The sequence below is a fragment of the Lacerta agilis genome, chromosome 6 (genome assembly GCF_009819535.1).
Source record: "Lacerta agilis isolate rLacAgi1 chromosome 6, rLacAgi1.pri, whole genome shotgun sequence".
NCBI lineage: Eukaryota > Metazoa > Chordata > Lepidosauria > Squamata > Lacertidae > Lacerta > Lacerta agilis.
The window spans coordinates 65,040,271-65,151,346 of record NC_046317.1 but is presented as its reverse complement, the minus strand read 5'-3'; the positions used below and the strand labels follow the sequence as shown (position 1 = coordinate 65,151,346).

The following is a 111,076-nucleotide window of genomic DNA, read 5'->3' as shown; positions in this document are numbered from 1 at the left end:
CTATAGTTCCTGATGGCAGAAACAAGTGGGACAAAGTCATAATAGCCCTCCTCCATTCCCCTCCACGAGCTATGGGAAACATTCTTTTTGAATTCCAACACAGCAATCAACCAGTCCATGAAGCAAAATCCATCAGCTAAGTCTCCAATCCCATGTGCAACCTTTTTCTAGTGATGCAAGGAGCCCCACCTTCTTTTTTAAAAAAACCCTCACATAAAATATATTCCAGTTTTTGCAAATGTATCCCACTCTGTGAATGAATTCAGATTTTGCTGCTTATATAACACAAGGATGGTGAACCTTTGGCCCTTCAGATGTTGTTGGATTTCAGCTCCTAGCATCCTTGCCCTTGCTGACTATGGCTGATGGGAGTTGGAGTTCAGCAGCCTCTGGAGGGCCATTGGTTCCTGTTCCTTAGAAGGCTTTCCAAGCCATCTCTAATCCCATTCCAATCTTAATGGGACAGTTTTACCATTCATACCAGTGATTTCAGAAATAATAGTTCTAACTGATCTAATTACAGGGAGAGGCCCCGTGGATACAAAGTAAACATGTTCCACGGGGTCTCTTTTAAAAGACTCACCCTGTATATCCTTATTGAACAGGACAGGCATTAAACGCTTCATTGCAAGTAAAGTCTTACCATTGCTTTACATAACAGTAGCCCTATTTACCTATTCTTATTAAGATTGCCCAACCTGAAATATCCAAGAATTGCAGTTGACATCTTTACAGCTGCCTGGCGCTGATAGTTTAGATGTAATCCTGATTGCCTGAATCATCAGAGATCTTTCCTATCTGTCTTTTCAAATGATACGATTCCACCTGAGAAGAAAATGTACTGCAGTCTGAAACTGTATACTGTACTATTTAATTTTTGTCTCATGTTTCTTTATTTCCTAATTTTTTTGGTACACCTGAATGCATGTTTTATCCCACCACTACTCCTGTAATAAATTTTCTTTTATCTCATGCTGCTTAGTCAGATTGGAAGGGAGATTGGAAATCACACTTTTCCTGTGTTACTTCTGAGTGGAAGGTTTTGAGGGAAGTTGAAAACCCGCTTTGTGTGTTAAATAGTAAAAAAGAAATGTAGATATTAAATAACTTTGTACACCAGCACCATATATAGTTCAACTCAATAAAATTACTATTTAAGAGGAGGTAATTGTAAATAGGTGGATCTTTGGGGCTTGCTTAAAGGTCTACAATAATGGAGCCTTATATATTTCAGCTGAAACAGAGTTCCACAGGCATGGAGCCACTGCCAAAAAGGCCCTCTCCCTAATTTCCATTAGCCTAATTGCTCTTACAGTCAGATACACAAGCAGAGTCTCTGAAGCTGATCTCAAAGTGTGAGCAGACTACAGGTGAAGGCAGGAAGAGTGAACCTCAGGGGCTGAATGGAGCTCTCTAGGCCTTGGGACTCTCCAAGAACAAGCCCCCTCACACAAGTACCCATACCCCCTTTCCCACCAGCCTTACTGCACACTCTCCGAGTGCTTTTGCCTAGATGAAGGATGGAGACTTTTGCATAGCTGCAATGAAGCCTTCTGTACAAAAGGTAAGTGTCATATCTGTTGCTCCACCCACTTTGGCCACAGCTCCACCCACTTTATATCTTTAACCCTACCCATCAGTGGCATGCAGTTCAGGCTAAAAAGGGTTTCCTAGCTCTACTCTAAAGGTTTGGGACCAGGTTACCTTAAAAGAATAAGCTCAGTACTTTAAAATTGACCTGGAAATACACTGGCAACTCATGCATCTGGTACAATCAATCAATCAATCAATCATTTATTTAAATTTGTATACCATCCTTCATCCATAGATCTCAGGGCAGTTCACAACATAAACATACAATATAAATAAACACAAGAATAAAGGTTAAGTTTCAATACTTACATATGATGCACTTACTTACTTACACATAGACAAATGCCTAAAAGCTAAAAATACAGTCTAGAGTTACTGACCTCTCCCTGAAAGCACAGTAAGAAAAACTGTCATGTTCTGACTGCCTCCACATCTGTGGATGTTACAGGTAGTCTGAAGTTCCAGCTTCATCAGATACTTTGCCCATCACCATCAAAGCACTATGGACTCCACACTCACATATCATAGAATCATAGAGTTGGACTTGGAAGAGACCACAAGGGCCATCCAGTCCAACCCCCTGCCAAGCAGGAAACACATATATAACATCATCAAATTCACCCCCCCCCCATTATGTGAGGGGGAATGTGACACCTTTTTATAAATCAATGCTTGTTAAGAATAGTATCATGACTGTTAATCAGTGACATAAATTTTTCCAGCACTTTATTTTTCCATTTCCAAAGTTCATTGGTAGCAATGAATGAATGGCAACTACAAATAAATATTAGACAAGCTTGGCAGTTTTAGAGCTCTCAGCTTTGTTTACTAAATACAAGTAAACTAAATTTGCTAAATTAGATCACGCTCTATGGTGGGAAACTCGGATCTGACCAGTGGGTCAGATCCTTATTTCTTCCCACCCGCAGAGGCCAAGTCTGACAGTCGCCTCTCATACAATGGATATCACCACTTTCTGGAAAACCCAAATCATTGCTGTTAATGTGTTGCTACAAAAGAGAGAAGAAACTCTAGGAAAATGAGGGGAGAAAGCAGGTTATGTTAATAAATTGGCTGATGACTGGAAGCCTATATAGGCTGTATAAATTAATGGCTTTTAAAACTAAACATCCTGATCTGGAGTGTAAAACACACACACACGGACAAGTATATTCAGGCAGCTGAAATGCCACCTTCAGTTTTTAATCAGAAATGCATTCTAGCTTGCAGGCAAATAAATGTTATTGTTCAAACTGTTATCCTAAAATAGGAACCCTATAAGAGAAAGTGAAAGTATCTGACCTCTGTTTAACCATGTTCCTTCTTTTCCACAAATGGAATTTGTAAGAACAAGGATCAGGGATTTCTGTTTGACTCCTCGTGTCTTAGAAAGGAAACTCACTTAGCTACCTCTCTAGCAACCAGCAATTTAAAGGATTCATGTTGCAAGAAGCTTTTGCTGGCAGATTGCTATTAGGACCACCTGTTTACATACATGCCTCTCAAAGCCCTAAGATCTGGTAAGACACCACTTGGGGATAGGGGGACCTTCCTTCACTTACCAAGATCCACTGCGTTAGGGAATGGAGAACAGGTCTTTTCTGTAGTGGCAGCCTGCTTGTGGAGTACACTCTTAACTCTGTATGTTGAAGAGGATTTTGGGATGTATTCTGTGGTACATGCTCTTTTATTACAGGGTGCTCGGTAAGCCTGCTGAAATTAGTCATTTCCCCTGGCAAACTGACAGGGTACCTAGAATACACCCAACACTCCCCAACTGCCGTGAATTTCAATGGATTTCCTAGCAGTGATGAAAGGTGTGGTGGGTGCCCACCATTACTGATCATCTCACTGTGGAGCCTCCTGAAACTTTCAAGGAATTCCATTATTTCCCACCAACAGGGCTTGAAAATATATGAGATAACCTACTACCAGAAGACAAATTGGGGGAGTTGGATTGGCGGAGGTGGTGCCTGTTGCAGCCAAAGTTGGTTGATAATTCTGACTGGTTAAGCAGAACAGCTGTGTAAGCCAATTTTGCAATAGCAGAAGGAGAGTATGAGTTGGGGAAGGATTGTAGCTCAGTGGTTAGTGGTTCAGTCTCCGACACTGGCAGGTACAGCTAGCAAACACCCTGGCCTGAAACCCTGGAGAGCTGCTGCCAGTCAGTGTAGATGGACAAATTATCTGACTCTGCATAAAGGCAGCCTCCTATGTTCCTAATGCAGTCAACAATGGCTGCCTGCTTGCAGATGTGATCAACCACACAGTGGCTTCCTCTATGCTGCAGGAGACATTTTCTCTTCTACAGCTTAAACAATACCATTTGCTTTTAAAGCATGTGTCTTCGGTCTGATGTGGTTAGCATTGGGTTGTTAACTTCCCCTTCTATTTTTGCAATAGTTCCTGCACGAAAGCACTATTTCAAAATGAGTCACTTACTGCATGCAGCCATGGGAGGTGGCTTCAATCTTAATTAATATTCTGAGTGCAAGCAAGGAAGATTCAGAGAGGAAGAACAATATTTCAGTTTGCCCGGACTGTGTGATCTCCAACACTTGAGTAAGGTAAGCAGGTGGTAACACTAGCAAACTATCTTTCAGCAACTACAGTTAGGATTCTCAGTGTAGGGTCTGTGACACTATTCAATGCAATGAGTAGCATCAGACATAGTGCATGTATCTCTGTGACAGTGTGTTTCAGGAGTAATTGTACTCTGCTTCACAAGCTGCTGTAAAATGTCAAATTATACTCCGAAGCAATGCTGCTTTGACACTGCACAGAAGGAAGAGGCCCCATTAAACTAGTATTTGGACACACATAAATGTTGCTAATGCAGGAAAGACCCCTTTAAAATCAATGGGACATTCTGGCAGTTTGTAAACTGAAAATAAGTATTTGCATAAGAAGAAAAAATGTTCCTTTGTATTTGTAAAATGCTCTGAGGGTTGGTTTATTAAAAAAAAAACACCACACAATCAGGCAGTTTATAAATTTTATGAAATTTATAAAATAAATAAATACATAACCATGTACCAGTAATCTGACAAGTACTCTGCCTAGTGCCTTAAATTATTTTAGTAGAAGTTGCTTATCTGTAGCCCGTATTTCCACAGTGCTTGGAAATAATGAATAAAACCTGGTCTTGACAACCAGCATGAACCTCCCTTTCCACTGTCAGCATTATTCTTATCATTGTTAATTAAATGTGTATACTGCCCTTCATCCAAAGATCACAGGGCAGCTCACAACATAAAAAATGAGAGCACAAAGTACACAATAAAGCAAACCAATAATTCCCCTCCCACAAACACATTTAAAAGGCCATAGGATGTTAATCAGCCAAAGGCCTGGCTATAGAGAAACATTTTCACCTGGTGCCTAAAGATATGTAATGAAGGTTCCAGGCAAGCCCCGTTCTCCACCCTCCAGACCTCTCATGGAGGAGGGCCTCAGATGATGATCATTTCTGCATCCTCCACCCTTTAAGACACTCTCTGAAAGGATAGGTGAGAATAGGACTTGCCTTGTAGCGGTTTTCACAGTGCATTTGCTAGCTGTAGTGCTTTCCGATGAAATGTGCAAAAATCCATGTAAATGTGAACAAACAAATAGGAGATGTTAACTCTGATTTGTGTGAAATAATAAGGTGCCTGGCCATTACAGGTTTTACGCTCACCTTACAGAGTGATTTAGACCAATCAAACAATGAAGCTTACTGTGGGAAAACAAACTCTTGCCTCCACTGAATCACCTCTTGCGGTAGTTGGCCTGGTGCAAACAGGATTTCCTTCTCCCACACAATTCCTTGCCTAGCTTTTCCCCTCAGAAGTTGAGGACAGTTATGCAGAGCTGCCTTGGAGAGCAGTAACTGACTCTCATGGCTGTTTTTTGCTTGAAAGATAGTAGCAATGTGTCTCTTGACTTGATAAGAAACTTCAGGGACACGAGATAACGTAGCTGCAGATTTTGAAACAACAGCCTGTTCAGTTCTTCGCTGCAGGTCCTTGTTTTTTGAAAACACTGTAGAGTCTGCTGAGGTGTCCTTGAACTTGTTGAAACATAACCTCAATTATGCTAAAAAGTTTGCCAGGTTAACAAAAGGAGGGGAACGAGCCAGTTTGTTCTTTAGCAGAAAGTGTATTTACAATAGTTTGTGTTTTTCAAATGCAAATAACCTTAGTGCAAGGGGGAGGGGCTAGAGATTATCTCAGCCAGGTGGGGAAGGGGACAATCTCCTGCTGAGGTCCTGAAGATCCCTCCTCGGAAGCTGTTATTTGCAGTGGTGCAGGAAATGGGAAAGAATTCCCTCGTTGCGGGAACCCTTGATAGAGGAACTCCACTATCTCAGGCTGAATTTGCAACAAAACTTCCGCTTGGGGCTGCCACCAGTGCCTGTGCGTGTTGACTCTCACAAGTAAATCCCAATGCGTTCAGTGGGGCTTGCTCTTCCCGGGTAAGTGTGCAGAGGGCTGTGTCTTTCTTTCATTTTTGTTAATACCCTCCCCCTTTGCCTTCTTCCTCTCTTTTATTTGCTTGTTCATTGCTCACAAACCGGTCTTCATTCACTTCTTGCCATCCGGTTATCATATCTTTAAAACACATTTGGAGTACATACATTTCCTCCCCTCAAATAATTTTGGGCACAGTAGTTTGTTCAGAGTGGCTGGGAATTGTTTGTGATGGATAAACTACAGTGCCCATAATTCTTTGAGTGGGGGGAATGTGCTTCAAACGTGCATTAAAGGTGTAGTGTGTTTGTAGCTGTAATTTGTGTTTTTAATTCCTTCCACACACCCTTTCCCCCTTCAGTTACAGCCAGATCCTAGGCACCTTTTATTCAGAATAATATATTGCTGAGTTTCATAGGACTCACTCCTAAGCAATGTGCCTAGGATTGTGATGAAAGTCCCAAAACATGTGCAGAGTGTGTTTCCTTCAGTCCTGCATAATTGCATTTCAGATCCAACAATGTTCCTGACTATTGGCCCAGGGAAACTTACGCACTTGATTTGTAACCAATTACATAAGTCTTCCTGGTTCATTTATGTTCATTTATAACATTTTATACTTTAGCATCCTTAGCATCAGAGCAACAAATGCAAGTCCCATTTTAAAATGTGAAGCTCTGCACATTATCTCTCTTTTTCATTCTTCAGAGTTGCCTTCTTTCTTTCTTTTGCTCTAACAACATATCAGTAGTTGCAAAGTATAGATACAGGTAGGTAGCCGTGTTGGTTTGCCATAGTCAAAACAAAATAAAATATAAAAAAATTCCTTCCAGTAGCACCTCAGTTGGTCTCTAAGGTGCTACTGGAAGCAGGGGCGTTTCTAGCCCCTTGGCTGCCCGGGGCGGGAAGCCAAGAGGCACCCCTGGGGGCGGGGGTGCCGGGCAGCGGCATGAGCAGCCACCGCACGAAGGGGTGTCGGGCGGAGGATTCGGGAGTTTCTGCGGGCTGCAAAGACTCCTGAAGCCGCCACCCGGCGGCAGCACCCCTTCGTGCCACGGCTGCTCGTGCCGCTGCCCGGCACCCCCGCCCCGCCCCAGGGGTGCCTCTTGGCAGCCCGCAGAGACACCCTAAGCCGCCGCCAGGGCACCCTTGGCGGAGCGCAAGTTGGGGCAGGGAGAGGGACGGGCCAGCGAGGAGGGGTGTCACCCCTCCTCGCTGGCCCGCCCCTTGCCTCCATGCCGCAGCAAAAAAAGCCGCTGGAAGGGGGGGGGAATATTTTCGGCACTGCTGGGGTGGAGCTGCAGGGGCGGCCAGCGAGGGGGGGTGACATCCCTCCTCGCTGGCCGCCCCTGCGGCTCCACACCGGCAGTGCCAAAAATAGCCTAAATTTTTTTTAAAAAAAATTTAAACATTTATAAAAAGCCCAGGGGGTGGGGCCGCCACCCAAAGTGTCACCCCCCAGTAGGGCGCTGCCTAGGCCCCCTGACTCCCCGCCCCCCCTTGCTACGCCCCTGACTGGAAGGATTTTTATTTATTTTTTATTTTGTTTTGCAAAGTATAGAATTAAAGGAGTGGGTAAGATAAAATGCCTCCTTTTTTGGCATTGTGTATTTTGTTTCTTTCTGGTGTCCCAGCTCAACATCTCCCTTTGTGCGATGAGGCTGTGATTTAATTGTTGTAACCTGACACAAACCTTTACTCCTGAATAATCCCTACTGAACATAGTGGGATTTATTTTGCACAGGATCAGTTTATACCATGTGAATTGTGTCCAATTAAGTTATACTCAAGAGTAGACCTATTGAAATCAATGTTAGCCATAACCATTATTTTTAATGCATCTGAGTAGGACTAACATTGCATACAACCCTGTGTAGGTGGCACAGTGCATTGTGCACCTTTGGAGGTGATGGGTGCATTTTGTGTTTCTCATTTGCAGTAACTTTACCATCGAAATCCTCCCCTCAATATCATTAGGTCCAGAATCCAAAATGATCTAGTGCAAGTGTAGGCAACCTAAGGCCCGTGGGCCGGATGCGGCCCAATCGCCTTCTCAATTTGGCCCACGGATGGTCCGGGAATCACCATGTTTTTATATGAGTAGAATGTGTCCTTTTCTTTACAATGCATCTCTGGGGCATAGGAATTCGTTCATTACGATTTTCAAAATATAGTCCAGCCCACCACATGGTCTGAGGGACGGTGGACCGGCCCACGGCTGAAAAAGGTTGCTGATCCCTGATCTAGTGGCACCAGTGTGTATTTGCCTTGCAGGGATTTTTGTTAGCTTTCCTTCCTCTTGATAACAGCATATATGACTCAGAGCATTTTAAAGGAACATTCCTAGATAATGTTTCTGCACCACTATTTTAATATTTAGAAGTCGTTCCTGAAATGAGAACATTTCACATTACTAAGGCTTTATGTTAGAATGCTTAGGGTATGTTTGCACAAGCCTGGATTTTCTTTTCATGTTCTTCCAGTTTAGTTTGATTTCTCCTTTGACAGCACAGGCTGTAGCCTATAAGCAAACCAACCTCTCCTTGCTAATTTCACTGTTGCCACCAGGTAAAAATATCTCTCCTCCCCCCCCCCAATTCCCCTACCCCCCCCCATCCCCACTAAACAGCTATTTAACCACCTGAACTTCAGCTGACCCATCCAACTCTCAATACTGTGTGTGATGGCAGTTGTGTGTGGAGTGAATAACAAGACCTCACACCAAGCTTTCCCAAAACACATTGTGTATTTACTTACAGGTTTAGCAAGGCAACTCCTGCCAACCTAGCAGTTCGAAAGCACACCAGTGCAAGTAGATAAATAGGTACCGTTCCAGCGGGAAGGTAAACAGCATTTCCATGCGTTGCTCTGGTTCGCCAGAAGTGGCTTAGTCATGCCGGCCACATGGCCCAGAAGCTGTACGCCAGCTCCCTCGGCCAATAAAGCAAGATGAGCGCCGCCACCCCAGAGTCGTCCGTGACTGGGCCTAATGGTTAGTGGTCCCTTTACCTTTTAGCAAGGCAACACATTTTAAGAAAATGGTTTCTTATAGGGGGAACCACAATTTTTACATTTTTAGCAATTGCCCATAAGAGTAGTTGATTTATCTATTTTGGTTTTTTTAATCTTTAAATACTTTATTGAAACAATACTTTAAAAAAAACGATAAACAAACCACAAAACAAAACAGTCTGCTTCTCTGACCAAACCAATACTTATAATTTACATCCTCAGTTTAGCTTCTGCATCCCTTTGTAGTTTTCTCTGAGCTCCTTTGCTGTGGTGCCTAACTGTGGTTTCCTAACACTTCCCAGTGTTTCAGGTCTCTGAAATGGTTTCTTCACTTTCTCCCTTATTATTTTCCATTCCCTCTTATTGCAGGAAAATGCAAGTATTGATGGGAATGGGTGAATAGGTGAACAAGCTGTCTGGGATGAGGGACAATACAGAATGTATGAAGCAAATTATGGAAATGTCAGGATGTGTTTAATGAGTTGCTAACTTGATTACTAACACAAACCTTGGATATTACCAGAAATAGATACTGGATGGGTTGCAGATAGTACTGTACATTTGGGTACAAATCACACTCGAAGTGGCTCACCCAGAGCCACAGTTCTAGTTTCCTGGCCATGGTCTTGCTGCTGCTTACCAGAACATACCAGTAGATGGGGAAGCAAGAGGGAGGTTGGGGCTGTGCGGATGCACCAGTGATTTTGGGAGTTGAGGGCTAGCTCAGTTAGTAGAGCATGAGACTCTTAATCTCAGGGTCATAGGTTTGAGCCCCATGTTGGCTGAAAGATTCCTGCATTGCAGGTGGTTGGACTAGATCAGTGTTTTTCAACCTTTTTTGGGCAAAGGCACACTTGTTTCATGAAAAAAATCACAAGGCACACCACCATTAGAAAATGTTAAAAAAATTAACTCTGTGCCTATATTGACTATATATAAAGTAATTCTCTTGAATTTTTCAATTTTTCCCACGGCACACCAGGCAACTAGTGTGCCGCGGAACAGTGGTTGAAAAACACTGGACTAGATGACCCTTGTGGTCCCTTCCAGCTCTACAACTCTGTGATTCTGAAGCCAAACCAGCAGTCATGTAGAACACCTGAACAGCCTTGACCTGTTCACCAACTCAAACCCTTTCAGTAAATGGCAGCAATGCTACTGCTGGGAAGGTAGTGTTGCAGTTCTGCCCCATCTGGTAAACTGCTACTGAATTGCATTCAGCATAACTGGAGGAAAGCTTGGGACCAACAGCATGGACATTTAGAAAAATATTACACCGTTAAACTTATTAATGTACAGAACAATGTCTGGAAATAACAACTTTATCTTGCCACAAGCATTTCCCTCTGCCATCTGTAGTCCATACTAACGTCATATCACACTTTTTCTGTGTGTTTCAGCATTTGTTTGATGTGAGGTCTAAACTGGTTCACACCCACAGAACACTGGCTGGCTGAATAAATGGAGAATGAGGCGGACCTTGATTTTTCTGAGTTTTTAGCTGCTGAGCTGCACATCTGTGTGGAGCAGTATCTACTCAAGAAGCTACCTGCTCATCATACGTGAACAGGAAACTCACAGAGCAAAAAGTCTGACATAGGCAATAAAGTTAAACCACACTGCATGATGCTTTTGCCTCATAGAAGGTTTTTTAGCTATGAGATCCAGCTGATTGAGTGAAGGATGCAGTTCAGGAAAAAGCTGTGGAGCATCCTTGCCCTCTGCCTTGTATTTTTAGTTTGGAAGGTTTACAAGGCTGTGGATATGGGCCCTTTGCCTTCCTCTGGTGAATGGCCACTGATGGAGTCTCCCTGGGAGGGAAAGATGTGCAGCCAGAACAGGTGCACAGAGCATAGCAAGTTGGACTGGTTTTGTGATCACTTTGATGCCTCAGTAAACTGTCTGCTGACTCTTAGAAATCCAGAGGTCCCCTCGGAGGTTCTGCAGTGGTGGCTGGTGAGTGTTGCACCATATTAATGACAAACACGCTCCTCCCTGCTGTGTCCATTGAGCAAAATGAAACACAGAGCATCTCCTTACTTCTTTGAGTGCTCAGAGCATGGGCATCGCGAGGGGGGCGGTGGGGGCAGTATGCCCCGGGTTCTAGGGGAGGGGGTGACACTTGGGCCAGCCCCCCCCCCGCTGGCGGACCCGAGCAAGCTGCAGAGCAAAGCCGCTCCGCCCCGTGGCCTGTCTGGGGTCCGCCCGCTGGCGCTGCCCCGCGCGATCGGGACAGGGAAGCCCCATGAGCCGGCGCTTGCTCGGCGGGTCGCCACTAGAACAGCAGCGCTGGCGGGATGGACTGCGCATGCCCGGATTTTCGCTCATGTAAAAACATGATTTTTTAAATTTTTTATTTTGTTTTGCAAAGTACCGTATAGAGTTAAAGGGGTGGGTAAGATAAAATGCCTCCTTTTTTGGCATTGTGTATTTTATTTCTTTCTGGTGTCCCAGCTCAACATCTCCCTTTGTGCGATGAGGCTGTGATTTAATTGTTGTAACCTGACACAAACTTTCCGTCACGGTGTTCTGTTGTGACAAAAGCGGTTTTGTCATGCTGGCCACATGACCTGGAAAGCTGTCTCTGGACAAACGCCAGCTCCCTTAGTCTGAAAGTGAGATGAGTGCCACAACCCCATAGTCACCTTTGACTGGACTTAACCATCCAATGGTCCTTTCCCTTTTACCTTTATCTTTCTAAGGTGAAGGATAAGTTGACTCATGGGTCAGTTTTTCTGGGAAAACATTTTTATTTATTGCAGTGTTGTACACTGCTATATTTGCTAATATTTAGCTGAGCAAACTGTCTCCCTGAGCAACTTTGGGAGGAAGGCACAGATACAAATTCAATAAATAAAGTAACTATTTATTGCTTTATAACTATTTATTAAAGCAACCATTACTCATCATCTAGCCCATGGTCATAATTTCCCCAGCAAAAGGACGATCTGTCCAGCAAGTTTGACCAATCTTAAGCAGTCCTTCCAGCTCCATTACTCTCTCTTGTATATATACCCAGCAGTCAAATACCCAGCATAATGAAGAAAGAGTCCTGGCCTAATGAGGATAGAGTCCTGGCTGCAGGACCAGGAAAGCCACTGGGTGGGAGATGTACAGGTGCCAACTGCTTTACCCAAAGAGAGCTCCTGTGCTTTCATAGTTGCATGGCAGGGAGAAGCCACCTAGCAAAAACGTTCTCTATTTCTGAGATAAAAGAAGCAGCACCTGAACAATGCTTTCCTGATTGCCAGCACATGAGCCACCCTTGCATGAGGCATTCTCACTAAAGTTATTTGCCTTTGTTCTAGTTACAGGTAGGTAGCCGTGTTGGTCTGCCATAGTCGAAACAAAATAAAAAAATTCCTTCCAGTAGCACCTTAGAGACCAACTAAGTTTGTTCTTGGTATGAGCTTTCGTGTGCATGCACACGAAAGCTCATACCAAGAACAAACTTAGTTGGTCTCTAAGGTGCTACTGGAAGGAATTTCTTTGTTTTGTTTTGCCTTTGTTCTGTATCTCTATTCAGAATAGTTTGCAGTCAGTCAACTGTACCATCAAATATTTCTCTTTTGTAATGTGTGTAAGCAGGCAGTTCCTTTTTTTTTTAAAGATGCTATTGGAAAGCAGGTTCTACACCCCCTCCCTTAATGTCCTCAGTATTTATTAATAATAAAAATAATTTTATCTCATCCCCTTCAAAGAGCCCAGGGTAGTCATAACAACATACTGGGGGGAAATTACAAAAAAATAAAAAATAAAATAAACAACTAAAAGCATACTTTGTTCCATTAGAGGCTGCAAGGATATCACAATGGAAGCCGACTCCAGAAGATAATAAAGGAATTGTTTGACATCCTTCACTCCCCTCCTGTTACAGTCCAGGATTTTACCCAGTGTGGAACATGTGCTGTGGTGGGCAATTCAGGGAGGCTGAAGGGTTCTAAATATGGAAAAAAGATTGACTCTCACCACTTTGTGCTGAGGTAAGTGGAGTAGAGTAGAGTATATACAGTGGTACCTCGGGTTAAGAACTTAATTCGTTCCGGAAGTCCGTTCTTAACCTGAAACTGTTCTTAACCTGAGGTACCACTAATGGGGCCTCCCGCTGCCGCTGTGCCACTGCCACGCGATTTCTGTTCTCATCCTGAAGTCAAGTTATTAACCTGAGGTACTATTTCTGGGCTAGCGGAGTCTGTAACCTGAAGCATCTGTAACCCAAGGTATCACTGTACACCCTACCTTGGGCTTCATAACATTAGTGTGAATAATGCTGAAAATGCTGAAAAGTACTTTTGTGTGGCTGTTATATTGTAGTATTAAGGCTGATGAGAAACCATTCCTTTGTTAGGGAGAATATTTGTTAATAGGTCAGAATGATTGGCTGATGAAAGATAATTGTTGGGGTAATTGTTTAAGTATCTCAAAATCTCTCTTTCTGATGGTTAACACTAAAGACTCAGCCACAGCCACAGAATCATAGTGACCATTTATCATTAACTAATTAATGCTTCTCAGTTTGTATTGTTTTTAAATAGTGAAGCCATCACCATCCAATGGGGTTAATAGGATTGTTACCCAACAAAATAGTGTTGAGCAGTAATTGTAATTCAACAGGATAACTATTGTTGCTGCTATTCCTATCGTCAGCATCATTTAGACCCTTCTGAGTGCATAAGGCATTAGCATAAGCAAAGAAGAGCAGGTCGTTGTGCCAGAACAGGGATTACAGTCTAAATTCTGAAATGGTGGGGAGATGCAAAGGCAGAAACAGCTAGTGAAGTTGAGATGTATATGATAAAAGTTTCATATGCTGTAATATATGAGAATAGTTGCAGGGAATAACAATCCCAACTCCAGGTTTGCCTAATTCTGAAAATCCTGAAATACTATTTTTGAAAATAAAACCTGGTAATCTACAGTCCTGAAAAATGGCATCTGATTGATGCCCCTAGGCCTCAGCCCATCAAGTGTCAGATTCAGACTTTGACCACCCCCATGTGTCTGGACTGGATATTTTGTGAAGCATCTGATCATGTTTCTTATGTCCTTTGAGGATGAACACAGCACAAACTTCAGGTTTTGAGGAAGATGTTGGTACAAGAACCACACACCATTTCATGTACCCAGAAAGCGCTGTGAACCTGCATGCTGGCGTCCATCTTGTGCTCGTCCCCTTCAAACCTCTGGATCTCAAATGGCTAGCTAGTGCCTTTTCCTCAGGAGAAATTAAGCGGTGAGCACTTTCTGTCTAATTTGAGGACAAAAAGCTAGGCAAGTACTACAGCGGGAACAAAACCTTTAGCATTCATTTATGGGGCAGTTTCTTTTGGGCAAAACATCTGCACTATGAGTGGATATTCTGTACAGGTTTGTTTGAGCCCCTTAAAAAGATAGCATAGAGCTGGAAAAGGTGCAGAAAAGAGAAATCAGAATATCAAGGGGCTGGAGCATGTCCTATGTGAGTAAATGTTATTATGTTTGTGGGGTGTTTTTTTATTATAAGGGAGACATCATAGATAAAATGTGAACGAAGTGGAGAGAGAGGTTTATTTCTTCCTCTCCCATGGTATTAGAATCTGGGGTCATCCAATGAAGTTCAATGGTGGGAGATTCAGGACGGACAAAATGAAGTACCGGTACTTCTCTAAACAGTGCATGGTGAGGACTTCATTCCTCACAATAAACATGCCTCGCTAAGAGCAGAGTTGATTTCTTTGTGCCTTTACATTCAGTCAGTAGGGAAATCTTGAAGTGACTCTTAAAGGCTTCATTGAGACTATAAATTTGTCCACTATGGACTTAAGTCAGTGTTGCAAATGTATTACTGTATTTTGAAATTTTTCAAGCTATTTGGAAATATGCTTGTAATAACAGGAGGTGCCCCAAGACAATCATTATTCATGGAGCTGCTTGACTGCTTCCTCTCCAGGAATGGGGTTTATGTATACTGAACACTGGAGGAGGGGCAAAAAATAGAAAGTTTGATGGTAAAAGTAATGAAATGATTAATGCTATGATTCTTTCATTTCTTTCATAGTACATACCAAAGAGTCAAGCCATTCATTGAAGCTGACAAAAGCAAGGTAAGTTGTGGATGCAGGCAGCAATACATAGATTCGGATCTATCAATTGTTTATTCTGTGAATTTAAGGACTGATATGTGCAACTGCAGTGTTCCGTTTGCTTTTACAAAAATAGTCATTGTGGACCCCACAGTCTTATTCCAGGACCCTAGAATGGAGGTCAAGGAGCTTTAATCTCCTCCTGCCCCAACTATGCTCCCAATCCATACCCTACCCTGCAATTTGGAGGGGGGTGGAAGGGATAGCATTGGAAAAAAATGGAAGATTTCACTGCAATGCAAATTGAACGGAGGCCTTTTCATCCTAAAGTGAGGGTGGGTAGTGGGTATAAAGCCATCCAACCCCTATGCTAGAATCCTGATCCAGACTGGGGGCCCCACATTGGCAATTTCTGTAAACAAAAGAAGACACAAAAAAGACCTTGGCACTTAAAAGCACAACTACAGAGCTGTCATAAAATGTATTTTTAATGAGCCAGCTTTTAGGGGTAAGGAAAGGGTTATAGAACAACGTAAGTCTTGAGGTTTCCGGCAGAAAATGAACAGCTTCATTAATTTCAACAATCCAAGAGTAAAATTCTGTTTTGCCTTCTGAAATAATTGATTAGGCCAGAGGTTTTGAACCTTTTTGGGTCCATGGCTCCCTTCACTAACTGTGTTCCTTCTGCAGCACTCCGTGGGGCTCAGAGGCCCAGTTATGTCACCCCTTGCCTACAGAGCTAGCAGCCCCTCACCTTTTTTTTGAACACCCTCCCTTGTGGAGTGTTCCCTCAGCTTCCTCTCTTCTCCTTGGGAGTCCTCCGAGCAGCTGCCACCCCTGGTGTCTGAGCTGCCCCCCCCCCAAAGAGAGAGGTTCCTCCTCACACTGCCCCACAGGGGCCTGGGAAGTACCCCCTGGCCAGCCCCAGAGGCACCATTTGCCTGAGGAGCTCATAGCCAGGGCTGCTGCAACGAACAGCTGTGCAAGCCTTGGGGAGGCAGAGACGCGAGAAGGCATCAGAGGAGGGAGGGATGGAAGGAAGGGCAGAGGCCAGTGTTGCCCACGACACCCCTGACCATCATTCAAGGAACCCCAGGGTGCCACGGCACACTGCTTGAATACCACTGCATTTGGCATTTGAGTCTAATGAAACGCTGTACTGGAAAACTTGTATTTGTATTATTATTTACATCCTTTCTTCCCTCCAAGGAGCTCCAAGTGGCACACATGGTTCCCCTGTGAGGTGGGTTAGGCTGAGAGATGGTGTGACTGATCTCTGACAGAGATTCTTGACTGTGTGAGGATTTGAACCCTGCTCTCCCAAGTCCTAGTTCAACACTCCTGAGCCCTATAGCACAAGTTCAGAAATGAAAAACTAATACAAATTGGGCGTAGGTTACTCATGACTGTTTAAAAAGTCAAGGGCTGTTGTGATTGCTTTTACTTAAGCTTTAAAGAAATATTTATTTAAGGTTATTTTGTACTTTTATATCAGGGGTGGCCAACTCCCAAGAGACTGTGATCTATTCACAGTTAAAAACTTGCAGTGATCTACCCCCTTTTTGGGTTCAGTCAAAGTTGTTGAGCTTTTTTTTTAGGAAGGAAGAAGGCCCATTTTTCGGGAGTTTGGGTCAAAGCTGTTGAGTTTTTTCAGGGAGGAGGTAAATTGTTGAGCTTTTTTTAGGGGGGCAGCCAATGATCTACCAGTGATCTACAGCAGGCATCCAGTAATCTACCGGTAGATCACGATCTACCTGTTGGACATGCCTGTTTTATATGACCTGATGTTTCATTTATGTGAACTTCTTGGGAGATTTATTTTCTCAAGCAGCATGAATTTGCTTTAAGTAAAAGCAACACCTTTGCTTTTAATATGTTGAGCATAAGAGTCACAAACCATCTCATTCTCATTAGCTATGCTTGTGGCAGGTGGGACAATTTGAGGAAGAGGCTATGACAATAGGTGAGAACTTCTCAGTCTAAATGTTTTTCTTCTCCTCAGGTCTTAATACTAAACCCTGCCTTCCTAAAATATATTCATGATAAATGGATGAAGCGCTTTGGAAGGTATCCATCTACTGGATTCGCTGCACTGCTTTTTGCTATCCATACTTGTAAACAGGTATGTACAGTGATCTCCAGATGTCTACAGATGCAGGCTTCTGTTGCTACTGGGATGTAGTGCATTTGATTGTGAGGTAACTTGCCTCTTTGGGCCATGTTTACAAAGCAACTTTTCTCACAACTGATTTGGTGACAGAATGGTAGTTCAGAAAGTACATGGGCAGAGTCCCTCAGAGAACAAGATAGTCCTCTCCCATGTTTTGAAACACTGAAGAGATTGCATGTGGTGGGTATTGAAACTGTGCTGGATGTCTTATGTCTTGATCACTAAGTTGCAATATAGTAAGAGATTAAAAAAACAAACCCTACAAATTACTCAAATTATACAGAAACAAGCAGGCTGCGATAATAAGCTGGCAGTGGGACTTACTATTTTTGTTTCATTGTCTTTGCATAAAAATCCATCTCCTCTTAAAGAATGAACCAACTAAACCTGCCAAAATTCCATACAGCCCCAAATTAAATTAGGAGTGATGCTGGAGGAAGGATATCTATTAAGCAGCTATTACAGTAAATTCTGCTTGTTAATGCAGTAGGATATGTTTCACATTTAAAAATCTTTGCTGAAATTAACCTCACCACTGCTATCTTTATATAATGGAGTCTGCTTCCGTAAGATGTGGCCACTCCTTGCAGGGTTAGATTATCGATTATTAAATTTAAATCTAAGAAAGCTTTATTGAGAGATAACAAAACAAGCAGCACAAGTTAATATGTAATGAACCAGAAGAGGGAGTTGAGGGAAGTTGTGGGGAGGAGGAATTGGGGAACTGTATTTTTCTTTTTCTTTTGTTGCGACAATGTTATTGTGATGAACATTTTTTTTTTGTAAAACTTTTTTTTAAAAAAAATAATTTTTATTATCAATGGCTGCATGCAGCTGACTACCACTCGCTGGGAAAGGTCTGTTGCACTTGTGCCCTGCCCGCAGACTTCTGAGAAACAGAATGCTAGATTAGGTAGTAGCTTTTGGGCTACATAGGCCTCATGCTCTCATTTCCTTCCCCATAATGCTTTGTGTGGCAGGTCTCTGTATTTGGTTTCGGCGCAGACAGCAGAGGGAACTGGCACCACTACTGGGAAAAGAATCGGTATGCTGGAGCATTCCGCAGGACTGGAGTCCACAATGCCACTTTTGAACTGGCACTCATTGAGAGACTAGCAGCTGAAGGCAGAGTATCATTTTATAAATAGCTTGTTCCAGTGCCCCACAGACTTCAAAGTAGCTAATCCAAGAAAGAGGAACCCAAATCCTGGCACCCATGATGGTCTTTTGAGCCACAAGAGAAGCAAGGTGGATGGATTAGAAATCAAAGCACAGTTCAGCAGCCCAGGTATGTATGTACATACACATGTAACACCACTTCTGAACTGATTACTTTCTTAGCAAGATGGTCAACTTGAAATGTTTTTCTTTAAATTTGGACAATAGAGGCTATGTGCTTCTCTTTCATTGCATTTTATGGACAATATAGGTTGCTTTATCCTTGGACAGAGATTTCAAAAAGCTGATATTGACAGTACCTCTCAGACCTACATTTGTGCTAAAGTTGCTGTTATACCGCGTTTTCCCGAAAATAAGACATACCGTATATTCTGGCGTATAAGACTACTTTTTAATCCAGCAAAATCTTCTCAAAAGTCGGGGGTCGTCTTATACGCCGGGTGGAGAATCTGCAGTTGAGTATATCACAAGCTCTGTATTTTAACTGGAAAAGTTGGGGGTCGTCTTATACGCCGGAAAATACGGTACACGTAAAATAACCCATAGCAGGATTTCTAAGCATTTGCGCGATATAAGCCATACCCCGAAAATAAGACATAGTGATAGGCGTGGCTATGCAGCGTATCGACGCAGAGCGGTTAAGAAGACAGGCAGCAACTGACATAATAAAAAATAAGACATCCCCTGAAAATAAGCCATAGTGTGTCTTCTTGAGGAAAAATAATTATGTCTTATTTTTAGGGAGACATGGTACTTAGCCTTTTTTAACCACTTAAATAAGGTATCAAAGGAGCTCGCAGGGAAGCAAGCACAGACTGAGCAATATTCTTGGCTGCAATGCTATTTGCTACAGAGTGCTGAAATGAAAGTAAAAACAAAGCAAATATTACACGACTTTATTAAAACTTTTTTCCTGAGAATTTGGTCCAAACAAACATCCTAAGGGTACTGTGTACAAATTAAATAGAAAATATTTGTTTTCCACATGTAAAGGTCTTGTGTTCCATATTCTTGATTTCACTTCATTTCATATTCTAGAAGTTGAGAGATAGGCCAACATATAAGACAAGTACTGAAATCTAGGGTATACAGCACTGCCACAACAGATGGATGTTTAAATTAATCCCCCATTTTACTTGCAAAGAGAGACTGATAGTTCCAGTCTTCGGACAAATCCAGGGATCTTCTTGGCACCCTCAAAATGACCATTGACCATTTGTTTTTAATTCCTTCAAGTTCTTCAGAGGGGATTGCACCTGATAATCTATGTTGTTTTTCCAAGTTCTATTTTCTTTTGAATGACCCGAGCTGAATGATATATCAAAGAATCAATGAGTCCTGCCACTGGAAGGAGGAGGAAAAGGAAGGTTAGGTTATATGTTCCATATTGACAGTGCATGTAAGGGAAATTAAAAAGAAACCCCCTCTTTCTTCCAACAGGTTGCTTTTAGGTGTTTGGGGGGGGGGTGCCTAAACTTGTCAAAGCAGTGAGGAAATAGTGCAAAACAATATTTCAACAATCATTGTACTACTAGTGATGACTCTGCCATCTTTGTAAAAACAAAACATATGCAAGCTAAACTTTAGATCAAAGATGGGTGAGGAGAACAATTAAAATAGTCAAATACCTGTAAATACCCCTCCAATGATGGCACAGACTCCTGTGAGAAAATGTGTAAAGGACCTATATGGGACGAGGAAAAAAAACACCTTGTTCATTCATAATGTACACATTACATGGTAATCCAAGTTAAAATTTGGGGAGGAATGAAACCCATGGATTACCATATTTACTCTAATCTAATGCTCACCATTTTTGGCCAATCACATTGCGAAAATTTAATGTGCACATTGGATATGATGGTGCATTAGACTCGACTAAATACGGTAACTTAATCCCACTTGACCATATCCAATGAACACTTAGGTTCACAAGGCAGTCAAAATGTAACTGCTTCAAATGGAAGCTTTTCGCAACTACCTCTACAACCTATTTGTATGCATCACGCGATGAGCAAATGAAACATAATTTTATAAGCAAGTTGTAAAATGGGTTCATGTGAAAACTTCTCACCTGTGTTTCTCTGTTAGTTTCACCATCATGGGAGAAAGCTCATAAAGCACAAACACTCCAGGGAGTCCCTGGTCTCCAATTAGCCCGTTAGCTACTTTCTCATGTCGTGTTACTGAAAACTGATTTGATCTCACCACCTAGTAGAACATAAGTAGAACATAATGTTACTCTTTCTAATTAAACTAGTTAAGACACACAATTGACTATAAAGGATTTGGAGCCGGACTCTATAGGATTTTGCCACAATGCATTCTTCCCCAGCAGGAAGCATTAAGTCTACCTTAGTTTGTGTTGGGCAGAGAGGGAGTGGAGAGAGGACAAAGAAACCACCTATCCAAGTCCTACAATACACTCCAGATAATTCCCCCCATGACTCATAACTGTCCTGTCTTCACACTACATTCTCTAGCCTGAGGAAACTGGGTCCACAGCAATAAAAACTTCTCTCTTTCAGAAATCCCCATGTGGTTGTCATCCACACTTTTGCAAACCTGGAGCTTTGATTGTTCAGAGGCTTCCTGCTAGTAAGATATACAAAAATCTTTGCAATTTCATTCACTCCACCTTTGCTCATGCCCCAACCCCCTAATTACACTGCAATAACCTGCACAGCACTGTTCTATATTAAAATATAATGCTAGGTTTTGGTGTTTGTTTGTTTTTAAAAGAAAATGTGGGGATCTTACCTCACCATCGACCTTCATGTACACTGTGGGGACCACTTTTACGAAGTACTGGAACATCATGGATGCTAAGTGCAAAATACGGTGTTAATAGGAGCCACTTTGGGGGCAAAGTCCCCTTATACAGAACTTAATGAAATTGATACGGGGCAAGAAGGAATTTGAATAGATAATTAGTAAGCGGCAGTAACTTTGAAGTGGGAAGTTAGAATTCTATTGAGGTCCAAGCTACATAGTAATAATATTTGCTATAATGAGTTTAGTCTACAATCTTACCAGCAGGGTCTTATGAAAGAGCACGTGAGTGAGGGAGAGAAAAGAAACCCAAGATTTCTTTCCCAGGGAAGAAAGGCAAGGCTAGTTCCCTCTCCTTATTCAGATTTATTTTACTGCAGGGTTTGGGGAGAAGAGTCTCTGTCCCTATAACTCCATCTTTCTGAGCTGGGAATGGCTTAGAAAGTAAAGAAAGGAGGGATGGAGAAAAGAGCAAAGACAATTCTTTCATGCATGCATCCCTGCCTGTAATTCACTGTCAGCAAGGAGGAAGAGGAAGCTTGCTGGCATATTTCCCATTTTACTGAGCCAGAAGACAGCCAGTTAGTTGTCCAACTTTGTATTAAAATAAATGCATATATGTGGATGGTATTAGAGGCATGCATTTTTGTTTTTAATTTTTAATTATTTTAAATCTCCCATGGACTCTTGTTTCTAAACTCTGTCATATCTCAAAAAAGGCGCTGTGGCCAACTACACGACCACTAATACTTTTGTTTTCTGCTTCCTGGTTGCAATTTTAAAACTTGTATTTGTGCTGTGGTTTGTTTCCCTATGACTCCAGGGTCTATGGTTTGCTGTAATTTTATGTCATATATTCCATATTTTATGTTTTTATGGGCTTATAGCCGCAATAAATTTGAAATTTGAAAGTAGATTACCAGGATCCTGCATGCTGGACCACCAAGTAGGTTGATGATCTAAACATGAGGACCTGCTTGTTTACCCTGATGTAGTGAGAGGGAGATAGAAACTAAAAGAGCTAAAAGACGGTGACTAGATTAAGTGAGACAGTCCTAGGTTAGACAGTAACCATCATATTTTGGCCAGTTCATTGTTTAGGTACTATTATAAGGGATTTATTTATTTATTATTACCGTACTTTTCCGTCTATGAGACGCCCCCTATTTTGGGGGACTCAAATGGCACAGAGTTGTTGAGCTTTTTTGCAGAAGATTGCCCAGGGTTGTTGAGCTTTTTTTGGGGGGGGGGGGATTGCCAAGAATTGCTCACCTGCACGTGTCGCAAACTACACCTCCTGGCTGTCCCATCACCGGCAGGAGCTGCCAATTGCCTGCCCAACTTCCTCAGCATCAGAAAATCAACACCACCCATTGACGCAGCAACCAATAACACACACAAAAGCAATCAATCAAATGTCCACCCTATGCACTATCTATGTATAAGAAGACCTCCACTTTTTAGCATGATTTTTAAAGAAAAAAATTAGTATTATACACAGAAAAGTACGGTATTATTATTAATAGCTATCTTATATTGCTTTTACGGTGGACTTACTGTATTTTACTGCACCTTTCTTTGTATTAATATAGTATTCATCACTTTGGGGGTAAAAGCAGTATATAAGCAAACTATAACGTAACTTATTTTCAGACCAGTACCTTGGTGTGCTGTGACAACTGTCCCATCAAGTGGGTTCACAATGCCAGGATAATCCCTCCCAAATGAGAGGTGCTTGATAAAATGGGTCATGTTTATCTGAAACAAAAAAAAAATGGAAACATGTTCAAACAGAACCAGCAAAGGGCAGAGCAGGTTCAGTACTAAGCCTATGATCAAAAGGTAGGTAGGTGTTTTTCACCAACTCTCTCCAATAAGAGCAGCAGGATTTTAGCACCTGTGACCACTTATGCAAGTTGAGCACAGCTAATGTTGTTTTCTCTTCTGCACAATTTTCATGCATATACTACCTTAGGGCAGAAGCCCTGCTAGAAATACACTCCTCCTGTAATTACACACCTCTTCTCCTCTGGGAACTGCAGCCATAGGAAGGAGATGAGGTGTTCGTGCTCAGTGGCATACAGGGTGAGAATAAAATAAGGCAAGGAGCTCAGGATAGATGCTTAGTGACTCACTGGATTCTGAAAGCACCAGTATACAATGAATTATGTGGTCACCTTTTGGGGGGGGGGCGGGGACAGTTTTGTTCTAAATGTTGCTTTTGGTTCGTTCTGCCTATCATTTACACAGCTGCTGCCAAAGCGAGAGGTGCCACACCAAAATGCACAAGGGGAAATCGTCTGCACTGACACTTTACTCCCTTCTCTGCAGATGTGAATCAATATCTCAAACTCAATATGTCTCTCCCAGATACTTACATTGTCAAGTCCAAAGCTCTGCAGATCATGAACTGTAAGAGAGGCAAGACAACAAGATGTTAAATAACTTTAGGAAGCATTTTCCTTTATGTAACTGCTCTGTTCTTTTTTAAAAGAAAAACCTGCAAATGTTCACAATCCTAGCATGTTTCCAAATAAAGGACATGAGAAACTTCCTTGCGCAACTGAAAGATATTTTATTTGTTGAACAAAATTTGTATACCTTAATTGTAAACAAAACCTCAGAATAGTTTACAACTTCTCAACTCATATGCCACATTCTAAGCATATGCACAAGGATTAGAATACACTTATTTGTTCCATCACCAGATACTGCCCACCATAATTCTCAACTGTGTTTTCAAGGTTGCAGCTCTTTATTCTTTCCCAACCTGCAAATATAGCTTATGTTAATTTTTAATGCATTCAGAGCAGGCTTTCAACTTTTCCAAATTATCCCAGTTTAGTTGTAATTCCTCTTTAGGAGTTTTCAGACAGCAAGTTGTTAATCCCTTTAAATAGGCTCTACTAAATAAATGGAATACTTCCCGCTTCTTAATGCTATTTAGCCCTATGCAAACTAACATATGGAAATCTAAGTACCGGGTAAGTGGAATCCATTGCAAATTATCAACCAAATCTATAATAGTAATATAAGATAGGGATTTGAGCAAGGCAATTCAGCAGTAAGTGTCAGATCCAACTGGGAATGAAGCTACTAACATTTTGAGAATTTAGGACAGAGATACTAGATGTTCCACTCTCAGACTTACAACTAAGGGGTATCTGTGTGTATATGCATGTTCTACTGTGTGTAGATGCAGCGGCAAAGACCAATCCCTGCTGTCTGGAGTATGTATTCCTATCATAGGTTTAGATGAAAAACACAAGTTTGTCTATTTCTTTTTTAAATATGCCATGCAAGGTCTTTAGGTATGCATTTTTAAAATGTGTGAAGCTGCCTTCAATTGTCTGCAAAGCTTCCCAAACTGGTCAGTCTGCCTAGGTCTTAGCATTTGCAAACTAAAGAAAAATATGTATCTATAGAGCAGTTTCAGAAGGCACATTCACACTTTAGTGGGAAGAAAGAAATGCGCTGTTCAGGCATTACGGCAAAACAGATATGGGCCTCAGGGCAAATTGCACTGGCCCTGCCTTCAATGTACCCTGCACCACGAACCCGCTCCACCCCCCAGTTGCAGAAGAAAGTCTCCAAGGGGCTTTTGTGCTTGGCTGAACATGTATAGCCTGATATACATCCCAAGGTCCTTGCATGCATTAGGTTTTTCCTGCCTAGGCATAATGTCTTTACAGGGTATGGAGACATTTCATTCAGTATTAAGATAAGCATAATATAAAGCTAAGCTAAATTTTGTTCCTGACTTTTTAAACTATTATATGCTGCCCTCTTTTTTCCTACATGCTGTGAGATCCAATTGGCTGGGCAGAGGGCTTAATCCTGCACTCTCTTCCATACGTTCAATGAACATTATTTTGAAGGTAAGAATGGAAATGACCTGACATTTTTTATACAAAAGAGACCTTCTAAAGCCATGTAAAAACCATTTGCAGTTCCTTGTCTAAAAACATGCAGTGTCTACTGATACTTTAATTCTGTCAAATCTTTAGGGAGCACAAAGGTTGAATTGGAGAAATTAACTGGTTTAATTACAGACAGTACAGAACTAGTAAAGAAAATAAGTCAGCAACACTTACTCTCAACAGCGTGAACTGCAAAAATGAGCAGGGTTAAGAAAAGAAAGAGAGAAACATTCAGAGCTCCATACTGAAAAGCAAGGATGTAAAAACAAAGGCAATACTTGATATTAGTTTTGCTTTCAGGAGGTACTGGCTACTCTTCCAACAAAACTCTGGGCTTGGAGTTATTTGTGAAGGGGCACAAAGCAGCACTGAATTGCGCATGTGAACCTTCACATATACCGGTACGTGTGGCCTGAGGACTTAAAAGGAACAGCGTGTTGCTTCCTAAAGATGTAGCCTTGGCTGCCCATTCAGATGCTGCAGGGCACCAACTACAAGCCCACAGAAGAAACCAACATGCTATATGATGATCTGAATGCATGTGTCCCTGCTCTAGGTCTTTTGGGGGCTGGGGTAAGAATGGCCTTGTGGAACACAGAACTCTATATTGTTCAGTCCCATAGCAAAGATTAGAGGATGGAAAACATTAGGAATTGGCACTGATCACTAGTTTCAAACAAATCTCAACCAATCTCCATCTTCTGCCCGGCCAATGCTTCTGTGCATAGTGAAACAGTTTGCACTGGCAAAGGCCCTTCACAAGCAACACAATTAGCAAGTTGGATCTTGACACTTACAGCACAGGAATTCTATCAAGGAATTATTTTGCCTCTGGCCAACTGCCTCTCAACTGTGAAAGAAAAATGGGCATGACTTTAGCTGTCCTAGTATCACATATTTGGGAGAAATATCAAGTCCTTCACCACATATACCACCGAGCAGCCAGAATAAGTGATGCAAATCATCCACATCCAGAATTTGGTCAAACCTCCCTAACAACTCATATTTCTTCCATGACTGATTTTGTCAGCTAGTAATGCAAGGAAACAGTAACAAGCAAAGGATCAACTATTTGGGGTGATGAGACTGTGAGCCAGGAGCTGAGCACCATGCACAACCTCTGTACCCTAATCCCTGGAAAACACTTATACATCTTTAATTTCTCTCTACAGCCACAAGGATTAATGCACATGGCTATGGTACTTCACAAACTTAAGCTACAGAAGTTCCATCTGATATAAATGATATTTAACAGCCTAATAGTGGACCAGGATTATTACATCCATTATACTTAACAGATGGTGGAGATGCTGAAAAGCAAAGATCAGCACCATGAACTACAACTGAGGTCATGCGGATTGCTAGACTCCTAAACCTATTCCCTTCAGAAGGGAGCTCATGCAACTGAAACAGGTAGAACAAGGTTTATGCAGGGAAGTGACGAGCTTGGACCAGTGAAATCATGTTTAAACTGAATCAATTATTACAGGAAAAATTAAAAAGACAGTGCACATAAAAGAAACAGAATGCTTTGGCCCATACTATTCTTTATACCTTCATATTTTCCCAACTTAAAAAAGATAGAAGATTAATAGTTTTTTAAATGACAGTTGGTTGACCTATGTAGTTCGGCTGATAAAATATTAGCTGTAGACCAATGCTCATATTCTGAAAAGAAGAGTCCAAACCCTATGAAGCTGCAATTAAAATTTAACTAAACAAATCAGTATTATCAATAAGTGGTGGTTGCTCTCAGCAGGATCTAAAGCAGAGATAATATACAGGTGAAACTTGAAACATTAGAATATCATGGAAAGGTTCATTTCTTTCAGTAATTCAACTTAAAAGGTGAAACTAATATATGAGATAGACTCATGACATGCAAAATGAGATATGCCAAGCCTTTATTTGTTATAATTGTAATGATTATGGTGTACAGCTGATGAGAACCCCAAATTAACAATTTCAACTTTGGGGTTTTCATCAGCTGTACTCCATAATCATCACAATTATAACAAGCAAAGGCTTGACATATCTCACTTTGCATGTCACGAGTCTATCTCATATATTAAACTCCAGTAGCTAATGAAAACATTTGCTTACATAAATGGACTTTTCCACGATATTCTAATTTTTTAAGTTTCACCTGTACGTTATTGCAACAGCAGCAGCCTCTCAACATTACTCTTATTTTTTTCAAGCTTCCTCTAGCACAGGCTATGGTTTAAGGGGAACATGAAGGCAAGAGTACAGTTGTTCAATATCAATATTTTTATTGTATCCCATGCTATGCTATGCTGGACTAGACTACTCTTCCATGCAAACAGGAAGAAGAAGCTGGATGGTTTGCAAAAGAAGCACAATCATGTTGATCTTAAACTACTAGCAGGATATCTAAAACAAATTCCAGAAAAAGAAGGTGAGAATTTCAGCTTTGACTGCCTTTTAGCAGCAGAGACTTTTCGAGTCAGATGGATAAGAACTCATCAGTAATAAAGTGCCATTTGTGAAACCTTTGGTAAAAGACTAATATGTCAAGAGAGAAAAGGAGAAGGAGAAATTCCCTGACAAAGTTCCCATTTGAGAGGAGAGGGAGGAACAGAAAATAATAAAGCTCATCTTCCTTTGATTAAGTGCTAGAGTAGAAAACATTCAACAAGTTAACAGAAGCAATAAGGAGTAATATTCTATAGCAGAGGTGGGGAACCATTTTGGCCCAGTGGGCCAGTGCCTTATCTGTCACTACCACTCCTCTGGCCAACTCTGACAAGTAGGTGGAACTACCATTATTATGTCAGACAATTTACAGTTGGGTTGTCCTACTGTCAAAGTTTATTGTGCAGCATTTAACAAGTGTCTGAAAGTCAAAGGGTTGTTGGGCAGTTGGAAAGTGTAGTGCAATAGGCTTTGCTAGCCCTATGCTCAGCACTTGGCAAGTACCTGACAACTAGTTAACTGTTGGACCTTTGGAAAGCACTGCATAAAATGCTTTGCAAACCTTGTGCTCAGTGCTTCCCAAGTGCCAATCACAGGGCTGGCAAAGATGCTTCCTGCAGGGATCAACTCCACAACTGAGTTCTCTCTGGAAACTCAGTTGTGCAGCTGATCCAGCCACATCTCTACCTGCCCACACCTGAGATCACATAATGCAGGCGGGCATGTTCTGAGGAAAACAGTTTTACAGGCTAAAATTGGGGCCCATGCCAGGCCAAAGGTTCCCCACACTCCACTGTTCTATAGCACTGTCACACAGAAACTTTGGCAGGAACCAAGGAGTGAAAACCAGAAATGGAGAATATTCAGTACAAAATTGAAAAGGAAACCTTCAGACAATGATTGCAGACAGTAAATTCACTATCACATACATGGGTTATGTCCATTCTGAATTTTGAAAAAGCTGCAGATGCCAAAGTACTTATTTCCTGATTTGTGTTAGTCAATCTATCCTAACATTTGTATCAAATTCTTAATATACTGGAAGTGCACATTCAAGCAGAATTTCCACTTGTCTTATATGGCAATGGAATAAGCTCAGCATGCTCACAGAACTATGCTACAGCCTGCCATAAAATGTATGCTTAAAAATTTTGATGCATCAAACTACTGCATGCAATTTCAATCTTGGTCTTAAAATATCCTATTTATTTGTTTTGAAATATAATGTGTGCTGTGCGTAGTAAGTATACTTGTGCTTATTTTTTGTTTCATTTTGTAAGCCACTCTGAGCGGTGTGGCTCTGAGGAGGGGATAATAATATTTTAAATTTCATTATTTAAAACATTTATGTTGTCAAATAACCCTGTATAAGGCAGCAGATAATTAATAGGCTTTGAATTGCTTTGAAATGCTAGTCTTACAACTGCCAGGACAGAAGTGGCTATTGATAAAAACCCATTTATAGAAGAAAGGCAGTGCCTCAAAGGATCTAGTTACAACTTTCTTTCTCATGTGAATAGAAACATCACAATTTCCCAACATACTTCTCAGAACATCCCTTCTGAAAGTTCCTCCTTAACAGTATATTCTATATATCTACTTTAGCTCATGAGTTACAATTATTTCCTGATACTTAGTAAAAAGGAAACATTACAAAAAACCCACTCAGAAGAATGCAAACTACTTTACCATGAACATGAGATTGCTGAAAGCTTTTTCCTGGTGCAAAGTGAAAATTGCCAGCTACCTGTAAAAGACAGCTACATTTCATTAAATTGCCCCACTCTCCATAGCAGATTGTAAAAACTTTTAAAAGTGAAGCCATAAATTTTAAAAAGGCACTCCACAAGGAACGTGAAGGTGAAGTGTGTTTAACCTATACTTCAATACACTTTCACCTAAACTATATCCAAGCAGGAGTTGCTAATGTCCAAAACACAGTCAGTCTTTATTATGAGAATTACTATATCAACATACAGTTGACATTTTAAAGTCAAGAGACATCAAATTGAGAAAGATACAAAAATGATATCCAAGGCTCTGAACCCCTCCTCCAAACTGCAAATGCAGATTGCTTGCTACACTGACCATTGAAGAGATAAGAATATTCAACTTGAACAGACACAGCCCAAACTATGCATCACCACACACTCTGGACTCATGGAAGCCTTTGGGGGAAGAGCAGCACATCTCATCAGAAGTAGCTCCCTTTCCCCATTCCAGCCTTACTGCTTTTGGACTTCACATACATTTCCTTCATGGAAGTAGATCAGATCACATGTTCATAAACTAATCAGGTCCTCTGGATCGGAAGTAATGTTTTTATGGCACAATCTGAATCTTTGCCAAAGTTATGTAATATTATGTTTAAAAAAAAAAAACCCAAACCCACAAAATCCAGCATGGTTGTTACCACTTCAGTCTACAAGTGGTGAACCACATTTTTGAATCTTTCCCTCCATCAAAACCACACTAGAATCATAGAATCATAGAGTTGGAAGAGACCACAAGGGCCATCCAGTCCAACCCCCTGCCAAGCAGGAAACACCATCAAAGCATTCCTGACAGATGGCTGTCAAGCCTCTGCTTAAAGACCTCCAAAGAAGGAGACTCCACCACACTCCTTGGCAGCAAATTCCACTATTTGAAAGCAGATTAGCACAGAAGAAAGCAAACAGGGCTAGATCCCTTCTTCCTCATATGATGAATAAAACTGGCCTGGGCACTATCACAAATCAAAGAAAAGATTCTAGCCTGGTCTCCCTACAGTGTATGTTGGGTGGTCCTCACCCTTTCTTTTTTATATTCAAAAATGAAGTACCCTTCACCCAGAAGTCTGAAGTGGTACAAGCTATCATTTAGCGATACAACCTATCATTTAGTAGTCTACATATGTAAATTTGGTCCAAAAAAGTCACTTCCTGCTACAGAGGTGTTAGTTACAGGAGAGAAGCTAGTGCCAAATGCTGAAGGAATAAGCAGTTTCATTAGGAACTATCTAACTTATAAGGAATCTGGAAGAGAGCTTACAGGGAGACACTGGCATTCCTCTTTATAAGATTAAACAAAGATTTAAGCTGCCAAAAACCTGTGGTAGACCAAAGCGTATAAAAGCATACTCCACATGCAACCCGTATGCTCCACGGGGTTAAATAAAGAGTTTACATACATTCTGGCTCCAAAAACTGTCGGTGAACTTTTGCTAATCACTGTATTAATTTCTAAGGGACACGGGTGGCGCTGTGGTCTAAACCACAGACCCTAGGGCTTGCCAATCAGAAGGTCGGCGGTTTGAATCCCCACGATGGGGTGAGCTCCCGTTGCTCAGTCCCTGCTCCTGCCCACCTAGCAGTTCGAAAGCATGTCAAAGTGCAAGTAAATAGGTACCACTCCGGCAGGAAGGTAAATGGTGTTTCCGTGTGCTGCTCTAGTTCACCAGAAGCGGCTTAGTCATGCTGGCCACATGACCCGGAAAAACTGTTTGCGGACAAACGCCAGCTCCCTCAGCCAGTAAAGCGAGATGAGCGCTGCAACCCCAGAGTCGTCCACGATTGCACTTAACAGTCAGGGGTCCCTTTACCTTTACCTATATTAATTTCTATTCTACATGGTAGCTATCTTGGATGTTGCTCAACAATAATATGCATGCCTGCAAAAATCTAGAGACTGACACTCAAACTATGGCAACACCAGAGTGCAGATCCCATTTTTCTAGTTTCCCTTGCTTCTTGGTCACTTGTGTCACTGAGATTTCAATATACCTTTTGGAGTAAGGTGATAAAAATCGACTCACTCACTTTGTTGACTTCTAAGAAGCCATATACTTTGCAGCCCTCATTTTTCTGCTCCTGCATTTTCTGGCTAAACCCTTCTCTCTTGCATTGTTCTATGGTGTCTGGATTCTTGAAAGCCCAGCCACGCCGCCTGTATGCTTCTCTCACATCATCACAAGTATTACAGCATCTGTGAAAAAGAACAAGCATGTAAATCAGCAAAAATGGTCGCCTATGAAGCATATAGTAAGAAAATGGGGTTTTTAGTAAGAAAATGTGGTTCTGCATAAAAGTCTATACTTCCATCTGAAATGGGCTAACCTGTGTAAGCCCTGCCAGTTGCTTCCTGTAGGCTTCATGGAGCTTCAGGAAACTCCCAGCTGCGAAAGTGCTACGGTTGCTGAGCAAGAAATAGCCACCAGCAGGAACACAAAAAGATGTGCCCTATAGGTCTTCCCATAGGTAAAATAATGTGGAAAAAATGTATCTCCCTATCTCAGATGCAGCATGCTGAGCTGTTCCCAGATTACTAGCACATGATTGACAGATAAGCGGTAACCTCTTCATCATTCTATGGCTTCACTCACAGAAGCAACCTGCAGGAACTTTCTAATCAGTGAAACAGGCAACCTGAACCATTACAGAGCTATGTACACAGAATAATAATAATAAATCACTATCATCACCATCTTATGATGATTTTGTATTTATTTTAATTTTTTACCCACCCTTCAACCTAAGATCCCAGGATGGGTTACAACAATTTAAAATAAATATTAAATGCAGCCGGCCCTTTGTTATCTGAAAGACACAAGTTAATGAAATCCACGCATTGCCTATAAACCAATATCATCCTCAACCTGACCTCCAGAGTAAGCAGAATAGGAGAGCACATGGTGTTTGACTAAAAGCAATCTGGAGCCCACTCCTTCCTAGAAGGTTCAGGAAATGCTATGGTTATTCAGCTCCCTTCCAATTTCATCTCTTTGCCTCTAGGTAATATTGATGGAATTAAGGCATACCTGATGTCCTCAGATTCTGCCCCGTAACAACTTTCACATCGATCAGGGTCTAAAGAGTTTGGATCAAATAGTATCTCCTCTTCTTTTCCCAACTCTGAAACAAAGACAGACACGGTCCTTGTACTAGGAACCCAGATTCCCAGCATGGAACTATCAATCTAAAGCACACCCAACCATTCTTAACAGTGGTGCACCTCCATGAGAAGCAGCAAATGTCTGGCCCTACAGTAGACAAGAGTGTGAGCTGCCTTTAAATCAGATGCCACAGTGTTAGCATCTTGTCTGCAATACTGTTCCCACACGGTGGGAGCAGTGTATTCTACCATGTCTTTCTGCCTCTGGAGTCACATGCTTGCCATCTTTATCCAAGCGCTGTTTGTAGAGGTTGTGTTCAACGTCTAGCTGTTGCTCTCCAGCTACGTCCATTGCATCAATGCTCAAATCTGAAAAACAACAATGGACAGGTGAAGGCAGATTTCTTGAGACATCAGATGATTCCTTTACTTCATGATAAACCAGGGGTATGGGTCTGGCTCTGGGAGAAAAGCCACATCCTTCTCTCCCCCACTTCCAACAGCCAAGGGCAACAGGTGCGGGGGGAAACCCACTTGTCAAACCACATGGTTTGAAATTATACCATGCAGGTAAAAGCACAGCAGGCACTGCTAATCAGCAGCACTTGGAAAGCACTGTTCACAGGACTTTACTGACACCGCCAATCAGCTGATTCTTAGTGCCTGCAAACCTCCCTTCAGTTCAGCCACATCTTTCCTTGCACTACATCTGATACCATAAGCAATGGCAAGTGTATGGCAGGTGGGCATTGCTTGGCCAAAATGGCCTTGCAGGCCAAATGAGAAGGCCAGGTAAGCCTAATCAGACCTGTGGGCCAAAGTCACCCACCACCGTGATATACCCACTGAGCTATCAAATATCAAAATGGTACAAAATACAAAAGTTTTCTGAAGAACCTTTCTAAGGATTAGGCCAATTTACTGAAGAGGATTTGATGAGAGGACTAAGCATCCCAAAACAGCAATGTAGACCCCTTATATCCACATTAGCTGGGCATAGGGAAGGACCAATAATTCACTAGAGCAGGCTACCTCAACCTCGGCCCTCCAGATGTTTTGAGACTACAATTCCCACCATCCCTGACCACTGGTCCTGCTAGCTAGGGATCATGGGAGTTGTAAGCCAAAGACATCTGGAGGGCTGAGGCTGAGAAAGCCTGCATTAGAGGAACAGAAAATGCTATCCTGTGTAAGGGACCAGGTTCAACCCCTGGTCTCTCAATCATTTTCTCTGTAGAGACATTTATGACCGAATCCAGTGAAGTTCACGTAAGTTATATAATGTGCTATGAGATGCCAAGCCATACCATATTGTCATGGTTTAATATAATTAAAAGCCAAGTGTTAAAGAAGATACTCACAAGCACATGGCATATGTGGAAAGGAAACATCTATGTTTATCCGCAGTTTGTCTCCCCTTGATTTGTCAACATATAATTCTGGGTGAATCTAAAAATGAAGAAAATGAAAAGTCACCCAACTGCAAAAAATAAAAATAAAAAATAAATCAGCAGTTTTATTATCATCTGTCCAGATTTGTAAATGTTTGTTTATAAGCATTCCACATTCAGAGAACTAAAAAGGGAGGGAAATTTCCAGGAACGTTAAGAGAAACAGTGTCAGAGGTCAACATGAATAAGAATTAGAATAACCAGGCTAACAGAATTATAGACTTTAGTTTAAGGCACAATCATGACCAAATCCCAGAACATGGGCTAGATCTCAGTCTTGCTCCTCTTTCTGAAACTGTATGTAGCGAAGAAAGAGAAAATCCCCTTGAGGCACAACAATCATTGGTAGGACGCCTTCGGAGCGGAAAAATGAATAACAGTACTGTACTGATTTCCTCCTTTGATTAAGCAAGTGTGAAAGAGGCCTAGATGGAGGATCTTAAATGAGCAAGCAAGGAAAAGATTGTGTGTATAGGGACAGAATGGCATCTTACAATTCCAATTGCATTACTTTTAATCTATGAAAACAACACCAAAGGTTTGGCACTAAGCATGCAGGCTGAGGCAGGGGATTTTCTAAGTCTGTTTTATCCCATTATAGAATAAAAGACTAGTTAGGGAAGATAAGCTAAAGCATGAATGAAAATTCTGGTTGATTTTTTACATAAACTGTACACTAAAGCTGTGGCTAGTATTTGAATATTATTCTACCCTGTCCTCAAGTAATTCAAGGAGACATCTAACAAAGTAATTGCACAAGTAAAGCAACTTTCATTCATGCAATGAAACTTCTCCATCTCTTCCTTCAATCTGCTTGAGGTTCTCCCCAGGGGGCAGGGAGGGGGGGGAGAGGAAGGTGAACTTCCATTGTGTGAATAGAAGCTGCTCTGCTCACCCAACAACTTTGCTGGATTCCCCTTTATCTTCCCAACCATTCTGTGAGGTAAGTAAGTATGGCTGAAAGATGGTGGCTGGCCCATCAATGACCTGACTTGGTAGAAAGCAGCTTCCTATGTTCTGAATAACTCCATGAGCATCATGGCTGGATCGCTTCAGCCTTAGTCTAGCACACTATCCACAATTACTGAAATCTCTAGCATCAAAAAACAAAGACGAAGCAAAATCTGTATTTGGGAGTGTGAGCATGTGTGCACAGGGGATGAGTAAAACAGACACATTTACCTCCTTTGTGAGATAGTACTGGAGCTCCGAGAAGAACAGTAAGAGCATGACAAGTCCACTGACTACAGTCACTGCAGAGAGAGAAAGGAAAACACAAGTAACATATTGTCATATCTTGCAACTTCTACACATGATCTTATCAATATTTTAGGGAACATAGGAAGCTGACTTATAACGAGTCACACTATTGGTTAATCTAGCTTGATATTGTCTACACTGGGTTCCAAATGGGTCTTTTCCTGGAGATAGCAGGAACTGATCTGATATCTTCTAAATAATGAGCTCATGAAGATCAACGGTTAGATAAGCTTTCTCAAAAAACTGCTTGCCCATCATCTCTAATCTTTCCATGAAACACACAGCTCACAAGAGAGCTCTGAATGTGTTCTTTGGCAGATAAACTCTCAGCACATGTAGTTTGATTACAGACCTGGTCAGCACCCCCACATGAACTGTTCAGCATGCTGAAACATATCACTGAACCCTTTGCAAAAGGCTGCACTCTTCTCCATCCCAGAAAGGTGGGGAGGAAGACGCAGCTGAGATACATTTCAGACAGCTATATTTAGCTGTTGATATATCATGATGCTGAAAACCAGATATCACCCAGTCATAACACATATGTACTTGAGTGGCCTAAATTAGATTAAGTGATCACTTTCTACTTTAGTGGTCATTACATCTTCAATCCACTCACTAAAAATCCCTTCTCTTTATGTATTTGTATACTGCCCTCTCATAAAATATCAGGGCAGTGTACAATAATATGAATACAATAAAACAAAAACCATTAAGAACAGAATGAATCATCTCGGTGGAATCAGTTTTAATTCTTTTCCTGCTTAACTACTTTCAAGGAACTGGAATTACTCCAAAGTAAAAAATACTAGGAAGAAAATCCTACTTCCTTGTTTCCTGTGTTCCGTAAAAGAGGTGTGCTCTCAAAACAAGCACCAATTAGAATACAACACTTGGCAAATAAGCCCCAAGGTTCTCTCCAAAAATAATCTACTGTGCAGTAGAAAGCCACTAGGAAGCACAGCAAACAGGTATGCTGGCTTAGGCATCTCTTCCTGTAACAAACTGATTAAATACTAAATAGGGTTGGATTTTTTAAAAAAAATACACAGTTAAATATTTTGTCTTTTGGTTGGAAGTTGCGGCTTCACTATTATTGTTGTTCTTATTTATTGAATTTGTATACCGCCCTTCATCTGAAGATCCCAGGGTGGTTCACAACAAAAAAAAAATACGAATAAGAACACAAAATAAATAATAAAACAAAAACAAACCATTAACACCCCCAACACATTTAAAGGGACATAGAATGTTAATTAGCCCAAGGCCTGTTTAAAGAGAAATGTTTTCCCTTGGTGCTTAAAGATATGGAGTGAAGGTGCCAGGCAAGGGTTCCAGTTCTGCTACTTTTAGAAGATGGGTTTTAATTCAACAGTTTAAGTCAAAGGCATACTAGGTCTTATGAGTTATTTACACTCATCTACAGGGCATTATTAACTTTCTTATAAAGGAAGAGGCATGCAATAGGCTTTTCTGAATAGTATAGCACAGAGGTTTTCAACCTTTTAAAGTCCACAGCTCCCTTGACCAACTACATTCGTTCTGTAGCACCCCTGTGGGGCTTAGGATCCCAGTTATGTCAACCCTTGCCTGCAGAGCCAGCAGCCCTTCAGCCCTTTTTGAACACCCTCTTTTGTGGAGTGTTCCCCCAGCCTCTTCTCCTCTCCTTTCTAGAGCAGTGTTTTTCAACCTTTTTTGGGCAAAGGCACACTTGTTTCATGAAAAAAATCACGAGGCACACCACCATTAGAAAATGTTAAAAAAATTAACTCTGTGCCTATATTGACTATATATCAAGTAATTCTCTTGAATTTTTCAATTTTTCCCACGGCACACCAGGCAACATCTGTGCCGCGGAAGAGTGGTTGAAAAACACTGTTCTAGAGGCACCATTTGCCTCGGGAGCTTGTAGCCAGGGCTGCTGCAACAAACAGCTGTGCAAGCCTTGGGGAAGCAAAGACATGAGAGGGCATCAGAGGAGGGAGGGAAGGAAAGAAAGAGGGGCAGAGGCCAGTGTTGCCTGCAACACCCCTGACCACCATTCAAGGCAACCCAGGGTGCCACGGCACACTGGCTGAAAACCCCTGGTATAGCCATATGAACATACAAAGAAATACTACAAAAAGTATTGTATAAAGCTTCCCATGTGCTTATTTATAAATATAAACTCTGCTGACTCAATGTTGCTATCCACCAGGAAAATGGCAAAAATATATAAAAAATCCAGCCTTGCAGGGAAATCCTATGCATATTTACTCAGAAGTTAGCCCCATACTGTCCAGTGGAGTTTAGAGAGTAATCCAACCCTTCAATCTGAAGTGTTGAATAGGGGTGTGAATAGGGCCAACTGTCCTCTACCTAGCCTGCCTGACTCTATCTGTGACTCTACCTCAAATGTGGTTACTGTGGTTGCAATGGTAGTTATACTGCTCCATCAAGACTTGCTAGGGGTTTGATTTACCCTCTTACTCCTTTTCCTGTAGGTGTTTACAAAACTAAGGTTTTAGTAATAAGAGAAAGTGAGGTAGGGGAAGAGCATAGTGGGCTAGTAGAGAAGCAATGGATTTCTCTGCTTGGTTTTTATGCTGGCTGAGCAGAAAGGGAAGATGGTTCCCTTAAGCTCTTTTCCTCCTCTGCCAACACACTTGATAAATTTCTAACTAGTTGCTAAGAGACTAGTCTCTTGCGTCTTCATAATGGGCACACAAAAATGGGAGATTCCCATCCTCTGCAGCCAGCATGGAAATACTGGAGACTCTTAGCAAGCCAGGCTAGCAAAATACATCTGCTGGAGAGTAAGTTTACTAAACTGAAGGAGTGTTACCCAAGAAATTTCATGATTAAATACTAAAATCTCTTTAAACCAGTCGCTGTCTTGAGTTGACTAAGGGCATCTCTTGAGAATTAGTCCTCTTCCCACTCTTGCCTGATCATGAAGAGGCTCTGCACAACAACAAAACCGACCACACACCTGCTATGCCGCTCGAAGCAGTATAGTAAAAGGACGCCGCTTCCTACGTTTTGCATCTCTTCCAGAGCTGGTTCATTCGCACCCACATGCCCAGCCTTCTTAATGCTGCTGCCGCTGCCATCGAGAAGACTTACACGTGCGAGTAAACCAGCATGGGTTAAAAACACCGCAGACAGAAGGGCCACATCTCAAACAAGAGAGGCTTTCCAGGAAGGAAAGCTCAGCTGCAAGTCGCCAAAGTGATGAAACATCACGTGCGAATCAAGCCCGTCACCTGAACATGCGAACACGCGACTGCACGTAGCAGACTCGCACACGGGACACGCAAATGAAAGCATCACATCCTGAGTGAACTCGCGTCTAAATCTCGCGCGCCGCAAGACCGCTCCCACTGCAAGGAAGGCGCTCGTCGTCAGAGCACAATTTAGGCCGCCCCCCGCAAGCGACCCCTCTCACCGAGCGCACCACCGCAGGTCTTAACCCGAAAATCCTCCAGAGTCTTGGGAAACGCATCGAACCGCTTCAGCCTCCCGAGCGACTCCATGACGGACACTCCCACCCCGCCGTCCCCGTGACCCGGAAAAACAACCTGCTTCCGGTTGTGGGCTCCGCCGCTCTGCCCCCCGTTGCTATGGCAGCCACGGTAGAGATGAGTGGGATTCCATACAAGCTCTGGTCCATGGGGTCACGAAGAGTCGGACACAACTCAACGACAACAACAAAAAGACATGCAGTCCCGCTTTTTTTAGACGGTTAGGATTTTTAGTGCAGCCCTGACCGGACAGCGTTTTTCCCTCCTCATCAACGAATTTAAAAGTAGCAACGGCGTTTTTTCCTCTCCCCTCACCCCAACTCGGGTTGTGAACCGCAATCCTAGAGAGACTTAACTGAAATAGAAGACCCATTGAAAAAAAGGGGTTTGCTTCCATGTAGAGAGGAATGAATGCAATGATTTTGCGAGGGATGTGCATATATATTCTGCATTCTGCGGAATGGAAGGGGGGTTGGAAAGGGCTTTGGGAAATCAATTTAAGAAGACTGACTTTTGTTGGCAACATCAACATTTTGTAGGAGAGGTTTTCGGCTGGATATCCAGACCAGCCTTAGCCCGCACCTCTCATTAAACATGCTGTTGACATCCAGTTCTATTTTTCTCTTTCTTGCCTGAGTCAGGAAAAGTGGTACCAGGAGACTACAGCAGAATAAAGGTTCCCCACCCCTGTGCTAGAGGAACTAGCCACTCTGTATTTAAGATAAAACAATAAATTGGAGAAATTATCTATTTCTTGATGGAATACTTGTCTTAAATGAACCCTAGCCTGAGATCAATTTGATATAGGGCAAGTTAATTTTTTTATAGATAAACAGGAGTATGTTTCAGATGATATGGTACCTGGCTTCAGAGTGTGTAACCCAAAAATCGACTGTAAAAGCAACTTTCTACCAAACTCTGCTCTCCCAGCCAGCAAAATGGGGATCATGGGCAGTTACTGGAATTTGCAAACTTAAAAGGAGAAGTTTCACATAAAATAAGGGTGCAATCTTAACTCTTGCTTACCTAGGAGTTCTTGCCATGCTGATGAAGCTGTGAAGGAAGGACACTGTGCATTACAAAAACAACCAGTAACAGGATCTGAGGGAAAATCTCAAAAAAGGAGTGTATGAGACAAGCATATATACTTATTTCAGAGGGATGTGTGTGTTTCTTTTTGCAGTTGCAGGTCCAGCAGCACAAGCTACACCCTTATTGTCACCCTTACACTGACATTAAAGGCTAAAATCAGCATAGAAAGTACATCTTCCTAACAAATAGAAACAAACAAGATAGGAACTGAAGTGATCAAGTAAAGTAGACATATTTAATATGGAATGGTATTTGAGTTAATATTTATAAATATATTCACTTTTAACTATTTAAAGAAAATGTTTAGTACAAAAATACTGAACAACTTTAAAGATATTTTACAATGAGCTGCTGCGTTCAGAACAGGGTTAGACATCAATTCTGAAAAAAATCTCATTACCCATTGAATTTTTAAGGAATTCAGATAATGCTGCTTTGGTTAGAATCCCTCTCCAACATACAGTTCTGACCTGACTTCTATGTAAAATCTGGCTGGAACTTTTTTTTTTAGTGAACTCCCATCTCCTGCAGGACTCAATTTCAGCAATTCACTTCTACTCTCCCCACCAGAAATTCAGTCCTCTTTTTTTGTTTGATTCTCATCCTTAGCTCCGTGTTCTGTTCTATGACACAATCTCCACAATACATATCTTCAGCTACTTAATATGCAGCCCACCAGCTATTCTTGTTATTTCACAGCTTGTTTTAACATGATTGACTCCAAACAATGAACATACAAATTGGCAGCATGGGTCCTAGGAGTCCAGGCCTAGTTGAGTGAGGTGAAGCCCCCTGCATATTAATGATTATATGCAGTTCAATATGGGTTGAAGTTCATGTTGATGAAAGAATCTTTCAAGATTGTTCTGTTGGAGGCACTTCTGCAGAGCTTCTGACTCCTGCCATTTCCTTCATGCTATCTTGAGGTCTTTTGGACTGTTTTGGGTGTTGAGTTTATTGGTTGTTTTCCAGAAAAGAAACCATCCCACCCTACTACCAAGCTGTGGTTCAGGGTTTCATCCAACTTGCGAGTCTCCAGTTCCAGGACAGCAGCCTCAGGCTCCTTAGCCACAGCAGCTAAAGAATCAGAAAGTTCCTGGTGTAGGCAGGAAAGCTCCTGGTTTGTTTTGGCACAGCAGTCAACATAATCCTGCTTCTGCTTCCGCTCCAGTGACAGCTGCTTTTGTAGAACAGAAACCTAAAAAAGAAAGAGATAGTATCAGGAACTACTAGATGGTTTGATTCTGAGTATCTTGCTTTCAACAGTTCTGTATCTCAGCAAGGAACACCTTCAGTCTCATTTTTTATCATCCAGGTTTATTATTATTATTATTATTATTATTATTAATCATTTCTAACATTTTCAATGTTTGCATAATAAGCTATGTATGTAAACATTTTATACACATACAATAACATGCAAGAACAAGACCAAAGTGACATGATCTGCAATAAACAGCTATGTTAAAGGAGGGACCAAGATTTCAATAGATTAAAGTGGGGAGGAAGCATATATCCTCTCTCCCTTAAAAGATTTGTCCAGATGCCACTGGTGGTAAAATGCTGCAATGAATTTTCATTAGCTCCAATTCTTATTACTTTTAAAGGACGGCTTGTAGGGGCAGATGCTACAGGTTAACAATCTCTACTATAGGGGCTCATCTACAGCGGAGATGAAAAACAGACGAAGAGGTAGAGAAAGAGGCACACCGTTCTGAAAGCCTCAGTGTGCTATAGAAATGAACTGCTCACCTGCTTTTGTAACTCTTCCAGTTGCTTATGGAGAACCTGAATTTCTTCCTAGAGAGAGAAAAAAGTGACGAGATTCAACCACCTGCTTATTTTCAAGATGCCTACAACATGGGAGAAAAGTACTAAAGAGGAAAAAAAAATTTCTTTCCTGTTTATCCAAGGACAACTGAAAACAGCAATTTATGAATAGCACTGAAATAGCGTTTAAGGAGATTAGCATGCTAATATCTAGAAGCAAAGATATTACAGGACAAAAATAATGGATGGGTTTTAGAGTATGCAAGTATTCAGACCTTTGCTGGAGATGGAACCTTTTGGGGGGCAGAATCAGCCTGGGAGAGTCCAGAGCTCAGAGAAAGGTCTCCATGACTTCTTTTCAGTCTCCTACGTTCACGTTCTACCTGAAGAAAGGAGAAAAAGCGGGCAAGGGCATTCACAAAAGAGATTATATGACAACGATCCTCGGGACAAAGGGGGATAAGCAGAAGAAGGTTGTGAAAATGGACAATCCCAAGCACAGGAGCTGAGCAGGCTAGGCTGCACAGGGCATTGGTATTCTGGAAAGCACCTAATCTCTGAAGACAAAGTATGAGAGAAAAGAACAAGAGGATCACCGGCCCATGAAATCAGAAAAGCAACACAAGTCTGCATTGGAAAAATCAGGAGCAGGCACCATTACAGTATCTAAAGGGATAGGCAATGAGTGATAAGGTAGGTTTAGATTTCACTGAGAAATGGGGAGAAGGCACATGAACTAAGTCTGATTCTTCTTTTTGTAATCTCACCTGCTCTAGTGCACCTCTAAGCTGCATATTGTGCTGCTTTAGGCCATGTTTATCATTCTCCAGCCTGGCAACAGCTTGCTGCAGAAGCTGCAGGCGTTTGCATAAGAGTCTCCTTTCAGCTATCCATGTCAGCTCTCCCTCTTTTCTCACAGCCTGCATGATGAAGAAAACAGGGTGCGGTAAAGAAGGGACCATAAAAGATACTGGAGTTGATATACATGCGGAACAGACACTTTACTTCATGGATGGGGCACAATCTTTTCCTTCTCTTGCAAAGAACCTCCTTGTCTCAGCACTGTCATTACTGGAAATTTTAGAACCAGCAATTAGCCCCTTAAACCAGACATATACCATAAATTGGGAAACTCAACAACTCCCCATTCTACATCAGAATTCAAGTGTTCTTCTCTATTTTGGTATCCTTCCCACCTGTTCCTTTAGCTTACCTTTCCAGCCTCCTTTTGCCTTATTTCTGGCATGTCATTTTCTCTGGGTAGTAGACTCGCATCTCCTGCCAGTGCTTTAGTAACTAGTTTCTCTTCCTCCAGAGCTCTGAAAGCTGTATTTAACTGCTCCTGCGGAACAAACCATATTACTCACTTACCTAAGTACCCAAGTAGTTACACAGACTTTTTAAACAAGGATGTTATTACTGTGTCCCTAGAGTGTTATGCACAAGTGAACTGTGTCTAAATGAGAATGTGTCTGTCAGGGTTCAACACACAGCTACTTGGGTTCTTTCTCTCTCCTGCTTCCTCTTATGAGTTACATCCTGCTAATTACACCCCAGAGCAGGGGTAACCAAGATGGTGCCCACCTATTGTTGCTGGACTACAACTCCCATCACCCCTGACCATCAGCCACAATAACTAGGGCTGATGGGAGTTGTAGTCCAGCAACATCTGGAGAGCACCACATAGGTACCTCACTAAATTTTTATAATCCTATCTAGCCAAGACAGTTTCCTACTACAAAGTACAAAATGAACTGGACAGATACAACCTTACCACAACATATAATCTTACTTTATTTCTATAGTGTGCTGAATGTAAGAAGAGCCCTGCTGAATGAGGCCCAAGGTTCATCTAGTCCAGCATTCTGCTGTCAAACAGCCAAACAGATGTCTGTGGGAAGTTTGCAGCCAAACAGATGTCTGTGGGAAGTTCACAAACAGCACACAAGTGCATCTATACCATCTCTACTTGTGATTTCCTGCTATTCAGGGACGTGCTACCTCCATTAGTGGAGCTAGAACATAGCCATCATTCCAGTAGTCATTCACAGCCTTATCCTCCGTGAATTTGTCTAATCCCCTTTCAACTTGCAGAGTTTTTAAATACCACCACTAAAATCCTTACTTGAAGATGAAGCCTGTCCTTATCCCTTTCCGAAACCATGCTCTGTACAATAGCCATTTCTTCTCTCAGGACTCTCAAGGCCTCTTCACTCTGGGCCAGGGACAAACCCAGCTTCTGTGCTCTCTCTCGCCATTCTATCTCTTCACTTTCTGTCTGTTTCAGAACAGCTGTCAGACGATCAAATTCCTGTCTCTTTACTCTTTTCTCGTCTTCCAAGTGTTGAATTTTTTCATTTTGCCATTGCAACTGCTGGTCCTTTTCCTGAAGAGACTTGTTCTTGGCTGCCTCCTCCTCCTTCCACATAAGTATTTTTTGGATATAGCTCTGTAAATTGCAGTCTCCCTTCTCTTCTGATTTCAGAGCAGAAACAATTTCCTTCAGCTGTTCACTGCAGGTTAACAATTCCTTCTCTTTAACGCTAACTCTCTCTTCCAGCTGCTTAACATTCTCTCTCTGCCACTCAGCTTCCTCATCTTTTTTCTTCAGTGCATGTTGAAGATGCTGTATGTTCTCAAGAAGTTCCTTCATCTCATCTTTCATTAGCCTTTGCACTCTCTCATCTTGAGTTCTCCTCTCTTTCTCCCTTTCTTTCTGCCCTTCTTCTAAAAAGTCTTCTTTTTCATCCTCTTTTAACTGCTTGTGTTGGTGCTGAAGCTTTTGGTGGTCTCTCTCACATTCTTGTTCTCTCTGTTTAATTACTTCCTCTAGGTGACTTGCCCGATTCTGGCATACCTGTAATTCTGCAAGAGTGACTTCTACTTTAACCTGGTATGTGCTAATTTGCTCAGCCTGCTTGAGAAGCTCATCTTCCTTTTCTGACATTAATTGCTTCATTTTATCTAGCTCCTGCTTCAGGCTCGCTATACTTTTCTGTTCCAATTCTTTCTGCCTCAAGAGTTCCTTTATGTGCCCTTGTAAAGATTCTATCTCCTTGTCTCTGTCTTGAAGAGAAGATCTGTTCAACTCCAGTTTCTCCAATAGAGATTTAGTATGTGCTACTGCTTTTTGTGCTTGTTGCTTAAGCTGGCAATTTTCTTCCTTGAAGGACTCCAGCTGCCTCTCACCATTTCTCTGAGCATGCTCTGCTATTTCAAGATTTGTCTGCATTTCTCTCACAAGCCTTTCTTTCTCCTCCTTGTGTTCTTCTTGCTGCTCTTTCAGGGACTCAATTTCTTGCATTCTCTCCTTTAGCAATACCCTGAGTTGCTCCAACATATCAATAGTTGTTTCTTGCAGCTCTTCTTTCTTCAGCTGCTGCATTTGCTCTTTCTGAAACTCTGCACTACCATCTCTCTCCTTTAGTACTGCTGCACTGTGCTGGACATCTCCAAGCAGAACTCCTAACTGCCTTTTCAGTTCTTCTTCATGTTTCATTTGAAACACCAGCTCCATGTTCTTTTCCTTCAAGGATGCCTCCGTCTTACCCAAAAGTTCACGAAGAGCCTTTAGTTCTGTTTCCATTTCTCCTTCCAGCTCTTTTATCTGCTGCTTTTGTGACTCAAGCTCTTGATCTTTCTGGGTCAACATGAATGTCATCTGTTTTACTTTCTCTTGCAGTTCATGGAGATGGTTCTCACGCTGAGCCTCGCACTGCTGGAATCTTGTTATCTGTCCCCTCTGGGATTCTACCTCCCTTTCTTTGTTCCTGAGAATGGCCTTCATGTGTTCTAGGCTTGTGTGAAGAGACTTTTCCCGCTTCCCCCCCTGTTCTTCCCGTTCTTGAAGTAGCTGCTTTTGAGATGTGAGTTCCCAATCTTTTTCACTCAACCTTATTTTCAAGTCACCCAACTCTTTCAGCAGAGCACCAATTTGTGCTGACTCATTCTCTTCAGCAATGCGGATTTTTTCCTCCATGATTTTCATTTCTTTGACTTTTTGTTCCAGATTCAAATTCAGGCTTTCCATTATAGTTCTTTGGTTTTGTAACAGGTCTTCTAGTATTTGGATCTTGTCCCGTTGAGATTTCACATTCTGGAGTGTCTCTTCTAGATCTATATTCAGTCTCTCTAGAGCAGCCTCCTGTGTTTTATTCTGCTTTCCCAAGTCTTTTATCTGTTTGTTTTGAGATTCAATTTCTTGATCTCTCTTTTCTAGATCTTTAGTGAGATGTTCCACGGCAGATTTTTGCACTTCTCTGTGCCTCTCCAGTTCTCTGTTTTGTTGCAGCAGGGATTTTATTTCTTCATCTCTTTTTTCTAGAGTAACAGTTAGGCAATCCAGATTTTCTTGCAAACCTTTTCGCACTTCTGCATCTTGCTGCAAAGTCATAAATCTCTTTTGCTGAGTCTCCGCTTCCTCCTGTTTAATTCTGAGAGTGGAGAGAGTTGCCTGAAGCTCTTGTTCTAGGGACTGATTCATCTTCTCCATGGCATTTGCTCGAATTTCAGAGGCTGTGACAGATTCCCGAAGAAGATCTAGCTCCCATGTCAGCTTTTCCTTGGCCATTTGTAGCATGTCTCGTTCATTCTGAAACAGAAATATAATTATTAAAAATGCAGAAGCAAACTGCAACTCTTTGCTCTCTTTATGCAGAGTGCTAAGCTGGCCATGATGTTAGCTGAACCACCCTGGTTTTTATTGTTAACTATATATATTAACAGGAAATAGGATGGTTTTCAACATAACTTTACATAAAAACCGCAATATTTCTTCCAGATGGAGAAAATCTTTAAGCCATAACAGAATAACACAAGGAGCAAACAAATATTTGATTAATCATAAGACACTAATTAAAAATCAGACTCTGAATAATAGAAGACTACAGTACTATGACACTTCACTGAATTTTATTATTTTTATTATTATTTCTTCTGGGTTTTCTTCATTTGTGTTAGTGATAGTTGCTTATCAAAAACTGTTCAGTCCCTGCAGTTAAATGCAAAAGAATTACAGTGGTGCCCCGCTAGACAAAAATAATTCGTCCTGCGAAAATTTTCGTCTAGCGGGTTTTTCGTCTAGTGAAGCGGCAATGACAGCCGTGCTTTCGCTAAACGAAAAAAAAAGATGAAAATTTTTCGTCTAGCGGGGCAGCCTTCTGCTAGACGAATGCGTTCGTCTAGCGAGTTTTTCGTCTAGCGAGGCATTCAACAGGCTGTGGGAGATAAGTATAGCATTATCAAAAAGTAGAGGATGCTGTAGGTTCAATGGGCATGGTTCTGCAAAAGCTGTAAGAGAAGGAAAGTAAATCCCTAATAGATTCTGTCTCACATCAAGAATAGTAACACTCCCCATCAGATATTCATGAGCCTGTCCAATTTCATAATAGGACCTCTGCAGACCACCTGCTAGCCTTACCATTACATCCTTTCTTTGCTTCTCTGTACTCTCAAGAGTCTTCTCCAAAGCAGTCACCTTCCCATGCAAAGTCACATTCTCTTCTTTGAAAGCAATGACCTCTGCCTTCAAGGCAGACTCTAGGGAGCCTCGTCTGCCTTCTTTCACATTTTTTTCTGAAATGGAGAATGTAAGAAGAAAAGTAATAATAATAATAATAATAATAATAATAATAATAATAATAATAATAATAATCTTTATTACGGTCATAGACCAGCAAAAAAGAAGAAAAGTAATTTTTTTTTTTTGTTTTTGGCACCAGTGAAAGATCTACCTCTTCCTCCAGACTTTTGGTGAAGATAAGAGTTCAATATTTTGAGACTTACATATTCTTATTTATATGAAAATGAATAGATTAAAGTGAGCATACTTGAATACTTTTAATGCTGCTCCATGTTTTATTGGTTCACTTTTATTATGTGCACCTGCTTTTTACTATGTAATGCACCCTGACAGCACTTGGCAATGAAGTGTGGGATAGAAATGGCATAACTAGACAAAAAAAAAAATTACAAGCTGCAGTGACCCTGCCCCCTGCAAGGGCAGCTATATTTTGGAACAGTTTCTCTAAAAAAAACCCACTATAGATGTCTGGTTTGAAAAACTTAATGTCCCGCAGCTGCTGGATACCTCCCTTTATTCCTTATGTTACACCCAAAACTTTCTGCATACAAAGGGCATATTTTTGTCTCCAACCCCTGCTATGCATGACACAGCACATTTTATTGACATCTAATGTTTTTCATATTGTGGATTTCCCCCAGCTTCCACTTTCTGAGCAGACAGCTCTACTTCTGGGAGATCTGAGGCACTATATGCCAGGTCAATGTTGAATAAAACCACTGCCATCCATGACTTGATTGTGGATGGTGGACTTGACCTGGCATGTGTAACAGAGACTTGGTTGGACGAGGCAGATGGGCCTGTCCTTGCCGCTGCTTGTCCACCAGGTTTCTCTTACGCACAGCAACCCAGGCCTTGTGGGCGGGGAGGGGGGGTTGCAGTGATTTTTAGGAAGTCATTAGTTTGCACCAGGCGTCCTATTGGGAAGACCCAGTTCTCTGAGTGCATGTTCTGGAAGTTGGGCAATAGGGGCAGTACAGGATTCCTTTTGGTGTACCGACCTCCCCGCTGCACCAAGGATTCCCTGCCCGAGCTGCTTCAGGTCGTGGCGGATGTTCTCCTGGAGTCACCTAGTTTGGTCGTCCTAGGGGATTTTAACATCCATGCCGACACGACCTTACAAGGGGCCGCTCGGGACTTCGTGGAAAGCATGGCCTCCATGGGGCTGACCCTGAATAAGTCTGGTCCAACTCATAGCCGAGGACATGCCTTAGACCTGGTATTCACCTCTATGGATGTTGGTGATCTGACATTTAAAAAAAGTGAAACTAAAGAAGTGCCATGGTCAGATCACTTCCTGGTGCAACTGGACTTCTCCGCAACCCTTCCCCTCTGCAGGGAGGTGGGACCAATTCGGATGGTCCGCCCCCGCCACTTAATGGATCCAAATGGTTTCCAGAGAGTGGTAGGGGATACTTTATCCCGTGTTGATGGCCTTTCAGCCGATTCCCTGGTGGCCCGCTGGAATGTGGAGCTAACCAGGGCTATTGACTGTTTGGCTCCGAAGCGCCCTCTCCGGTTGCATGGAGCCCGGACAGCCCCGTGGTTTTCCCCGGAGCTGAGGGCGATGAAACAATCGTTGAGACGGCTAGAGCGCCGGTGGCAGAAAACCCATTCTGAATCCGACCGAACACAGGTTAGAGCTCAACGTCGAGCCTACCAAGTGGCGATAGCGACGGCAAAGAAGACTTTCTTCACCGCCTCTATTGCATCTGCGGAAAATAGCAGCAGGAGACTCTTTCAGGTGGTTCGGAATCTATCGGAGCCACCTTCGTCATCGGGGCCTGGTAGGGACCCCAAGATCTCCTGCAATGCGTTTGCAAAGTTTTTTGCGGATAAAATCGCTCAGATTCGGAAAGAGATAGACTCCACCGTGGGAGCAGGGCCAGGGCGGGAGAGTGCCAGAGTCCTGTCTAGTCCAGTTGCGTGGGATCAATTTCAGTCTGTTACCTCCGAGGATGTGGACAGGCTGCTTGGACGAGTGAAACCAACCACCTGTCTCCTTGATCCTTGCCCATCCTGGCTTATAAAAGCTAGCCGGGAGGGGCTGGGCGATGGGCTGCGCGGGGTGGTGAATGCTTCCCTCTGTGAGGGAGCCTTCCCAGCCCCGCTGAAAGAGGCGGTCATTAAACCGCTTCTTAAAAAAACATCTTTAGACCCGGCCAATATGGCCAACTATCGCCCAGTCTCAAATCTACCATTCTTGGGCAAGGTGATTGAGCGAGTGGTTGCTGAACAACTCCAGGCACGCCTGGAAGAAGCGGACCATTTGGATCCCTTCCAATCGGGATTCAGGCCTCACCATGGGACTGAAACCGCCTTGGTCGCGCTGGTCGATGATCTCCGGCGGGCTAGGGACAAAGGTGAGAGCTGTTTCCTAGTTCTGCTGGATCTCTCAGCGGCCTTTGACACCATTGACCATAACATCCTTCTAGACCGGCTAGAGGGGTTGGGAGCTGGAGGCACTGTTATACAGTGGTTCCGCTCCTTCCTCCTGGGCCGTGTTCAGAAAGTGGTGGTGGGGGATGAGTGTTCAGACCCCTGGGCTCTCACTTGTGGGGTGCCTCAGGGTTCTGTCCTCTCCCCCATGCTTTTTAATATCTATATGAAGCCGCTGGGAGAGATCATCAGGGGGTTTGGGCTGGGTGTTCATCAGTATGCAGATGATACCCAGCTCTACCTCTCTTTCAAATCAGAACCAGTGAAGGCCGTGAAGGTCCTGTGTGAGTGCCTGGAGGCGGTTGGAGGATGGATGGCGGCTAACAGATTGAGGTTGAATCCTGACAAGACAGAAGTACTGTTTTTGGGGGACAGGAGGAGGGCAGGTGTGGAGGATTCCCTGGTCCTGAATGGGGTAACTGTGCCCCTGAAGGACCAGGTGCGCAGCCTGGGAGTCATTTTGGACTCACAGCTGTCCATGGAAGCGCAGGTTAATTCTGTATCCAGGGCAGCTGTCTACCAGCTCCACCTGGTACGCAGGCTGAGACCCTACCTGCCCGCGGACTGTCTCACCAAGGTGGTGCTTGCTCTGGTTATCTCCCGCTTGGACTACTGCAATGCGCTCTATGTGGGGCTACCTTTGAAGGTGACCCGGAAACTGCAATTAATCCAAAATGCGGCAGCTAGACTGGTGACTGGGAGTGGCCGCCGGGACCACATAACACCGGTCCTGAGAGATCTGCATTGGCTCCCAGTACGTTTCCGAGCACAATTCAAAGTGTTGGTGCTGACCTTTAAAGCCCTAAACGGCCTCGGTCCTGTATACCTGAAGGAGCGTCTCCACCCCCATCATTCAGCCCGGACACTGAGATCCAGCGCAGAGGGCCTTCTGTCGGTTCCCTCACTGCGAGAAGCAAAACTACAGGGAACCAGGCAGAGGGCCTTCTCGGTAGTGGCGCCCGCCCTGTGGAACGCCCTCCCATCACAGGTCAGGGAAATAAACAACTACCTGACATTCAGAAAAAACCTGAAGGCAGCCCTTTTTAGGGAAGTTTTTAATGTTTGATATTTTTGTATTTGATTTCTGTTGGAAGCCGCCCAGAGTGGCTGGGGAAATCCAGCCAGATGGGCGGGGTACAAATAATAAATATTATTATTATTATTATTATAGTGAAAATGAGGAGTCTATACCTTCTTGGCTTTGATCGAGCCACTTTTGAAGCTCTTCGGCTTTGGCACTGATGCGGTCTCTTTCTGCTTCCTTTTCACTGAGGTCTTGCTTCAATTTTTCTGAATTCTTTCTCATCTCATCCTGCAAGAAAAGCAAGGGGTACAATGTATGCTATGCATGTCCAAAGAAGAGCACAGTAAAATAAGGAGAAAGACCAGGGGCCCCCAAAGACTATGAACAAACAAACCCCTCTTTTCAGGGCCAAACTACATGTCATACAGGGTTCTGTATAAATCACACTGTAAACCTTTTCCTTGCCAAGTAGTTTTTATCTCAAAAATTGCCCTATTTGAACCACTTTTCCTCTTACAGGAAAAGGTAGAGGTACCCAAATCTTTTTCTTCTGTGAGAAGAAATTTTGAGACGAAAATTGCCTACTAAGAAAAACACTGTTCCACCTTCCTACCCACCAAATTTCTACTCTAGGCTACAGGGTCTAGCAACTACTTTGTTTTTAAAAAATAAACATAAAAAGCATTACGGGAAAGTTACATCAATCTCTGTGTATCATAGTTTGGCCCCCAGTAGCGTCTTAGGGCCAAGTCAGCAGTAAGAAGTTGTGTAGGGCTTGAAATTTTATCCATTTGAAACCCTGGAGAGCTCCTGATAGTCAATGTAGACAATACTGAGCTGGATAGACCTATGGTCTGACTCCGCATATGACAGCTTCTTATGTTTCTAAAATCATCTTCCTTCCACAGCAAATGGCACTACGGCAAAACCCCAACACACCGAGGCCTAGGTAGTTGCCTTAGTTGCTTTAGAAGACAGAGTCGTCAGACTTTGTTGAACACAGTTTTGTCAATTCGATAGGAAAACGCATTGTGAGTTTCTGCATATCCAGCTGTTAACTAGTTGTACTAAGAAAAAGCAGCAGCGGAAAATTCAGATAGACAGAACCAACTATAATATTTTTAAGGCATGTATTTATCTCCATTCCTAGTGAGCCACATAGAACCATTAGTATGACAGAACAGATATGGCATATATTATTATATTAAGCAAGCTAGAGATTCATTTGCTAAACACAACAAGCGAAGAAGTAAATTCAATACAATGGTACATCCTGATAATTATTACTATAGTGCTTAATGCAGCCTTGGGTAACCTAGTATTCTCCATATGTTTTGGATGACAACCACCAGCTGGCTGAGACTGATGGGAGTTGTAGCCAAAGAGCACCAGGAAGACCAAAGCTGACTTAATGTATACTAGGCACCACATGGAGGATTAATAGTAAGGCTGAAACTAAGTGCTTTTTTATTTTTATTTTAATCCATGGGAAATGTATTTGTGCTTCAAAACTTTACTGTATCCCTTTAAACTTGGATACCAAGGAAGGACAGTGATAGGATTTATTTATTTTTTAAGAAAGCAAAACAATTACCCGCTCTAGGCGAGTCTGCCAGAGTTCTTGCCGCAGGTCCTGAATAGCTTCTGCCACTCTCTCCACTGTAAGCTCAGCAGAAAGGTCCTTCAGCTGAGATAAAGACAGTCCCTTTCCATTATCCTGTTCTGAGGAAAAAAAATCTTCTCTGTAACAGCGTCTAGCTGGAGGGTCGTTAGGCAAGATATAGAAAATTCTTGGATTGTTTTTCATTGAAGGCAGAACTAGATTTTGCAAGAGATATGGAGCTGCTGCTACTGTTCTCTTTTTCTTGTAATGCAATAAATCTTCAGTGCAAGGTAAGGGTGGGGAGATGGAGGAGATGCATGACATAATACCAATAATGTATGATATTGCATATTCCAAGAAAAATATAGCAAAAAGATACAGAGGATTCCTATTTACTGCACATTTGTAGTGTCCCTGGGCACATTTCTGGCATGGAGGGATCCACATGACCTTGTGCTTGAATTGTATGCATTCCAGTCCATCTGCCCCCTACCCTGCCACCCTTGTTAAAGCAGTTTCTCCCTAACTTGGAAGAATCTAAGTATTACTGTTAAGTCCAGTATAAATGTGAAAACTCTGAAGATGCGGCTGTTTCAGAGCAAAGCTATTCCATTTTTGAATGTAGTTTCTGACACATCATATGACATTTATTGAGGCAAGCTCTATAGCCACTTCTCCCTGGTTCCAGTTTGGCACATCTGAGCCATTTTATTTCCAGAACAGCCACATCTGTTGCTTTTACTTTGAAAGGAAGGAGAAAGAGATGGCAATCCTGCTGTGCATAAGCTGGGCTTGTTGACAAGGTGCAAGTCCCAGCCAGTTATTATTAAAAAAAAACAACCAGGCCCTGCTTCATACTTTCTGTGCATGCTCAGTGAGGTGTAATAGTGGGCAAGAATAACCAAGAACAAGATAGGCACTTTCAGATATGCACCACCTACTGATGCCGATGGAATACCATAGGTGTAAAAACAAAAAAATTGGAAAGGTGGGGATGGTGCCACGCTACCCTGTATTCTGACAAAAGAAGGGAAAGAAATCAGCAGAGGGGTTCCATGTGGAAGTACCCACAAAGCAACAGCTTCGTAGCTCTTGAAAAGTCTGACCTCACAGGGTAACCATCATACCCAATGCATTATCTACACAGTCCACAAGGTGTCAGTGCTGTCACACAAACAAGAATCCAAGGTATCAGTGTAATTTGTAGCTAGGCCCAAGACTTGTCATTATGACTTATTTTCAGCAATATTCCACAGAAAAATTATAGTGTTCCCATCCCATCTAATCTACACACCTTGGCCAGTCCCCACCACCCAAATCTTCTGTGTCCGATTCAACTCTCAGGACACAGTTGACACTACTCTGTTATTTGATGGTTCTTAACTGTTTGGCACAGTTGAATTTTCCTTCTACACAAAACCTTGTGCCATCCCTACATGGTAGGGTGCTATGCCAGCTCTGCCTCCAACAGCAGCCTGTTCTTTCCTCTGGGCTATCCCAACTAATCTCAGGAAAGATCAATTCCATCCTGTATACCTGAGACAGCCAGTGGCTTGACATGTGCCACATGTTGGCAGGGGCTGCTTAAATAAGTGATTTATACCATTGCTATTGAAAGGAGCAAGGAGCTTTAGGCAAAGATGGCAACATTAGGGCATTTTGCCACTCCTTAGCAAATCCATTTGAAGTTGAATCAACATGAAAAGGCGTGCCATTTCAAGACATAATATTAGAAAATAAGTACCGGTAATAAGCACCAAAGCACACACAAAAATGTACCTTCCCCTATTGAAGTGTTTTGGCTCAGCCACATGTTCAATTTACCTGCAAAGGACATAATACTAGTCCACTTAATAGACTCACCTCTTGCACTGAACAATGAGCTTCGAATAGCTTTGTCTCCTCTCCCTCCATGCTCCAGCTTTACCTCGGGACTTTTGCACAGCATGTACTGCAGAACCGAGTGTAGCTTAGTCAAGTGAGACTGTGCCTCCCAACGGGCAGAACAAGCACGCTGACATTCCGATGCCAAGGCCAATGCCCGACTCTCTGTGCTGCACAGGTTCAGGCGTAGCTGAGATACTTCACCTTCCAACATTTTCATGGAGTCCTTCAAAGACTGCTCACTAGCATGGGACTCTTCCAGGTTCCGGGCGAGCTGCTCCTTATGTGCTACCAAGGCAGCCTCCTTCTCCAGCACAATTTCCTTGAGGGATTGTATCTGGGGGAAAGCAACACAGCTTGCAATGATATTGGAATGGTGGATTGGAATGAAAAGAAGTTAGCACCGGGTGAATAATCAACCAAACAAAGAAAAGAAGCTGGATATAATTTGCATAGAAAGGAGATAAGGAGATAATTTGCTTGTGAAAAGGACCAGGCATCAGGTATTAATATGAGTTCACTATACAAACACACACACACACACACACACACACACACACACACACGTATATTTGGAAGCCAGTGTGTTACGGAAAAGAAGCCATGTTTGGGAGGGGGGCTATATAACAGAGCACCATGTGAAGCAGATGGGGGCTGGCAGTAGGGCAGAGAAACAAAAAGCAGTATTGCACCCTGTATTGAGTTTTTCTCAGGTAATACCTGTCTAGCGAGCTCCTGCTCTTCTCGACTGTGCTCAGCAAGTAGCTGCTCTGCTTGCTGCAGTGCAGTATTCAATTTGGTGACTTCACCCTGGTGGGCACTATCACTGTCTTGCAGTCTCTTGAGCCTGAGTTCCTTCTCCTCCAAAGATGCAGCCAAACTGAAACCAGAAAAAAGCAGGTCTTCTATTACAGAATGGAAAAAAACCTATGCAAGCAAGTACAAGACTTGGCTTTTCACCTTCGTTCTCTTACACGACACACTTATGTAAGACTTGGCTATGGCAAACTAATAGTGTGCCAGCATATGTGCACAAGACAATGCACTTATGCAAAAACAAACAAATGATAACCTCAAGTGCAGACTATATATCTTGCATATATAATTTCTATGTAATTGGGCAAAAAGGGGAATTTAAGTGAAAAGGAGGCATTCCAGTTACAAACTTCATAAATGGGGTGGGGAGCTGGGGCATAGTGTTGGGGGAGCTGCTGGGGGCAATGGCCCTGGGTGCATTTTTCTGGGGGGTGCTGCTCACACCGCCCTGTCAGCGCTCCTTTGTGAGGCTGGGATCTGATTCACCAGGCAAATCATTCAGATCAGATTCCAGCATCGCAAAGCAGCTCAGGGCTGGCAGGGCGGTGTGAGAAGGACACAACTGCCGTGCACTGTTTGATCCCAGCCGAGGCTGGGATTTTAGAAGGACCCTTTTTTGCTAAAAGTTCCAAATCAGGCAATCTGAAGTAAGTAGACAATTAATACCGAGGATTTCTCTGTGGTCTAAACCACAGAGCCTAGGGCTTGCCAATCAGAAGGTCGGCAGTTCAAATCCCTACAACAGGGTGAGCTCCCGTTGTTCAGTCCCAGCTCCTGCCCACCTAGCAGTTCAAAAGCATGTCAAAGTGCAAGTAGATAAATAGATACCACTCCGACGGGAAGGTAAACAGTGTTTCCGTGTGCTGCTCTGGTTCGCCAGAAGTGGCTTAGTCATGCTGGCCACATGACCCTAAAGCTGTATGTGGACAAACACCGGCTCCCTCGGCCTATAGAGTGAAATGAGCGCACAACCCGAGTCGTCTGCGACTGGACCTAACGGTCAGGGGTACCTTTACCTTTACCTTTAATTTCTCCAAGAGAAGCTTTCAACAGTGCAGTTTCTGAAAATTTATGTATACATACATAGCTGTTTAGACATCGGGTGTATGGAGGTGAGAAAGCTGTATGTGAGACAATTAGTCCACCCACAGATTATGAGAGTTGTGCTCACCTGGTGCATTTCTGCTCCAAAGCATGCAATGCTACTTTAAGATCTGAATTCTGACGTTCAACTTCCTCCCACTGAGTCCGTTCTTTCTTCATCTTCTGTAGAGCAGTGCTCTGCTGTTCCATCTCCTCCTGCTTTGCCTGCAGCTCCATGGTCCGACATTGCAATTCCTCTTGATGTGTATGGAGAAGGGCCTGCAAATCTGAATTCTGATGTTCAACTTTCTCTTTCCAACTCTGCAACTCTAAATAACGTTGTTCTGCCTCCTCCCAACGGTTTTGACGCACCATACTCTCGTGTTCCGCTTCCTTCTGCTGTCTCTGGAGCACAGCCTTCAGCTGTGCATTCTGACGTTCTACCTCCTCTTTTTGGTGCCGCAGCTCTATGTTCTGATTTTGCAATTTTTTATTTTGACATTTTGCCTCCTCCCACTGCCTCTGGAGTGCAGAATGCTGCTCTAAATTCTGGTGCTTTGCCTCCTCCCACTGGCTCTGCTCCCTTTCCAGGGCCTGAACTGTGGCACGTTGGTGCTCAATTTCTTCCTGCTTGCTTTGCAGCTCTCTATTCAGATGCTGTTCTTCCTGCCATTGACTTTGCAGCATATTATGCAGTTCTGTGTTTCTGTGCTCCACCTCTTCTTTCTGATTCTGCAACTCCATGTTTTGATGTTCTCTCTCTTCTCGGAGTTTTCTTTCTGCTTCCATCATCTTCTGGAGGTGTGCAACTTCCAATGCCTTCTGTCTGGACAACTCTTGTATGTCACTTAAATGCTGCTGAGCCTCCTGGCTAATCAAATGGCAAGAATCTTTTTCTGTCAGTAGTTGTGACTGCAACTCTTGTACCTAGAAATAGACAGGAGAACAGCAAAGATGCAGCAGTTACAGTATCCACTTATTTTAGTACACATGAGGAGATAATATACAGATTCAAGCATCTTATTTCAAGAAACAGAGTTTCATCTCAATTTAAACATCCACTTTAACAGAATGCAGTTTTTTATTTGCTTCATAAACCAAGCCAGACTTTTTTATAAGCATGATAGAGACATTGCCCCATTTGAGTAACATGAAAGAACTCTGGTGAAACAGAATACATTTTTAGCATGCTTATGACTTCTTATACAGAACCAAGCATATGGCTTTTCTTGGAGTATTGCATCAAAAAATTTCCAAAACTGTTTCAAATAATGGCTTTTTGGTTTCCTAGTACTTCAAGTAGTTTTCCACAACGGTTTGGGAAAGGTTCCCATAACTTAGTTTTAGCCCACAAAGAGATTTCTATTTCTACTTGTTGAAGCAGCTTGTGAAAACCACACATTTGGCACTGAACAAAATGCTTAGCACATAGTTTTAAGTAAAATCACCTGACTTTGCAAAGAGTCTCGTTGTTTACGGAGAAAGTTGATTTCTTCTTTGAGAGACTTGAGCTCCTCCTCGTACTTCTTTTCTAGTGCTTCTATGGTACTGTGGGCCTCCTTCAGCTTAGCTTCCAAACCTTGCAAAGTATCCTGCACTCCCCACCCAGCCAAAAAAGTTGAGTTATTTTCCAAGGTTCAGGTTTGGTCAAAAGGAGAACTATTTTATAATGTGCAATTATAAAACATGTACAGCAACTGCTGCACAGGATAAAATGATCTACATCTCACAACAGTCAGGCCACAAAACTTATGGGATGAAGACTTAGTACTTCAGTCAAAAATCAATGAATGACAATAAGAAGATGAACAATTATGAAACAGACATAAAATGCAAATTTCAATATAGCATATTATCATAGCAAGTATCTAGGGGAAATGTAGGGCATAATTAAGGATTATACTCTACAAAAAGAAATGGGGTTCATGAGGAGCATGCAATGAAAGATAAAATCTTTACACTGGCGGCAGCTTTTGGATATAACTTATTCAAATTATATTGGAAAAATGGAGGGCAGAACAAGAAAAAGCTGCATGTAGCTTCATTTATGGTTTTGTCTAAAACCATTTGGATAAACTTTTGTGTAAGGATTTAATAAATGCCATAGTTACCAAATGTAAGTCAAAATTTGATAGGTGCTGATAAGACACAATTTTGCATTAGAATTAGAACCCATTTCCTTGCTTTTGGTTCCATCACACGTCACAACTTTGGAAAAATGCAGGAACTGTCTGAACCTTAATTAACAGACATTCAACAAGCAGTTCTCCAAAAATGAAGCAACTGAATTATCAAATGTGGTTGGGCAAGAGTTCTGATATCATTCAAATGCACATAATCCTAGGAAAACTTTTCACACACCATGTAATTGGTCCAAAATATCCATTCATTGGTGGGACGCGGGTGGCGCTGTGGTCTAAACCACAGAGCCTAGGGCTTGCCGATCAGAAGGTTGGCGGTTCGAATCCCCATGATGGGGTGAGCTCCCATTACTCGGTCCCAGGTCCTGCCCACCTAGCAGTTCAAAAGCACGTAGTGCAAGTAGATAAATAGGTACTGCTCCGGTGGGAAGGTAAACGGCGTTTCCATGCGCTGCTCTGGTTCGCCAGAAGTGGCTTAGTCATGCTGGCCACATGACCTGGAAGCTGTATGCTGGCTCCCTCAGCCAATAAAGCGAGATGAGTGCCGCAACCCCAGAGTCATCTGTGACTGGACCTAACGGTCAGGGGTCCCTTTACCTTTATCCATTCATCGTTAATATACTTTATTTCATATTTGCTTCATAGCTTTCTGCTCAATTCTTAGTAGATGTCATAAGCTTTTCTGCTCTGGTCTACTCCTACCTGCTCCCTCTCTTGGTTCTTCTTTATTTCCTGACGGAGATAATCTAGCTGCTGGCAAGTACTACTGAGTTCCTGTTTTGTTTGGAGGTGATACTCTTGTAATGATTTCTTCTCATTCTCTTTTTCTAGCAGCACCTAGATATTAGCAAGCAGAGAATTTAAAACATTCCAGCTGAACTCCTAACTGATCAAAGGATTGGAGCAGGTCCCCTGTGAGGAAAGATTACAGAAAACGGGGGCTTTTTAGTTAGAGAAAAGGTGAATAATGATGACATGCTATATAGATGCATAAAATTATGCAATCCTCATATAATACCTTTAGGCATGGACATAGCCAAGGGGAGCAGTTGCCTCCCCCTATCAAGTAAATCAATAAAAAATACTTAACTACCTGAGGTTATCCCCCAACAAAAAGCCTGCCTCCCCAACATAAAACCTAACCACACCCATGCTTTTAGGATACCTAAAAGACCGTCTCACCCCTTATATACAAAATCCAATCACTATGCTCTGCGGGAGACGGCCTCCTGCAGATACCATTCCATCACACGGTCCCAAAAGAGAAAGGGAGGAGTGGGGGGATGCCTCTATGTCAAAAGCACCTATCAAATTTTACCTCTTGCTTGGCATTTTCAGCCTTAATGAGCTCGTCTTCCATATGTGTTTTTACAGCAACGACCTCCTGTTGTAGTTCCAGCAGCTTCCTCTCATAGACACTTTCATTCTCTTCCTTTTCCTTGACTATGCGCTCCAACACCTGCTCCAGTTCTAAACGGTGGCGTTCTCGTTCACCTTCCTGGAAGCATTTCAGCCAATTCCAATAAATGAACAAAAAGAACGGAAAAACACTTCTAACCACTGGTGTAAGGTAAGGTTTACTACTTACCTTAGCAGATGCTGTGTATAGTGTTATGAGTTTTGCTTCTGGGAAGGATATTTATCAAACTTTGCTCTGAAAGTAATAATTATCACCTACGGGTACTAAATGAAGGTTTCCTATTAGTCACTGGCCTATGGAACTGGTAGACTGTTCAACTGGAATGCCAGTCTTCCTTTCTCTGTGCAGCCATGCCAAAAGGGTAACTGTTTACAAACAGGATCTGCTTGAGCTCCTAGAGGTTTCGAAGACTGGGAAATTTGGTGCTTGTGGCTGCAGACATCAGCTGCTATTCTCCTAACCACTGGATGTGGCATTTAACTATGCCAGAGGCACTGTGAGCTCTTCTTGGCAGCATTTTGTGCCTTTTATGTGTGTGGATGAGTTGGGGAACATGGAATGGATTAAGTAATATCATGATTTTTCCAGTTTCCAAATGTTACTTGGTGCTTTCCAAGCATAGCTAATATGAAAGAGTCATGAGTAACATTGCAATAGATGGGTGTGGAGAGTTGTTAGAGACTTTGTTGCAACAGAATATTTTCTCCATTTTCTGCTGCTGTTATATGTTTGATGTTGAGGCAAGCTAGAATACAAAATAGCTAGGTGTCTGTGTAAGGTTGGATGTAGCAGAAGCCATATTAGTTGGACCACAAGGTTGCCAGGCACAGATTTTTCCTGAACTGAATGATGCCAGAAGACTGGGAGATTTTGGACTAAAGTAAAAATTATATGCAACAATAATACAAGCACCTCATGAATTTGTTTTATATTGAAAAACACAATAGAAGTAAAAAAAAGAACAACAACAAAGAGTAAAAATTTGGGGCAACGTTTTAGACGTGACATATCATGCAAATGGAGTCACAGATGCACACACACAACTACTCCAGATCCATTTAACAAGGCAGCATACTATTATAGCAATAACACTAACTACAATGTAGTTACCCACCCCACCCCTCCATTCACTACAACATGGCCTATGTGCATGTCAGGTATTCAGAGCTCTTGACACACTTTAGTAACATTATATCACTAATATTTTATCAGCTAAGGCAGAGAGAGCATCCTGATGCAGATGTATAAGAGAACCAGAGTTTAGGGATCAAGACACTGGACCATTATGTGTATAAAACACCTCCCGTCACCCTCTGCTAAGGTTTGCTGTAATGGGAAATTCCTGGCACTCTAAGGAAAGATTCTTATTTCTGTGTCCATCAAAACCTGGCTTCCCCACCTTTCCTCTTCCTGCATCTGTTCCACACCAATTCTACTCCAGAGTGCTGGGGGTTCCCCGGAACAGATTTAGAGGGTGCACAGGGAAAGGAGAAGGGGGAGAACTTGACTGTGCACAGAGAAATCCTTGAGCTGACAATTAACCTTAGCACAATGCTGAAAACAACCCATCGGAAGCAAGGTAGTTTAAAAGACTAATAGTTTAATTAGTACAAGGCATAACAGTTGAATAGAAAAGTACCGTAAGTCTTGGTAATCATCTGGCATTTTGAGCCACTTTATTAATTCTATCTTGTGCTCCCTTTTCCCACTCCCCCCCCCAAAAAAAATTATATCATGAATTAAAGAGAAGGTGACCATATGGTTGCTTACCAACTCTTGACATAGTTTATTAACTTCCTCCTTATGTACAATTTGACAGTGGTCTAGCATTTCTTGGTACTTCTGCTCGGCCTGCAAGAGCTGTTGTGCTTTTTCTTCCCTTTCTTGCTTAAATTTTGACTTTTCAGCTTCCAGTTCATTGCAAAGGCATCTCACCTCTCCTGTAAGAATAAACAAAGAGCAGGAGTCTGACTGTATGAGGCACAACAGCTTGTTTGACTGGCCTTTTATCACATGAAGGGAGGATGCTCTTTTCATACTACCTTTGCTGGAAGCCTTTGAAAACATCTTACCTTGTATCACTTCTTTGGCCTGGTTGATTGCCTGGATTTTCATTTCCAGTTGACCGTTGTTAACTTCCAGGTCAGACACCTGCAGCTGAGTTTTAAGGAGGCTTGATTCCAGAAGATCCTTCGTTGATCTACAAATGACATACACAGAATTTGTGTGACTTTAATATCTTGCTCATGACATAATAAAGGAGGATGTAATCCCAGCCAGTTTTAGTACCCTGGAAACACTATGAAAAAAGGAAGTCATTAATTTGTAGCAGTGCACCAGTCAGAGTCTAAATATACAGACAACAAGGACAACAATCACAGGCCATTTGTCATGCTGATACAAGAGACAATGTTTGGAAGAACAGAAATACTATAACATGCAAGTTTTGCAGCTTTATGGAAACCAGACCTGTCAAACTGTGTGCAGGATTTCAAACTTGGGCTTGACTTAAACATTTTTCCTGCTGTGAATTTGTTGAATTTCTTTCTGCAGATTTGGAACTACTTCTGCCACATGGCTGAACAGCCAAGACACAAAAAGCTGCATAGTCCTCTGATGGAAAGTCCTCTCTCAGAATCCAGAGCAACAATGATTGCATCAAATAACTATTTGAATAGGCAAGGCCCTTCCCTTCAACAGCCTCTTACCTGTACTCTGCCACTTGCTCTGAAAAACTCCACCTCTCTCGTTCTACAGCCCCTAGTCGTACTTCCAATGTGGCTTTCTCACGCATTAATGATTCCTTTTCTTTGGACATCTTGGCCAGCACCTCTCCAAGACGACTTGACTCCTGATGTGCATGCTCCAAATCAGTACTAGATGTCTCATGCTGGTGATGAGCCTATGAAGGAGAAAGAAAACGAATTTATAGCACAAGGTAAACCTCTGTCACATTAAGCAATAATGCACTGTAAAAATAAATAGATCTATAGCTTCTTTTGAAGGATAGAAAACTGTTCTCACAGAAGAGATGGAACTGCCTAACTGAACATTACAAAGAAAAATCTGTTACAGATGGACTGTATTTCCAAACATTGCTATGGAGAAGCTTGATTATCTATACACAGGAGAGAACCCAAGTACAAAATATATAATTGCCTGAAGGCCACCACACTTAATGTTTTACTGTAACACTTCACCGGTGGCCAGATTTTAGAAAGAATGTGTATTGGAAAAGAAGAAAATCTACATGACTGTTAAAATGGCTGCAAAACATACTTTACCTAGAAACACTTATGGAGCACAAATAAATAAGATTGAAAAGATTGTCTTATGCAAGAATAGTAAAATGAACTTTGTGAGGAGCAGTACTAGCTATCGAAAAGATTCATAGAATCATAGAATTGTAGTTGGGTGGTACCCTGAGGATCATCTAGTCCAACCCCCTGCAATGCAGGAATATCCAGCTGTCCCATATGGAGATCAAACCTGCAACCTTGGTGTTATCAGCACCACCTTCAAACTAACTGAACTATTCACTTGTTCCTATTACTTATTGGTTACTTTCCGTCATCAGTGATAAACTAAAAATTTACTAGGGCTACAGTTCTATGCACATTTACTTGGGAGTAAGTCCCACTGAAATCTGTGGGGCTCGCTTCCACATAAACAGTATCTGGCTATTAAGATCCTATTAAAGACACCACTGCAACTAATACATTGAACACACAAATGTATGTGTATGGCATACCAACAGTTTCGAGTACAGGAACTGTCTTGCATTATACAAGCTGAAGGGTCAGCTCTTCTGATCTTAAAACTAAAGAATGGTGTAAAATGACTACTATTTAGCATTTCTGTAGAAAGACCTAGAAATGCACATTAAAAATTGTTTTCCAGTGAATGACCTTTTTGTGCCTGCCACTTTTGGCCCTGTAAGGAGGTGCAATGGGCTTACGCATGACCTTTGATACACATGATGACCCGGAACAAAATCCCTGTGCAAACGGAGAGTTGCCTGGCCTTAAATGCATAAATAGAGCACTGTCTGAAACAAGGGAAAATGCTGAAAACCCCGGAACTTCTTATGTTGCTATTAGATAGACTAGGATGCTCCACACTTTTTGGACCAGTAGATACGTTTTGAATGCTGAATAAGTGGGTGCCAGCCACAAAATGTCTACCGTGGGGCATGGCATAATACAACTTGGCTACAGATCACACTTACATACCTTCCCCACTGCTCTTTCACACACACCTTTCCCCCCTCTCACTGACATACACAATACCTGAGCAACATATGTTCCCATTCAAGAAAGCCTCTTCACAGAATGAAAAGGACAATCCCAGACACTCCTTCTCCCCAAACATTTTTTTAAAGCTTCTACATGGAGCTAAGCAAGTGCCCAGTCATCAGCTCCTCCTATCAATAAAGTCCCTCCACAGAATAAAACAAAGCAACTTAATTGGCAGGTGCCCCTAGGTTGCCTCAGGGATGCCAAGGGTGTGCTGGGATGACAATATAGACTTTTTCTTTAATGAAACTCCAGTCCTATAAGAGATAGCAGGACATTTACTGAATAACCCTATCATAACAAATATCATTATTATTGCCTTAGAAAAACAATCAAAATTTATTGCACTCAGAATTACTGCAATAAATAAACGGATGAAGACTTACAAGCTACCATAGTTCTGAAGTGCAGGTTCAAATGCTATGTGGGCCTCAAAATCCACCTAGAAATTCCAAATGATGGATTTATTTTGGTGTGTTAGTGAAAATACCTTTAAATTCCAAGTAATGCCTCAAGCAGAGTTCCATAATCTAACAGCACTGAACCCAACTTCAGAAGCACAACACTGCCTCTGCCCAATGTCCATGCAGGATAACTCAAGTATGCTGCTAACACTCACCTGGCTCAGCTTCTCACAGGTCTCTTTCTGTTCATCTCTCAGTACTCTTAACTCATCCTGTAAACTTTCCTGCATTCCCTCAGCCTTGTGTAGCAACTGCTGTAACCGAGTCTTGTCTGCACTTAGTTCCTCATTTGTTCTTGCCATCTGGCTGAGCTGCTTCTGTGAAGAGGTCCTTAGTCTTTCCAGGTGATCAACTTTGTCCAAAAGTGCCTGTTTTTCCTGCTCCATCTACATTCAAGGAAATGGAAGCAACTGATAAAAGAGCAGCCACTCAATGGGCCTATTCTGGCTTAAAGACCAGAGGTACCCCTTTGTCTGGAAAAGCTATACAACAAACTTCTCCCACAATTGGATGGAAATCCCTCAAGTCATTCACTTCATCAGTAGCACAGAAATTTGCAAACAAGGGACAAATTCATTAACCATGTTTTTAAATTATTTATAGCTTATAAATCTGTTAATTTTTAAACATCAAAATTTGAAGACTTAGAAGAAATTGATTATGTTTTATGGGAAAGAATGTGAGAAAATATTTCCTTTTTGAGCTAATTCTGCTCGTGTATGATAAAACACCTTGAAACTAACCTACAGATGGTACCAGCACCCCACACTACTAAGTAAAATAGGAAAAAAATACCTTTCCACAATGCTGGAGAAATTGTGGGGATAAAGGAACATTTATACACATGTGGTGAGAGATTAAAAACTTCTAGTTAAATATATTTTAGGAAATGGAACAAATTACTTCTAAATTGATTACTTTAGATCCCAAAACGCACTATTTCAATATCTGCAGCTGAAGCACATGATATTTGAGACAGAGACTTAATTATGCATCTCATAACTGCAGCACTTCTTGCTCTTGCAAGGCACTGGAGGATACTGAATGCAAACATATGAAATTTGGTATGCTTATTGTTTGGTTCTTTATCTTGATGGGAAAGTTGGCAGATAAAGTACAAGAAAGAAGACAACATAAGAATCTACAAAACTTTTACAGAATGTGGTCCACTTTTATTTCATTTGCAATGAAGAAAGAACATGGGAACCTGTGGAACAATACTTTTTTAATTGACAGCTATTGTATTTTTGTTTCGGTTTATTACTACTAATACAGCTGGACATAGTTGGGGTTGTTATGGGGAGAACTGTAATTGATTGTATCTTTGTTTCTATATTCAAAATTAATTTTATTTTTAAAAAAATTAAATAGCAGCCCTCCTTTCCCCTGTTCTGAATAAAATGCAACCTACATATTAGCAAATTCCTTACATGTATTTTGTAGGCTGCACAGAATAAGAATAGTTCAGCTGCAACAGTCTTCTTACCTTCAAAAGAAGTTGATTCAAACTCACTTTGTCCAATGCTAGAGCTTCATTAAGGGCACTCATCTTTGCAACTACATCACGAAGGTGAGCAGCTTCTGCTTTTAGCTGATTGTGTGCACCAGTTAATTTTGCAAAGGACTGCTCAGCCTTGTGGACCCCAAAACACAAAACAAAGAAATACCAGTCAATAAAAGCAGAATAAGACTTGCCCCCAACTTTGTTAACTTACAATAAACCATATTTTATCATGCTGTCCAAATGGACTTTCCTGCAGCAACCTCTTGCACTCCCTAAAAGGTTGTCCCTGAAGGTGAGGAGACATCCCCCCCCCCGAATAGTATGTAGGGCTTACAGCTGGATATCTCAGATTCCCCATTGAGAAAGGTCAAATGCTTCACACTCACTAAAGATCCCTCACCAAAGATTCACTCTCTGAAGCCATTCAAGGCAATGTGTTGTGTCTTGCATTAGTCTCAGTCGGAATACAGCCTTTGAAATTAATGGACATAGCTAACTTAGAATAATTAATTTCAATGGCAGTACTCTTGAGTAAAAGTTGAGATACATACATATTTTTAAAGATAACTTCTATCCTCAATGCCTCCCTGTGGCATGGAACCTTCATTGAGGGTTCTAATGGGGGAAAGACTAATAGCTTAATATCTGTTGGATTATTTAGAATATCTCCTTATATCCTCTCAATCTTCCATTATGTCACTGGTTTCCATCAGTATGTCTCCTTTTCTTCATTAAATAGAAACCCAACGGCTTTACTAATGTATGAGTATGTAGCTTAAATGCCATGAAAAAAACACTCTTCTGATTGATCATGAAAAAACTAATCCAAATGTGTATGTGTGTGTGTTTTTTAAAAAAAATATCTGGGCCAGTCACAGGGATCACAAGGATCAGAAACATGTTCCAATTGCCAGATATGTATTTTTTTCTTTTTTTAGTACAACCAGAACACTTTTGAGTAGAAATCTTTAGCACCGTTTTACTTAGACTGGAACTAGACATTACACACTATTTGTTGAAATTTCTCCTTTTTTTCTTTTGTTTTCAAAATCAAATGCAGTCCAAGAAGTTCTGACTTTCAGTGGAAGAATGGCTGCATTGGAGCCAGGCAGGAGAGAAGAAGAAAAGTTGCAGCTGTTCCTGTTTTTAGTCTCCCAAAACTAATCAAGGGTAAGTTATAAAGAATTGCCCCAGATGCATATACCTGTATTTAAGCCAATATATGTGCACTAATGTCAAATGCTGCTACAATGTTGTTTCTCCATAACTGTCCTTCACTGGCTTTACTAAACTATGGGAAAAGGGATGGGAGTACGTGATGACCAGGAAACATGGAAACTTGCTGTGGGAACTGGATTTGCAGCCCAGCCTCTTGCCCAGAACAGGACAAGACAATACCAAAAATTTGAATTTTTTTAATAAACTCTACTTTTATACTTACTGATCACCACTTTACAGCAGTTTAATGAACATGCCAGTGTCAGTCTACAGTGAGAGTCTATGGAGTTTGCGGTTTAAATTCAAGAGTGTGTTTGGCTATTGCTAGGAAAAGAAGATGTAACTGTACCTGCTCCAGCGCTGTAGCAAGTTCATGTTTTTCTTGTTTCACCAGTTCTCCATCAAGGTGAGATTTTTCCAGTGCTTCCTTCATGGCTATCAACTCACTCTTTAACAATGAATGCTTTCCTTCAAGAGCATTTCGGTCTTCCTGACTGAATGAACACATACACTTATTTATTTTAAGTAGTGAAGTACATGAGAGCTCCAAAGTTTAACCGGGGCTGCAAATTTCATTTTCTACCATAAAAGTCCTCATACAGCACCATTGTATTATTATTATTTTCAAATTTCACAAATGCTATCCAGAGGGGCTCATTTTTAAAAGTGAAATTGGCAAAGCCCATACACAGTCCTGACAAGAGGGTGAAGAAAGTGCAAAGCTTCCAAATTTCTTTCCCCCCCCCACGAAAATTTATTGGTGTTTCTGCAAAGCTTCCAAATTTCAACAACCTTCATAAAATGGAGAGGGATTGTTGTAAGAACTGGGTTTGTGAACAGCTCTTGCCAGCATCTCTTTTTCCTTTATTTCCCTAGCAACAAACTTACTGCACTTTGGGGGGAAAAGACAAAAGGCTCACATATATTCTCTCTCCCGCAGCATCCTTTCCAATTGATGCTGCTGTTCTTCTTTCTGGCCATCCACCATGTCTCCTTTCAGCTGTAGCTCAGTATTAGTTCGGCGCAAGTGCTGGACTTCCTGTTCCAAGACTTCCAGTTGTTGCTGTAATTCTATCTTGGATTTATCCAGGGTTACATGGTCACTAAGAAGGAAAAAGTCTCCAGTTAGAGAAAAACAAAAAACAGAGATACATTGCAAATTTTCATTTTCACTTGTTTAGCTAATACTGACTGAGCATCCTCCTTTTCCTATCTGGGCAACTGGAGAATACAGGGAAATGAGGACACCATATGAAAGGCAGAGTGACTTTTGGAGTACTGTCTCTCTCCAACCTGTGGGTGCAAACTGCCCCAGGCAAACTTCCGCATCGGATCACCCGCCCACCCGCCCTTAGAGTCATCTTTTGACCTTGCTATGGACCTCGGTTGGTCGCCTTGGTTGGCTAAGGGGCCTGGTAGGACTTTTTCCTCTTGGACTAGCCAAGGTGGTTTCCCCCCCTACCTTGTAGCAAGCCGTCACAACTTTTGGTTTGGCGGTTAGGCATTGGAATAATTCCATAGAGGAGAGGATGGGAGGTAGTGCCATCACCTGCCCCTCAGATGAAGGGTATTCCTTAAAGGATTCCAGGGGCATGGCCCTGTCCGAAGCCTAAGGAGGTTAGGGCCTAAGGCACGTTCCAACAGTGGTCACAGGGGAATTTCCAGTAGATGTACATCGCTGGAGCTCCACTCTGGTGATGAACCCTTCCCAGACCTCCAACACACGGGTTGGGGTCGGATATAGTCTGTTAGGGTCCAATGCCTAAGCCAATACCGCTCAACATCCGTAACCAATAAAGTTGTGGCCTTTTCACCCATTTAAACTTATATGTGTCACGTGTCATTATTTCTCACAGGGAGGGGAGGGACACTGCCACACAATTACAATGGGTCTACTCTGAGTAGGACTGGCACTGGAGACAACCTACTGACGACAAGAGGAAAGCACACTGCAAGCCAAGAGAAGCATATGGATCTATTTTACAATACAAGTCTTTTAAGATGGGGAAAGCATTACATGTCTGACCTGCGGTAAGTCTCCACCATGGACTGCAGATGCTGAAGTTGGCTAATGCGTGTGTCTTGCTCTCCTTCTAGCTGCTCAAGTTTTTGTCTTAGGAACTTACAGTGGTCTTTCTGCTGCTCTTGTTGCTTCTCCAGGGAGCTGACAGAATTTTGACTAGACAAGAGTTGCTGTCTCAGGTGCTGCAGAAGGTGGCAAAATATAATGATTAGGGGGAAAGTGAGAGACTGAAGGGGTAATATATACAGACAGAGGTGGTTAAGTATTAGTCCACAGAGAAGCAGCAGCTGAAGACTGAAGAAATGTTATGTACAGGCAGAGAAAGTTGTAAGGTTGAGGTCACCATAAACAGAATTCTGGTGACAGCAGTAGTTCCAGCTTCGTGGAAAGACACATTCATTACCCAGATCCCAAAACAAGACAGTGACTTAACAAAGACTAAAATTTACAGACCAATTTCATTACTGAACTGTGATTATAAACTATTTGCTACAATCTTGGCTAATAGATTGAAAAGGACACTGAGTCAGTTCACAGAGACCAGACCGAAAAATAAAAGACAATATAAGAAATGCAATCAATGTATCTGGAAGTAAGAAATGAAAAACAGGCTGTCCTAATCTTTTGACAATATTTCATGGTCATTTGTAATTAAGGTTCTGGAGAAAATGAAAATAGGTAATTCTTTCCTAGCAGGAATTAAAGCAACGGCTTTTCCGTGCGCTGCTCTGGTTCGCCAGAAGTGGCTTAGTCATGCTTGCCACATGACCTGGAAGCTGTATGCGGACAAACGCCGGCTCCCTCGGCCTATAGAGCAAGATGAGCACTGCAACCCCAGAGTCGTCCGTGACTGGACCTAATGGTCAGGGGTACCTTTACTTTTACCTTTATACGGACCAATCTGCAAATATATTAGTAAACAATATTCTTTCAGGTAAATGCCAAACAGGAAAAAACGAAACAAGGCTGCCCCGTATTTCCACTGTTGTTTATTATGACGTTCGAAATATTGCTTTAGAATGTAAGGAGAAATGTGGAAATTAAAAGTATTGAGGTGGTATATAGAGTCTATAAATTAAGGGCATTTGCTGACGATGTGGTGTTGACACTAGAACAACCTTTGGAGAGTGTTTCCAAAGCATTAGAAGAAATTAAAAGGTTTGGAGAAGTGGTGGATTTCAAGATAAACCCATATAAAACCAAAATGTTTGTCAAAAACAGGGATGAGCAGTTGATAATTTTTTTAGAAAGTATGTCTGGTTTAAAAATAAGCAAAAAAAATTAAGTGTTTGGAAATTTGGCTGACAAATTCCCAAATTCAACCTATTTGAAAATAATTATATTTAATTGTGGAAAGAGGTTAAGATAGGGAAAGTTTCATTCTCCCCCATGTCAGGTAGAATTTCAGCCATTAAAATGAATATACTCCCTAGGATCCTGTTTTTATTCTGATCTAATGTGATTGTAAATAATTCAAGCTGCTTCAAAGAATGGAAAAAAGATATTTATAAATTCATATGGCGGGGGGGGGGGAGCCAAGAATTAAACAAAAAATTCTGATAGATGCAAAAGAAAGAGGAGGCTTTGCCTTGTCAGACCTGCAACTGTATTATGAGGCAGCTTGTTTGAGTTGGTTAAAAGAATGAATTGTACAGTGGTGCCCCGCTAGACGAATGCCTCGCTAGACAAAGGCATTCGTCTAGCGGAAGGCAGCCCCGCAAGACGAAAAAGTCTATGGGGCTGCCTCGCAAGATGAAAACTTTTCGTCTTTTTTTTCGTCTAGCGAAAGCACGGCTTGCATTGCCGCTTCGCTAGACAAAAAACCCGGTAGACGAAAATTTTCGCAGGACGAATTATTTTTGTCTAGCGGGGCACCACTGTATTGGGCAATGCAGACATTTTAGTTTTAGTAGGCCATGATTTAGAATTTGACTGGCATGCATGTCTTTGGTATGGGAAGGCTAAAATTTGTAAGAGTTTCATGAACCACATTCTTAGAAAGAGTGTGTATTAAGTCTGGGAGAAATACATAAATCTACTGGAAATTAAAAAAAAACCCTTTATGGCTAACTTCCATCGAAGCAATTACAATTAAGAGTTAATATGGATAGACAATGGGCGGACTTACAGGGAACTGCTGGATTTTACAAGGAGGGAACCCAAACTGAAACCAATGGAAAACTTAAGGAGCCAAGTTATGGATTGGCTATAATATCAACAGACACACTATATGTTTAAATTAGATTAAAAGAATGGATTTCTGGACCAAAGCTCACAATATGAAAAAGAACTTTTACAAAATAAGGATAAACTTCTGTTTAAAATGTGTAATTTTTTATTAGAATGGGAAACAAAAGACGAGCTTATTAAAATTTCAATGACACAATGGGCAATAGATATAGGACACAATATAGATTTTAACTCTGGGAGAAACTTTGGAAAAATGATCTGAAATTTATTGCATGTTACTCACTAAAAGAGAATTATCTGTAAGTGATCCATAGATAGTGTTTAACTCCAGATAGGTTGGCTAAGATCTATAAAACAGAATCAGATACGTGTTGGAAGTGTAAAGAAGTGGAGGGAACCTTTTTTTCATTTGTGGTGGACATGTAAAAACGTAAAAGTTTATTGGGAAATGATTTATAATGAGTTGAAAAAAATGTTTAAAATTATTTCCCCCAAAAAAGCAGAGTCCTTTTTATTGGGAATAACCCAGACAGAAATTCCTAGGTGTCAAAAAAGGTTATTTATGTATGCAACAACTGTGGCCCATGTTCTGTTAGCCCAAAAATGGTAACTGAGAAGATCCCAACAAAAGAGGATTGGCAACTTGTTAATCGAATATGCAGAATTTTCAGATTTAACACATAGAATAAGAGAGCAAGAAGAACATATATTTAAATAAGAGTAGAAAACATTTATCGAATAAATGGAAAATAACTGCACACAGCTGAAAAAGCTGTCATCATTAAGATAAATTCAACAGTGTAAATAATATTTGATTGATAGGAAGAAAATTGATCTGAATGGTTATAGTAAGATATGTAGGAATGTATGACATGTAAAATGAACCATGGAAGGAGAAGAAGGGAAATCATTGGGTATTGTCAGGAAACTGTCCCCGGCTCAGCGCAGGGTGCTGGAAGGGCTCTCTCCGCCTCCCCTCCATCCGTTTCACCCCTCTGCGCACGGAAATTGCATGTTTCCCTCCTCGCCCGCTGAGCGAGGGGAGTGCAGGGTCTCTCCAACATCCCCAGAGCCTCTGCTCTCAAGCCTCTGAGCTGCATGCCCCTCCCCACTTAGAGACATCACTGCTTCCTCTGCTGGAAGAGGAGGTGCTGCTGGTCAGGTGGGGCTGAGGCTCTCTGTAACATCTCGAGAGCCCTTCCACCACCCTGCGCTGAGCCGGGGACAGTTCTTTGACAGGTATTTTAAAGTTTGCAAAATGCTTATTTTGAAATGTAAAACTGAAAACTTAATTAAAGTTACAATTAAAAAAATAAGAGAAAGTTGTAAGATTGGACATAAGCAGAATGCTCATGGGGAAAGGGAGTGATTAGAAAAGTGGAAAGAACAAATCACCAATGCAAGACCAGTCTGGGAAAGAAATGACAGTCAAAAACAGCTTGAGGGAACTAGGAACACTTATTAGCAGGAAGAGGAAGAGGTTGAAATTTATAAGGCAGAGCATCAAAGGCAGAGAAAAGTGCTATACGAGGTGTGGAGTTTTACAACTGGTGATGTGATAGTCTTTCTGGCAAGGGAGCCTCTGAAGTTCTCTCACCTGCACTTCATTGCTTCTCCTAGTCAGCACTTCACGCACCAGCAGGATAGCACTACCTGGGTCATCAGGGTTCAACTGCAAGAAGCTACAAGGCTCAGCATACTTCTCATCCTGTGGGGTGCCAATAGTTGCATCACTTTCATTGATTACTGCCTGAAATCCAAGATCAATGTTACATTCTCAGTTCTGTACAATCAAAACACTGCATCTTGCTACCTATTTGTCTTTCACTTCTGCTGGATATAGTGATCCACTGCATTTTCAAGGATGGGAAATTATGATGACAGGGCAGAATACAACCCAGCAAAATGGCGGCAGCAAAATCTAGGATTATATAATCAGCCAAGGAAAACCAACCTTTTAAATAATAATAATAATAATAATATCAGGGCGTAATTTGTGTCAGGCCTTACCAACACTTAGCCCTCACAAAAGTTTTAAAATCCGAGTTTATAAACACTGAAATACATGAACAAATGGAAGTGCCCAGAGCAGGTGCAAAATATGTAAAACCTGTGTTTAAAGTTTAGATCATATTGAAGGGGTTAATTAGCTAACCTGTATATATTTACCTGAATGTACTGTTAGTCCAGAAGTATAAAAGAACTTTCTTATGGAGGCTTTTGCTGTGAACTTTGATCTGCATTGCACTCCTTACTGTGTAAGCTATGACTAAGAGTCTGGAGATAACAGTAGAAGATCAACCTTGCACAAAGAGGAACTGTCTAGGTCAGAGACAGATAGGATGGCCTTGCTGGAGTGAGCATGTTAGCGCATGAACCAACTCAGGGCTAAATGTCCTTTTGCCTTATATGTACAACAGGAAATGTTCCTTAAATGGACAAGGATGTACAAGAGGCAGATTCCTGGGGTGGGGAGAGCCAGAGAACTGTCTATAAGAACTGTCTGAAAATTGACTAGTTTTGTACTTGATTGGGTGTCTGAACACCGCAAGTGCCTCTGCTTGCAGAAATAAATCTTTCTCTCTCTGAAGCCAGCAGCCTCAGTGTCTATTGACTGCTTCCATTTTCTCACCGGGCGCAACTTGAGGAACCCTGTTGGGGCAAATAAGGCTCCAATATGTTTATACCACATCTGCTTTCATTAATTTTGTTTTTAGATACAGACATGGGAAATTCTACAGAAGCAACCATGAAGACAGATTCCAGTTAGGTCTACCTCAATTATTTCTTTTATCACATGCTGAAGGGAAAGTATCTCTTCGTGTGTATTATTGCTCTGTGATTGTTCATATTCCTTCCGCAAGCGATCAGCCTCCTAGAAAAAGAATAAGGGCGATTTTAAAAAAGGTAAAGGACCCCTGACAGTTAAGTCCAGTTGCAGATGACTCTGGGGTTGCAGCGTTCATCTCATTTTGCAAGCCAAGGGAACCGGCGTTTGTCCAGACAGTTTTTCCAGGTCATGTGGCCAGCATGACTAAGCCGCTTCTGGCACAATGGAACACCAAAACCAGAGCAGCGCACAGAAACGCTGTTTACCTTCCCGCCGGAGCGGTACCTATTTATCTACTTGCACTTTTTGGCATGCTTTCGAACTGCTAGGTTGGCAGGAGCTGGGACTGAGCAACGGGAGCTCACCCCATCGCGGGGATTCGAACCGTCGACCTTTTGATCAGCAAGCCCAAGAGGCTCAGTGGTTTAGACCACAGCGCCACCCATGTCCTCAGGGGCAATTAAGAGCTGCACCTTCTTCCAGAGGTGCAATTCCCTCAGACATATCTTCTATTTTAGAGCACAGGTTTAAGAAGGGTACTGAATGACAGCATCCTATCAGTGGAGTGTCTCCAAATGCCCACTACGTCACAAACCAGAACTAAGATGCCAAATGAAACATGTAAAAAAAGTGTAAAGGTGGTGTTTCCCCTTCGCAGTAACACCCCGGCACAGTCAGCTTGGTGTTTACAGTCTTTATGACATATATACATGAAACAGCTACAGTTCAGAATTACGCATCCAAACCCGTTGAGTCAGATTCGGGGAGTGGCTTCCTATGATTGCTGCGCCAACAAAGTAGGCATGGGAATCGCGTGATACGTCTTTGATCCTTATGTTTCATTTCCCTTCTAGTCTGTGCTGATTTGAAAGCCCCCTCCCTTCCTGAGCCTGAGCTTCCCTCCGGAGCCTCTGGCTGGTTGCAGGGGTCCCCAGCATCCCTGAGCCCCTGCTCTGCCTGGCTACTCTCCGCCCCCTCTTCCACTTCCTGTGTCTCTGGGCGGTTGTGGGGCTCTTCAGCATCCCTGAGCCCGTTCCGCCTCCTCTGTCCATTGCTCCTCCGAATCCTCCCTGACAATAGGCAAGTCCAAAAGAAAGAAGCAGAGCAGATTTCCTCAGAAACTTCAGACAACTTTTTTCCAGTTGTTGCATTCTATATTATAGAATGAGAATCACTTGAGAATTGCAACCATTCGTGCCAGGATTATTGTAATAACCATTCGTGGCAGGATTATTGTAATAAATAATTATGAGTATATATTTAAAGTAGATGAATAAATGAATAAGTTAAGTTAATTTGGAATATGCAGGGAATATAAAAAATAAATTTAAGGAATCACAGAAAGAGGGGAAAGGAAGTTGAGTTTTGAAATGTTAAAATGATTGTAAAACTATTGATATGTATATAACTAAAAATCATAAATATTTTTTTTAAAAAGAGTGGAGCAGAATCATACAGTGGATAAAATGCTCTTGTAGCCTGCTTTCTGTGATCATGCAAAATGATACACAGGGTTCATTTCCTTTCCACACAATTGTACCACATGGCTGATGAAAACAGCAAGGGTGTAGCACATCATTTTGTGCAGTAACTCACTGCACTCATCAGCTGCAACCATAGTTTTCTTCATGCTAGCACAAAACGTGGCTTCTTGTGAAACTACATGAGCATAGGCAATCCACACTTAACTATTTAAATCATTTATAACCATCCCTCACACAAAAAAATGGATTTTAGGGTTAGATACAATCCACATGGAGATCTACTACATGTGAACAGCTTTCCATATTGAGCAAACCTCACCCAACATGTGTAATATCAAACAGATTCCATATGCTGAACACTGTATGCAAAACACTTTGAAGTAGCTACACAAAATCCTTGATGTTGCTATTATGGTAAACAACAACAACATCTTTCTTGTTACACAGTCCTTTGCTGACTTTAGACTGGCCAGACAAGCACAACAACTAGTTCTTAGACACCTCTATTCTAATTGCTGACAATCTCTACTACTAGATATATATGGAATGAGCAGCTCCTCTTCATATTTACAATAGGACAAAGGAACGTTTCTCCACAACAGCCACTGGATTATTTTTCAAACAGTTGCTAACATACCAGAATCTCCACAGTGTCTCTGAGAGTCTTCATTGACATTTCCTTTTCCTCATTCTGTTTTTGAGACTGTTCAAGCAAAGCAGTCAACTCTATCACCCTTGAAAAAAGAAGAGAAACATTTACAGCACACTAGGTTTTTCATTAACACATTAGCACAGGGGTTGCCAACCCTGCACCTGTGAAAATCTTCACTGGTGACCCTAGGCAGGGCCCACAGATTTTGAGCTTTCATTTTTTAAAAAAATGAAAATCTCCAACCACCTTAGGAAGAAAGTTATGAAGCAAACAGTGCAGGAACAAATATTCCTATCCAACTTCACATGCACAAAGTTGTCAAAATTGCAGACACCAAACCACTTAATCTGAAGTATACTTCATAACTCATTTGACATCAACTATACTAGCTTAGTAGAGGGACGCGGGTGGTGCTGTGGGTTAAACCACAGAGCCTAGGGCTTACCAATCAGAAGGTTGGCAGTTTGAATCCCTGCGCCTGGGTGAGCTCCTGTTGCTCGGTCCCTGCTCCTGCCAACCTAGCAATTCGAAAGCACATCAAAGTGCAAGTAGATAAATAGGTACCGCTCCAGGCAGGAAGGTAAATGGCGTTTCCGTGCGCTGCTTTGGTTCGCCAGAAGTTGCTTAGTCATGCTGGCCACATGACCCGGAAGTTGTACGCTGGCTCACTCAGCCAGTAAAGCGAGATGAGCGCCGCAACCCCAGAGTCGTCCGCGACTGGAACTAATGGTCAGGGGTCCCTTTACCTTTATACTAGCTTAATATATAGGCTTTGTCTTTTTTTATGCTCTTCCTCACAATCACCAATCAAGATTTTTTAAAGAGACAAAACCACACAGGGTTGGATCCCTTCTAGTACAGTAGTACCTTGGTTGTTGAACTTAATCCGTTCCGGGAGTCCATTTGACTCCCGGAACCATTCGAAAACCAAGGTTTCTGATTAGCTGGAGCTTCTAGGTGGCCACTTTAAGGGACTACTAAATTCAGTAGGCCTTGTGTATGATTCAGCAGCACTGTTATGTCAGTATGTCCCATCTGACTCTTTAAACAATCTACAGTAAATGAGGACAGCAGTTAGTGGAGCCTTTTAAGGAGGCACTTTACCTGCTATGAAGATCCTCCTTTGCTAATTCTCCTTTGACATGCAAACTCACAATTGCTTGTGCTTGCTGGTATATTTCCTTTTCCATATCCAACTTCTTGGGCCTCATATGAAGTTGCTGCTGTTGGGCCTGTCCCCTCAGGGTAAGGTTTTCAAAACTATTGGTATCCAAGAGCTGTGTGCCAGAACTTAAGTGTAAGCAACTGACGAGTATACAGCCAGAAAGTCTTGCTTGCTCAGCCTTTAGTTCAGACAGATCCCTGAAACAGAAACAAATAATACTGTACTGGACAAAAAAAAAAAATTACAGATTTAAAGATGTGAAAAGCTAGAGTCGGGTTTCCCCCACCTGCTAATCAGCTATTTTAGTTCAGCAAATGATGTCACATTCAACTGACAGAAAAACCTCACCTGTCAGTTGCTGTCTTCATTTCCACAAAATAACGGTGCAAGGTCACCACTTGCCGCCATATGCCAAAGAGACGATCATGTTCATTCCGCATATAACTCTCCAAAAACTATATATGTAAAGACAACAGCAAGTCACAGCTTTGTTTTCCCAACCTAAAACAAAAACCGCTTTTTTTCAAAAATGCAAATTTAGTTATTGTCAGCAGCATTCAGAATTGTGTTAAAGACTTTCAGAACCGACAAAACTGTGTCTCTTTAAACTGTTAAAAAATATTTTTTTCTGAAATTTGAAAAAGCTTTGATTATATTGTTTAGGACTGACCAATTATTGAGAAGTCTGGAAAGAAGTCAAATGGTTGAGAAATACTTTTCTAACCTTAGAATTCATGGATTGTATAGGATAATCTCATCATACACAGCATTTTCCACATCAATAAAAGGTATGTTCAGATCTATACTGTATTGAATACAGGAGTTGTTTTTTCTTCACGACACTACCTCTGAAAATCAGTCACTGGGAACTGCAAGTCTGTATAACATACAGTATAAGTTACGTATATTAAATATGAAAAAATTCTACAGCGTCTTGACTTCTAGAACAATGTACATCTGTACGCATCCTGAATTAATTTTCTACTGTTTACTTAATCCCAGCCAATGCCTGCCAAACCAGAAATGAGTATTTGTGCCTAGAATATAAGGTTAATCAATAAGGAAATCCACCTTCCCTATCCAGTATTTTATTAGTGACACATTCCTACCTCCCGCTCTTTATGCCATTCGCTCTCCTTGTGCTCTAGCTCATCTCTGGCCCTTGTCCAGTCAGCTATCAGCTTGCTGACATCCTCTCGGAGAGCCCCATTCACCTCATTGGCTTTGTCCAAGTGCTCACGGAGCAAGTTGTTCACCCCAGCCAAATTCTCACATCTGAAGCTCAGGAGAAAAGCAACGGATTAGCAAATCTCTATTTGTAAAGGTCCCAATAAGATGAAATGATGGTGCTGCAGCTGTTGCACTGCTTTCCCCCAAAGCCAGCTAAGATAAAGCTTCTGCAAAAACTCACTCACCTCTGCTGTTCTTCTTCCAACTGGATCAGCGCTTTCTCTAGACCACGGTCCTCTTTGCGATCCCACTGGTGTGGATGGGACCCCTTTGCGAAAAAGGCAGTCAATTTAATCAAAACAACATCCATGTTAAGTCTGTTCTCTCACTTCAGGATCTCCTTGTTAACGTCCCATGAATCAATAAGGCAGTGAACAGCTGAGATGAGCACAAATTGAAGTGCATTTGTTTGCATTTTTCGGGTCTTTCTTGCTTAATTAAAGATGCTTAAGGGCCAAACAAGATACATTGTTATTCACAGCTTTAGTCCTTGTGTGGCTTATTTTTAAAAAATAACTGGAGAAAATGGAACTATAATCTCTTGGCCCCACTATTATGCCAGTGAGAATCCACCCCTCCACACACACACACCTGCTGTTCATAATAGAAGATTAGTCAAAGCTATGTCATAATTTGATCTCGTTGCTAGTTTCCATGTAAATAAGCATGTCCATTGTTTGTGACATTACAACATATATTGAACTATGCTAATTTATTTTAACAGTGATCACAAAAGGGAAGTAGAACACTATAAGGAAAAATAGCAATAAACTTCCCTTGCCAGGACAAGGGCACCAATTTCTCCAGTAAACACTTTGTTACCCTATTTGCTTCCAGTCGCATTTCTAACTCCTTGCACCAATTACGATATTGCAGCACCTGCAATAAAACAGGAAAAGTTGGTATATTATTATTATTATTATTATTATTACCTCTTTGAGTGTGTATGCAGCAACACCCTTCATGAAATTTTAAGAGTTCTGAGTTTGTTCCAAGTTGTTTAGGGATGATTTTGTGCATTGCACATACATACATACAATACATACATACATATGTAATGGCTATGAATAGCTTTCTTTTAAAACCAGGCTTAAACACACATATGTGTATATTCAATATTAAATATTCTTAAAATAAATGGGAAAGAATAATTTTTTTAATCAAGCATTTCAAGAATATTTTCTGCGATATATACAGGCAGTACACAGTACTGTCGTTTACTGGTATATCAAATGACAAATTAGCTGGTAACTGATGCATCAGCTTAACTTCCAGCAAGCACAGCAGAGTGCCTTTGAAGTAGTAAAGGTAAAGGTAAAAGGACCCCTGACCATTAGGTCCAGTCGTGTCCAACTCTGGGGTTGCGGCGCTCAACTTGTGTTACTGGCTGAGGGAGCCGGCGTACAGCTTCCAGGTCATGTGGCCAGCATGACTAAGCCGCTTCTGGTGAACCAGAGCAGCGCACGGAAATGCCGTTTACCTTCCTGCCTGGAGCGGTACCTATTTATCTACTTGCACTTTGATGTGCTTTCGAACTGCTAGGTGGGCAGGAGCTGGGACCGAGCAACAGGAGCTCACCCCGCCACGGGGATTCGAACCGCTGACCTTCTGTTCAGCAAGCCCTAGGCTCTGTGGTTTAACCCACAGTGCCACCTGCGTCCCACGTCATTGAAGTAGTACAATGATGCTAATATTTACCAGTTGGCACAGCAGCTCATTGCTTCGGGGAGAGGGGGTACAGGTTTTTGGAAAGACAAAAAATGGGGGAAATTGCAAGTTTAGAACTGAGCAATTTGCCAAGTCAGGAAGAAGGTTCTATGCCCAAAACGTATATTTTAAAGAACAGCAGAAGGAAACTTGTTTTCACGCAAACACTTTATTCTTCATGTACCCTTCTTCCATCCACCAACAGCTCTCTACTCAAAGTTCATCATCTCCTTGTTTGAGATATCACTAGAAATGTAATGGTTTTACCTTTGCCTGTAACTTTTGTACAAGTACTGCCTGCCTGTGCTGTGCCTCCTGGGAATTCTGTAGTCTGTGTTGATAGGATGCCTGATTTTCCACCATCTGGTGATGTAGTGCCACTAGTTGCTCTTCTGGAAGTAAGTGAACTGTCTGTGTTTTCATACTGCTTGCTGCTTGGTCTCCTTCCATCTAAGGTCAAAGCAGAAAGAAACAAAGCTGGTTTAATTAGTCTAGCAGACAAGATAGCCCTGATGGCTCTACTTCCTCAAAAGGAAAAATGCACAAAGATGGGAAATAATTTGCTTTGTTTCCAGAAGAAGAAAAATAAATGTTGTTAGCTGGAAAGCCATTTCAACAGTCTTGTTGCAGGCTTCCATTCTGTATAAAGAATGAAAAAGCATTAGTTATGACATTTGTCAAGCCTAAATTCTGGCAAAAAGGAAAAAGAAAAGGTTTCTCTGGAATCCTAACCAGATGAGAAAATGGTTCTTTGTATTTCCAGACAAGAATGCAGAGTTACCCACATGAAACAAAGGTGACAGTTCAGCAGTCCTAATCCTCATGGACACAGTAAATGACAATTCTTATAAATTTAGATATATATACTGTATTTCAACTAGCACATTTTGGTCATTTTTGAATCATATTTTATGAGAATGGGGATGTTACCAAAAAAACACAAACAAACCATAAAGCAGTTTGTTACAGTCAATAAAAAGCAGGTGGAGATGCGAGAGACCAACCTCAAGCTGACATTTTAAAAAGTTTTAATATGATTGAGTAAAAGCAATAAAGTGCCTAACACATTTCAAATGGAAATCTTCCTTGCATCAACTGATCCAATACCTTTTTCTTACAAAGGAAGTGTGATCCTGTTTGTTTTTTAAAAAACAATTCCCGCTATGCTGCTTATTCTCAAGTAAATGCATCAGACTGCCTTTTTAGAAATCATAATTTCAATATAACATGTTATGGTTTGTCAGTATTTATGGTTTTGCACAACTCTGTCAATATTCTTCCTACTACTGTATACAGAATGGACTGTAGGACTTCGTTTCAGAATATTTACGAAAAGCACAAATAAATATTAATTCTCATTTCTCACCACTTTTCCTTGGCAAGTTAACTATCCCATGTCAGCTTTGCAGTGAATAACATACATCCTAGCCATATTATTCTGTGGAAGCAAAAAACAACTAGGAGTCTTGTGGCACTTACAAACTTATCAAGACCCAAACTTTCATGGCGCAGAATACATAACCAATTCCTCTGTGCATTTATTTGGAAGTATAATGGATCTCCATGCGTTTTACTTGCTGGAAACTGCATAGAAATGCATCCCTGGTACTTTCCCTAGCCTGATGTATCTAAATACTATTTACAACAATCTTGTAATGCAGATTGGCACTATCTAATGCTTGCTTACTCAAAAACAAGTTACACTGAATCCAATGGGGCTTACTTGAAAAAGTAACCGTGTTAAGGATTTTTAACCTTAGGACTTTTGAGTTTGCAACGACAGTAAGCAGCCATGAGTTTTGAGGCGGTTGGGTGGGGAGGAGGTTTCTCTATTAATGGCAGGTTCTACCAAAGAGTCCGGGAAAATCGCAAGATGTAGCTTCCCTTTCTGCAAACGGGTTGGGCTCAGAAGCGGAGGCGGAGCGAGGTGATGGCACTCCGTTATAATTCTCAAATAGCAGCACGTTATCCCTCACCTGTTCTGCTCTGCCTAGTATATAACAACAAGCAAGCCTCCCCGCCCTCACCTGAGCACGCCTCAACGTGTGCACCTGGGATGCTCACCTCCACAGAGATGGTGAAACTTCCTTTCCGCTGCCGCCTGCAGGCTTTCGTGGGCGGGGAAAGGAGGGCGCCGGAGTCCTATTACACTTCTTCTCTCAACTCCGACAGCGGAAACCCGCCTGCTCGCTCGCTTAGTGGCAGCGGCCAAGCGACTCGTTTGTGCCGCCCCACTTTTCCACAGTTAAGAGACTCTTGGCTGCCCGGGCGTATGAGGGCGCACGTTCCCCTTGTGAGCCGGGCAAGGGGACTTTCTAGGCCTCATACATTATCCCCAAAGGCAGGACAGGCCTAGTGCGAAGCTCCGACTCTCAGTATCCAATGCCGCCGGCAGGAAAGGCGGCGCGGCGGGGGGGGGGGGAGCGGAATAGCCCGAGGCAAAACAATGGCTTTTCGGAAGTTCGAGCCGCGCGATTATTTCCTGAGCGACGAGGCTAGGCTTCTCACGGGAACCCCTCTAGCGAAACGCAAGAACCCTTGGCGGTTGTGGAGCGCTTGCCGTTTGGGCCCTCAAATCTCGGCTTCTCGCCGCCGCCAGTTCACGTACACAGCGCCCCGAAGGCCGACTAGGCCGCGTCGGGAAGTCTGGGCAAGTGCTGACCCTGCTGTTCGCAATTTGGGGTACATAAGCGTCTGGTTCGTTCCGAGGGACAGCTCACTCCTATGCGGAGTTGGGCTGTTAAGCCCATGGAAGCTTTCCATAGGTTAGGCTACAAAGGTACAAACCTGTGCTCAAAATACAGAGGGGTTCTCTTAACGTTGTTTACTTAATATTTACCGAATTACTATTATTAGTATATATTTATGTCCCACCTTTTCCCCATGAGACAGTTAAAAACAATTTAACATATTTAAAACATGTAAAACAATCACGTGCTCCCAGATAATACCTTTATGGTTGCCAAAATCTGAGTCATGAAATGGGGTTTATGCAAGTACCATGGTAGGATGTCTCGCTGCTTTCAATAGGGACCCAGGATCGGTTGGATGAGGCAGCAGTCTTAACTGGAGAGGAACAATGCAATCCTAACACCCCAGAAATTATGTTTTATTGAAGGCTAATGGGGCTTGCTCTTAGGTAAATGGGATTAGAATTGCCACTTTAGGCTTTGAATCAGGTTACATGCTTGCTTAGAAGTAAGTCTCATTGAAAAGTACCCCAAGTTGGTTAGGATTATGGTGTCAGGTGTTAAGAACGCAGAAATTTCAGTGCCCAGATTCAAGCTGTGCCCAATAACATGTTAGTTGCTCTCAGTACCTCTGTTGGAATTGACTTGATGGCTGAGTTGTAAATTATCTCTTGTGAATTGGTTGCTGTAAATGTGTGTTTTGGTAACATTTAGCAGTTCTGATCATTTTTTGTAACCTGCCCTGATAGCATGCAATTAACATGTACAATAAATAATAATATAAACTACTTTTACAAGTACTGATTCTAATCTCTTTAGGGGCTGTGAAAACAGAACTGGGGTAGTTATTCCAAGTTAATTAACACAGACATAAAATGGGAAGTTATACTAGAAGCATTCTATGTGTAAGAAGGTATGCCTGAAGGGCCTTTTCACACTGGCTGAACAGCTGCTTGCTCTGTCAGCACACGGGTGTTCATATGAACCCCTCTTGTGAATCATACTACTTAAGCACAGAATTTGGTATATATGAAGAATTCAGCACCTGAGAATCTCCAGTTTCATGGTTTTGTTTTAAAGAAGTACATTTATAAACCTGATTGTGCCAAAGATTAAAAATGTATGAACACTGTTGAAATTTCAAAGCTGAGCAGTTCTTTACTCAACCAACAGGCCCTTCCTTTCAGCATCCATACCGTAATTGCCACCTTATTGCCTCTACATTTGACCATACTAGACTTCAGACATGGCAAAGCCTAAATCTGTTCACTGGCAGACAACTTTATTTCAACTGAACTTCTTTCCAAATAAATACAGTAGTGGTATCAGCCTCCCATTCACTGCAAACAGTTTCTGTCAGGCTCCATAGACTTCTTCCATCGTACAGTGGTACCTTGGCTTACAACCATAATCCGTTCCGGAGCTCCGGTTGTAAACCAAAACAGGTTGTAACCCAAGGCGCACTTTCACCAATGGGGCCTCCCCCCCCCAAAAAAAAATTGGTTGTAATCCAAAAAAAGGGACACGCACTTCCGAGTTTGACATGGTTGTAATCCAAAACTGTTGTAATCCAAAGCGGTTGCAAACCAAGATACCACTGTATTCTTTTTCCTGAAAAGTCTTCCTTAAAAATGTAAAATTTCTTCTGCCACACATTTGTCCTACTACATACCAGTAAGTACTATCTGTGTTTTGCCCTGCTGAAATTATGAATCCATTCCTTTAGATTTTTTTGGAACTCTTGTTTTTTCATATGAAGCATTTTTTTTAAAGTAACAATAAAATATAATTTCTCAAGTTAGTACTGATTTCAGAAGAAAAACCACATGGAACTGATCAGGAAAATATCTGGATAATGTTAACTTTGGCTCAAAGATGTAGAAGATTGTTGCATGTGCTTCAGATCTAGCACAAATTCTGTTGGATACACTCATGATTTCTGTAGACTGGTTGCAGCTTGTTTCTATAACGTTCTGGCGCTGCTGCAGACAAGCAAATCACATGATTCTGTCTCCAAGTTTCCATGCCTTGGATTATTGTACTCAGCCACTTGCTTCTTCAGATTCTTATGCTTCTGTTTGCATTAAGACACTAATGTTATTGATTTATAAGCCCAAGAAGCTGGAGACCTTGGACTCTGCTTTCCAATTATTAGAAATGTCATTTGTTAGACACTGCCAACAGCAACATCTGGTTTCTATTATTTAAAGGGACAGAAATTATTGGTAACCTTTTTTTGTGAATGCCAAAGAAGCCCACAGTATCCATGCCCCTGAGAGGCCCCTTTCTTCCTCAGGTCTCTTGTAACAACTCACAGAAGCTGTCAGTATCCATACTGTACCCTTGAGGGGCCTCCACTATGAGAGCTCATTTTAGAAAATGTATTTGCAGCCTTTTGGTTCCTTGGTCATAAAGGGCTACCTCTCAACTATGGCATAAAACTCACATCAGTGGAATACTTCAGCAGGTGTTCCCAGTAGCTGGGGAGCATGAAACCCAAGTTGTAGTTCTTTAGAATCCTGCAGAGAACTTTTTCTTAGCTTTATTACAAAGCAGAGAGTGTGACGTTCTAGTGCTGCACAACTTATAATTTCCTTCCAAAGAAGATGGTTGGCCATATGTCTTTTTGTGACAGCTTAAACTATTATCATATGGTGGCTTCCTAGGTTAGCAAAAGGATTTTTCTCTCTGAAACTAGCTAAACATAAACTCTGAAGAGCAGTGATTTGTAGATAGGAACCATTTTTAAAACTGCTCCCTCTGGAGTACTGTTGCAGTCTGAGTACATTGCCTGAATATATTTGCTAAGCCTCTTGACACTGAAACACACTATTCTTTCTTCACTTTTCTGTTTACTTTAGTGAAGCTCAAGCCCTGCCATAGCTAAGGTTACGCCAGGATATTCCATATAGTGAGACATTCTAAAAGTTTGCAATCATTCTTGGGCGCCATAGCCTGCTGTGGCATATATTTGGCATACATCTAGGCAGTCCCTCGGCCTCCACTTTCTGCTTGTACAATTTATGGACAGCTCCTATCATGAAGAGTTTCTGTCTGTGTAGCTAATGAAACTGAAGGTTTTGCTGTAACAGCACTAAACAGTTCTAATGAGACTTATTCCCACTTAATGGGTGGAATTGGTATGGTTGCCCAGGAACAAGCTTTGGTGCTGGAGATAGCCAGGGAAAAAAATTAAATGGCTAGAGATTTGTACTCAAGCACTGGTTCAGAAAACACACAGCCTCCGAAAAGAAGAAGGGAAAAGAGTGTGGAAATTGTTTCAAATTGTATAGCTAGGTGGGTGAAAAAAATGAGTGAGGTACCTACCAGTAATATCATGAACATATAAGAATTCGTTATGCTACCATAGGACGCTTCCAGACACGTTTATTGTGGGATCAGTGCACCTCATGCATGCAAGGTTGTGTGTGTGTGTGTTTGCAGTAGCCACATCATTGGCATCATACATTTTCCTCATTTAATCTAGATTTACCCTTCCCACAGAAAATCCAATCAATTAAGACAAATTTGTTGCCTGTTTACAACGTCTCAACAACCCATTTGCAGATTAAGACCCCGACTGGAAACATACAGTACATAGTCAATTCCCTCAGCAAAATGAGGAGGATAGTTGATGTGCTGGACTGAGAATGGCAAAAATCCAGCAGATTGAATGCTGAGAAACAAACAACTGGGTTGACAACTCAAGAGAGAACCTAGTGTTTGGGATTGCCTCTAGCAAGCAGTCCAAAAGTCTTAACTGGAGGACATTAGATTTGCACCAGCCTGTCTCCCCATTAATATGGGGACATCCCCACCCCAATGTTTCCCCACTTTAAATGTGGGTTGTTGTTGTTTTTTATCCTGGCCATTTCAAACTTTCCAAGTATTAAAAAACCCTGCATTTAAAGGGGTCAGGGTCCAGGCCAACACTAGGATGAGGGGTATGTCCTCATATAATAGTAGAACCCCTTAGGTCACATCCTCTGCAGGTGGGGAACCTGCAGCCCTCGAAAGGTTGCCGAATTACAACTCCTACCATTCCTGACCATTGGCTGATGGAGTCCAACAAGATCTGGAGGCCACGGGTTTTCCATTCCTGTTCTACTTAAACCACTCCTAAATGCATATTCTTCCCCTTCCTCTGTACCCTCTGCCTGTGTCTGACTTTAAAGTCTCTTGAGCCCAAGCAAGTCTACATCGTTCAGCTGAAAATATAGTAAGTTTTCATATTAAAATCTGGTAAAATGAGGATTATGGCTATCATCGTTTGCAATGGTTAGTAAGGAGATTGGGAAATGCCTTGCCTGGGGAGTCAGGATAACTGTATATGCCCTACTTCAGGCTTTTTTTCCCTCCTCACCAGCGTTTAAAATTCGCCAGGCACTAGGCGCATTTTGCAGCTGGCTATTGACTACTTGCGACCAAGTGAAGATGCCCAGGTGCCAGAATGGTGCCTGACGTCTCCACCATCTGGAGGTGCATGCCTGGGGATCCTTCGATCTTGACTGTTTTCACACACTAGCAACATATCCTGTAGAATTCTATTATTTATATTTTATTTGCACAATCAGAATGAATGTCAGGAACCAAAGTCATTGAAAAAGACAACTTTTGAGCCTTCTGGCATAAAAATGGCAACTAGGCATTCCGTTTTGGCAACTGTAACAACAGCTGTCAACTTTTCCCCTTTTTAAAGGGAAATTCCCTTATTCCGAATAGGATTCCTCGCAAGAAAAGGGAAAAGTTGACAGCTATGAGTAACCCTGGTTTAAGGAGCTATTTGGTGCCTAGTTTATATATCTGAGTTTCTAACACTGCACCTCACGTGTTCTTTGTCAAACTGCTGAAATTCCCTGTGCTTTAATTTCTAAAGAACTGCTCAGTCCCCAAACAGCTGCGTCAGCATAAAAAACTATAGAGCTCATTAGTGGTTTGAGGACGGCAATCTCTATTTGTACAATGGAGATCATGCCGCTTGCTCAGGCTATTAGAGCACAGTTAGTAAGAAAATTAATGTTTGAAGTAGTATTTTCTTTAAACATTTCTGCTTCTGGTCATGGTCAAAACCAACTGTTGGCAGGAAAAAATGGTTTAAGGATCAAATTACACCCTCAACCCCAATTAACACCTCCTTTATTGTTTGTTTTCTCTGAGCTGGTTGGGCTCATTCCTTTTTCTAATAGAAACAAGTCGCTTTTTTGACATACAGGAGAAATCTTGTAATTATTCTGAATTTAAAAACTTGAGTACATGTGACAAAGCTGTGGTGTTTCTGCAGCAACTGGGAGACTCAACAGCAAAGTCTGTAGTGCTAAGGTACATCAGTAACTTTTGCCATCCTAATAACAGCTTTAAATTGCAATTTTGTTTGGAGTTGGGATGGCATAGTGGAGAAGGGTTAACTCTCTCCAGCTTGCTTCCCAAATCAAATCAGTAATCCACCAGCTCTGCTTTGAATTTTGTTTTGTTTTTTGCCTGGCTTGGAGCTACACACACTTTTTTCCATTTTGCTTTGTGCCTTAAGGTTAATGGAAGATCCAGGACTTATTCACACTGGAGTTTAATTTTTTAAAACAATATTTTTACAGAACAGTTTTAATTGAACAACCTAAAAACAAAAAGTGAAAAAGAAAAAAGAAAAAGGTCTACTATATTATTACAAGAGTTAACAATAATATATATACAGGGTGATTCATAATGAAGTACAGTATACAGTTCCCATACATAGTAAATGGAAACTGTATACTTCATTATGAATCACCTATATACATTAGATAAGTATATATGGGATTGTAATTGTTAACACACTGAAGTTTAATGTGGATTTGAAGCTGTTTGTGTCTCTGTATTTTTGTCTGGCAAATGACACCTCCTCATTCAAATGGTACCCTGCACTCCTCCCTGCCCCCCATTCGGATTTTCCTGATATGCTAATCATCTGATAAGGGAATAAGATCCAATATAAAATCACATGTGATCCAACGGTGAAGGCATTGAAGCACATTGCATGGGCAAGTTTGTTTACATACATGGGCGATGTTTCACTGTGTGCCATCTATTGCCACACTTCTTCCATTTTGTTTTCATTTCGGAGTGACACACTTTTTTTTTACTTGCCTGCTCTTTTGCGCAAATTTGGTAGCTCAAAAAACTTATAATTTTATCTTAAATTAAGATAAATAATATCTGTGCACATGCCTACAGTGGACCACAGGTTTCTGGAAATGGTGGGTGGGGGAGTCCTAATCAAGGGGAGGAGACAGCAACACACTGTGTGAATAAATCCCATCAAACACCACCAGCTGATGTGGAGGGGGGAAATTGAGAGAGATTTCAGAGGCTTAAAAATAAAAGTACTCACATTTGAATGCACAGAAATATACACAGGGAAACAGTGACCCAGGTGCATATGAATGCCTAATGTGGACACCGCCCCAATCAGACATTTCCTGCATCTAAAGTAAATAAATAAAAACAAAAACAAGCATTTGACAAAGCAGTCATAACTTCTGAGCATATTTCAGCAGGTGATGTAGGCTGTGGTGCACAAGTTGGACAAGAACCCCTGACACATTCCCTATGCAGCAGAATTCATCTTGGGACCAAATTTTGTTGAGCAACATGTAAAAGATTAAAGATTCGAGATGCTCTTCATGCAGAAGACATTGCTCAGTGAAGCTCACCTGTTTTTGTTACAATCTAGAAGACATTATTTGCCCAATTCACGGTCTGCTTTCTCAAAGTTTATACTGTATCCTGTTTCCTGGAATCAATGCAGCAAGAAAGCTTCACTCCACATAGAGAGATATTTTTGATATATAGTACCTTCACAGTTCCAGCAGTCTGTTTTGTAATAGCAATTTTTATTTTTTTTTCTGTAAAATATCACATTTATACTAAGCTATTTTAAAAAGCTGTCTTTTTCTTTCACAGGAGCTCTAGGTTCCTGCAGGGGACACTGCTGCTTAAACATTGACTGATCCTGTTGAAGAGAACCAGTTAAATAAAAGACTCTTAAAAAGCTTTATGCAGCGCTAGCAAATATTCCCTTAGCTAGGCATTGCATGAGATTTTGCTTAATTTCTTAAAGACTTTTAAAAATATGTCATAATAAATGTTTTAAAGTGCTTATTAAAGAAGAGTTTATTTTGTTAATACTCTTGTTAACTCTCATCCTTTCATCACCCAGTGACAGAAGGAAATTGCTGCTAATAAAGGTCAGCGTCTATGTTCAGAAGAACTTTATAAAACATCTCTGTGAATTAGAGCATGCTTTAATGCATTTATTCCAACTGATTTTGTTAAAGGCTTCTACTTTTTCTCTTATACGGCTTTGTCTTGTTTAAAATGAGAAGTTCATTTAAGGCTAAAAGAGGCAACAAGTTGCCACTTTAAATTGCATATTCTATAGAGTTTGGGTCCTACAGAGTTGTTTTACATGAAGTAGAGTATGACTCATGCTAATGGAAAGGGCAAAGAAGACTTTTTAAAAGAAATATATCACACTTAAATTAGTTTAGACAGCATGACATCAGAGAGTAATTAAATAGGTTTTTGTTGGAATTCCGCTTCCAATTCCTGAGTTCAGGTTTGTAAAAGATTTCTGAGCACCTGCAGGTTTCTGTGTGTGAAATATTTTCACTGGAAGGGATTCAAAACTTTTTAAAAAACCTTTTAATACAGAGGCAGCATTACGCCATTCTTCCTTCTTGGAAAAAAAACCCTCTCCGATTTAAACAAGAGTCCTTCAAGTTTTTAGTCACTTTTACAGAAGAAAGGGGGGTGGTAAACTTTCTCTTTTCAAGAACAAGCTGCTAGCAGAAACCAGGAGAAGACCAAATTGACTAAATTAGCATTTCCACTATGGGACTGGATACAAATATTAAACAAGCAGATTTAAAGTGCTTTAAGCTGAAAATAAAACGCTTTCTGCTGACTTTGGTTCTTAATTTTTTTCATGCTTTCTTATGCCAAACTGGAGGAACCTTTTCTGATTTTTTCTTTGGTGGCATTCAAAGGAAGACCAGAGGATGAAAATCCTGCACTTTCTTACTTTACTGCTTTGGCACTTTAGCTGGTTTTACCTCGTTCTCATTTCCTTAGCGCTGAGTCCTGCTGAAGCAAGTCAAGGCAATCCAGGATCCAAATTAGGATTGTCAAACATAGATGGAAAAGAGAGAAACCCCTTGCCAAGGGCAGGTACATTTAGAACGGGAAACCATGGATATAGTACTGGGAATTCAAAGTCTAGGGCAAAAAATAATAATGCGCAAGCCGGAGTTCTCTTGGCAAAGACTGATGAGTCAAAGAAGACTCTCTCTAAAGCAGGGAGCACAGACAAAAAGGTAGGAGTTCAATCTTCAAATAGACAATCAGGAATAAGGACGGTGACCCCGAAGCTACCGAACTTTGGCCCCAAGGCCCCACTGAAGAAAACCGGTACCAGCAATTCAGATGCCAGCTCCTACAAAACCAAAAAGACTAAAGAAGCTATTGCCCAAAGGGAATCTAAGGAGGCATTCAGGCATCCTGCGATCACCCCACATGAATACATGCTCTCCCTGTACAGGACTCTTTCTGATGCAGAACGGAAAGGTGTTAATGGAAGCGTAAAACTGGAGACTGGGCTTGCCAATACAATTACAAGCTTCATAGACAAGGGGCAAGGTAAGAAAATAGAATGTTTGCCTATCTTTCAAGTGTATGAAATCCATGTCAGAAGTTGAAGGGCAGAGGGAATCTGTATTTCCAAAAATCTTGGCAGACTACAGGCATTTTCATCCTTGCAATATAGATTTAAAGAGCATTTTTCACATCAGCTTTTTGGTATGTTTACAGTGACCAAACAAAATGGTCATGCTTTTATCTCAGTGATATTAATAATTTTAGGATTGTGTTGTTGGTGGTTTTTTTTTTTTTACAGTGAAATAAAATGCCATTATTTCCTGCAGAACATGCTACTAAAAGTGTATGATGGCAGTATATCTGCTGCAGCAAACAATACCCAATTAGTCCATTTCAGCTAAAATACCAATTTAAAGGGTTAGACTTGGGGAGGAGAAAAATCTTGAGTCTTTCTGATTTTGTTGTTTGTCTGTTGTTATGAATTGAACAAATTTAGATATACCTTGTTATAAGAAATAAGCAGGAGATTTAATATTTCAGTGATGTCTCCAAGACCTCAGGAGTCCATCCACATTCTTCCTTAAACCCTCACAGGGCCCCACAGCAACTTGTGAATGCTGGATGGATCAAGTGACAGTGCTGCTGGGTGCACAGGTCTCTGACACACCATTGGAATGAATGATTTGTGCAACCGTGCTTGGTAAATTTAGCTTGGATCAGTCAATGGATCATACAATTTTATGTTGAGAGTTGTGAAGTCATATAAAGAAGTGTAGAGTGATTCAGAAGAGATGCAACCCAACTTTATCTAAACTAAAGGAAGTGTCATGCTAATGGACAACAAAGACTGTCTCTCACACACTTTCTCTGTGTATCTCAATAGGAATATAGTATACTGTATAAAAGAGAATGTATGGTTTCAAACCCTAAATCAAGTGACAGCACATAAGTTACCAAAAGTACAATAAAACAAAATGTATTAAATTTGCAGTCTGGAATCTTAATACCAGATGCAGTCCAATGGAAATTAAGTACTATTGATTAGCCTTAATGTACTGTCTGATTAACTTTGGGGGACAAGAACGCAGACTAAAATAATGCAGAAATATTTCTATGTATGAATTGCAAGTGTTGTTTTAGTAAACCTCCATGAAGTATGAACTTGTAGCATTTCCGCAGTGTTTTATAATTCCCAAGGCTGCAAACTAGTAGTGAAGGTAATTGTATATTATTAAGAGAAATTTAGATTTTAAACAATTTTCTGTTCAATATACATACATCTCTCCCTCTTTCTCTCTTTAGATGACCGTGCTCCAGCTGTTAAAAAGCAGAAATACATTTTTGATATCAGTGCATTAGAAAAAGATGGCTTACTGGGGGCAGAACTGCGTATTTTAAGGAAAAAACCTTCTGACAACTGGAAGCCTACTTCTCATGGGAAAACATGTCAAATGAAACTATTCAGTTGCTCCACAAGCAGACAAGCATCCATCCTCTTGGACTCTCGGACAGTCAACATCTTAGATACCGCAAAATGGGAAGTCTTTGACATTTGGAAGCTTTTTAGGAATTTTAAAAACTCTGCTAACTTGTGTTTTGAACTGGAGGCTTTTGAAAGGGGAAGGCCTGTTGATTTAAGGACTGTGGGATTTAACAGAACAGGGAGGCAAGTCAATGAAAAAGCTCTCTTCTTAGTATTTGGTAGGACAAAGAAAAGAGACTTGTTCTTCAATGAAATAAAAGCCAGATCTGGCCAGGATGACAAAACTGTTTATGAATACCTATTCAATCAGAGAAGAAAGAGACGGGCTCCTCTAGCAACTCGGCAAGGAAAGAGGCCCAACAAGAATCTGAAGACAAGATGCAGCAAAAAAGCACTTCATGTGAATTTTAAGGATATGGGCTGGGATGACTGGATAATAGCCCCTCTTGAATATGAAGCTTATCATTGTGAAGGACTTTGCGAATTTCCTCTTCGATCCCATCTGGAACCCACCAACCATGCTGTTATCCAAACGTTAATGAACTCTATGGACCCAGAGTCGACACCTCCAACTTGTTGTGTTCCGACAAGACTGAGTCCTATTAGCATCCTCTTTATTGACTCTGCTAATAATGTAGTCTACAAACAATATGAAGACATGGTAGTGGAGTCATGCGGCTGTAGGTAGCAGCAGCGCAATCTCTCACAGTACTAACTGCAAAGCCTTTCCTAGCAGTTGACAAAAATGAACTGACACAGATCAGCACTGTGATATCACTCAGAGTGGTTTGCGCTGATCGATAGCTGTTGTGGCATCTGTCACAAGCAATGCATTGGTTGGCAATTAATGCAAGCCTGTTTTGCTCTGCTGCCTCTCAATTGCAGCACCCTACTATCAGAGTTCAGCGGCATGGAGGACTGTGTAATATTGCATACCCTATGGTGGCTGAAATTCTGTTTGTGGTGATACATTGTTCAGTTGTTCCCTGCCATACATCAAACCATGCCTCCATCATGCTTCTTGTCTGTCCTGTTCAACACTAATTAGCAATTGTATGCAATGCTGTTGTGCCACATTCGGAGAGGCTCACAGCTGCCAACACAGCAGCTTGAAATATGCTGAAGTAGCCATTTTAAGTCTTGGATCAGCTCATGGTGCCAAACCATAGAAAATGTTGTTGCATCAGTGCAGCATCTGTTGCACTGCACCTTAAATGCTTGTACTAGTGATGCGACTCATAGGACCAAGCTGTATGTTTTCTAATAGCTAGAATAGATTTATAGAAGAAGTGACATGAAAAATCTACTGAAATGTAATTGTTTTTGTATCTACCTTTTGGACTCATTCCAACACTAATTTATTACTTCCAGACTCTGTTCTAGTTCAAGACACTTTGCTCTCTGGAGCAGAGCTTCAAATGGTGCTCCAGATACTAGAGTCAACACTTCTGAAAGTCTCACTGCGAAATGCAGATGTCAGTTCCTGCCTTCATTTATCCACCAAAATTCCTCTGCCTGAAGCAGCTTGATTCACTTTGACACACAGTAGGGCAGGCCTAGAGTTGCACAGACTCACCCAGAGTAACAACTTTCCTATGAAAACCTTCTTCAAAGGACATTTAATTTTCACATGATGCAAATTTTTGAATTTCTAAGGACATTGGCAAATTCAGTGCAAGTTGCTTCTGTACATTTTCATTTTCTCCTTCTGGCACTGTTTTGAAGCCTGAACAGTAATAATCCATCTTTGCAGGATTAATCCTCTGTTTTCATCATCATATATATAACTTTCATATGTGCTTTAGGATATCTCTACAAAACGGTGGACAAGATTCACATAATGAACCCCATTAGCCCCATTTGTGCAATGGAGCATTGCCTCATCTCCTATTCCCATTATCAAAAAAAATTGACTGGGGAGGGGGTGTCAGAAGAACCCCCAGAACAGCAGGTGGAGAAAGGGGGAGGGGTATCATTCCATCTGGTAGCCAGAATGCTTGTACAGATGGAATCACTGGAAGAGCATGTTTAATTCTACCCACAGTGTTTAAACTAACTAGTTTAACACAAATAGTTATGAACAACATTTCATAATTCTTAAAACTGTATATTTACCAATAAATAAATAAATGTTGAATTTGTTTTAAATTGTACGTATTATACATGGATTTAGAGAACTGCAAACAAACCTATTTCTTTCAATGTATATTTTATTTCAACTTCATATCTTTATTAAATATCCATGTTTTTCATGTTAACGTTCAAACTGTTGTATTATTCTGCTTCTAATTCATGCTGTTCTCTATTGCTCGTAGTAAAATAACACCTTAAGATGTACTAAATTATTGACAGTGTTAAGTGTATCTAGGTGCCATAGTTACCATAAATATAATTTTATTTTAAAAAGCTCTTTGTTTTGAATGTTTTGTTCAATTAATGAAAACAAAAATAAGAGAACCTAGGACTGAGGCGGGCTCTGTTTCTGAGCAATTATGATTTTGTGAAAATGTTTGATTGCCAGCAGTTGTATCTTCTCTAGAGGGTTTGTGGGTGAGGAAATTGCTGTGGTCGTACTTGCAATTTATACCCTTGGAGTGGCCTAGAGGAAGGTTCTCTTGCCAGTCTACCTCAGGGCTCAGGCAATGCCCCCATCTTCCAGCCAGAATCTGTTATTGGCTCCCACCAGCACATTGAGAATCCTATTGGCTCCTTCCCACTGTGCTAGTGGCACAAGAAAGCCCAATGCGAAGAGTGGCAAGTGAGGGTTTATGGATTACTAATACATTTGATGTACTAGTACCATAAGTCTGGTTGCTTCTTTCACTTGAACTCAACAAGGTAGAAAAGGGGGAAACAATAACCAGTTACAGTGGTACCTTGGTTCGCTTGGCTCCCGAACAAATCAGCTCCTAAACGCCGTAAACCCAGAAGTAAGTGTTTCAGTTTGCGAACGTTTTTCAAAAGCCAAACATCCAATGCTTCTTCTGCAGCTTCCAATTGAGTGCAGAAAGCTCATGCAGCCAATCGGAAGCAGTGTCTTGGTTTTTGAACTGTTTCAGGAGTCAAACGGACTCCTGGAACAGATTAAGTTCGAGAACCAAGGTACCACTATTTTAACAGCTGTCGAAGGACTAGTGTGGGCTATTCTAACAATTTATGATGGCTACAAGACAATTTGCTGTGGAGGCTTCACCTTCGTTCTCTAGCAACAAAACATCAAAATATGCATGAGAAAAGAGTAGCAGTTGATTCTCAGATGTTTCATTGCTTGCTGCTCTAGTACTTTATAACAAGTTGTTTGTGAAGTCTGGAATGATTAATGCATGCAGAACTGAGCATGTGATGAAATCTAGGAGAACCAAATGCCTCTGCATAGCAGCAGCCAATGTCCAGAGTGAACAATGGTTTCAATAATGTGTGGATGATCGAGACAATCCCTAAAGGGAGGGGGTAGACATCGCCCAATAACAGAGGACAGGGATAGCATATAGTAAAAATCTAAGTATCCCCTGGCATTTTGCGTTAAAAGATTTCAAGCAACATTGCTGAAAAGGTTTATGCTTGAAGACCATAGAAGGTTATTGCCAGTCAGAGTATTCAGCAGTGGATTAAATGGACCTTAGTTCTGGTGGAATAAGACAGTTTGCCAGTTTCATATATTCGTATTTACTTACATTTCTGCGGGTGTTACCTTCGTTTCAGTAAATAGATATTGAGTGACTCAGGGCCCCTAGCTCTGGCCTTTGTCTGAGTCAATATCTGAAGAAGAGGTTTGGGAAATAAAATATATATATATATATATATAAAATGTAGCCTCAGTCCACCTTTCTTCCCCTTACTTTATGACTGCTCTTGAGGGACTGTAGAGAAATTGTCTTCGGTGCAGAACTGAATATAGGTTTAAAGTAAAGGTAAAGGGACCCCTGACCATCAGGGCACAACTGGCCACTAGCAAAATACAGACATACCTCATTTTATTGATCTTTGCTCTTCACAGATATTGCTCCTTACAAGGATGTGGGTGCAGCTGCAGGCAGCCCAGCCACTTTCAGGGGAAGGAAACCCCCTGCCACTGCCACCCCTGTTCTGGCCCAGGGAGTGGAGCTGGCTAGAGCTGGTGCTGGGCTTTCCACCTCCTGCCCCTGCAACCAGCGGCGGGCGCTGGCTTACTAGACTACAGCAGAGGTTTACAAGCTTTTTGAGTTCATGGCTCCCTTGACTATATTCTTTCTGCAACTCTCCTGTGTGATACCTGGGAAAAACCTGACCATCATTCAAGGCACCTCAGGGTGCTGTGGCGCATCAGATGAAAACCACTGGATGTTGTTGTTGTTGTTGTTGTTGTTGTTGTTGTTGTTTAGTCATTTAGTTGTGTCCAACTCTTCGTGACCTCATGGACCAGAGCACGCCAAGCACTCCTGTTTTCCACTGCCTCCCACAGTTTGGTCAGACTCATGTTGGTAGCTTCGAGAACACTGTCCAACCATCTCGTCCTCTGTTGTCCCCTTCTCCTTGTGCCCTCAAACTTTCCCAACATCAAGGTCTTTTCCAGGGAGTGTTCTCTTCTCATGATGTGGCCAAAGTATTGGAGCCTTAGCTTCAGGATCTGTCCTTCCAGTGAACACTCAGGGCTGATTTCCTTCAGAATGGATAGGTATGATATTCTTGCAGTCCATGGGACTCTCAAGAATCTCCTCCAGCACCATAATTCAAAAGCATCAATTCTTCAGCAATCAGCCTCCTTTATGGTCCAGCTCTCACTAGATTATAGTATAGTGTAAACATAACTTTTATGCGCACTGGGAAACGGGGAAAAATGTGTGACTCACTTTATTGCAATATTTGCTTTATCATGGTGGTCTGGAACCAAACCCACAATATGTCCAAGGTATGCCTGTACTATCCTGTAGAGAAGAGATTGTATGCTTGACTAGAGTATGCATGGGTGGCTCGACAGCAGCCTTCTCCAGCCTGGCGCTCTCCAGCTGTTTTGGACTGCAGCTCCCATCCTTCTCAGCCAGCCATGCATCCATGCTGGCTGGGTCTGGTGAGAGCTATAGTCCAAAGCATCTGGATGGCACAGTGACCTGAGCACTTTCATCATGTCAGGATACACCCAGCCAGTGTACCTTCTAAGCCTCCAAGGCTAGTTCAGTGCTGGCCCAATCATTAATTTGTTGAAGAACTTCAGCTGCGTTACTCCCAAAGCATGGAGTCCGTCCCTAAGATATGCTTCCCAAGTGTTTGTAGTACATGCACATTTGATCCATTCATAATCATAGGACTGATCACCACATGTATCTCCACAAAACACATGGAGCGTTCTGCTCATGGCCAGGAGAAAGTGGTCATGTCAATCCATTCATAAATAGCTATTGTGCCCTTAGCTATAATCCATTAATACTACACTAAAACCCCAAAGAGAACGGTGAAGGCTTGCTTTATGTCTAGACAGGACACATCTAAGCCACTTGGGTTTCTTTTTGATACAACAGAACACCTGGATTTCATCAGCAGGTAAAGGATGGGAGCAAGATCACATGGCTCCACAGAAGTCTTTACAGCACCTGGGAGAAGAGCCTCATGAAACAATTTGGAATACAATCTGGCTGTGAAAACTAAAATGTTGCCCCATTATGCCTGATAACATTCAGGATAAGGGTGAAACAAAAGGGTGTGTTGCACTAATTGGTAGTTGCAGGCAGACTCCAGGATCTATCTAGTGCTGGCCCTACTAGGCAAAAGGAGGCAGCCACTGGAGGCAGCCCCAGCACCACCATTTCCCCTAAGTCCCCTAAAAAGCTACCCTGCTATGGCAATGCACAGTGGAGGATGCTGTCCCAGGGCCCATGTTGAGATTCAACTGTCAATTATATAAATATTTAAAATATCCTGCTCTTAAGCCAAAAAAGGATCCCAGAGAAGTTTACAGATTGCTAAAAAACAAAAGACTATTCCATCAGGCTTACAATCACAAAAGACACAACATAAGAAGTAAATGGACTGGGAGGAGAAAATAAACAAACTCTGACCAAGAGGGTATTTCCTTGTCCTTTGCTTTAAACAGCTCTGAGTCCTTATCTGGGGAAATCAAGAAAGAGCTTCAGGAAAATTATTTGGCTTTTAAAATTTAATTGTTTGTTATTTCTAAATTAGCGTAGCTATACTGTTGCTTGTGAAATGCTTTTTCCTTGAACAGCAGGATACACGTATCCAAATAAATAAACTGCCCAAATAAATAAAATGGCAAAATGGTCATACCTTCCTGAGAAGTTGTACTTCATGCTTTTGTTGTGACAACTGTAGTACACCTCACAGTACTGTCAGGATTAGGTTTGGGTTAGCAGGCCCCAATGCAGGAGAAGGAAGAAATGACCGACCAGTGGGGCAGAGGGAGCTCATTGGTGAGAGCAAGGATTAGGGGAGGGGACTCAACTTCAACCACTTTGGAAATTGGGTCAAGGATGCCAGCTTCATACCCTGATCTCTTGGCTAAGTGGAGAGCCTTACTGGAGGCTGGGCTGGGCTGTAGGCAGCTGTGGGGGAAGGCAATTCAGGAGGCAGTAGTATTTGATCAGGATACTGATCAGGAGCCTGAATAGGAGAGTGCAGTATTTTCCCCTAGAACCAAGCACCAATCCTGCAGACCTGAACGGATCCACCCTCCCCAGAGGAGTGTGCATCTGCAAACCCGCAAAGTAAGTGAATCTTGTAAGTGAGAGTTTAACTCTCCATTTTTAAAAGCAGGCAGGATGTGGAAACTTTTGGGACATCTTCGTTGCTTCTGACCAGTTCTGAACTTCTTGTCCTGCTCCTGTACTCCTGAAATCGTAATTCCTGGATTCTATGTCTGCTGCCAAGCCCGTACTGTTAGTTGGCCTGTGAAAATATCTCTTTCTAACTTTATTTTAAGAACCTCTTGCCTGTGTGTATGGAGCATGAGGCAGGCAATTATTGTCATAGTGAGCCTCTCCAAAGTAAGGAAGACATAGTTTGATCTTCCCCACATGTAATGAAGAAAAAAACAAAGCAAGGATGACTTGGCAGGCAGAGTTCGTTTTCAACCCATGCATGGTAGTGATCAATGGAAAAGGAAATGAGTCTGAAGGGCCCCACCCAAAGAAGAAAAAACTTTCCAAAAAGTATAAGGAAATAGTTCTTTAAAAAAAATTGAGTAAGAAAGACTGGCGGTGGGGAGGACACGCTGTGGCATACATTGCTACATAGTGCCAATGTACCTTAAAATACATAGTGCCCACCACCTTAAAAAAAAGCACCTTTCAGGATTGTCTACTAGATCTTTTTAAGCTTCCAAAGAGTGTTGTAAGTTTTTACAGAACTGCTAATTCAAACTTGAAATTTGTTCATATTGGACCTAAAAGAGAAATATATATATATATATATAGCACTAATGGAATGCATCTGTCATAAGTCCCACTATGTTTGAGGTTGGGAATGGGGTGGGGAAGAATATTGGATAACTGGGGATCATAAGTTTATAAGTGAGTCCATGTAACGAAGTGTTGCAGTGCTGGGTAGTTCTGTTCAGGGTTCCATCCACTCCATTCCCCTTCCTCCCTAGCCACCATAACAGTCAGCAACCATATAATGCCTACTGGACATGCCTAGTTCTTAATGGACTTTTTTGGCAGGGGTAGGTCGCCATTTTGTTTTGTTTTTCTGGGGGTGGAGATGGGCTGGACATACTTGTGCCTAATCCTAGGTAGAGTAAAACATTTAATTTTCCCACTGATATCTATTATCAGCTCTCTCTTCTACTGTGAAGAACATTTTATAGTAGCTTGTCCGTGTGAAGCAGGAATTTTCTACACATTCTATACTTTTGCCATCTAGGTATCTCTGCTTCCTTCCTTTCTTCCCAGCCACTCCATTCTATTCTCCCTTCTACCCGATCCCTCCCTCGGTCGGCATTCAGTGCCATTGCATCTTTTGGGGCTGTTTGTTGTTTGCGCCCCACAATTTGTTCTAATTTGGGGGGGGGGGACATGTTACAAAGGCCTCATTGGCCTCAACTTGAATTTGGAGATTGAGTGCCAGTCCCATGCTGTGGAATCCTCTTCCAGCAGGAATTTGTCAAGTGTCCTTGCTATTAACTTTGAGGCATCTCTTGAAGACTTTTCTTTATGCCAATAGGCCAATGCAGCGGTTTACATTTTCGTGATTAGCCAATCATTTTAATGGTGGTTTTGTATTATTTTATAGTGTTTTATGTTTTCTTGTACAGTACATGAGTTGGTGATATACAAAAGCGAGCGAGAGAAAGAAAGAAAGAAAGAAAGAAAGAAAGAAAGAAAGAAAGAAAGAAAGAAAGATCTTACCAAGCTACATTATTTGCAAGAGCAGTGGAGAGAATCTATGTGGATTTTTTCAATAAAGTGTAATTGGACAGTAAAAGTGATTCATGAATTTGAACAACCTAAGAAATGGAAACCTTCAGAAGGTATTGTTGAGGATTTATTTTAGCTAAACTCTGTATGTTAAATAAGAACTAGGAAGCTTCATTGCTCGTGTTTGTTTGTGTTTTTCACCTTTTCTTCTTTTTTGCAATGGCTATGGCTATGAACAATAAATATTTATTGTTCTAGCAAATCCAAAAAGAAAGAACGATAAAATGAGATCTAGTATAAAGAGACTGTATACTATAAAGAGAGAAAATAATTCACTCTTAATTAGTCAGGGCCCCTTATTAAACTGATTTCACATAATTAACAGCAGAAACCTATACATGTGCCCCCATTGTAAGACACATTTAATTTAATGAGACTTCACCCCAGGTAAGTCTTTATAGGACTGCAGCCTAAAGTACTTCTCATAACACATAAACTACATTATAGAATTCACATTATGTTAGCCACTAGCACAAATGGCTTTAAAAAACCCCAGAGACGTTTACTGAATATATTTATTGGTGGTACCACTTCCATCTAATGGATTTTGGAAGCAAACAAGAAATGGATATCAACAACTCACCCTCCTTGTGAACTTCCTTGGGGACGTTTGGCAGTTCGAAAGACACAACACTGGTCTAAAGTGAACCATTGATCTGATCCAACATGTCACTTGTCCAAGTTTAAGTTCCCACATTGAACAAACTTTAATTGTGAACTCTGAGCATTCATGATGCTATGTGGCTGCAACCATGAGCAGGTTCTCCTGTAAGTATGTCCTATTTAACGACAATATATATGTTTATATATGTGTTGCCTATGCAGCCAATATCTAGATGCAAGAAAAGCTATACCGAAACACGTCAAAGGCTTACAACTCCACAGCTATTACTCTCTTATCAGCTGTTGGATTCTGATACAGAGTGTGAAGACTGGCGTCCCATATGATTGTTATTGCCAAGTGCCCTGCTCTCCACTGGGGAATTGGCATTAGCCAAATGGTAAAAATGAGAAGAAACATGAGTGGTAAAATAATACAGGTTAAAAGTTCAGCTTTCCACCTTTATGATGGACCGTTTCTCTCCTCTCTCTCCCTCTTGCTGAAAATGTCTCATTTGTATTTACTTTCTAGGGTCATTATCTGTCCCTAGTGAGTCTTTGTAAAGGTCCAAATTTCAAATAAACAGTACACTATGAGACAGGTATGTGTCGGTAATTTTTGTTGCATTTGGCTAAAATATGAACACTAAGCTGAATAGGTAAACATAAAAGTATGCCATTTAAAACAATGCATTCCCATTAGTGTTTGAATATGCGCCTAAACTCCATGTACACTTTTACATGGTTATGTCATTTCCTGTATAAAATGTGCTTGTTTATACAGCAGCCATATGAAAGATGCAGTAACCCAGTATGTGGGCTATTTGAAGCTGCTTTTAAGAAACATAAAACCCCCTTGGCCCTTGTATAATAAAAGGTGTTAAAAGATACTGCTTTTACAACATCTTAACCAAGCCTGATAATATTTTTTTTCTTTTTCTTTTGCTGTTTAAAACTTTTACTCTGTGGTTTTGGTTAATCTTATTTTAGGAATTGTTATTCTTGTTGCATAGTGTAGGGGTATTTTTTTTTTTACAAGTTAGACATAAAGTTATACCGTATATCAGGTGACGATGGTTTTCAACAATTGTTAAATAATTGTCAAGCATGAACAGTCAAATTACCGGTAGTTGACAGGCTGCCTAATCCTCAGGGACTGCAAAGGTGCAGAAGCAAAGAAAGAGCTTTGTGCCACTAAAATTCATAAGACTGTGTGGACAGCAAGTTTTTAGGGACCTGGATGTGGTGTAACAGAGCCATCATTGCTTCAATCCCCATTCATGTGGTTTTTTAAAACTGTCCCACCACAGCTCCTGGCACAAACCAACTTTGCAGATTTCTGTAACACTTCAAGCAGTACCTGAGGAAACCCTAAACTAGTTCCCAGCTATGAGGCCCGTTTTACAGTACTAGGTGTTAGTCCCCATATCATCATGGGTGATGGGTACCCCCTCCACACAGTTTTCTTTTTCACTCCAGAAGATAGCGTGTAAAGAACATGCATTTATCCAATGCAGAGCAGATAATATCTGCTCATCTGCAGTAGCGGCTGGAACATATTATCTTTGATATTTTTATTATAAATGGGTGTGTGGCACTCGGTTTCAAGGTGAGCAGGGCCTTGCTTGGAAACATCTGAATGGGGTTGCCTGCTTTTTCAAGTTCCCTATTTGAATATTTGTGCTGTCCAGGGGCAAAACTAGGCTTTATTTCACCTGTGTCAAAGACCTAGTTTAGCACACACAATCCCCATTTGCGTACACACACAGGTTGGGAGCCTCAATGTCGCCCCTCTGAAGACTTCACCGGGGGGGGGGGGGACCCCAGCTAACCCCGCCCCCCAGCTATGGCACTTGTGCTGTCCCTAATGATTTATACTTATATACACATTTCAGTGGGGTTGGCTATAGCTCAGTGATACAGCAGCTCCTTTGCATGCAGATGACCCCAGGTTCTGGCTTCTCCAGGTAGGATTGGAAAAGACTTCTGTCTGAAACATTGGACAGCTGCTGCCTGTCAGTGTAGAAAATACACTGAGCTAAATGAGCCAATGGTATTGATTCTGAATCAGACAGCTTCGTGTGTTCCTATGCTAGCTTCATGTTCCTTTGATATGATACATCAGACACACATTCTGAAGATCATGCTGTTCAGTTACAAGCCCTCAGGTTTACAAAGGATGACTTTACGACTAGCCTACAGTAAGAAATGTAGGGTGCAATGGGACTTCTCTAAAACATTAATTATCCTACCAGCAGTACTGTGATGCATTTTGGATGCTGTATTATAAAAAACCTGGATCCCCATAGATGTTTTAAATAGTGTATGAATTAATCTATTAAACATATTTATTGACTAGACTGTCATACTTCAATGCAATGAAAGGGAGGCCAAGATTTTTTTTTTTTAAAGAAGTGATGATGACTCCAACTGTCATTGAATAAGGCAGTGTATTTATGATAACAAACTTTTCAAGCTCAATTATAGGAGTGATAAATATGGCTTTGAAATCAAAACCAATCTTGACATCACTTACTAGAATGCAGTTAACTCATAATATTGTCATCGATTTTTAGTTATAGCAGTATGCTGTGCATGAGCTCTGCTCACCAAGTTTTTTAGACCACTCGCTTAGCACAGGCAGCAAATACTGTAAAATGTTTTACTATCTGGATATGGTTGGTTCAGTTTTACTGGAGCATGCCCTCCTCTCTGTTGTAAGACTCCCCTATCTGAACACTGCAACTTGGAATAATGAAACGAAATGTATCAAGGCAAAGGTCACTAATGCACATTCCACTACGTGATTTTGAGAGGATCCATCTTCAGATTTCAGTCTCAGGAGTGGACTTTTAAAAATAAAAGGATGGAGAAAAAATCATAGGAAGCGAATGGAAAACTTTACCCAACTTTAAGACTAGTGGTTCCTGCTACTCCTGTTAAAATGGCACATTTATTTACTTCAGCTGATCATCTGTGGGGGCTCTGTTTGCGACTACCTGCCCAGCAGGATGCTCCTGGCATTTCATCCCTCCCTGTCAATTTCTGAATATGTTTTGGCACAGTGCCCAACTGGAAGGTTTGATGACTCCAGCAGACATTGTTACAGCAACAGAACAGAACAGTGATTAAGCTGCCCTCTACTTTGTCAGATTTTTCTTCTCATTTGTGTGCTGTTTAAAGAAGAGAACCTTTGCTGGTCAGACAGGTTTTTCACTCCTGCCCGCTTTAGCTTTCCATTACCAATAAGAGGTTATACAGCGTACAGGGCTGCACACTGTACCACACTATATGTAGAGGAGGTGTTCAGACTTAATTTATTCCCTGCCCCTGGATAAAGATTATTGCAGCTGTGTGTTTTGGAAAACTATCAATGAAGGGAGTTCAGCTCATACAACAAGCTTTGAATAGGCTACTGTACTCTGTATTTCCAGGTTCTGTTTTAATTGCACTTGCATATTACCTTAGAGAAAGCCAAAATCTGGAAAATGTTTTCTCATAGATGGTACCTCAGCCTTCTTGACCTTCTTTTTCACACCAAATGCATTCATGCATATGATCAAAACAATCTAATATGGAACAGGGCTTGTCTATAGAACAAGCTTGCATTTGCCAAAATCCAGGTTTGCTTGGCCATGGGTAACATTCTGCAGACACTGGTCTCCAATCACCCTGCTCTGGACATTTGTTGAGTTATTGTCAGGAGATGCAGATTAAATGGGAAAGTGGGGGGACCAGACAGGTATTTTGTTGCCAACAATGTTGTGTGGATGCTGGGGGGAAATGCAAGCATGCATGAGTAGCACCAATTCCAGAATAAACTTTAATCTGGAAGTGTCCCATGACAAGAGGGATAATATGATCATATCCCTGGGTGTTATTTCATGTTCCAATATATAACTATATCATAAGATACTGAACACCCACTAATCTGCAGTTGATATGTGCGGGAGAAATTTGGAGGCACACAGTGGCAGCTTGGCTTCATGTGGTTGTCTGTCAACTTCCCTGCCAACTTCTGCTGCCTTGAGATAATTTGGGAACATGGGGATTGGACTTTTGTGTATGGCTTTCCAGGCAGGATTGGAGCCCTTGGTGTATGTTAAGATTATCAAGGGCCGCCCAAAAAGGCCTTGCGGCCCACACATTGGACCACCCTGCTCTTTGCCATTTCACACTAAAGGATGGAACTAGAACATTGAATTGGACCTAGAAGCAAATGGAAAGCTGATGAAGTTGATGTAAAATCAGTTCAATGCTCCAGCCTAAGAGTACCAGACAAGTCTAGCTGCCATATTTTGTGCTAATTGGCACCATACCCTAAATGTCACCATCCCACAAAGGAAGGGGGGAATGACAGCCACTCTTCCCTCTGAGCTATTCTTTCCACTTGCTTTACTTGGTTTGCCATTTTTTTTACTGTCACCCACTGCAGCTTCAATCTTGAACATCACTAACCGTTCCAAGCACCAATGCGATTGCAAAACCTTGCCTTCTGTGTTTGATTGGTCTAGTTTTTGTCACCTATTGATTCCCAACCCCCAATTTTTTTCTGATATCTGGAAGGTCCAAATTATTTTCTTATTGAAGGTAAGCAAATTACAAATTAGAGGACTTGTGAGGAATCTGCTTTAATTTTAACCGCATACACCCTGGCCATGAGGCAAAGGAAGGATAAACCCTGGCATGAAAAACACAAACAAAAATGCCAACCTATTTTTGTTATTACCCTGAATCCATGGGCTGGAAAAGGGAAGGAAAAATCTTGGCATGATTGATAGAAAACGGATGGTGACAACAAGCCGTACGGAAGTCAAGAAACTTGTGCTGCGGGTTGATTTTGGCTTCAGAACTGTGAAAGAAAAGTCCCAACAGGATAAAAGCAGATTGGAACTGGCAGAAAGTACAGAGTCTAGTCCAGAGTAGCAACCGAATGATCAATGACTAATTTGTGGGGAATCTACTGAGCAAGACTTGAGATCACAGAACATGAGACAAGGCACAACTACATAGTGGAAAGCATTACAGCAAATAAAAACAAAACAAACCTCAATTAAATTAGCTCAGTCCTGAAAAACACTCCGCAACTTCCTTGATATGTACTTGTCCTCAAGGAAGTGCAGACCACAAGTGAAAATGGAGGTTCCAGAAGCATTACTAATTATTAAACTGCTTTTGGTGTCAAATACATTAATTCCACTAACTGTGTTAAATTTGTTGGTTTCAAGAATTTTATATTGTAATACCCTAAAGAATTTTGTGGTGGTGAAACCTCTGGCAGTGATTGACTGAGCTGATGAAATGTCATGGAATGTTCCACAACAGAACATTCTCAGTCTTTTACAATTTCACACAGGCGCTTGGGACAGAGGGGTTGTTACATTGGCAATAGAGGTAGACTGCTCTAATGCCCAAGGTATCTTTAACAAGTCAAATTGGATAATGGATTCTAGCCTTCTAGGGTAACCCCATCTTCATGTTCGGATGTGTTCCGTCTAGCATATGGCAATCCTTAATATTTCTTTAAAACACTTTTATTTCTAAATGCCAAACATATGTTTCTCTGGAGAGGATGCGTCTGGGAAGACCTCAGTGTTAATGAATATTAGAGCTTAAACTTCACCTCAATTCCAGATTAATCTTTGTACAGCTATTTCTAAGAATTTGCTTAACATCTGGGGCTTATGTTTATTAATATGGTATCAATGTTTATTCTTGCATTTGAAGTGCCAGGAGCAGCTGATTTGTTTAAAGTCAAAGCTGGGCTGTACCTGGTTTTGTCCTGCAGAATAGAGCTTCCAGGTGGGGTGTACCTGAGTTGGGCATTTTATTTATTTATTTATTTATTTATTTATTTATTTATTTCATTTATAAAAGTATTTATAGGCCACAATTTATCTACTGCAACACCAGAGCAGTATACATAACTAAAACATAATTGTAAGGAATGCAAGACACATACACAAACACACAAACATATTGCAACATGCATTAAGGATGCTTTCAAATGCGTCATTTAGATTTGATTTTAGTGTGTGTCTGTTTGCACGTTAGCTCCAAACACAATTTTTTCCCAGTCATTAATTTTCATTGCTATGCTGATCTTATTCAGAAGCTTGTCACTCCCTTCAATTGCTCCTTCCCCTTTCCACAACCCTTTTCTGTTCTGGGCATACACACAGATAGATAATTTTCAGGAAGTGTGCAAGAGCAAATGTTACAAGACCTACTAGTTATCATGTTTCCTAATGGGTAAAATGAAGGTTTGTGCTGTCTTTTTATATGTGCATGTGTGAATTTTCATTAAAAAAATATGTTACTTAATTCCAAAATAGGCTAAGTTACATTTATCTGGGTTAGGCTTGCACCCAAATGATAAAGAGGTTTTGTTGAATACCCTTGTGGTGGTGTTGGTGTTGGTGTTGTTGTTGTTTAAATATATTGAGAATACAGCTCCCCCTAAACAGGTTGTTGAGATCTGAACGTGTTTTCAGCATTGCCAGGTGGTGGAAACAGGCATGCTAATATCAGGGTGGGGGGTGTACTTGAAACAAAATGGCCATCTTGTGCTCAGGTGAGGAGCAAATGGAAACAGGGTTGTGGTGGTGTCAGAGAGAGAACCAGCAGTAAATCACTCTGTTTGAAGTTGGAGTTTACTTTATTACAAAAAAAGACTCAGACTTAGCTGAGTGTCTTATCCCATGAATCAGCTGCCGAGACTGAAAGTCCTCGCTTCCCCACAGCTGTCTAAGTCTCCCCCTCTCCAGAGCTTTTCCCAAGCAATCGGAGACCATGCCTGCGTGCAGCCTGCCATAGCTCTGTCAGTTTCAGACCTCTTCGAGTTCTGGGACATGGAGGGGGAAGAAAGCTTGTCACAGCAGAAGAGGGAAACAACCCAGGAGTCTTCACCAGCCTGACTCACCTCTGCCTCTTAGCTTCCCTTCTCCAACTCACACAGCTTCTTCCTCTGATTCTGGACTTCTCTCTGACACAGACTCCCAGCTCACTAAGCCCTGTTACCCCTTCAGCTTCTGACACCTCCTCTTCCCAGTCTTCTTACTGTGAGAACTCATTGTTGTCCCACCACCAATCCCTGGGCTCTGAGTCTTACTCCCTTGGGGATTTCCCAGTTGGTTCTTCCCACCATTCCTCTGCATCCAACCAGTCAATGACAGGTGGAATTAGATGTCACAAAGAGAAATGTCACCATAGGTGACAAGTTACCCAGATGCAAAAATGTGCTAATAAACATCAATGAATTTTGCTCTCAGTGACAAAAACAATTGTGTCACAAGTCAACACTTCCTTGAGAGGCACCACACAAACTTGGGGGGGGAGGGGAATTAAATAATTATATTTCAATACATTATCTAGTTCTAAAACCTTATATTGCCATAACAGCCCTTTATTTAGTACAGCATTTGCCAACCTGGTGTTCTCCAGATGTGTTCTGCTACAAATCCTGTCACCCTCAGCCAGGGCTTTTTTTCTAAAAAATTGTTTAGGGGTATTCTCATTTTCCTACTCATATTGAAATACTGCCCCTCAATGAGGCCAAACTTAGATTCACAAAATGTTTAGGGGTATGTGTACCCCTGTGTCCCCCTTGAAAATAAGTGATACCCTCAGCCATCACAGCTATGCTAATGGGCTGAAGGGGGTTGTAATTCAAAACATCTGGAGGGTACCAAGCTGGCAAAGGTTGATTTCCTACTTAAAATGGAGTGTACCAATAGCTAGCTGGTACCATGTCACAAAAGAATTGTAGCATCATCATAATGCTGGGCAACTGTTTAGAACCAATGTGCCATTAGCGTCTAGTTAAATATTGTGTCTAGGTTCAGGCAGTGACTTTAAGAAACAAGTGGATAATTTAAAAGAAAGCAGGAATATATTGGATTTCGAATGTAATATATATGCAGGCAACTTTTTAACTTATTTGCTTATTTTATCAAACTATTCCCCATGTGGGTCTCAAAGTGGCTTACAAAATGGAAACATAAAATATACAAAAATTCAAAACAAGAACGAAAAATGAGAGGTTTAAAACATCAGAGATTAACACATCAGAACAGCATTCACTCTGCAAAGGCCTCCTGGAATAAAATAGTTTTAACCAGACATCTGAGAGCTGGTTAAATTGAAGCTGAAGGCACTGAAAATATTTATCAAGGAAAAAAACAACAGGAGTTCCAGTCTTAAAAGCGCCTATGCTGGCAAAGCTGGCAACTCTTTTCAAATACATATCTAAACAGCTGCTATAAGGTTTATGGAGATCAATTGTTCTCCATAGCTACTGAAGGTAAGGGAGGAAGCAATGGTTTTTGTCTACATGTTTTCCACACCTATCAGCTGATCACCCATTCCCACCACCCTTCTGAGTAATACCCCTCCCCACTCCCTCACTATATATAAAGGTCTGGCGACTTCCGTTTCAGTGTATCTGAAGAAGTGTGCATGCACACGAAAGCTCATACCAAGAACAAACTTAGTTGGTCTCTAAGGTGCTACTGGAAGGAATTTTTTATTTTATTTTGACCTTTTACCACAGAAGGCCAAGACTGACACAATGAATGGCTCCTCACAGCTCGTTTCAGAGGCAGAACTTGCAGAAGTAGCCTTAAGGAAACTTACAATGCCTGGGCATCTGACTGATAGCATCCTGCATCTCTAGCATTCAGACTTGAAAGTTATGACCATTAATAATGCCATCATTTAGAAGATGGGATAGTGATTTATTGTTGGGTTGCAAATGAGTTTAGGGCTGCTTCACATATTATGTGAAATATGAATCTGCACTTGTTCATTGCATGCTTCATATATTATGTGGGAGACACATATATGAAAAGGATTACTGGTCATTCACAGCCTCAGAGCACATGTTTATTATATGATAACATCTCCCCTCCAAACATTATAGGTTCCAGTCTTTCCTTGAAGGCCAGAGCTTCTCATACTTTTTAGCATGTTCTGG

General features: G+C 41.5%; 4 protein-coding genes across 10 annotated transcripts; 2 read left to right on the top strand and 2 right to left on the bottom strand.

Annotated features, from left to right (window-relative positions):
* Positions 1 to 5,896: 5,896 nt before the first annotated feature.
* Positions 5,897 to 18,675, top strand: LOC117048840 (CMP-N-acetylneuraminate-beta-galactosamide-alpha-2,3-sialyltransferase 2-like). Its single transcript, XM_033153187.1, has 7 exons — positions 5,897 to 6,049; positions 10,457 to 11,012; positions 12,849 to 13,039; positions 14,110 to 14,289; positions 15,094 to 15,139; positions 17,121 to 17,240; positions 18,269 to 18,675. Exons 2-7 carry the CDS (start codon positions 10,740 to 10,742, stop codon positions 18,434 to 18,436), a joined length of 978 nt encoding a protein of 325 aa, XP_033009078.1. The 5' UTR covers positions 5,897 to 6,049; positions 10,457 to 10,739; the 3' UTR covers positions 18,437 to 18,675.
* A 671-nt stretch (positions 18,676 to 19,346) lies between these two features.
* On the bottom strand, positions 19,347 to 38,728 carry ERGIC3 (ERGIC and golgi 3). Of its 4 annotated transcripts, none has more exons than XM_033153183.1 (14): positions 38,603 to 38,728; positions 35,098 to 35,168; positions 33,826 to 33,913; positions 32,714 to 32,833; positions 32,391 to 32,484; positions 31,393 to 31,558; positions 29,285 to 29,342; positions 25,334 to 25,348; positions 23,618 to 23,649; positions 22,901 to 22,997; positions 21,228 to 21,292; positions 20,542 to 20,678; positions 20,096 to 20,151; positions 19,347 to 19,811 (listed from the first exon to the last, which is right to left on the bottom strand). In XM_033153183.1, exons 1-14 carry the CDS (start codon positions 38,688 to 38,690, stop codon positions 19,732 to 19,734), a joined length of 1,167 nt encoding a protein of 388 aa, XP_033009074.1. In that variant the 5' UTR covers positions 38,691 to 38,728; the 3' UTR covers positions 19,347 to 19,731. The 4 variants fall into 4 exon arrangements, with proteins under 4 accessions (XP_033009074.1, XP_033009076.1, XP_033009075.1 ...); XM_033153185.1 differs by having other exon boundaries at positions 32,747 to 32,833; XM_033153184.1 differs by lacking the exon at positions 25,334 to 25,348.
* A 1,305-nt stretch (positions 38,729 to 40,033) lies between these two features.
* Positions 40,034 to 82,649, bottom strand: CEP250 (centrosomal protein 250). Of its 4 annotated transcripts, none has more exons than XM_033153178.1 (33): positions 82,358 to 82,648; positions 80,561 to 80,743; positions 79,409 to 79,465; positions 78,772 to 78,854; positions 78,466 to 78,631; positions 77,705 to 77,811; positions 77,296 to 77,553; positions 76,177 to 76,273; positions 74,002 to 74,100; positions 72,823 to 72,975; positions 69,039 to 69,217; positions 67,933 to 68,115; positions 67,362 to 67,506; positions 65,777 to 65,923; positions 64,446 to 64,676; positions 62,240 to 62,433; positions 61,604 to 61,731; positions 61,302 to 61,471; positions 59,430 to 59,609; positions 58,814 to 58,948; positions 57,419 to 57,562; positions 56,059 to 56,897; positions 54,792 to 54,951; positions 54,051 to 54,408; positions 52,179 to 52,306; positions 50,752 to 50,872; positions 46,960 to 47,114; positions 43,666 to 46,131; positions 42,754 to 42,882; positions 42,308 to 42,460; positions 41,816 to 41,923; positions 41,523 to 41,570; positions 40,034 to 40,968 (listed from the first exon to the last, which is right to left on the bottom strand). In XM_033153178.1, exons 2-33 carry the CDS (start codon positions 80,741 to 80,743, stop codon positions 40,687 to 40,689), a joined length of 7,986 nt encoding a protein of 2,661 aa, XP_033009069.1. In that variant the 5' UTR covers positions 82,358 to 82,648; the 3' UTR covers positions 40,034 to 40,686. The 4 variants fall into 4 exon arrangements, with proteins under 4 accessions (XP_033009069.1, XP_033009070.1, XP_033009071.1 ...); XM_033153179.1 differs by having other exon boundaries at positions 82,321 to 82,420; XM_033153180.1 differs by lacking the exon at positions 57,419 to 57,562 and having other exon boundaries at positions 82,358 to 82,649.
* A 7,271-nt stretch (positions 82,650 to 89,920) lies between these two features.
* Positions 89,921 to 94,574, top strand: GDF5 (growth differentiation factor 5). Its single transcript, XM_033153177.1, has 2 exons — positions 89,921 to 91,653; positions 92,914 to 94,574. Exons 1-2 carry the CDS (start codon positions 91,017 to 91,019, stop codon positions 93,780 to 93,782), a joined length of 1,506 nt encoding a protein of 501 aa, XP_033009068.1. The 5' UTR covers positions 89,921 to 91,016; the 3' UTR covers positions 93,783 to 94,574.
* Positions 94,575 to 111,076: the final 16,502 nt, after the last annotated feature.

Excerpts from the sequence above, each read along its gene's own strand:
- LOC117048840 (XM_033153187.1), top strand. The coding sequence starts at position 10,740 with ATGCAGTTCAGGAAAAAGCTGTGGAGCATCCTTGCCCTCTGCCTTGTA. Across the intron at positions 11,013-12,848 it reads AGGTTCTGCAGTGGTGGCTG|AGGCTGCAAGGATATCACAA; the intron begins GTGAGTGTTGCA and ends TTGTTCCATTAG. Across the intron at positions 15,140-17,120 it reads TTGAAGCTGACAAAAGCAAG|GTCTTAATACTAAACCCTGC; the intron begins GTAAGTTGTGGA and ends TCTTCTCCTCAG.
- ERGIC3 (XM_033153183.1), bottom strand. The coding sequence starts at position 38,690 with ATGGAGTCGCTCGGGAGGCTGAAGCGGTTCGATGCGTTTCCCAAGACT. Across the intron at positions 20,679-21,227 it reads ACATGAAGGTCGATGGTGAG|GTGGTGAGATCAAATCAGTT; the intron begins GTAAGATCCCCA and ends ATGTTCTACTAG. Across the intron at positions 19,812-20,095 it reads CATTGGAGGGGTATTTACAG|TGGCAGGACTCATTGATTCT; the intron begins GTATTTGACTAT and ends TCCTCCTTCCAG.
- CEP250 (XM_033153178.1), bottom strand. The coding sequence starts at position 80,743 with ATGGAAGGAGACCAAGCAGCAAGCAGTATGAAAACACAGACAGTTCAC. Across the intron at positions 79,466-80,560 it reads TACAAAAGTTACAGGCAAAG|GTGCTGCAATATCGTAATTG; the intron begins GTAAAACCATTA and ends GTTTTATTGCAG. Across the intron at positions 46,132-46,959 it reads AGCAAAGAAAGGATGTAATG|AATGAACGAGACATGCTACA; the intron begins GTAAGGCTAGCA and ends TTTCTGTTTCAG.
- GDF5 (XM_033153177.1), top strand. The coding sequence starts at position 91,017 with ATGAAAATCCTGCACTTTCTTACTTTACTGCTTTGGCACTTTAGCTGG. Across the intron at positions 91,654-92,913 it reads CTTCATAGACAAGGGGCAAG|ATGACCGTGCTCCAGCTGTT; the intron begins GTAAGAAAATAG and ends TTCTCTCTTTAG.